We start from the raw sequence: 119869 nt of genomic DNA on the forward strand, positions 1-119869 counted from the left end.
CAATGCTTCTCCTCCATTTATCTGCCATTTCCCATGTGCTCATAATCTTGTTAAATAGTTCGGTTAACAAAGATAAACCACATAATCCTAAGCTCTTCCACACTTCTATTGGGACCCCATCTGAGCCTGGCGCCTTACCTAATTTCATCTTTCTTACGGCTTCTTTAACTTCAGACACCCTAATCTTTCGTATATATCTATGTCCTGTGGTGTCATGATGAATAATGCAGTCTTCCGATTCACTATTACTCGAAATGTCTCCATTTAGTAGGATGTAGAAATACTCTTTCCATCTCTTCATAATGTCTTCATCCCTTACAAGAACTCTTCCATCATCACTTTTAATACATCTAACATGGTCGAATCTCTACTCGTCCTTTTCCTCATTTTAGCTATCTTATAGATAGCTTTGTCCCCTTCCTTTGTGTTCAGATGGTTATAGGGATCTTTATACTTCTTTGTCCTTGCTTTCCCCACTATCTTCTTATCTTCATTTCTGAAAAATGTATACCTTTTTAGATCCTCTACATCCTTAGACCTTTGCTATGTCTTAAAACTAGCTTTCTTAATCTTAATGGTTGCTTGAACTTCATCATTCCACCACCAAGTAGAAATTTTCCTTTCAATTCCCCTAGGACATCTTTAGCAACCTTCTTAAAACAAGTCGTCATCTCGTTCCACATCATGTTTGTGTCTCCCTCAAAGTCCCACTTTCCTTGTTTGACCACTTCTTCAGTGAATAATCAAGGTAACCCCATTTAGGCTCCACCACCTTATCCTAGGGCAAATAAACTCCCCTTTCTTAGGATCCTATAGAATGAGGCATATATCCATGACCACTAATCTATGTTGAGTGGATAGGCTCTCCCATGGCATCACGTTATAGTCCTTACATAGCGATCTATCGGACCTTCTAGTTAGGAAGAAATCTATTTGGCTACTATGATGCCCACTTTTATAGGTAACTATATGCTCATCTCTCTTTTCAAAATAAGTGTTTACAATGGATAAATCATAAGCCACAGCAAAATCTAAAATTGAGATCCCCTCTTCATTCCTCTCACCAAAACCATAACCTCCATGTACACCTTCATAGCCTCTATGGTCTCTCCCAACATGTCCATTTAGATCACCCCCTATAAGAATCTTTTCTCCTTGACTAAAACGTTGCACTAATCCATCCATATGTTCCAAAAATTGTTAGTTACTACTTACATCCAATCCTACTTGGGGTGCAAAAGCACTAATTATATTGACAACCTTTTTCTCCAGCACAAGCTTGATGGATATAATCCTATCTCCAAATCTTTGAACATCCACCACATCTTTCTCTAAGTCTTTATCCACTACTATGCCCACTCCATTTCTATTATTTTTATCCCCCGTATACCAAATTTTAAAGTTGTCTAACTCCGTAGCTTTAAGTATCCAATTCACGATTCTTAAAACCATGGAGATATTGATTAACTTCTTGGTGAAAGGAAAACACACAGCTTTTACCTCTGAAGAATTGGGGAGAATTCTAAAAATTTCAAACAGAGGAGAAAAAGTATTTTTCTACCTAAATGATGAGATGGATAGGGTATTCAGCTAGCAAGAAGTACATAGTATTATCTGTAGATCATACAATCATGAGAACAACATTATTCAAAGCAAGTTGAAGGATCCCCAGAGGATTAGTCACATTATGCAGAGCAATATTTTGACCAGAAAAGGAACTAGGGATGCAGTATATCCACTGAAAACCCTGATTATTTATTGACTGACAGTGGGGAAGAAAATTAATCTCCCCTATATATTGCTGAAATTCATGACTTGTTTTGAGCACAGGGAGAAGAGGAGATCACTCCCTTTTGGTATGCTGCTTACTTTGTCATGGAAGCACTTTGAAATTGATTTGAGTAACGAAGCAACCTATAAGTTGATTGATCACATTAACACCACCACTCTAAAAGAGATGAAACTTCCAATAGAGCCTGCTAATGAGGAAAAAGAAAATCCAGATGACCTTGGAATGATGAAGAGCATGACCATAGGCCTTAACATGATATGCATATGTATATGGAAGAAAGAGTAGAAAAACAATCTATAAGGGTTGAGAAAGTAAGACCCAGAGCAGAGAAGAAAAAGCAATTGAGGATAGACCTAGTTCCTCCAGAGTATCTCAGGACAGAATAGAAGGAAGATTTGACACCTTAGAGGCTTATCTCATAGACCTCAAAACATCGAAATGTGGTAACCTCTCTTCAAGTATACAAGACCACTCTCTCTCTCTCTCGAGCAGTCATCCTCTTCTCAGCAACCTCCTCATCGCCCACCTGGCTGGTCTTAGAATTTTTTGTCTCTTAGCTCTTTGTTTTTGTTCTTCTCGTTTGCAATGTATGTACGCAATATGCTCTGTCTGTTATTCTGTGAAAGCCCTTGGGGCATCTTTGTCTGTTCTTGACCTCTAGTTGGACAGCTCAGTTTTGTAGTTTTTATGGTGTATGTCTATCTTTTGTCTATAGTTTTGTTCTTAGTTTTGCAGTCCCTCTTGTATGGTCCTTGTAATCTCTTCAATTATGGTTTGTCTGCATTGGTCTACCTTTATGGTGATTAAAATTCTGAATGAAATTTCGTACTTCAAAGTTTCTATATTTGTTTTCATTCACTTATGGATGGTAATCCATAATTATTATATGCGGCATTAGAGTTCCTGTGCTATTTATTGGTTAGAATTTTATTTTCTATGTAAGTCCACCCATGGGGCATTAGATCCCCTGTTCTTATTTTGGTATATTCTTTTTGTGTGGTATCTATGTAAAAGACCATATGTGGCCTTTCCTTAGTCATCTTATTCTTGAATAGTCATATCCTTGGATGTCAATATAAGTCCCATTTTTTTAACATTTTTCTTCTATGCATCATACCTGTAAAATCGAACTCGATCCAACAAGTGTATTAACTAGTAGTATAATTCTTTTTGCTGTGAATAGGTTACTCCTCCCTAAACCACTTTTAGTTGATGACAAAGGGGTAGAGAAAATGTATGATGATGAATGGCATCAAATGCATATAAGTGGTATCAATTGTATAAAATAATGCTCTACCTTGCTTCTTTGCTCAATTATTCTTTTACTTGCATAACCAAATCTGTTAAATGGAATCTAATGTTTGATGGTACCAATTGAAGGGGAGCTTATTTAGCTTCAGTCATCATCATTAGTTTGTCATCACCAAAAAGGGGGACAATGTTGAACTATACGTTCATGCCTCTTGTTTTGGTGATGAAAACAGTTGGATGATGGTTCCTGGGATTTCTAATATGTGTATGAACCTTGTAAGGAGTAAGGACTAATCAATCCCAATCTGTGAAGAAGCCTCAAAGGGATTCATCATTTGTTCAGCAAGCACCTCTCATGAGCAAAGTCATAGAAGCTTGAAGATTTACAGTGGAAAGCTTCATCAAGACATTAGCCTATTATCAATAAATATGAGACTAAAACACCACTTAGCCTAAGGTATACAATATTATTAGAAACTAAACCAAAATTGAGAAAACAGATCAATCAAATTGAATAAAAGATGGTGGTGGCACACAAAAGAAATAGGCTTGCTAATTTGAAACTGATAGTCTGACTTGTTAGAATGTTGAAGGAAGCCTCTGAATTGCTCTTGTAGAGCTTATTTCAAAACTAGAAGAAGACCAGAAGAGGTAGAAGAACAGAAAGAAGAACTCAAATAGGAAAAATCCTCTGTATGGAATCCACTCTTCCCAGCAAATAATCCATGCAGCTATGCAGATAACAGTAGAAAATTCAATGGCTTAAGGGAAAGTGCACATTGCCTTATAAAGGATCAGAAAATGGAACTCCTACTCCAACTAAAATTATCTTTTTCCCACTAGAAAATGTATATAAGTAAAACCAATAAATTATAAAAAGCAATTCAAACTAAAAATTCCTACAAGAAATACAGTTACCTAACACTAAAAAGTCCTCAAAAAAATTATTAACTACACTTAAAAAGGGCCCATGGATGGGATAAATAGTCAGAAGAATATCCCTATGAATTGGTCTATGGTGGAACAAAGCAGAGCTCTCAGGTTGGCTTTGGCCTGGTACAATATGGAATTGCGGGCATAGAACATTTTCCAATCACAACTGTCATAGATTTTACTTTGATTTTAGAGAACAGATCCTCAATCATACTCCTCAAATCTAGAATTCATGAGGATAAGAGGCACCCAAGATTGTCATTTCTCAAATCCTTGCAATGACTAAGAAAGCAGTAAAAATCATGTATTTCGAGCATGACTAAGCATCTGATATGCTCAAAACAATTGGCTGGGGGTTGATTAATATATGCTAAGGCAGTTCTCATTTAGGCTGATTTCTTCTTTCTAATCTACATTTCCTTTTTCCTCCTTTTTTCTTTTTTTTTTTGTGGGGGTGGGGTTGGGTAGGTTTGGGCAATGGGTTTTATACCAGGCCTACAAATTTGTTATTACCAACGTAACAAGTCATTTTTAAACTAATATATATGATGATTTATTCCATAATTGGATGAGTGCATGGAAAATGTTGATGGAAACTCAGACCATTCCTTGCTTGGCATAAGCCTGCTACTTCAATGTGCCTTTTTTGGCTTAATTAACACTGATAGAAACACAAAGGTAATAAAGACCTGAGAACATCTCAAGTTCAATTACTAAATTTTTTCAGGTTCAGTTTCCATACGCGGCGTTGCAATTTAGTTAGCTTCCAATGATTTGATATATAATAAAATATGAGTAACCTCTTAACCATAATTCAGATATAATAAATATCAGCTATTGAGAAAAATCTCAAAAAATGTTTAACCTAGGTTTTTTGGGTCTTTTCTTATACTTAAGAAGAAAAAGAAGCTGCCAATAACATTAATCATATTCAATTATAATAAATATCAACTATCGAGAAAAAGGTCTGATAATCCAAACTTTAGTATCTAGGTTCAATTCTTATCCTTTCTCAACACAGCCCTTCCATTATCTTATAAATTTGTCTCATATTACATATTCTCATCTTTTACATCAATAATATCTCAAAGTGCTTATCATCTATATGTGCAGCAAGGGCTATAATGCAGGGAATGAGTGTAGACAGAACATTTCGAGTATTGGACAAGGTAGGATACAGGCTTCCAACAGCTGATGAAAGTATAACACCATACAGAGAAGTCTTCTGGTTTGCTTTGAGTTCGAACTCGTTAAGGGTATAAAAAATTCAGAGTTGAACACAAACCTGTCGCATAGAGAGGTGGTATCATTGATTTGATAAAACTTTGGGTACTAAAAAAGGACGGGGAAGGGAGAAAAGAAAGAGTAACAATTAGGTTTACATGGTGAGCAGCCAGAGCCAGAAATTACTAAAATTATATCATCTGAGCATCACAGGCAGTCATAAATTACAACAATGGAGAAGACCTCAACAATTGACAATCAATTAGCTCACTTAACTACCCATTTTGATAAAATCTACTGGAAATAAACATGAATCTAAATGAAAATAGCAACGATTTGAAAAAAAATCTTCATTCCTATTCCTCTAAATACCCTTTAAATTCCTAATACCCTTCATCAATATAAACCTCAAAAATCATAAAAGTTCATATTGGAACAGAGAACTTACAGAGTCGAACGGAATCAGTACCTTCAGCTCGTCAAAGAAATCTATAAGATTATCCCGCTTGAGATTCACTCAGCTTGCTCGCTGAACTGGTGTTCCTGCCCATGATACGAAATGGGTCAACATGGCATAAAACTGTGAGAGGAGAACGAGGGATGTCATAGAAAAAGGACTGGGTTGGAGAGAGAGAAAAGATTCGCTCCAATGCCACGTGGCAAGGAGACAAAGATAGAGATGTGTAGGGTGGTCCCCTGCAGATGGAAGGTGTAGATTTGAAGCTTAGAATTGTTCTTATCAAAGAGTCAAACCTAGCCAATGTCAACCAAAAAAAAAAAACCTAGCTAATGGTTCTTTGTAGGGAGGTTTTTCCTATGTGATCCACTCATCCACCCATGGATTGAAGAATCGGAATTGGGAGAATCCACCATTTCAAATCGGAAATCAGAATCGTCCTTACCGATTCAGGAGCGGTGCAGCAAATCGGATTGATGGATTTAAAAGTAGAATATATTCATGGAGTGTTGGGTTTTCATGATTTTTTAGTATTCTGTAAATAATTAAAAAATAATATATTTTTAATTCATGCTCCTCTTCTCTTGGCTTCCATGAAGCTCCGTAGGAGTGGCAATGGTGAATAAAACTTTTCGTCATATTTTTATCTGCTCCATTTCCTGCCCACTCCATTTCCCCAAGTTCCTTTAATAGAGGGGGGTGGACCCCACCCAGGCAGTGTGTTGGGGCAGGGGTAGCCGGGTAAGGTGGTCTTCCCCGAATCGTTATCATCTCAGGTTCCCTGTCCAGTACAGTGGTCCAGTTCCACTCAAAGGAGGCCGAAAATGACGATCTAACCCCCTACCCGAACACACTGCCCGAGCAAGGTTAAAACGTCATTTTCGCCTCCCTATGAGTGGAACTGGACCACAGTACCAGGCAGGGAACAGGACAGGAAAAAAATTTAGTCTTCCCCCCTCTCTGTATTAGAGGAACTTGGGGAAATGGAGCTGCCCACGCTTCTAATTTTTTTTCTAATTGTTTTAGGGTCCGACACACTTTTATGTGTTTCTGTGTTTTTTTAGTGTTTCGGGGCCCTGAAATGCTGTATGGTAACCCCGGAAAAAAAACATTTCTAAAGTTTAGAAGAAACAGAAATCTGTATGAGTCGCACATAACAGAATCGTTTCTGTTGTTTACCAAAACTAACATAATTGCCATCTACACCATGGCTTTTATACTTATGGTTTTTTTTAGCAAAAAAAAAAAGAGGCAAACATCATAATTAAAAACTACTTAAATTGTTTAGACAGTACAACCATGAGTTTAAACAAGTTATTACAACTGAATTCTAAAATTGAAATAAAATATAAACAAGAACAATTGATATGATCATGTCTTAAATGACCTTCACGGCCAGTGCCCAATCACCGGATCTGCTCTTCCTTCTCTTTATATTAGGAGTCCTATCATGTCTGTGGGTTGGAGGCTGGCTTCGAGCCAGTGTGATGCAGATTTATCACCAAACTGTGCTTATTTTATTAGGAATAAGTCTAGGGTTGGGATATATATATGTTGGGCCTTTGTTTCCAAGGGTTTTATATGTAATAGGCCACTTTAATAAGCCTAAACTAGGAGTACATAGGTTGCACACAGGATTAGCCCAATAATTAGTTTATTTTTCATGTTTTAAATTGAACTGGTTGAATCACTGGTCCAATTTAAGTGAAATGTTCCTATTGGCTGATAGGGTCTTATATCTTATTGGTTACTTAGAAATCTTCTTAGTTTAAATGTTTTAAATTATTTTATGTAGTTTAATTGTACCTCTCCACGATTTATATAGAGGGAAGAGTTGTAATAGCTTTAGGATTTGGCCCGTGGCCTTTTATTATAAAAGAATAAAATCGTGGAGGTTCCCCCACAGTCGAATTTTTGAAAGAAAAACAAACAGATTATTTGAATTAATCGTGTTGCTTGCTGGCTGCCAATGCTGCTGCTCCTTGCTCCTTGAGAGTGTGTGCATCCTTGTGATTTATCAAGGTGGAAAGGGACTGGTGGAATCTGGTTGACTCCTTACACCGTGACAGCTGGGAGGATCTTCATCAAATTTGAAGGTGGTTTCATCCTTCATTGTTCAAGCTGCTATCGGTGGAATCCTGTGGTAAGTTTGAATTTAATTTCTGTTTTCCATTCCTTCTCCTTCCCCATTCAATCCCCCTTTTAATTTCTGTTTTAATTTCATAAACCCTAGTTCAATCTAAGTTCTGTCCAGCCCCATCCCCTCACCCAATTCCTCTCAGAGTTCAGGCTTATCATCCCTATCCCAGCCCCTATACTCGATCCTAGTTTGAACTCAGTCTGACCACTAAAACCCTAAGATTCCCCTCATCACATAAAACCCGAAAAACCCTAAATTTCTGTTTAGGCATATTCAGCCATCAGAAACCTCCCCTGCTGCAACCGAACCATCCCCCTAGCCCCTCTAACACTCGACCAAAAGTCCTACTCCAATCTCCAACTATAAACCCTAGTTTTTGGTAATTTTCCTAATTCCTAAAACTCCAAAACCCTAACCCTAAAATTCTGGAATTTGAATTTTGATTCAAATCTTATTCAAATCTGTTTTAATAGCTTCCCCTAAGCCTGCCCATCAAAACCAGATATAAATTACCCCATTCCCCAATACCTAACCCTAGGAGTTTACCTAAATTCAGTTCTGTCCATTCGAACTAGCAGCCCCCTTTTACTTGATCCTATTGCTTGGCCTCTAATAGGATCCTTCTCCTATTTAGAGCTACATTAACTCGGTATCAGAGCCATGGATGAACATGGCAATCCAGTGCACAATACAGTGCTGCCACACCTACCCGATCCTATGGCAGCAATGTTGGAGATGTTTCGAAACTTCACTGCTGACCAGAAGACTTTAGTTGAAGAGTTTAGAGCTGAACAGAGGGCTGCAACTGAAGCCCAGAAGGTTGTTGCCGATGCCATCATAGCTAGGGTGCAACGATTGGAAGAACAAAGAGTTCCCCTTGATAGAGACAGCAATGTACCCATAGAAGAAGACAGGTACCAGCTCCATTCAGTGGTACAGAGGCTGCCAGATAGAGATGGTGATCCCAGAGATGATTACAGAGATCACAGAGATAGATACAGAGTTCACAAAGATGAACCCAGAGATCTCAGAGATGATTACAGAGTTCACAGAGATGAACCCAGAGATAGATTCAGAGATGACAGAGTTAACAGAGACCATTACAGAGATTATCGGGATAGAACCAGAGGTACCCGTGAGCCTTCATGGGAATACAGAGATCGACACAAAGGCTACAGAGACAGAGATAGAGAAGACTGGGACAGAAATAGAGGTGACCAACCCACTTTTGAGGAGTATATGAGGTGCTACTTCACTAGAGAAGACAAAGAAAGGTATAGAAAACACAAGGGACAGCAGGTCATTCTAAATCCTCTTAATCTACCCTCCAAGATGCGCAAACGACAAACCATGCGCATCAATCAGAAAGGGACAGATTATGAGAATAAAGTCTTACCTGTACCACAGAAGGAATTTGAGTAGACCGGCCACGATTCAGGTTTGATCCTAGCCGTGGTTACACAAGAAGCTGCTGCCCAGCCTGAGGTCAGGTTAACACAACCCATCAAGGAGTTATTGCATGATTTTTCTGATGAAGTGCCCGAGGAACTGCCAAACGAGTTACTCCCACTAAGGGATATTCAGCATGTAATTGACTCAGAGGAGATTCCATAGGAGAACAATGCCCTTCAAGATGCTGTTCTTGAAGAGGTGGAGCGTGTGTCTCAAGTATTAGATGAGAAGGTTGCAAACACTGAAGACTATATGGACAGGACATTCACAGTTGGTGTTGATTCAGAGGTAGAGCATATGGAGTTTGTTATGCCACCATGGTTCTTTGACGAGAAAGCTCCACGCCTAGAAGACTATATTCCTAATGTTCCTGCCCCACCAGAGTTTTGTTTGGGAATGGTCAAATCTGCTACTCACATGTTGTTTCCCCCTTACCACTACAAAAAATCGAGGACGAATTTTTTCAAGCTGGGGAGAGCTGATGCAGATTTATCACCAAACTGGGCTTCTTTTATTAGGAACAAGTCTAGGGTTGGGATATATAGAACCCACTTGATAACCTTACGGGAAACTGTTTTTGGTATTTTTCCGTTCCGAGAAATGGGAAAACACCCTAAAATGCACTTGATAACAGAGTATTTTTCGTGACTGTTTTTTGAAACATAAATCAAAATTTATGCTCTCTAGAAGACTTTTGACAAAACATGTTGGACATGTTCTGTCGTTTCTCAGCACAAACTTGACAAGTTGTTCCCGATAAATCGAACATGCATCACTCCATGAGTATGTTGGTTGCGTTGACAACAATGAGCAACACCATAGCCAAGCCACATTGCTCAACAAGACTTTGGACATTATGGTGTATGAATTGAGTATTGGTATTGGATGATATTACATGACATGTCTTGGAACTTACAATGGGTTATGGAATACATATGGATTAATTTTGGATGTTACAATTGTTTTGAACATTAGAATCAAGTATTTCAAGTAAAAATTTCTCAACTTATATGAGAATAGTGCCCTTTTTTTTGTTCCCTTTTTTCAAAATATAGACGTTTAAAATCAGTACCGTCCGCTTTTCAATTTTTTACCGTTCTCTATTATTTTAACCGTTTAAAACCTGTACTATCCATTTTTGTTTTTCTACTATTTTCTTTTTTGCTAACTATGGTCTGGACATCGATTGTACACTCCCCCAATAGAGAAATGAATAGTACAGGTTTTAAACGGTAGTTTTTGAAAAGATAAAATGACAAATACAAATCAAATAAATATTGGGTCAAAACGTTTAAGATCATGGGTGGAAGACTAAGGCAGCATTTGGTATGCATTCTAAGTCGATTTTACATTCTTGAATGATTAAAAAAAAAAAAAAAGTTGTTTATATCGCCCGAAAATGCGAAATCAACCTAGAATGCATTCCAAGAATGTATACCAAACACAGCCTAAGACTGCGTTTGGTTTGATATTTTGGAATGCGAATTAATCTCTGTTTCCACTTTCCACCACCAAAGAGAATCTTTTGTTCAGTCAAGCCCATAGTTAGTAAATATGCATATTATATGCGTACCCGGACGTTTGAATGGAAAAGACGCCGCATTGCGTATAATATTTCAAAGTCGGCAAAATACACGTATTTTAAGGGTCACCGTATTATACTCGAATGAAACGCGTGTAATACGTTTTCATATATATTTTAAAAAAAAAACAACTAAAATCCATCTTAACCGTTAAACCAATTCTAAATTTCTAATATTAACCGTTAGATTAAAAGAAAACCTAAAATCTACCACGTATCAAACTCTAGGCTCTTCGTCTTCTCCAACGAAAAACCAAACCTCCAGCGGCTGGTTCCCCTTCTCCATTCTCTCTGTCTCTTCTTTCTCTTCTTGCGTTCTGCCGGCGATTGCAACGGTGCTTCTTGCGTTCGTCAAGCTGGCGATTGAGTGGCTTATTCTTGTTGATCGTTTCCTCTTCTCTGTGGTTGGTTTCTCTGGAATCAAAGCCTTCTCTAAATATCTGATTTGTTGGTAATAGATTTATCTTTGTGGATAAATTTTAAAATTTTGATCTTGTTCTTTGTAAATTCAAGGTAATATAAACCTATTGTTATTGTTGCTGCACCGTGACAATATGCTCCATCTAAGTCTGTTTCCGCAAGCATACTGCCCACTGTGCCCACTGATGAAAGTTTTATTCCATAATATATTCATGACCATTGATGTTATTTTAATTGGACTTTGTTTTGAAATGACTTTATGTGAGATAATCTTTTGAGTCTGTGGTAATGGAGAAAACCCACCTCTTGTTTTGTTTCTTGATCTTTTTCATGGTAGTAGTTGGAATTGCACCATCAATTGTGGTGCAACTACTTAGTGAAATAAGAAAACCCACAACCCATCCTTCTCCCTCTCTCAGAGATCCCTGATAATGGTGAATCAAACCAGAAAACACTAAAGGGACAAGAAAAGAGAAGAACAAGAAGAACACAGAATTAAACTATATATTTAGACACATCAGTAAATGTTATTATTGTGTTTATTAGGTGTACATGTGTGTTGCATAGTGAATATCTGCCCGTATTTTTGCTCCTAAATTTTTACAGAGCAATCATATTATACACATATTAAACACGTATCATATTATTATGCCAAAATTTTTGAAAAATTTTATTATCGTATAATCCGTTTGACCGCCACCTACATATCCGTTCCCATATTATTGCCGTTCCCAAATTTACTAACGATGGTCAAGCTGCCCTAGTTGGGATTCAAGGGCGTAATCATTCACCAAATTCATTTAAGTCAACTACACAGCCTTACATTTATAAAACCGTGTTCACACTTAGGTCTATCTCATACCATTCCAAGATTTCTTTAGGTTTCTTCTTCTTCTTCTTGTCTATAAATAGTTGAGCCTTTACTTCATTTCACATAACAATATCAGCAAGAGAGCGAGCATGGCTGCTGCAACCAGAGTTACAAGCCTGGCTCTTCTTCTCCTCTTTGGTATGTGTATTAATTTCCTCTTCTTTTAACATATCTATATATTTTGTTGGAAATTGATCCTACTGGAACTTTCTAGCTATCATTAGATTGGAATAACATAGATACAGGTGACAACATTTGGTTGCCGTAATATTTTTATTGCTGGTTTTGGATCCGAGGAATCTCCAATGCTCTATTCTTCAAAAGGGGATTTCAAGTCACGACTTGCTCCAATTTTCAATGGATTGAATACTATTAGAAAAATGAGTGAAGTAGGGTTGTTTTTTCCTTTTCATTTTGTTTCATCTTCCGCCGTCGTGCGTCGACCATTCTCCGCCATCGTGCGTGATTAACTTTCTCCGCCTCTGAGCGTGGTATACTCTCCGCCATCCGCCATTAGTGCGTGTTATCTCCTTGTTTCCCACCTCCTCATCAGCTTCTCCGCCATGACCATCGAAACAGCCAACGACGAAGATGCCGATGACGACGATGATGCCGACGATGGGGAACCAGCGGTATCACCGGCGCAACCTCCCCTCTGCCGCCGCTCCTTTCCCCTTCCTTTCCCTCTTCATCCATCCCAGTCTGGTCGCCGGATGGAGTCCATGGCCAAATCAACAAGCAAACACCATCACTGTCCAACTGCTCTTCCCCGATAGAGCACCCACCAAGCATCCTCCCGTAGGCGTTTCCACTCCCACGGCAATGGGATGCAGCGATGTTCGGTGCTGCCCAGGAAGCCAGATGCTCGGTGAAGCCACTCCCCCTCGTACTCCCTTGGTGGGCTGCCGTCTCGTCCTTCTCCCTCGCTTCCTCTGTTTTCTCCGGTACTTCTCTAGCTCTCTGGCAATGTTTGTTTTGGAGATGTGGATCTCTCTGTTATGAGTGCTTCCAAATGAATTTAACTTCATTTGGGCAGCAACTGTGTTGGTTTTGAAGTCTCTGGAGATGTCTGTCGGGTTCAATATTCCGGCTCCGCCGCGTCGAAAGGGTGCAGAGGAGGCATCTGTTGGCATGAAAGTGGGACTTGGTTACAATCCAGAACCGGAGAACAGACGCAAGTGGGACTTGGTTACTTTTCGGTTCTAGCATAGAAATCAACGGTTATAAGGGAAACTGAACCGAATTTAGATATAATATTTATTATAGTATATTAATGTTGTATAATACTAATACATTATAGAATATGGAGAAGGTATTCATACACAAGAGATTTTCCCATAGGGGGCAAAGGGTGTTTATGTCATTTCAGATTGGCATTTATGCCAATCTAACTACATTTAATGCTGGCTGTGCACATGATGGGCGTGCATGAAAACTTTTGCCATAATATATTAATATGAAATATATTATTACAATATAATACTAATATTAGTATTAGATTTATCCTAGATTTTATAATATTACTATACTATAGTATAAACCGAGTACAAGAATTGGAACCAAATTTTGAAATCAAATAGGAATGGGAATCGACCCGAAACGACAGGTTTGGTAAGAGTATCGATTTGCAAAACTGAATCCCTCGATTCGATTCCAGATAACACCAACACTCTTTGGAACAAAACTGAATCCAAACCGAATACTCAGTTCCAGACCCATTTGCACCCTTAGTTAAATTTCATAAGGGGTTTGTGAACTTAGTTTTCAATCAAAACTTACCACATTCTGGATCTCGATGGGGCCGTGTGATGGAAGATCCCATACATACTCATCTTATTGGCCAAGTTTTTGCTCAAAACAAATAGGAGAAGTTCCTTGACAAGTTAAAGAAATGCATCTAAATTGGATTTTTATCCTCTCAAGTGCAGTGCACCTACGTGGTGCATCGAACGGTGCACCACACAAGGACAGTGATGGATTTTTATCCTCTCAAGTGTTGTGCAGTACCACCCGATGCGCCACATAGGTACACCGGGCCGCACTTGAGACGATAGAGATCCATCTAAATTCCATTATAGCGGAATGACTTTCTTGTAGGCTCCATGGCTTCAAGTAAAGGAAAGGAAAGGAAAGATAACTAAAATAAATTTATTTGATCACGATTATGTAACTATCTAAACTCTTACTAAATATGATAATCAAAAATTTTAAATGAAATATGTATTTTCCTTCTTAAATCTAAAGGATTTAGTTATAAAATGTAGTTAAATTTAATTATAACCAGAGTTAAATATTAGGTAATGATAATAAAAGTTTCCATTATAGTTTTGATTAAATTTCACTTTTCTTCCCTTAATTTCCTTAAGCAGGCATTATTATCATGGGAGAGACTCATAGAAGCATGGTTACTAAGGCGTGTCCACAATATTGCTTAGATGTGGATTATATGACTTGCAAGTCTTCTGGTGAAGAAAAGCTCACTCCAAAATGCAACTGCTGCATGGCTCCAAAGAATTGCACGCTTCACCTCAGGGGAGGAACTAATGTCACTTGCACTTGAAATTTTTGGAATAAATGTTTACTTATAGATATCAAATTTGTTCTTTAAATTTCTCTCCCCCCTCTCCCCTTTATGACTTCCTATTGTAGCTATGCTGGTAGCAAGGATTCAAGAATCAGAATCGAATCGATCGATTGGTTGATTTGCATTAAAATCGATCGGATTCGGCTCACAACACAACCCCTTGTGAGAGAACATAGGTAGGGATGTAAAGAGATCGGGTTCGGCTTGGATATATTACTATTTGAATCTGAATCCATTTACCAAATGACACCTGTAGCCGATTTGATATCCGACAGAATTTTAAAAACTATTATCATATCCAAATTCATGAGTTAATCGGATATCCGGATATTATCCGATCCGATTAGTAAATGAATTTGACTTATATCGATGATCGATTTTCAACTTTGATTACCAAAATATCCTTATAAAAGTGTTTATAATAAGGGTAATATAGTAATATATCATATGTTTTAACAAAAATATTAAAGTAATCACATTTTACAATCGAATAGTAAATTATCTGGATATTATCTTATCTGAAATAGAACTATCCAAATCCGATTATCTTTTAGACGAATTCAGATATTTTTCGGACAATTTTCATGGCTATCCATTTACATCCCTAAACATAAGGGAGCTCCGCCAAGTAGGGTCTTTTCTCCAATAGATATAAGGAGAAAGAACGTTATCTGGTCGTGTGGGCCCTATGCCCAGACACAGGAGCACACAAAATTACCACCATGCCTCCATGAAATAAAATTTTCATTCATGTTGATGCTCCTACATGCGTTCTCATAGGTCCCTACGACCAGGCAACAATCTCTTGCCCAGAATATAAATAGGAATGGGTTTCCCTTCACCCATGGTCAGGGAAGAATCCCCTCAGCTACTTTTCTGAATCTTTTTATTTGTTTTCCAATATGTAAAATTGTTTCGATCAAATGCCTAGTGTGATCCTTTTCAATACTAAACTATGGAGTCCAACCCAAGAATGGCATGGGCAAGGCATGCATCACCATATATTGGCGTTTTAAACATGTTCCCGTTTCCACTTTCCACCACCAAAGAGAATCTTAAGGGTGTGTAGTTTTTTTTGGGGGTTGAATTAAGGATGTGTACTTGACTTAAATGAATTTGGTGACTTGATTAAGTCAAGCTGCCCTAGCTAGGATTGAAGGACTTAATCATGTTGTGGATACTTCTCCACATGTTATTTATCATATCATACTATCATACTATTATATACGTGTATGAATGCATGCTTAGTGGTAAAACTTTCATTTGCTAATTTTATCCTTCTTTTTAACTTAAATACCTTATTCTCCTCATTATCTCTCCCGTCTTTTGTTATTATATTCTTTCTTAAAATTGGTGTCCTTAACTTTTTTTTATTTTTATTTTTAATTCTTAAAACCCTTTTTTATGACAGTAAATCTATCGAATCCATTTACCAAAAAAAAAAATCTATCGAATCCCATTCTTACCAAAAAAAAATTCTATCTAATCGTGTGACCTCTTTCCCTCTCCCTTTCCAATCTCCCAATTTCAGTCCCTCCATGTCTCAAAGAAAATGAACCTCTCTCTCCCAATCTCCCAATGTCCCTCTCACGTCCTAAAGAAAACGAAGGGCGAGAGTAGAAGCCCGACCCAATCTTGAGGCCAATTAGGGTTAGCCTGGCCTGACACTGAGGTGGGTCAAGGTTGGATTTTTTAGGCCCTGAGTCAGGATCGGGCCGAGCTTGGGCCTAGCTAAAGGGACTTAAGGTTGTGCTAGGGTTTTAAAAAACCCGGCCCAATCTTGAGGCGAATCAAGGTTGGATTTTTCAGGCCCTGAGTCAGGGTCGGGCCAGGCTTGAGCCTAGCTAAGGGGACTTAGGGTTGGGCTAGGGTTTTAAAAAACTCGGCCAACCCAACCTTATTGCAGCCCTAATAGATACCACTCTAGTAACAACTCCATTTAAGGTGTTCCCTATATCAAATGAAAAAGGGTTGAGCCCTTTCAAATCTTTGACCAATCAAACCAAAATTAGAAACATTATTAAGAAGGTGTGCATTTTTTGACACGTGTACATTCGTACAGCATCTTTGATACATAATGGAATTTTTTTTTTTTTTTGGGTAAGAGACAAAATGGGATTTGATATTGGTGGTGGACGGTTGACCATGGCAATGCTACATTTACAAAACTAACAATTCTATGTTTTACTTAACAAAATTATACAATATAGAATTTAGGTTTACAAAACTAGCCATTATAGTGTCTCATCCTCCCTTAACGCCTTTTTTTTATTTTTTTTTTTAATGCAAGTGTAATCACACAAACCATGAATCCGGATCCTCATGCTGGTACACATGGCCCTTGCTGTGTCGTAGGATGTGCACCACACACCCTGCAATACGGCAAATGGTTTTTATACCACAAACCACACACCAATCCTAAAAGGTCAACCGACTTATAGGACCGTGGAATGACGGATATACACAACACACACCACCCGGACTAGCCATCCGCCTTCCCCCACTACTCCCCTGTACGGGCTCCACTAGGTTACCTTTTAAAATCGTTCGAGTCTCTTACTTGTTTCATGGGGCAGTTGGGTTAAGGCTGATCTTTTTTCACTAAAAAGTTAGGATTGATCCATATTTAATTATCGGGATAAGATTCTAGTTTGCATCTAGACAGGACTGTATGAAATGACCGCCCCATACCCTAAAATGAAAAATCTTACCCTTGTTGATGCCCTTGCTCATACTTTCATTGGCCCTCACGCTTGTGCACCACACAGTCTAGTTGTAATCTTCTGCTCTTAATTAATACTATTAAATCATGTACTATATATGCATATACAAAATTGCCTTTAGATCATTACCTTTGCCACTTGGAAGGGTATTGATATGAAATTTTTATCGTTATATGTTTAGAAAATGATGTGGATTTGCCAAGTGGAATATTTCAGATCAGGGTTCAATTTATTATCTCATATGTAATCATATCTTCCCATGTATGTCCATGCACCTAAGTGAGTAGTCCTTGATTTTTTCAATACCTTGTTTTATACTTAGCAAACTTGAATGGGGCTGAAACTTTTTATTTATTTATTTTTTGGTGCAGAAACCCCTCAAGAGGGGGAAGAAGATTCCATTTCAACTGGTAAAAGAAGCTTTACAATATCCAAAAGGTCCCCTGGCAAGGAGGTCACCCAAAAACCATGGCGAGGGAAGGATAGGGCCACTTTGCAATAATGTGAGCCAACCCATTCTCCTCCCGACCAATATACGCAAAACAGCAAAAAGCAAAGGCAGATTTCAAAGCAAAGATATCTGACACAATGGAGGAGATACTAGAGGGAGGGGGGAAGGGGGGTCTAATAGGCACTGGACAAGGACCAAGCAATCGAGTAGATTGACACCATCAAAAGGCCTAACGACGAGCCGATGACAGAGCGATCGAATAGCAATGGCTTCACCAACCACGGCCGGCATGAGCACCAAGTGATCCGAAGCGATCGTTAACCGCTTCAAGTGGTCAAGAATAATACAACCAACCAACCCTTGTAGCCCTAGGCCTAGAGGCCGTCGCTGCATCTGTGAAGATAGAAAATGCCTCAGGCGGAGGTGGAGGAAGAAACAACCCCGAGCACGAAGACAATGAACAAGCTGAAGATCTTGGGATGACTGAGAGAACCTCGTCAATATTTCGATTCACCAAATCCACCCAGGTACGGAAGGGGGGGAGGGAATCTTTGAAGATTCTTGAGTTCCTGAGTTTCCAAATTTCCCAAACTGTGATAGCATGGACAACAAAGAAGCTCTGCTGCTCCTTTTTTGAAGAGCCAGGTGGACTCCCCCACTTAATAATCCAATCTTGAAGAAGCCACGATGGGTCAACAACAGACCTCATAGAGACAGTGGAAGCAAACCATGCCTGTTGGGCCAACGGACAATAAAGGAGAGCGTGCTCAATCGACTCAGACTCCAGGCCACACCCCTGACAGATATTAGACTGAACAATATGCTTCTGCTTTAGGTTCAAAAAAACCCCAATAGCCCCAAGGCAAGACTTCCATAGAAAAGATTTCACCTTAGCTGGGATTTTAGAGTTCCAAATAATTTTCCACACCACCTTAGGAGTAAACAACGCTCTATTTGCAGATTTAGAGCAACATGGAAAAAGTTGTGCACCAAGTCTGTATGCAGAACTAACAGAGAAGACCCCCTTAGGGTGGGGACCCCAACATAGACGATCAGGAGAGCCCTAAGAACTAATAGAAATTTTAAAGATGCTCTCAAATAGCAGATAAGAAGTATTTCCTCAATTTAGGAAGGTCCCACTACATATGTGAATCAATCAGATCCGAGACCCAAAGAAAGGGGCAATCTGGAGGCCTAGGAAGGTGAAGTCTATACCCCTCAAGCACAGGAATCCAAGGGTCCTCCCAAATCATAATAGAGCGACCATCTCCAACAATCCACAAGAGCCCGCTTTGTAGAAGAGATCTTCCATGCAAAATACTTCTCCAAGCCCACGAAGGCTTATTCCCAACTTGAGCTTGGGAAAAAGAGCCATTTGGGAAGTATATACTTCCAATCAAACGTGCCCACAAAGAGTTCTTGTTAAACATCGATGTCATCCCAGCTTCGGAGGGGCTTGGTTTTGAATGGTTAGGTCTTTAGACCCAAACCTCCTTCAAGCTTGGGGAGGCACAAACAATCCTTGCCAACCCAATGAATTTTCCTCTCTTGCTTTTTCTGCCCCCAAAAGAAGTTGCAGCTAGCCTTGTTTATATCCTCCAGAAGCCCAAAAGGTAATTTGAAGTGAGACATATGGTAGGAGGGAGTAGTTGCAACCACTGATTTCAGAAGGACCTCTCTCCCTACCAGAGAAAACAGACTCTCTTGTCACCCTGCAATCTTACTGATGGTTCTATCTTTTATATTCTGGAAGGTGGCTTTCTTACTCTTTTCAATCTTTATAGGCAACCCCAAGTACTTTCCAGGATGCATGAGACTATCCACCTTAACAATTTTTGCATAGATACGGCGGAGCCTGACAAGGGTATTGGGGCTAAAAGATGCGGAGGATTTTTGCCCATTTATTGCTTGACCCGAGGCCCCACAGTAGAGAGATAAAACATCTCTAAAGCTTCTGAGAGATTCGTGGTTGGCTTGGAGGAAAATGAGGCAGTCATCCGCAAAGAAAGAATGAGTAATCATTGGACCAGAGTGTTTAATCCTTATCCCTTGCATATTACCAGAAGCAACTGCCCCAGAAATTAGAGAGATGAGACACTTAGTACACAAAATGAATAAACTTGGAGATAAGGGATCTCCTTGGCGAAACCCTCTAGATGGGGCAACTGACCCTTTTTGCACACCATTTAAGAGAAAAGAGTACGACACTATGCTAACACACTGGTGGAGGAGATGAACCCACTTATCACACAACCCCATCTTTTCAAGGATACCTGAAAGAAAACTCCACTCAATTCTGTCGTAGGCTTTCCTCATATCAAGCTTGACTGCTGCATGGTAATTCTTTCCTTACTTTTTGTGTCTCATATGATGGAAGACTTCGTGAGCGATCAACACATTTTTTGAGATACTCCTCCCTTCCACAAAGGCAGTTTGCTGAGGGGCTATAATATTGTCAAGGCACTTCTTCAGTCTCTTAGCTAGAACTGTAGCCAAAATTCTGTACACCACATTACAAAGACTGATAGGTCGATACTGGTCCACTCTCTCAGCACCCGCCACCTTTGGAATAAGGAGAATGGAGATGAAACTTGATAAATGAACATTGGACCTTGAAGGTTAGCAGTGGATATTTCACTGCCGTTAAATGTGAATGTTTAGGGGTGATTAAATATCCACCACTAAAAGTATGCAACATTTTGTGTTAATTGGATTTAATTCTTTTTTGGTAAAACTTTAGCAGTGGCAGTTAAGAACTGTTGCTAAAGGTGTGTTTTTTTTTAGTTATCCATTTAACAATGGAAGGTAGTTTTAAAAAAACACAAGATAAATCTGAGCAATTCATTTTTACATTTTTTTTAGGACCAAGTTTTCCTCCTCCAATGGTGACCTTTCACCGAGGGGCAGGAGAGGGCGGGAATGGGTATCTAGAGGGTATTTTGAAACATACTACAGTCCTAGTAAGGGTTTGTGAACCCTAGGATGGTGGGTGAACCGTCAAAATTGGGAGAGTGCATAAAAATGACTATACATGGATGGACATACACGAGATGTTTACCAGTACAAAAGAGGGTATTTGATTGAATTGCACTCTAAAATTTGACATGTGACTAATCCAGAACAAGTCCTCTATCCATTGGTAGGAATGGATATATCAAATTTGTCCACGTAGCAGAACAAATGCCTTGCGTTTTTTGGAAAAATAACATACCTCTGTGACAATACTATTTCATTTTTTTTATTTATTTTAAAATATAGTGTTTTCCTTAGGTCGTCCTACGGACGGAAAATACATTTTAGCTTCAACCACCTCAAAGAAATCCTACCACACCACAACTAAATGGAAATTATGTAAAATCAAAATTCACAAGGATATATAGAATAACCCTAGCTTAATAAATGGAACCACTAATCATGCATTGGGGTATGATTAAATACAGTGAGATTTAGGGACAAAGCTTTTACAGAAAGATACAAAAATATATCATTAAGAAACACCAACAACTAGCTTTATTAATTTTTATTTTTATTTTTCTTTTCCATTTGAAATTTGTTTGATACTTTGATGACAAAACATATAATTATGATAATGGATAATGCAATATAGATATATAAACATGTAATTAGTCATCTAGCAATATTCACAAAGGGATTTGGGAGTAGATAGCACGTGCCTGATTAAAACCATAGAAATGTAGATAAGGGATTTGGGAGTAGATAGCATGTACCTGATCAAAACCATAGAAATGTAGATAACAAATTGTTAATTGAACCTTGTCTACTTACCTGGTTTAGATCCTTTGTTAAATATGCCGGTAGTTTGAATGTTCCCTGTGTCTTTGAACATTGTAATACTTTGCCACCACTTTAATTAATAAGAATTTTACGTTTCATTAAATTATATAGTTAATTGAACCTATCTACCAAATGGTCCTTTTTTTCATGAGTGGGTAATCAATGCACCCTGACGTACAAGTAGAGTACCATGTCCTCCAATAACTATCATTTGGTGGAACAGGGGCTGCAATAGGTTTGGGTTGGGCCGGGCTTTATAAAACCCTAGCCCAACTCTGAGTCCTTTTAGCTGGACCCAAGCCCGACCCAACCTTGACTTAGAGCCTGAAAATTCAACCCTAACCCGCTCTTAGGGTCGGGTCGATCCAGATTGACCCTGATTGGCCCTAATCATGGGATGGGGAAGGAAATGCATGGGCTGGAATGAGTCGGGGAGAAAATTATCAATTTTACGTAAAATAACACAATAATAAAATGTATTATATCACTTATTAACTTTATATATAATGTATTATATAACAAAATGTGGGTGACGTTTAAAGTTTAATATATTTTATAGTATAACTTAAAACAAGGTCGGGTAGGGCTAGGCTTAGTCCGAGGCCTCAACCCTGGCCTGACTCAGGGCCAGAAATTTCCAGCCCTGACCCGCCCTCTGGGCCAAATATCTCAGCCCAGGCCCTGTTCGGGCCTAGAGCAGGTTCGGGCCAACAGGGCCAAACTTGCACCTCTAGGTGGAACTGGAATTTTGTAGATAGATGGATCTTGAAATCCTCTATTCATGTATCAAGTTTCAGTCCAATTCGAGTTTGCCAAGTGTAAAACAATGTATTGAAAAAAAATCAAGGACTAGAGTCGGGTGCACGGACATATATGGGAGGATATAGTTACATATTTGATGATACATTGAACCTCAAAAATCTGAAATTTTGTTTTTGTAGGGAGCAGAGTGGTACTTTTGCATGCTTCTGTGTCTAGGCATAGATTTTCCACGCCAACCACATGATGTGTTGGCTTTCCCATTTTTTAAATATGATTTAACCTTCATTCACCTGCCACCATGAAACAAATAAAGAGACTTCAACTATTTTAAAAGGTAAACTAGTGGAGACCTATATTTTTTAAGGGAAGCCGTTCTCTGCATGGGATGCAGGGGCCAGGCCGCATGCGCCAACCAATGAGAGCGCGCGCTGCAGTACAATGGGTGGCAAAATTTCCATCATACATGGGAGGCATGGTGGTCATTCCGTCACCCACTGTGCGTGGGCGTGGCCCCTCACACGCAGGGAACTTTTTCCTAGGGGTGCAAGTTTGGCCCTGGCGGCACGAACCTGCCCTGAGCCCGAACAGGGCCCGGGTTGAGATACCTTGGCCCTGAGGGCGGGTCAGGGTTGGGAATTTCTGGCCTTGAGTCAGGGTCGGGCCAAGTCAGGGTTGAGGCCTCGGGCTAAGTCCAGCCCAGCCCAACCCGACCCTGTCTTCTTCTTCCTGTTCATTCTTCTTTTTTTCTATTATTCTTCTTCTTTCTTCTTTCTTCTTTCTCTTCTTCTTCTTCTTCTTCCCAGCTTGGCCAACCCATGTATCTCCCTTTCCTAGCCTGCCCAGCCCATGCATCTCCCCTTCCTAGCTTCCCCAGCCCTTGCATATCTCTATCCCCCCATTATCAGGACCAATCAGGGCGGGTCAGGGTTGGATTTTTCTGACCCTAAGTCAGGGCTGGGTCAAGCCTGGGCCCAGCTAAGGAGACTCCAGGTTGGGTTGGGGTTTTAAAAAGCCTGACCCAACCCGACCCTTTTGCGGCCCTACTTTTTCCCATTTTTTAAATGCTCCATTGCCTTGGACAACCGTCCACTAGCCCATACCAAATCCCATTATGTCTACCAAAAAACAAAAATCTCATTATGTCACCAAAAATGCTGGGGTACACCTGACAAAAAATGCACACAATCCTAATAATATCCCTAATTCTGGTCTGATTTGTTAAAGATCTTGAAGAGGTCCCTCTAGCCTTTTCTGTCATTTAAAGAAGGGAGCCAACATGCATTATTTGTCACGTGTACACTCGTACAGCATCTTTGGTGACATAATGGGATTTGATATTGCTGGTGGACGGTTGTGCATGGCAATGCTGCATTTAAAGAAGGGAAAATTACAGAATTATCCACTTTTGAGTTTTCCTTTACAAAACTAATGCGCGATTTGTGATGTCAAATAATCGAGGTGACAACGTTTGGCTGGAGACTTTAGTCATGGCTGCCAATTAAGCTATCTCAAGGCATCACGTTTTCTGTACCTCCTGCTGTCCTTGTTAGTATTTACAGGGTCTTTTCGCCATCTCCATATCTTCTCATCCTTCCGATTCAAACAATGCCCAGTTTCTTTTCGATCACCACCTGGGCGTGTGCAGTGTGTTTTGCCCCTGCGCTTAGACAGGAGCGTGCAAAATGACCGCAGTACCCCTGAGTTTTCCACCTTTCCATGGGGTTACAGTGATCATTTTGCGCACCCCTATGTCTAGGCACAGGGGCAGTATACTGCACACACCTAGATAGCATTCTTTCTCCCTAATACAACTTACCGTTGTTAGTTTTTTCTTCCAGCATGGATGTTGTTGATGTATAAACTACCTTCAAGTCAACATAAATCAAAGCTGTGTTTGGTATGCATTCTAGGTCGATTTTGCATTCTCGAATGATAAAAATAGTTATTTTTATCGTCTGAGAATGCGAAATCGACCTAGAATACAACAGATAAACAGAATTTTAAGTTACAACAGATTTTGTCATCTAATTTAGTAGTCATCAGTATTCATGACAATGAGAAAAAAAATTCCAACAGAAACATTCATATATTGTTCATAGTACAATCATCACACAAAGGAATATTACAGTAACTAGTATAATATTGATTCACTCACCGGCACACAGCTAAGGAGTGTGCCTCAATCCTCCTCTGTTATTCTTACGGTTCAAGTTTACAAACCCACACAGCAAGCAAGCAAACAAACCTCTTAAATCTAAATTCTCACAAACAAGAAATATTGAAACTCATGCACAAACCAACCAACAACAGAAAAACCAAGAAAATTTCTTTTTTAGAGTGTCAAGCCTGAACCATGAAATTTTTGTTCTGTGATGTGGTCAAGCTGCTCTATCATCTCAGGTGTTAGGTAATTTGTGAAATCTCCAACATTATTTCCCCTGAAGTAAGCACCATAAAGAGGACCACCACCAGCAGCTTTATTCACATCCAAATTGCTTAAATTTTCGAAACTGCAGAGCTTTATTACTTGATCAACCACACCTTCCTTCTCTTCCATTGAAGAGAAGGAACACCCCATAAAGTCACCCATTCTTTTGAAGTAAAAAACTGGTTCAGCCATAATATCATCGCACTTGAGGAAGAGTACATTTCCAGGCCTTTCTAAGCTTGCTTTCCAATACCCTAACACATGATCCCAAAATGGCCCAAATGCAGACTTCCCTTTACAAAACCATTGGAAGGCTTCTTCCAATTTCATAGGCTCCAAGGAAATTTTAGACCTAATCTTGTTAACAAAATGCCACCAAGATAAGAAATTATCCTTAGTGTTGCGACAAATATAAATAATTCGCGCATGATCTGAATGTGTTATAGATTGCGGTAGCGATGTGTAAGGCATGTATGTGCCAAACAGTCTAGGTGAGGGAAGGATATCAAGGTTAGGAATTTGGTTACAATTGAGATTGTTGTTATAAAGTTTTACCTCCATTACTGGAACGAGATCATTGGAGTTGAATGTGAGCAAAGGGTGTTGTTGAGATGAAGGAGGGTAGGATTTGCGATTCATGACAGCAAAGGCTAGTGATTTCAGCCAATTTGAGCCACAACTAGCAAGAAGAATGTCAGTAGGTTGAGCAGTGAAGTGATGTTGAACCGCTAAGGGTCCAACACCAACAAGATCAGAATTGTACCAAAAGCTTTGGTACTGGTAGACTGGGTTACCCAACCAACCTTCTAATGTGGGAAGTTTCGCAACAATCTCTTCGTATTTCTTGTAGTTTTTCTCATCTTCTTCCTCTTCTTCTCTGTTCTTGTGTACAAAACATATTTTGTAAGGAGCATTGCTAGCCATGAGTGAGAAATTAAGAAGAGAAGATGAAAGAACTAAGGCCAAGTGAGTTTGGCAAAATAATGGTAGATATATAGCACTATAATAACAACCCAATTCGACCGTACTCCTCTACTTCCGTCTGCCCCTACTGTCGTGTGCGCCCCATAACAACTTCATCAAAGGTGTTTCCTTTATTTAATAACAACTCCATTATTGCATTTGAAGAATATTGGCCTCCACTAGGGTTACCTTTTAAAATCGTTCAAGTCTCTTACTTGTTTCATGGGGCAGTTGGGTTCAACAAACCATGTACTATCTATGTTTCTTTTGTTTTGGTCAGACATGTGCTATCTAACCCAAAATTCCTTTTTGAGAATACAACTAAATCCAAAGGCTCAAGACGTTTTTTTTTTCTTCGTAAGAGACATAATGGGATTTGACATTGGTGGTGGACAGTTGTCCATGGCAATGCTGCATTTACAAAACTAACAAGTCTATGTTTTACTTACCGTATATAATTAGGTTTGCAAAACTAGCCATTATAGTGTCTCACCCTCCCTTAACTCCTTTTTTTTTTTTTTTTTCTTTTTAATGCAAGTGTAATCACACAAATCATGAATCCGGATCCTCATGCTGGCACACGTGGCCTCTGCTGTGGCGCAGGATGTGCACCACACACCCTACAATACGGCAAATGATTTTTGTACCACAAATCACACACCAATCCCAAAAGGTCAACCGACTTATAGGACCGTAAAATGACGGATATACACAACACACACCCGATCTGGACTAAACCCACGCACCCCCCGCACCTTGACCAGTCCCTGCCTTCCCCCCACTACACCCCCCGCACGGCCTCCACTAGGTTTGCTTTTAAAATCATTCAAGTCTCTTACTTGTTTCATGGGGCAGTTGGGTTAAGGCTGAGCTTTTTTCGCTAAAAGGTTAAGACTAATCCATATTTACTTATCAGGAAAAGATTCTAGTTTGCATCTAGACAGAGGACTGTATGAAATGATTGCCCCATACCCTTAAATGAAAAATCTTATCCTTGTTGATGCCCTTACACATACTCTCATTGGCCCTCACGCTTGTGCACCACACAGTCTAGTTGTAATCTTCTGCCCTTAATTAATATTATTAAATCAAGTACGATGTATATACAAAATTGTCTTTAGATCAGTACCTTTACCACGTGGAAGGGTATTGATATGAAATTTTGATCGTTATATGTTTAGAAAATGATGTGGATTTGCCAAGTGGAATATTTTAGATCAAGGTTCAGTATATTATCTCATATGTAATCATATCTTCCCATGTATGTCCATGCACCTAAGTGAGTAGTCCTTGATTTTTTCAATACCTTGTTTTATACTTAGCAAACTTGAATGGGGCTAAAACTTGATAAATGAACATTGGACCTTGAAGGTTAGCAGTGGATATTTCACCATTGCTAAATGTGAATGTTTAGGGGTGATTAAATATCCACCACTACAAGTATGCAAAATTTTGTGTTAATTGCATCGAATTCTTTTTTGGTAAAACTTTAGCAGTGGCGGTTAATAACTGTTACTAAAGGTGTGTTTTTTTTTTAGTTATCCATTTAACAATGGAAGGTAGTTTAAAAAAAACACAAGATAAATCTGAGCAATTCATTTTTACATTTTTTTTAGGATCAAGTTTTCCTCCTCCCATGGTGACCTTTCATCAAGGGTTAGGGGAGGGCGGGAATGGGTATCTAGAGGGTATTTTGGAACATACCAAAACCCTAGGAGGGGTTTGTGAACCCTAGGATGGTGGGTGAACTGTCAGAATTGGGACAGTGCATAATAATGACTATACTTGGATGGACATACACGAGATGTTTAATTACCAGTACAGAAGAGGATATTTGATTGAATTGCATTCTAAAATTTGATATGTGACTAATCTAGAACAAGTCCTCTATCTATTGGTAGGAATGGATATATCAAATTTGTCCATGTAGCATATCAAATGCCTTTGTTTTTTGAAAAAATAATATCCCTCTGTGACAATACTATTTCATCTTTTTTTTTTAAAAAAAAAGAAGGGGAAAGGTTTTGTACACGGTCGTGTAAACCGTGTACGAAACTTTTCCCCACTCCTTTACTTTTTTTTTTTTTATGAAAACTCCCCACCTCCTCTTTCCTCTCCGTTTCCTTCTACCATTCTTCTCCGTCACCGGCTCCAGCTCCCTCTTCCCTTCCCTCCCTTTTTCTCTCTCTTCCACATACGGCTCCTAACCTCCCGCCCCATCACCTCCTGCCCTCCTGCTCCCTCTTTTCCCCTGCAAAGTTTTTTTTTTATTATTATAAGTAATCTGAATCTGGTAATAGTTCTTTTTAGTTCTTCGTATTTGATACGGAACTTGAAATCTGGACTATTGAATGCTTTCATTGATTTCAAATTTCACCTTCTTTGTCATTAATTTGATTCGTTTTAAGTTCTCTGTTTTTTCAAGTAAATTTTCGAGTCCAGTGGCGCAAATTAATTAGGTACACGCACGGTAGCCAACATCCGAGAAAGGATAGAGCAGAAGACGAAGAAGAAGGTTGAACTCATCTCCCCCTTGCCCAAAGACGGCGGCAAAGATGGTGGTGGCGGCAGTGGTGATGGAGACAAAAAGACGGAAGAAAAATCGGCGAAGAAACCAAATGATAAGAAAATCAAACAGGTACCACAAATTAGTATATTAATTTTTAAAATTAAACATCAAGAGTCGATCGCATGTTAATTAATAATAAAAAATAATCACGTTTACTTGGTTAATTAATGTTAATAGGCTCCGGCAACGACGGTGATTCTGAAGATCAGATTACACTGCTAGGGTTGCATCCAGAAAATTCGTCGAATCATTTTGAAAATTAAAGGTGAGTGAGCTTGTTTCTCAATGACATTTTTTTGGCTTTTTTAGAACTAATTAATTACGATTAAATTAATTAAAAATAGTTAATCTCCTCTCGACGAGCTAGCTTCTGGATTTTTCGTTTCTTACATTTCACGAAATTGATTTAAACATTTTTGTCCACAGGCGTTGAAAGCGTGAACATTGACGCAACGAAGGATTTGGTGATTGTGAAGGGAACAATGGACGTCAAAGCTCTCATACCTTTTCTTAAGGACAAACTTAAGAGGGGTGTAGAGATTGTTCCGGAGAAGAGAGAAGAAGAGAAAAAGGAAGAGAAGAAGGACAAAGAAGGTGGAGAGAAGAAGGAAGAGAAGAAGGACAATGAAGGTGGAGAGAAGAAGGATGGTGGTGGCGGTGGTGGAGACGGAGAGAAGAAAGAGAAGGGGAGGGAGGGAGGGAGGGAGGGAAGGGAAGAGGGAGCTGGAGCCGGATGAGGAGGGGGATGGGCGCCGGTGACGGAGAAGAATGGTAGAAAGAAACGGAGAAGAAAGAGGAGGTGGGGTTTTCATAAATAAAAAAAAGTAAAGGGAGGAAAAGTTTCGTACACGGTTTACACGACCGTGTACAAAACCTTTTCCCAAAAAAAAATAATAATAATGTTTTCCTTAGATTGTCCTACGGAAGGAAAATACATTTTAACTTCAACCACCTCAAAGAAATTCTACCACACCAGAACTAAATGGAAATTATGTTAAATCAAAATTCACAAGGATATATAGAATAACCCTAGCTTAATAAATGGAACCACTAATCATGCATTGGGGTATGATTAAATACAGTGAGATTTAGGAACAAAGCTTTTACAGAAAGATTCAAAAATATATCATTAAGAAACGCCAACAACTAGCTTTATTAATTTGTTTTTGTTTGTTTTTTTTTCCATTTGAAATTTGTTTCAAACTTTGATGACAAAACATATAATTAGGATAATGGATAATGCAATACAGATATATAAACAAATAATTAGTCATCTAGCAATATTCACAAAGGGATTTGGGGGTAGATAGCACGTGCCTTATCAAAACCATAGAAATGTAGATAAGGGATTTGGGAGTAGATAGCATGTGCCGATCAAAACCATAGAATAAGGGATTCGGGAGTAGATAGCATGTGCCTATCAAAACCATAGAAACGTAGATAACAAATTATTAATTGGACCTATCTACCAAATGGTCATTTTTCGCATGAGTGGGTACTCAATGCACCCTGAAAGTAGAGTACCATGTCCTCCAAGACCTATCTACCAAATGGTCCTTTTTCGAATGAGTGGGTACTCAATGCACCCTGAAAGTAGAGTACCATGTCCTCCAAGACCTATCTACCAAATGGTCCTTTTCATGAGTGGGTACTCAATGCACCCTGAAAGTAGAGTACCATGTCCTCCAAGACCTATCTACCAAATGGTCCTTTTTCGCATGAGTGGGTACTCAATGCACCCTGAAAGAGTACCATGTCCTCCAAGACCTATCTACCAAATGGTCCTTTTTCGCATGAGTGGGTACTCAATGCACCCTGAAAGTAGAATACCATGTCCTCCAATAACTATCATTTGGTGGAACAAGGACTGCAACAGGGTTGGGTTGGGTGGGCTGGGCTGGGCTTTATAAAACCCTAGCCCAACCCTGAGTCTCTTTAGCTGGACCCAAGCCCGACCCGACCTTGACTCAGGGCATGAAAAGTCCAACCCTAACCCGCTCTTAGGGTCGGGTCGGTCCAGATTGACCCTGATTGGCCCTAATCATGAGATGGGGAAGAAAATGCATGAGCTGGAATGAGTCGAGGAGAAAATTATCAATTTGACGTAAAATAACACAATAATAAAATGTACTATATCACTTATTATCTTCATATATAATATATTATATAACAAAATGTGGGTGACGTTTAAAGTTTATAATGTATATATTTTATAATATAACTTAAAATAGGGTCGGGTCAAGTTAGGCTTAGTCCGAGGCCTCAACCATTGCTTGACCCAACCTTGACTCTAGGCCAGAAATTTGCAGCCCTGACCCGTCCTCAGGGCCAAATATCTTAGCCCAAGCCCTGTTCGGGCTTAGAGCAGGTTCGGCCAACAGGGCCAAACTTGCACCTCTAGGTGGAACTGGAATTTTGTAGATAGATGGATCTTGAAATCCTCTATTCATGTATGAAGTTTCAATCCAATTCGAGTTTGCCAAGTGTAAAACTATTGAAAAAAAATCAAGGACTAGAGTTGGGTGCACGGACATATATGGGAGGAAATAGTTACATATTTGATGATACATTGAACCTCAAAAATCTGAAAATTTGTTTTTGTAGGGAGCATAGTGGTACTTTTGTATGCTTCTGTGTCTAGCCATAGGTGCCACCCCAGCCACATGATGTGTTTGCTTTCCCATTTTTTAAATATGATTTAACCTTCATTCACCTGCCCTCATGAAACAAATAAAGAGACTTCAACTATTTTAGAAAGTAACTTAATGGAGACCTATATTTTTTAAGAGAAGTCATTCCTTGCGTGGGATGCAGGGGCCAGGCCGCATGCGCCAACCAATGAGAGCACGCGCTGCAGCACAATGAGCGGCCAGCCCATACCAAATCCCATTATGTCTACCTAAAAACAAAAATCCCATTATGTCACGATCCAGCTCCTCTCCAGCGCACATCGTGTGACTAGGGGGCTTCGATCCACACCACCGCACACATCCCGGTGCAGTGGCGTGTGGATCGAGGCCTCCCCAACCGGACGATGTGCGCTGGACATCGTCCCGAGCGGGAGAGGAGCTCAATCCCCAAAAATGCTGGGGTACACCTGACAAATAAGGATCGTGATCCTGCCCGTAGCGGCCATAGCAGTGCACATACAAGGCATGGTGCAATGACTGCCTTACCCCCGCTCGGGCAAGGCGCTCTGGCAGGGGTAAGGCGGTTATTGTGCCGCGCCTTGTGTGTGCGCTGCTATGGCCGCTACGGGCAGGCAGGCCGTAGACGATCTGGATTGGATAAATAATACACAATCTTAATAATATCCTTAATTCAGGTCTGATTTGTTAAAGATCTTGAAGAGGTCCAGCTAGGAAACACGTTTAGTGGGAGTTGTTACTACCCACCATCGAAACTGGCTTATAAAACCTCCCTCCAAACGGGCTATCCTTAAACTCACTTGACCTTAATTCTTTCATCTTCTCTTCTTACTTTTCTCAGTCATGGCTCACAATGCTCCTTACAAAATATGTTTTGTACCCAAAAGCAGAGAAGAAGAGGAAGAAGATGAGAAAATCTATAAGTCATATGAGGAGATTATTTCAAAACTTCCCACAGTAGAAGGTTGGTCAGGTAAACCAGTCTACCAATACCAAGGCTTTTGGTACAATTCTGATCTTGTTGGTGTTGGACCCTTAGCAGTTCAAAATCACTTCACTTCAAAACCCACTGACATTCTTCTTGCTAGCACTCCAAAATGTGGTTCAACTTGGCTTAAATCTCTAGCCTTTGCTGTCATGAATCGAAAAACCCATCTTCCTTCAACTCACCAACACCCTTTGCTTACATTCAATTCCCATGATCTAGTTCCAGTTTTGGAGATAAGGTTATATAACAACAATCTCAATGGTAACCAAATTCCGAACCTCGAAATCCTTCCATCTCCTAGATTGTTTGGTACACACATGCCTTACACATCCCTACCACAATCTATAACACATTCAGATCATGCGCGAATTGTTTATATTTGTCGAAACACGAAAGATAATCTAGTTTCATGGTGGCATTTTGTTAATAAGATTAGGTCTAATATTTCATTAGAGCCTATAAAACTAGAAGAAGCTTTCCAATGGTTTTGTAAAGGAATGTCTGTATTTGGGCCATTTTGGGATCATGTGTTAGGGTATTGGAAAGGAAGCTTAGAAAGGCCTAGAAATGTGCTTTTTCTCAAGTATGATGAGATGTTGGCTGAACCAGTTCTTCATTTGAAAAAAATGGCAGATTTTATGGGGTGTCCTTTCTCTTTAATGGAAGAGAAAGAAGGTTTGGTTGATCAAATAATAAAGTTGTGTAGTTTTGAAAGTTTAAGTAATTTGGAAGTGAATAAAGGTGGAACAAGTCATCTTGGTCTTACTTACAATGCTTATTTCAGGCAAGGTAAAGTTGGAGATTCAGCAAATTACTTAACACCTGAGATGATAGAGCAGCTTGACCACATCACAGAACAAAAATTGCATGGTTCGGGCTTGACACTCTAAAATATTTACTATTGTTGCAGGTTGCTCTGTTTGGTTTGTGAGAATTTAGATTAAGAGGTTTGTTTCCACACGTTCTTCTGAATAAATCTACATTTTACCAAAAAAAAGAGACATTGCTAAAGAGAAGTGGTTAATTATTTTCAAGCCTACTTTATGGAAAAAGCACATTTCTTGGTCACGTGTAGCCTGCCCAGACAAAGCCCCCTTGAAAATGATTGCCCTACCCCTCTACAAAATGAAAAATCAACCCTTGTTGATGCCCCTATGCATTCCCTCATTGGTCGCATGCTGGTACAAGCCACACAATTGGGAAGTGTTTCTACTTTTAATACTTCCAACTTCTGATATGAAGATCTAAAAGGACCCAAACAAAATCTTACTATAGGAGTATATGATATTTTCCTTATTTCTAAGAGGGGAAAAGGTTCTTTTTTGCCGCTTGGGGGAGGGCATGCTAGCACCCTCTCTCTCTCTCTCTTTTCCTCACATTAAATGACTTTGTTGTCCTCTTATGTATGAAACCATTTAGTTGCATTTTATTAGTGCACTCATATATACTGCTTCCTCAGAGAATTTTCTCCCTTTAAATAAAATTAAAGGAGAGGGTTTTCCACGCTATAAGAGATAATAATCTTTGTAATAAACTTAAGGGAGAGGGTTTCCCACGCCTATGGAGACTCTCCCATGCCACACCAATAGTGGCATAGAGATCGATTTTGTCAGTGCGGGCCTATATGGTTAAGAAGGAGAGGACATGGGAAAGATCCCACGCTGATCACTCTGTGTGTGTGTATGTGTAGAGAGAGAGAGAGAGAGAGAAAGAGAGATTTTCTAAACCGCAAGGGGGTGGTATGCTAGCACCATCTCTTTCCCTCTATCTCTCTTCTACCTCCTGCAACTCAACACCACTACGATTCGTCTCATTGTTGTCTTCCTTCTCACTACGGTTTGTTTCTCTCCTCATCATCCCTTTACAATTCCTATTAGCAAGGTATTTTGCACCTCATCACCATTGTCCTTCTCATTGCATCTCTCTCTCTCTCTCACACACACACACTCAGGCAGGTTGGCTTTCCCTCCCCCTCCGAAGACCAAGATAGCTTCCAGAAGCATCGAGCACCTTCGGGAGGTCACCAACAGTGCCTCCCCATGCTCATCATCTCCCTTTCTTCACCCTGCTTCCATTGATGGTCTTTGCCAAATACCCTCCTTTTCTCTTTCTCTCTCCCTCTCCTCCCTAGTCCCCCTCTAGTTATCCCTTCGGATGGGGCTCCTCTGTAGCGCGACATGGCATGTAGCGCACATCTGATGGCATGCAGCACACGAGCACATAGCCCAACACCCCACCTGTGTGTTGGACTATGTGCCTGAGCATGCACGGCCGCCGAATGGTCCGTTACAAGCCATGTCGTGCTACAGAGGATCCAAATCCCTATCCCTTCCTCTGGCTCTCCCACCCTCTCCCTCGGTTCTTCTTCTTCTAAAACGTTTGTTGGATTTCTTTTTTCTAAATAGCGAGATGACGATAAATGCCCATCATGCATATATATGGATCTGGTTAATCAGTCAATCCAGATCTAATCCATATTATGGCATATCGAATTAGATGAATCAAGACTGAGTAGGCTAATTCTAATCCGAATGGGCTGACTACACGGATCCGATCTCAAGTCCTCGAACCATGTTCATGGGGTAAGCTTTCAACATATAAAATATTCCTTCAAAGACATCTGTTAAGGGAGGAAATTTTAATTTGAGTTGAGTTCCTCTACACGTACATTCACCTGCATATACAGGTCAAGTGTCAACACATGTCTCTTTTGTTTTCATTAATATCATTTTTCTAGGGACATGAGACTCCGCCTTAGAAAGCGAGGTCTCGTGATCAAACCTTCGCCGTTGCATAATTTCTTGGGACCACCCGCTTGAAGCTCACTAGGGCCCGGGGGGATTTAGTCAGCCTAAAGTCGGCCGGATACCCCTCCTATCTCCAAAAAAAAATATATATATATATATATATATCCTTTTTCACCTTTAAAATTTTTATGAAGAAAATAAATACCTTCCAACTCCCTTCTTTTTCTTTTCACCTAGTTATCAACAAACTTATCATTACTTTTCATATATGAGGTCTGAAATACCGTTCACTGTTCCGAGGTACCCATCCACCGAGGTACCCATCCAAGTACAATGATAGCCACAGGAAAACTCGGTTTAAGTTAATGCATGAACAAGATTCGTAATCTTGGTATCAATTGGATCGAATCGAATCGGGATTGCTCAAACTCAGGCAATTATGACACTTTTACCCTTATTTTTTTTAACCTTTTTACCCTTGTCCGCACAGCTGGATCGGATCGAATTGATATTAGGATCGATCTCAGCCAATACAGATCCGATCTGACCAAAATCGACCGATCCAATCCGAGATTACGAACTATGCAGCACGAAGATGAAATCACGTGTTAATTATCTTAAAAAGGAGGGAACAAACATTTTGTTAAACGTGAGAGAGGGAACGTGGAAAAAAACTGCAACTCTGCAAGTATTTGAATTGAATGATTAAAATCGTTTCTATTGGATGAGACCCACTTCGAGGATAAAGATCACATAGAAGGAGAGATCGATTCTTTACAGCACTTCGCCTTGTTTCGTTGTTGTTGGGAGTATAGGAATGCTTTAACCTATTTGTATGACAAGGATTACTCATTCACGTGAAAGCTGCTTCTGGTTAGATTCAGGGCCGTGTCAGCTTCGATCGTAGAGGACGGTAGGTTATTCGACGAGCTCGGCGAAGAAAATCGCCCGCACATTTGCTGGAAACTCCCATATTTTGCTTCGGTTCTACGCGAAAAGAGTTGGAGTGAGCAAAGCTCGAGCTTCTCTGTAATCTAGTGTGGGAAGTGGTAACATTTGCAATCTGATGGCTGAAAGTGGAGCAAGATGGGTACTGAGATCGCTGGCAATGATTGGGATAAGCTTCTTTCTGGCTTCTGTGTTTGTTTCTGCAGACTGGTCGGATTATCTTACGAAAGTTGAAAATTTCTTGTGGCAGTCGGATAAATTGGGTTACCAACATGTCTGGCCTGTAAGTCTCTAAATCTCTGCTACTTCCCGATAGGAACTCGTTTTTATCTCATTTCTTGTATCGTTTGATCATATTTCCCTGTTCTATTACTGGTAAGAAGCTGAATTTGTTATTGATTTTATTGACAGGATATGAAATTTGGATGGCAAATCGTTGTGGGTTCGGTAATCGGATTCTTTGGAGCAGCGTTTGGGAGTGTAGGAGCTGTAGGTGGGGGCGGGATCTTCGTTCCCATGCTTACGCTAATTATTGGGTTTGACGCTAAATCGTCCACAGCAATATCAAAACGTAAGAGGAGACTTCTGTTCTTGATAGAAATTCTCTACTCAGTGTGTGTGTGTGTGTGTGTGTGTGTTTAATTTTTCTAAATCTATTGTACACGTTACAAATCTTTCAAATACTTGTCTTCTGGAGAAGGGTAAAAGATGAAGGGAGGATCTCAGCAGAAGTCTTGTAAATTATTGGACAATCAGGAGCTTTGCAACTAACTCAAATTCAGAGGCCTTGTCTGAATTGGATAGATATACATTTTTTTTGCCCTTGGAGAAAACTGTTTCTTTCTTCTTTTTTTGTTCAAAGTAACTGTTTCACTTTTCATGACCAAAAATCTCATGGGCCTTGCATAAAAAAGAGTAAGCACTTTTAACTTGAGATGCATCTCAAATGATTTTGTGTCTGAACTTTATGAAGTACATGATTGAATTTTGGTATCTTGGGATGTGATGTGTTTCAAATTTAAACTGTTAAGCCATTATTTGATTTTAAACATAATTTTGACTAAGATTTCTCTAACATTACTTCTAAAGACAAATGTACCACTAGAAGCAAAAACCCAGATACTTGTTTGGAAATATGAAGCTGCATTACTCTGTTAATCCACCCCGTGCGAGTACTGAGGATATGTGCTTGGCCAGGTATGATCATGGGTGCGGCTGCTTCAACTGTGTACTACAATCTTAAGCTAAGGCATCCAACTCTTGACATGCCCATCATTGACTATGATTTGGCACTGCTCTTCCAACCAATGCTCATGCTGGGGATCAGTATTGGAGTTGCTTTCAATGTGATCTTTGCTGACTGGATGGTCACCGTTCTGCTAATTGTTATCTTTCTAGGTAACCATTAATTCAATTTCAAATGTGTCCGCAATTGGCTATGGTGGCCTGTAGGCGCATCGACTAGGGCATTCTTCAAGGGTATTGAAACATGGAAAAAGGAAACTATAATGAAGGTAGTCCTTAATCACCAATTCTCATTGCAAAAATTGTTATATAATCTAATTCAACTTACTCTTCCCTTCACCAAACTTTCTTGATTTTAATTTCAGGAGGCTGCTAAGCTCTTGGAGTCAAATGGTGAGTTGGACTACTCCATCTATCATGTCAGAGAACAGGGAGGATCCCTTAAGCACTAACCTTGTTTGATTTCCTTGCAACTGAAGCATGTAAGGTTTCCTATATAATCAGAAACTGGCAATGAAGAAGTTGAATACAAGCCTCTACCTGGTGGTCCTAGCAATGCCCCTCAAAAGGAGACCAAAGGATCTGGAGAACCAGAGGTGAGTATAATGTTTTGAGCTTTAATTCCCCTCGAGCATGGACTAACTTCTCTAACCATCCCAGGCTCCTATACTTGAGAATATCTACTGGAAAGAACTTGGCCTTCTTATTTTTGTCTGGATTGCATTTCTTGCTCTTCAAATCACTAAGGTTTGCTCTTTCTGATGTCTTTCTCATTTTCAAAAAGCAACACTTGGGCCGTGCTCATGCTTTATTAATCCATCAGCTGACCAAAGCATAACCTTTGCCTTTGAACACAGAACTATACAACAACCTGTTCAATAGTGTATTGGGTTTTGAACTTATTACAGGTACTTCCTATTTCTTTGATTGGTTTCAAGTGGTCTGTGGTTTTCCCTTCATTGTTAGATACACTTGGATTGGACCTTCAGCCCCTCACTGTTGTGCTACAAGTTGCTAACTATATGATTCTATTGGCTAAAGCTGCGGAAGCACTATATTCTCTTGAACTCGGATTTGAAACATGTCTTGCAGATCTCGGTTGCTGTGGGAGTGTCCTTGTATGAGGCAGTCAACCTGTACAATGGACGGAGAGTGATTGCCTCCAGGGGAGACACAGTGAGAACTGGAAAGTGCATCAACTGATTCTCTATTGTTCATGCGGTGTACTGGCTGGCATAGTCGGTGGACTGCTCGGTCTAGGTGGAGGCTTTATTTTGGGTCCTCTTTTCTTGGAGTTAGGTGTACCTCCTCAGGTGGGTTGTGTGCATTATCCTTGAAATAAATATGATCTAATAATTCGGTTATTATTTTGTTGCTTGCATTAGTTTAGTAAGAGATGCTTCTACTTTTGCCAGCGCATACTGACTAAAATTGAAGGCAAAGTTCTCCTTCCCATCAACAAGATTTGTCATGAGTTATGGAGCATTTAACTCACTCAAGTGGTAAGGGTAAAAGCTTAGTTGAGTTGAACTGTGTGTATTGTGCTGCCTTCGTATTCCACCACTCTGTTCTTTGTGGGGGTAGCTTGGATCAAAATACAAAGTGAAAAATTGATAAAGTGCTCTAATTGATAAAGGGTATATAGAGTCCCTAGTTCTGAATTACTCACTCCACCGGTGCCATTATGCTGCCAGTCCTAAAGCCAGGTAAAGATGGGTGGATGCATCAGGGCATCAGGCTAGTAGCTGGGATTCAAAACTTTTATCTAATCTCATCATGGTTCTTGGAAATTCTTTAAATGCTAGGATGTTACTGAAATAATGGAACAGTTGCTATGACAGTAAGTTGAGTGAAATAGCGAAAGAATTATTAGTTGGCTACAATTAGTTGTGACGATGCTTAGTTGAGTTGATTGTATATGCTGTCATGCAGAGAGCCTTACTGATTGTTCTTCCATGTTTAGATGTAAAGACATTGTTTTGGACTAAACATTAAATTGTGGTCTTTTAACAGATGACCTGATTCCCATGCTTGACCTTTCTGAACTTGTATGCAGGTTTCAAGTGCTACGGCCTCCTTTGCCATGATTTTCTCCTCATCCACAGTTGTAGAATATTACATTCTTAAGCGTTTCCCAGTTCCTTATGGTTAGTGAAATGGGTTGTCATTCTCTAGATCTTGTTTCTTTTAGCTAGTCTGTTTTCTGAGAAACAGAGCAACACATTTTTGTGTGTAAACATGACATCTATTTGCATAATATTTTTGTTATTTACAATTAAAATTTATTTGACAGCTCTCTACTTTTTTGCCGTGGCAACAATTTCTGCCTTTGTTGGGCAATATGCTGTCAGAAAGATAATCTTTATCCTGGGAAGGGCGTCACTCATCATTTTCATTTTGGCTTTTATGATCTTCGTGAGCGCAATCTCACTAGGTGAGCATCAATTTGAAAAACAACTGGTCTCAATTCATTCTTTTCACTTTTGTTAATTTTTAGTTAAAAATTCCTAGCAAAATTGTTGGCTTCTTGCCTTTCACCAAGAGAACTATTTTTGAGTGCTAAAGGCTTTTTTTTTTTTTTTTTTGGTTCAATTAAACAGGTGGAGTTGGGATAGCAAATATGATTGAGAAGATTGAGAATAAGGATTACATGGGTTTTGAGAACCTCTGCGAATATTAATGCTTAGCATGGACCTTTTTCTTCCTTCCCTCGAAATTCTCTGATTTAATAATATTCATAGAAGTTATTCATATTTATAAGGCCTCAAGCCTTCTCATGCTTTAATACAAATCTTTGGATTGCTAGGATGAAAATAACTGTTGCTCATTTAATTGTATTTAAGAACCTCTAAATGGGGTATTGAAGACAAGATCAGAGAGCTAGCCAAAAAAGCTGAAAGTTTTTTAGAAGCTTAACTTAACACATGAGATTGGAGCATTAAGACTTTATTCTGTTTTGGGGTGTCAAGTTAGATGTTATGCAGCAAGTGTTGTTTTTGAGTGATCTATTCTCTAACCAACATGTTTACTTACATATGTTTTGCTTCTTACCTTTTTAGGCTTTTAAGATAATGACATTCTTTAGTCCAAGGCCCTTAATATCTATGTTGTGAAGATTGAAAGTGTTTTCTCAGAACTTCTAATTTATTACTTATTATTGCATAATTGAGTCACCCACTTTCAGCAACATCCACTCCGATGGAACTGGATGACTAAAGTATATGACCCAAACGAAATCTAATTTAGTCAATCGTCATGGCCTCTCTCTCTCTCTCTCTCTCTCTCTCTCTCTCCACAATTCCTAAGGATTGGAACGAGTGATCCTAATTTTGACTGATCTGGATTGGCTGATTCCTATACAGAAACCAGGGTTATGGTTTGCTGGGATCGATTTCTCCACCGATCTTGACTGATTCCGATCTAATCTCGACCTTGTGCATGAATTCCCCATAAAATTTAGTGCAAGTTATGTGCCTAATGGGGTTTGAACTAGTGTACGGACACTAGATTTGGCCAATTTAATATGAGATAGGTTAAAGGGCTTGATTTAACTCGTTCCATCAGTTCTGGAGCTTTTAACATATCGATCAAATACCTAACATTTGATATTAGAGACAGACACCATGTCATGGATAGACACAAGTTTTTTATCACTTATTAGGAGTGATTTCAACTTATGATTGGACTCTTGGAACCTGATTTTTTTAGGAAACCAAGGTCAAAACTATCGATCGAGACCAATCAGACCAATCCATATTGATATCATATCTATTTCCAGGATATCCGATACCCAATTCAATACCGTACACTAAAACCATGATCGGATCGGCCGAAGTGGTCCATTAGGATCAGAATTGGTCAAGTCCGCTCTGAATGATGGCCAACCCATGCTAGATTTCTAGGGTTAAGGTCGACTGACGTTGAATTTGAATCAATTGGACCTGATCCGGACCCCTCTTCCACAAGTTTAATAACATTGCTTGAAATGGTGTCTCTAATCACCCTACTAGTGAAGGTACAAAATATGTAACTTTTTTAAGATCCGACTCCTCTCCAGGGTGTCCATCGCCTAGGGAGTGCTTAGGGAGGCATCTAACGGTTTTGTTGACTGCGTGAGCCAGCATGCATGCAAAGCACATATCTCGGTGTAGGCCCAATCATCCTAGCCGTTGGATGCTTATTGGGCACTCCCTAGGGTATGGGGGTCGTTGGAGAGAGCCCAACGCCCCTTTTTAGGTTCAATCAAAGAATGAGATCCCCGTGGTTGAAGAGATTCTATCGTGGACCATGGATGGATGAAGAAAAACTCGATACCAAAAAGAACAGTACAGATATAACTTACGGTAGATCGTTAAATAGGTTGTCCTCTACTATAGAAAATCGAATTATATTTCAAACTGCTTTCATAAACTGCTATTGTGTCACATGGTCTTTGTAGCATCGCACGATGCGTTACAGCATGGTGTTGTAACAGGAGAAGATAAAAATTTCATAAACGGGCGGTTTAGTTTAGGCGAAAACAATAAAATATTGCCTTTATCTCTCTCGTTTCACTGTTCAGAGATTCAGAACTGGAGTGGAGGGAAGCGAGAGGAAGAGATGACAAGTATACAGTTCTTCCCTCCTCTATCTTCTCTTATTAGAGACCATAATTTTCGTTCCACTCCCATCCGATTATTCTCTCCCTTTAACAGCTCTAAGTCCACTGCCATCAATTCCGTATCTGTAAACAAGAATCCTCTTTTGAGACAATCCCAATTCACGTTCTTCGCGAAAAACCCTAGTCTTATAAGGTTTAAGCTCTCTTATCGCGGAATTGGTTCGCCAAGAATCAGTTGTAATGGAATCAAAGACGCCAGCGAAGATACCAAACCAGTACTGAAGTTGGAGGGCGGTGGTGGCAGCGATGGGGATGGAGATGGAGGAGAAGACGGTGATGATGGTAGTAAACCTGACCAGAAAAGTGGTCCTTTGCCCGAATGGTTGAATTTGACCTCAGATGATGCTAAGACGGTTTTTGCTGCACTTGCGGTGTCTCTTGCTTTCCGAACGTTTATAGCCGAGCCTCGCTTCATTCCTTCTTTGTCTATGTACCCGACATTCAATGTTGGAGACCGACTCGTTGCTGAAAAGGTATTGTCTTTTCCTCTTGCTTAGTATTTCTTAATATACGTTACCACTGTTGATAAGCTAGTGTTTTAGTTTGGGTGTAATGACATGGAATTTGCGTTGTCGTAATGATTTTGGTTTTGGAAAGTAAGATTAGGGTCTAAAAACCCTAAGTTGCTTTCAAGCTTTAAATTTGACTGTTTAAAAAAAAAAAAAGTTTAAATTTGACTGTGTTAGTGCCATTTGCTTTCTATTTCACTATGAATGCAGAGATTAAAATTTAAGCAGTTGGACCTGAAGCGCAGAAACAAAGTTATAGAGTTCTATAACATTAATAGGAGACCTCTTGATGTTCCGTTTCACTAATTTGGATAGCCTAATATCAAGGTTTTAAAATGTGGAATCGGACAGTGATGATTCTGATCTGGATCGTAATTTCCCTTCAAGAACCCTAGAATCGGTCCACAGATCCAAAAACAGAAAATTTTCTAGGGTTTTGAGTGGGAATCGTTCATGCCGGATCGGTTGAAATCGGGATCGGTTACAGCCGATTCAACGATCCAATTCCCAATATTTAAAACCATGCCTAATATCCAGGCTTTGTACCTTTGCTAATACCCTCCCCTGCTTTTCCATTTCCGAATTAAAATTTTCATTTTAGCAATATAACCTTGAAATTTCGTCCATAACAGGTTTTCTATCTCAACGTTATTAGGTTTCGTACTATTTCAGAAAGCCATGTCCGCATGATATTGTGATTTTCAAAAGCCCGCCAGTGTTGCAGGTAAAATTAGTGTCTTTAAAGCTCATGTAATCTGGAATCCAATTGGCAGTATGATTCTTACACTGCATAATTTATTCTGCAGGAGGTAGGATATACTGATGGAGATGTTTTTATCAAACGTATTGTTGCGACGGAAGGAGATGTTGTAGAGGTGAGAATACTGAATTCAGTGAAGGCATTTATTTCTCTACATGCTTCCAATTTTTATCCCATTTATATGTAGTGTTTATACGTGGGTAGAGAACTCCTCATTAGTTGCCATGATTGATTCTCAGAGTCTTCTATTTGTAAGCTTGTTAATATAGTCGTTACATAGCCGTTGCATATATAGTTGTTGGAGTGTCTTTATTTCCTAACGGCTATATTCCACAACTAGGAATCGTCCCTCCTTTTTATCTATTAAATAAATGATCTATTGACCCACTCCACTACAATGTCGATGAAGCTAGGTGACCATCTCACCAACATCTCCCACTTGGCCATACTAACCGCATTTATGCATCTACACTCAGGTTTTCATTTCCATGAACAACCATCATGATGTTTGCATTGTCATGACAAGAAACATTCAGTTTCTATTCTAGACTTAGACTTCTAAGTCCCATTAATATTTTTGAACATCCAGTTCCGGTTCCAGACTTAGGTTGCTCTAAGTATCATTAAATTCACATGGTTGATGTAGGCTCCCGCATGAACTCCTTTGTGAGGGGATCGACAGTGTGAGTTTTATGAATCATTCCTTGAATACTAATGATGGGTTTCTAGAAATGAGATTTCAAGAGAAATTTGATAACTAAGAATCAGAAACTCGGATGGGCTTAAACTTATTTGTCAAAGGTCAAAAGTATTGCCAAGATAACTCCTTAAAAGATGTGTCTGATCTGGAGTTATAAGAGTATACTAGGAATAAGGTTCATTAGAACAGAATTTCAGAAGTGACTATCGATGGTTCTTATGGGGTTCAAACCAGTAATTAAAGTATATTGATTTCAGCAGTAATATAAGAATACTAAACTGAAAGAGAAAATCAAATCTAATCTTAAAATAGAGTAGAAGTAGAAATTCAACTTGAAGTAGGACTCTAGAAAACAACAACATGATCAAATTTGAAACCATGGGTGTGTTTAGAATACTATAGGATTGCCAAATCTGAAGTTTGATTTAAAAACTGAGATGTAAACAATTGAAAACAGAAATTTCCAGCAACTAGAACATAAAGAATAACTGAACAGAAAACCAGAAATTACTAGCCTGAATCAGTGATAGTTAGACTAGAAGAATGGAGGAATAGAAGAAAGATATGAACCAAGCATCCCACCTGGAACTAGGCTAAAATCCAATCAGCCAACCTTAGCATCTCACTAAGGATTGTTGCATCCCACAACAGAGCATTCTGAATCTCACAGAACATAGAGGCAGCAAAAGCCAATTTTATTTAATAGCAAAATCATATGGAGCTCTGTGACTTTTATATCAATATATAGAAACTAAATGTTTACTAACAATTGGAAAGAAAAGTGAACTTGAATTAGGAAAGAAATGAATAGGAAACTCTATCCATAATAGAAATTGATATCCCTTATATCTAAAACTCTAGCTTACTAAGGACTCTTTTGACTTTGCATCATTGGTGTGTGTCCAGACCCAGCATCGATGGCATCTCCAGATGGATAATACCTATGTGAAGTAGACTTAATGAATTCTTTTCTTCCTCAACTCTCAAGGTTGGTTGGAACTGTTTTATTCGGGGTTGATTCCTGGCCAATGTGTTCTATTCAGGCGAGACTCTAACCTATGCTTAACAGCTAAGTAAATGATAATTACTTAATGAAATAAAACAACTCAAACTAACCTAATAAAGTAAATCCTGTATGGCTACCTTCTACCCATAATTTAGGCCCATTAAAGTTGCCTATTACAAAGAAAACCCATAGGACCCAAGGCCCAACATATATGACACCCAACCTAAAGCTTGTTTCTATTGAAATAAGCACATTTATGTGATTCATCTACATCAACTAATAGTTGGCTACTGTAAGATTTCCTCCTATTCTAACGAGGAATTGGCTACTGTAATCAATCCATGATGATATAATTTGTTAGCTTAAAAGTATAATGAAATAATGAGGGTGTCAATAACTTGAGAAAAGATTCACTGAATAACTTGATGTATTTTCTATTTTGTTACATTGTTTTCTTTCTAAACCAAAATTTCATACTGGGGTGATTTCTAACCTAACCTAGAGTATGAGTAAAGCAAGTAAAAATCTTTCATCCAAAGCTTGCTAAGCCTAGATGTATTGATTATTTGAAATTTAGTAAGGAAACATATTCTAGATAGAATCATTCAATTGAATATTTATAAATTTTTTATTTTTTTTTTTGGAATTGGAGAGTTTTAATAGAGGGGGGATAGGCCCCAAGGTGGTTTGAACTCATGACCTCTTATTTATAAAATTATGGGAACAGGGTTCTGCCATGCCATGACCTGGAACCACTATCTTCTGTTAGCCACCAAATTTGGTGGACATGTTGTCCTTGTCAGTCTCTAGTTGTAGGCCGATTTTCAGACAATTCTGATGCGTCCACATGTTACTATAGTGCCTTTGAAAATTGCACGAGAAACAAGGAAACTCAGTTCTTCAGTTTTATAAAGGCAATTGAAAGATCAAGAAGAAAGCTTCATAGTAGATAGGCTGTCGTGTTGCAAAAGGCCATCAAATTTGACACTTGGTCTATCAAAGTATTGTCCTTTATCTATCCTTTGCTCAGCCTACCAAATCATTATTCGATATTGCTGAAAAGTGGGAGCTGTGATGGAAAGGGTTCCATGTATTGGTATGACAGACATTTTCTGTATAATTACAACAGAAAACAAATTTTTTTTGGGGCTGAGGTTTCATTTGAAAATAATCAAATTAGTCCACCATGGTCATTCTGATTTATTTACATATTCCAATCACTGTGTAATTACTTTAATTTTTTTAACTTCAGAGTGGAATCTAATTAGATTTTCTGCACAAGGCACATGTGTTAGCTTAGAAAGCAAAGTGACACACACAAGCTAACCTCGGCTTAATTTTTCCCAATTATAGGTTCATGACGGAAAGTTGATAGTAAATGGGGTTGCAACAAGTGAAGATTTCATCCTCGAGCCACCTTCATATGATATGACCCCTACCGTATGACTCACCCCCAGCCAAATTTTTGTGCTCTTTATTACAAGTAATACCAACTTTGATGACGAGTATACATGGTTAAATTTCTTTCATGTTTCTTCCATTCAACTGGTACTCTCTCTGTCCCCCACCCCCATGCGTGCATGTCTCTGTTTTTGGGGGTGAGGTTGTGCTCTCACTAGATCTTCTTCCACTGCAAAATACATGTCTGAGATCTGCTGAACTGGAAATTCTGTGAACAAATACCGGTTTTGCAATTTATATGATAATCATTGTTACATGCAGCGGGTACCTGAGAACTCAGTCTTTGTAATGGGGGACAACCGCAACAACAGTTATGATTCTCATATATGGTAATCATCTCTGACGTTTCAAGTATTGACCTTTCATAACTAGCATGTTCCTGTTAGATATTGGATTTCTGCCTGCTCTATTACTTTTGACAAGTTTGTTGTCTATGTTCAGGGGTCCTCTTCCAACCAAGAATATTATAGGGAGATCAATTCTTCGGTATTGGCCCCCTAAAAGGATTGGCAGCACAGTTCTTGAGGGTGGCTGTGCTGATAAAAAGCAGGAGAGCCCAGCATCCTAATGATGACCTAGCCTCTATGCATTAGGGGGCACTGGCAATGCTTTTGCGGTCGTTGGTGTTATCCATTTGTTATAACTTTGTAGACCAGATACTTGACTTCTTTTCTCCACACCCACCAGGTGGTCAGAGAGAGCAAAAGGGAAAGGGAAGCAAAGAAGCCATTTTATCATCAAGGTTTCTTTTATTTAATGTAGCCTTTTGTTTCATCATGTAAACTGGCCCTTCTATTGATTTTTTTTTTCTTTGGTTAAGACATTGGCACAGTATATATATCTCTCTGTCCCTCACACAGCCCCACCCCCACACCCACACCCACACATTTTCTAGGTGAAGTGCAAAAATGACTAGATTGGACTCTTCTATCATATGGATTGGAAGAATTTGAAGTTCCAAGGGAACAGTTTATGCACAATCTTGAGTACTGTACAGTCTTAGGCTGCATTTTTTTTTTTTTTGATGGAAAGAGAAAATATATATGTTAAGCTAGAAAAGATAATGACTGTACAATATTGTCTAAAAATAGCTGTTTTTATGATTTCAGAATGCAGTATTGACTATCTTTAACAATCCCAAATAGAGTGTTAAGTAGTGTTCGCCAACTTCACCGTTTGAATACATGAGTCTGCCATCCTCCCTTGCATTGAAACGAGAGTTCACAAGGCTTTGCTCTTGTGGCTCCACCGTTTTGACTTGTTAATGGGTTGTGTTTTCTTTCCTGAGCAAACATGGATGGACTGGATGGATCGATGTGAAGGAAGACTTGCCAAATGTTGATGTCAAACTAGTACTGGTTAAGATGTACTCAAAAAGTTTAGTTTCAGTTTTAAACATGCATTGGATACTAATGACAAAGGACAAAGTTTTCCTCCACTGCCTGAACTTTCAGCTACCATCCTAGGATTCACAAACCCTTCCTAAGTTTTAATATGTTTTCTAAAACACCCGTTTGATATCCCTAAGCATCTGAACCCTCCTTGGTGACTGGATTCCCTCTCACAGTGACTGAAGTATAACTCAGTCAATGAGTAAATGCAAAGTTTCACTAGGCTCTATCCAACTGAGGGGTGCAGCGGTCATTTAGCTCCCTTGTGTGTGGGTGTAGGGAAACAAAACCAGCCAGCATTCTTTTCATATGTAAATACTACCTGTCTTTATTTAATAATAAAAAAAAGGGGGTGGGGCAAGAGATTGTTCTTTTGTAGTGTAGCACCTACACCAGCACCAACACAGAGGCAAATGAGAACACTTACATGGGTATCAACACATATGAGATTTTATTACAAGAAGGGTTGGGTAGTAGTTGGAAGTGAATTCTCCGAAGAGAAGATGGATTATGGGAGTGTTTGACTTGAACTGATTGAGCCGTGCAGAAATATGATTTTATCCATCACATTGGAATTTTAATTTTCTGTGCTCATATGTTTGGGCACAAAAGCCACATGATCAAGCAGCGTATTTTTTTTCCTAATAAGGGCAAGAAATTGCTGCCTGATCGTGTGGACCTTACACCAACATGAGGATCAATGAAAGCACGCACAGGGGCATTAACATGGATTTTTATTTCATGCGGATGAGGAGAATCCACGTAACATGACAGCATTTTTTTTCCCTAATAATAATTAATGAGTCAGATGTAGACATTCCAAACATTAATGTAAGTACTTTTATGATGAAAGGAAATGTTATGCAGGCCAAACAACTGTACTATACCTATCACGAAATAAGGTATTGAAAAACAATATAAAAACTGTATATATGAAATTACAACCTGTCGTCTCATAGGATAGTAAGTGTAGCTTCCTCTATTCAAGTATATATATATGGATGGAAGTATACAGGTTACTTGTGCAACCTGTATCAATTAAAGAACACTATAAATTCCCTAAGTTCCTCTGACCAAACTCAATGGTAGTTGAAAATTTTCCAAGGTTTGAAATATCAGTGGTTGTCACTGGAAACTGCATCTATATCACAGTTTTTTTTTTGATAAGGACATCTATATCATAGTTCATCTTTCATCGGTTGATCCTGAGATGGTCTTCCATCACCCCCAGCATCCCTTACATTATTGTTGATGAATGCAGCCAAGTCCTTCAAGCTTGACTTGGCAGGAAGTTTGATCTGCAAAAGTGATGGATTTAAGGCAATGCAATTCTTAAAACACACACACACACACACACACAACAATCCATATTAATATTCAATGTCATATTTACCGGATTTGATTTATCAGTGGATAGGTAAAACAACAGTGCCGGGTACCCAGTTATCTGCAAAACAAGCAAAATCAGGATCAGTGTCAGCATCACTGCTCATTTTTATCTTCGTAACCTCAGTCCACCTTCTAACTTCATAACCTCACTATTTTATTAGTACAATAGTTTAGAGTACATTCGGACCCTCCCCAGACCCTGCAGTGACGGGATCCTTGTGCACTGGGTACGCCCTTTTTTTAATTTAAATAGCATAGATATTATTCCCATGAACAAAATTCAGTTTCTTAATTAGATTCAGAACAGCTAAACCAATTATGCCTAATGAAGATTTTCATACAGTTAGATGGCTTAAAGAGTTGATCAGGTAGTCATTTTCCTTCCCAAGCTCAATAATAAAATCTTGCTACGTATCAAAAGAAAAGTTTAGAAACCTTGGTTAAGAAAATGGATGTTCGATTAAATATTCAACAATCAACTAACTAGTAAAAAGAACTTGAAAATGGAAGTATAAATAATCTTTTTTATCTTGAAATACTATTTAGTTGACTATGTAGAGGTCTTCATTGAAAGAATTTAAAAAATATATTGTTTCAGTCAGTTTACTTCTGAACTTTAACATTTTAAACCGACAGGAAGCACATTCTTAATCTTCTGGAGGATGGTATGTCAGAGAAAGACCAGAAGACAATTCTATTAAGCAGAATTCTAGACTAAGTGCATATTGTTAGATGCCTGAAGATGTATAATTGTATGAAATTTTATTCAACTTACCCAAAAAAATTACATATGTTACTTTGGTAGTCAGTAATTAGCCAATATTTGCACTCTCCGATACAACTTATTGGAGACGAGATGTAAAATACTTGTATATCAAGTCATAGTCAAACAAATGCCTTTTCTAAGCAAACTCTAATGCAGAATGATTTAGGTTTTTAACTGACAAGATACACTCTGTATAGTGGACATTCATTGGTTGATATCTTGTAACCATGAAAAGTAAGAACCAACCTGTGGTTACAGATTACTTTTTATGGAGTTCTGCTTTCCCATTCATATACCTGCATGTTATACTTTCATATCAAACTAGCTAGTAGTTGCCTCTTTACGAAATTGAGGTCAGGATTGATTAGTACACCATCCACAAGGAACCATTGATGAGCTGGCAGATACTCATATTCAGTGGATTGGTGGAACCTACTTTCATCAATCTTCAGTAAAGTAGGCATGTGTTACACCATTGCCTCAGCTTGAGGAGAAGTGATGCTAAAGGTCCATTCCTAACAAAGCTCAGTTGTACAGTCAACGTTCTATCATCCGCACCCAAGAAGGGGTGGGGTGGCAAAGAAAGGCAAATTTGTGGCTGAAAATGACCTTTATATAAGCATTCAGATAGTACAGTCCAGAAAGTTTATCAAGAGGGATTAAGGAGTTAGCTTAATAAAATGGGACCGTCTGAATGACACCTCTATAGGTGTATTTAGAATTTGCAACCTTATTGACCCTCATCTTATTCCCAAAATTTCTTTAAGGTTAAAAAAAAAAAAGATTTTCAAAATAATTTGAAAGCATACTTACCATAATGTCATTGTCAAGAGTAGTCATTATCTAAAATTGTGACAATTTTACCTAACTAAAAGAAGGGTGTTAAACTAAGAGGATATAAAAGAAAGGTTACAATTATTTGACAACTTGGGGGTTGTCAATAAGAAAATCCCTTATATAATTATCCATACTACTCAAAGGGAAGATATCTTTACACAGGCCACCAACATAATCTTATCTCGATGGTCCACCATTTTTGAGCCACTGGAGGGCTCCTCCGGTCAGACAAACAATTGGATGGTTGGTTCACCCTTGGATTAGCAACATGTCAAGATTTGGATCCCATCTCCATTATATACTCCACTATGTGTTGGACTTCTACACTTGTATTAATTGGTCAAATTGGAATTGACAAAGTTGAAATTTCAAACAAATTTCAAAGCTTTATATCTCTGAAGTGGGAAATTGGGGTTTTGCAAGACTTATCATTGGATAGATGAAAATTTACAACATATCCATAAAATTGGAGCACTATTGGAGTCATGTGGAAGATATTTGTGCATGAGGCCTAGAGGAAAACCTTTTACCATTATAATCAATATTCTGGAAGTGCACATATTTTAATTCCATGGTACACTACTGCAGATTCCTAATCTTACAATGTAATACATGAAAATCACATACCTGTAGCTTTGGATGTTCATTTGTAGAAGCATCTATTCTTGCAAAAATTAGACTATTCAACCCTTTGAAGTGCTTAGCCAGCTTTTCTATCTGTTTGCTTGTTTTCTCACAGTCAATGCACCAAGGTGTATGAACCTTCCATTTGACAAAGTAGCAAAAAAATAATTAGAAGCTTCAACGAAACTACAACTTAAAATAACTTTTAAACATAAAGGTCAAGCATAGAGGTGTCAATCCTGACTCAACCAGCCAACATCCAGCCTAATCCAAACCCAGTGATAAAAGGGTTAGGGCATTTTGAACCTGATTAATATGTCTAGTTCAAGTTCAGGACTTGGCGCTTATCGCAGTGCTCAACCTTGATCAATCCAGCATTTGAACCGGAAAAAAAAAACACCTTGGCCTTTGTATGGCTGTATCAAGTTACTTAACAGCTTGAGTTCAGGCATAGATGTTAACCTCTACAGTCAACATAGCATGACCTTTGCCACACTGGTTTTACAGATTGGTAGTCTTGACAGTCCGATCAATATTTGGTATCAATCTGGACCATTCTGATCTAACAAACCTAGTATTAGGAGATCCAGAAGTATTACAGGCCTTTTCTATTGGATTAGCTGATCCCTTGTTTGAACTACCCAATCCAGATCGGAATAGGCTGCAAACAACCAGCCTCTGATATAGAACCTTAGAGTCTCAGTTATGAATTTAGTGAAACACCTGCCCCCAAAAGAAATAAAGAATGTTCAATGTAAAGCGCATTCAGAATAGATGAAAGGGCCAGTTCAAGACCAACAAACCTACCTCTAGAAAAATATTCTGGGGACTGCTCAAAACAATGTCATCAAATGTCCTTCCCACTACAGTCTGGATGGTTTTCCCCTTCTGCGATATTAAATAGCACGAAACCATCGACCGGTGATTAGTAATTTCAAATATTAAACAGGATATTAAAATTGGTCATCCAAGCAAACCTAGGAAACTCAGCTAGTCAATGACAAAACTCTTGAAAGCACAATAGACAACAAAAACTCAATAGAGGCATGAGATTAAACAACCATGAAGCAGAAGCATTACAAGGAAAAAGAAAGGAAGTTGAGTGGAGTTAGCTTGGGATTGCAGGAAAAGTGAGACACGAATGCACTGAATAATAAAATCAGTACCAGTAATTTTTTTTGTTGAAGAGTAAACATTTTATGGGCCGAAAAGAGGAACCTGACAAGGTTGAGTCAATCTTTGAGAGATGAGTGTTTTTTCCTATTCTCTTTTTCTATTTTTACACCCCCCCCCCCCCCACCCAAAAAAAAAAAGAAAAAGAAAAAATCATAAAACAAAAGCAAATTACCAGAAATTCAGTGATAAGGTGACAGAGGCCAGAGGGAAAATTCCATAAAAGATGAGTCAGCCAAGCTTGATGCCATAAGGCCATACATAAGCTTTTGGGGAAAATCCTATTCAGGGACCTGCTGCACTCCAGGTTGAGGGGCTTTTGTAATATGAGATGTTTGTATCTTGTCTCCTTTGTCATTCTTTAATAGTAATTTCACTTTACTCATAAGAAGGGGTCTTTTGTCATTTCATGCATTGTATTATCACGGTGGTCTTCCAAATCTATCCGCACAGTTCAACTACACACACACACACATTTGAAATAGAGACTGCTAAAAACTAACATCATCTATCAAATATAATGTTGAAACAATAATTCTGCTTTCCATCTGCAAAAATTAGGCCACAGAAAAGTAATGAGTCAATGACCAATCAAACAAACTTCTCTTCATGAGAGAAAAACTTTTTGTGTGGCTAGCAATATCCAACAAGTTGAAATGCAACCAAACTTTAAGGCTATGAGGCTATCCAAGGTCTGCCTGTCCATCAGGACTTGTATTCTCTTCTTAAAGGTGAGAGAAAACAAATAAAGATGTTAATTACATTATCTGGTATGGCCTCTGATTTGAAGTAAGGTGGCTGAGTACCCTGTAGAAGCCTTGAGCAGAATTCCTGAAACAGAGGGAGGAGGGGTGAAGCCTTAGCTGCCTGAATTGATATTTCCCAAATGATTAGAACCATATGCAGCAGGAATGTTACCTCTAAACTGCTCATTGTTAGATCCGACTCCAACAAGTACTTTGAGGAAATTTTGTTATCAAAAGCTGTAACCTGTTTGCACACCATAAGAATATAACTAGCATAATTTTTAAATTCCTCCAGATGCAATTAATAAGAAGTGAAATTTGCACTAGATAGTAAAACTCACAATGGTCCCTTCTGATTCTTCAAGCCCAAATAATGTCAAAAAGGGCTTTGCGAGGTTGTCCTCTGTAATGTCTACATATACAAACATTATCTGCTTCCAGAACACAGTTAGTAGAAGTATAAACTATTAAAACATGAGTGATAATTCTGATGCTTTCTGACGAGTAAAATTAAGTACCTTTGATTTGAACTTTCTCGCGACATCTTCAAGAAGCTCCTTGTGATTCTTCAACTCATCAGTCCTTGCAAAGATGAAAACCTGGATAAAAATTGAGGAAGGTCTTTAAAAAATATTCCTTCTAAAACGCTTTTTAATCACAACAAGAACAATTTGAAATCAATTCAGATGGGGTTATCAAATAAAAATGTCAAATGAAAGGTCTTTGGATTCCCGAAATTGGGTATGTTCATGGACAGAAATCTGTTTGCACTCAGAATAGGCAGTGCCATTTAGATACAAGACCACACTATCTATCCAAGTGTCCATTGGGTTTCCTGTAAATTGACCTTTAGATATTATTGCACAGAGACACAGTCATATTAAAATAATTAATTACATTAATAATTTTTAAAAACTTACAAACAAAAAACATAAAGCTAAAAAGGAAAAAAATAATAGCAACCTGGAGTTTGACAGGACTGGAAAAGACTTTAACGGAATTAAGTTCAGTCAGCATTGTAACCAGCGGAAACTTGTTATATTCCAAGAACTCCAATATTCTCTCCTTTTTGAAGGTGTCTTCTGCAGAACCAAAAATAATAATTAGGAACCTTAAAAGGTTAAAGCATCTGCCAGAGGGGATAACTCTAACTTTGTACATAAAAAAGTACTGTTATTTGGTTTCCTGTAGTCTACTTAAGAGTGAAAAAGATAATTCACCCAAAACAGGAGAAACATGAAAATTCAAGCACTTGAAATTGTATGCCAGCCCACAATATCAGGACAAAAAACCACATCAGAGAAATATGAAAAGCAAGCAAGGAAGCACTTTGAGATCATACTATTACCCTTGCACTTAATCAACAATGAAGGAAATTGCAGGATGCCTGAAGAAGTAAATTGTGTAAAAAAATCACTGACATACCAAATTGGACATATTTCTCAGGCTCACTTTTGACAAGACCAAGGAAAAGATTTCTAGTTGCAATATCTGGGAAAAGAACTTTGGCAACCTCAGCATTGCAAGCTTCCACAAACTGGATTTCATTTCCCTCACTTGCTGCTTTCACAAATTCTTCATAGTCAGGACCCTGAAAAAATATTTCATCACAAAACAAATTTTGTAGCATAGAACAACACAACTAGAAGATAGGTAATTGCCATGTCATTTGAACAACAACAATACATTTGTAGTTAGAAGAAGAAGCAAAGGATGCTTGCTAGCCTTTACATGCCCTCTGCTATGAGTAATCAATCAACTTACCTACTTTGAAACGTAATGCATACATGGCAAAAGGTGTAGTTAGAAAGCTTCCTCTTCTAGAAAAGGTCACTCGCATGGATTTTGCAAAGGATATTCTCCCCTTGATAAAGGTTTTCTGGTAGGTTTGAGAGGAGTTTAATACAGTTGGCAGAATCAAAGGTGATATATAGAGTGGCAAGTAGTTAAGGAACGTGGAGTGGGAAGAGTTACCATATTTACAAATTCCACCAGACAATTGAATGTCATGGTTCTATTCCTTCTTTCTTTTGCTTTATCTATTTATGTAGTCATTTTAGCCAAAGATTTCCAGGGCCCAAACTATTTCTGATCTGCACACCTTTTTTGTGCCACAAGGAAAGTGATGAGACAATTCCTATCATCAGATGTCTTAGCAATGGTCTGAATTGGCCATATGTCAATATAGATTTACACACCCCCCCCCATGTATGTCCATGCACCTTTTTCGTAGTCCCGGATTTTTCAATTCTTTGTTTTGCCGCTTGGCATACTCCGGTTGGACTGAAAACTTGACACATGAGCAGGGAAATGTGGGGTTACCTGCCCACAAAATTTCAGCCCCAAACATCCTTGCATGCGGCATATATAAGCATGCAAACCAGGAATATTCCTGCACCTGCTATACCACGAAGCCAGCTACCATTTATTTTTACCACCATAAGTCTAAATTGAGTTTCATTTTCCTAACAATCTTCAAATATTTTGCAGAAGCAAAAGGGTTTCAGTTCCTGTCTTCCTTTCGTAAGGGAAATGCATTAACTTTAATATTATCCCCAAAAGCACCCTGTCAGACAACCCCAAATTTGTTGAGGATATGATACTGGAGCTCTTTTGCGTTAGGGTCATCAGTTGTTTCAGAGGTAGCCCTACGGAAATTAAAGATTTCTACCTCCTATAGTGGGAGCACAAACCACCATAATCAGAATGACACAGAATTTAGAAAAAGAAAAGGGAGTGAGAAATGGCATCTTCTAGTGAGTCGTTTATGATGTGAATTTGATAGAATATGGTGAAAACCCAACAACAGACAAAACAAAAACAACATTCGGATATCAATTTAATCAGCATATGTGACTAATTTCAATAGGGAACCAAAGGTCGGATACCTCAAATTTCTCAAACAATCCAATGATAAACATTGGGTGCTTTTTGAGGAATTGTTCAGACTCGGTTATCGAGTTTAATCTAATAATGGGCACACCAGTTTTCTTCCTTGCCCAAATCACTATTTCCTCCCTGCAAAATGAATACCCAAAAAAAGTGTAAAATCAAGCAGCCGTAATAGTAGAACAAAAGATATAATTGAGAAAAAGGAATAAACTTACGCATTATTTCCACCGGTATACGCATGAGAGCTCCCGTTGACAAAGAGAAGAAGTGTAGGGAAGCCTTTGATGCCAAGCTTGGAAGCCGCTTTAGGGTACCGTTCCGCATCGAGCTTAGCCATCAAAAGGGAACTGCCCACATCCTTAAGAACCGTTGCGGCCTCAGCAAATTGAGGCATCAACTCTGCACTTCTTGCACACCAAGGGGTATAACCCAAAAGCATAACAAACTCATTAGCATCGATAACCCGCTTAAAGTTGTCATTGTTGAGTTCCAGAACGATTCTCTGCGCCTTGGATAGAATCTCAGCCTCAGAGGATCTTACTTGAGTGTCTTTGTGCTCTTGTTCTTCTTCTTCTTCATCCAACGCTAATAGCTCTTCAAAACCTTCCAAATCGTTGTCTTCATCAGCATTTGTCACAGACTCAGAGGCCGTGATGGGGACGATGAAACACACGAATAGCACGAGAGTGATGGCGAAAAAGAGGAATCTGAAAGTTGGCTTTGTGACAAGCATGGTAATGACTAATGAGCAAAACAAAAATGTTGATCAATTTGAGGAATTTTCACCATGAATAGGCCAGCAATCCCGAGAAAGATCTGTTTCCTGTGACGAAGTTTCGAGCAATTCGCCAATTGGGTTTTCTTTGAGACCGTGCGAAGAGTTGGGATTCAACAAGACTACAACTGAGAAGGAAGGAACTGAGATTTGTGGTCTGATAAGAGTAGTAGAAAAAAAAATGCAGAGACTACCGCAGGCCCGCAGCCACCGCAGATCAAGCAGCAATTTAAGCTTAATAAACTTAAAAGGGAAGGGAAATATGCAATTTCCCGAAAAAATAGAAGAATGGAAATATGGAATTGGAAAGGATCCAAATCAGTAATGCACGTTCCAATAAATTCGCATTAATTTACCACATGACCATGGGACCTACTTACCATTAGTATAACATACGTTCTTCAACAGGGATCAATTCAGTCATTTCATATATATATATATATATATATATATATATATTAATAAGAATTTCACATGTATATTTGAAAAAATGGACCATTTTGAAAAAATATTGCCACCATGAAAAGAATGTGTCAAGTTTTAAATACATAAAAATTGTGTTCGGTATGCATTTTAGGTCAATTTCACATTTTAGAACGATGAAAACAATTATTTTCATTATTCAAGAATGTAAAATCAACCTAGAATGCGGCTCATGGTTGTAAATTGGAAAATGTCTTTGTTATCTAAAGCTGGATGATCAGTATTCATTAAATTTGTGTTAAATTCTATTCTAACCTATATGATGTCATGTTTCGTGTTCCCCATAAGCATGTTTAGATTTAGATACAATTAATGCAAAATTTTGGAAAGGTGAGACCATGGATGAGAGAAATTTTTCGTTAATTCCTTAGATTGACTGTAGTAAACTCAAAGATAAAGGGGGTCTTGGTTTTAGATTGAGTTTTCCTCCTCCTACGGTTAATGTAAAAGTAAGAATCAAGTTTCCCTCCACCCACGGATAAACTTAAACTTAGCCTCCCTTCTCGACTAATGAGGCGCAAGCCATACTTGAAATCTAATTGCCAACTTCCCCTTCAGTTGATTCATGGTTCTGGAGCAACTCAAAGAATGGTAAATTCACGGTAAGGTCTGCATACCACTTAGTTTTGTCTTGCATACCTTCTAATTGTGGTGCTAGTACATCTAACCTAAATCTGCATCACTGAAAACAATTATGGAAATTAGAGGTCTTTACCAAAAATAAAAATTATTCATTTGGAGATGTTATTGAAATGCCATTGCTGTAAACCTTTTGTTATATGATAGAAATATCTGTCTCAATGCTTTGTGTCATATTTCATATTTGTGAGTTGGAAGAAGGGTGGGTCTATATATATTTCATATGCACATTTATCGATTGGTTTCACTTCTTCACAACAAATTACAGAAAGGTTACCCAATCAGCGAGATTGTCAAATATAATGGTCCTCTTTGCGCTATGGAAAACAAGGAAAAAGGTAGGATTCAAACTTGAACCCTCGAGTCTCCAAGCTACCATTTCAGCTTTTCAGCATTCTGTAGAAGAAGCTAGGTAGAGTACTGGGCACAGCTAGACTTGATGGAATTCTAATGAATGCTATTGAGAAACACTAACTCATATAACTTTCAATGACAGCTTTTCATCTATTCCCCTAGATTTTGTGATGGTTTCTTTCACAGATGGAGCTTGGGATTCGAAGACCAAAACAGGAGGGAGAAGTTCTATTATTATTTTTTATAGAGAAAAACAGTTCATTGTAGCAAGGAAAATGCAAATCATGCATAGGAGCTACTGCAACGGCCTTGAAACCTTACTTCTATCTCTAAATCTAAGTTCCCATAAGTTAGCAATCTTCTCAGGCTGTCAGGGGTTAGTTAAGAAATTGAATAAAACCCCCTCTTCTTGGAATTGGGCTTCTTCTATTTCAGATGATAGTATCCAGCTCTCTTCATGTTTCTCTCATTTTATGTTTATCTTCATTCTCGGATCTCTAAATAGGGAGGAGGCTCACTTTCTTGCCTCAGGTGCTTCAAGATTTAACTTGTCTAGAACTTGGTGGCCTAGCCCACCACCCCCTTTCATTGTAAATAGATAAACTGTAATGTTTTTTTTTCTTTCTAATGGGTGACTTAGAATCACTTCCTATTATTAACCATGTCCCATCTTAATCCAATCATGATTATGGATAAGCATTAATAACTGGATACCTTATTCAATCTGTGCTTGTGATTTTATTGTCCCAACTCCTTCAACTTTGACCCCATTCTTCGGAGAGACGTTTCTATCCAGTCTATTTTAGTGTTTTGATTTATGGCTTGTAGCCTTTTACAGTGTCCCTAACAATTCGCTGCCCCCCCCCCCCTCCCTCCAATTCCTCACATAAGAGGAGGAATGACCATTTAATTTTTATCCTCTCCTGTTACAGCACAGTGCTGTATCGAATCGTGCAATGGCTATAAAGGCCATGTGCACCATGTAGGGCCGCTGTGCCACATGGCCTCTGCAGTATCGCACAATACATTACATCACCGTGCTGTAACAGGAGATGATAACGATTCCCCTACCACCTACATGAATACACTGCATCACTGCCCAAGGTGAGGGTCCACTCCCCCTTCAGTATTAGAGGAAAATTTCAAGAGGGGCTTGGACAGTAATTTCACAGCCAAATGTGTGTAACTTGTATCCAATATATAAAATGTTAATTATGTGAAAATTAGGGTTTTTAAGGTTTCTATATATACACGGTTTCAAAATTTTGAAAAATGATGGTATTTGAACCGATTTCGATCCAATCTGATTTCAATACCAAAAAGAAATCATGAAGTCTTGAACGCGTTTTTAACTTGAATTAATCTATCTGAGATCTTCTCCTCTGTGTAACCCACATTGTCGGAGTTAGGAAATATGGAATCTCTTGGACACAAAGCAGAAGATGATGGATCATCGTTATTTGACAAATGATTGAATGGATTTTTAACCAAAGGTGAAATTATGAAATCTGAACTAACGCAAAACAAAATTAATTTTCGGAAAATTAGCGTTAAAGACTTAAAGATGGAAGTGATACGTTATCCGGCCATGGTTTAAAAATCACAGTTTAAGAAAAGAGTCGTCAGATAGGAGCGAAAGACTAAATTTTGCATTGTAATCAGAGAATAGTCATCTGAACTATGCAATCAAATCATCACGCGACTCTTCCAAACAGTTCAATTTAGAATTAAAAGACTAGGACGAAAGAGAGAGCAGAAGATAAAGGGTAGATTTACCTTCTTCTTTTTTTGGTATTGAAATCAATGTTCTTCAGAAAACAGTACGAATCCGATTTCTTCGTAAACCAAAAATAAGCAAGAAAGCTATAAGAGAAACAGAAGATGGAGGCCTCATAGAGAAGATTAGGCATTCAACACCAAATGATTCAGACATATGCTTGTCTTTTTAATCATTTATAATCATCGGCCATAGGATTACAAACTCAGTTAACAAAATTAAAAACTTTTGAACCATAAGAAATCATTAGTCCAGAAAAAATAGAGATCGAGGAAAATTTTAAAAACTTAAGGGAGAACAATAAAAAAAAGTTATGAACCTACACAGAGGGAGAGAAGGAGAGACTCAGAATATGGGTGGTGATATACCAGGATGGTCGGCAAGGCAGATAAGCCATTACGACGAACGAGACCAATCACTGAAGTCGTCATCGTCCCCTCTCGATTCCTCTGCTACGATCCCTTTGAACCCTAAGCCCTACAAACACTAGAATTCTCAACACTATTACCACAACTACTGGAATAGAAAACCCTAATTCCACACCCAGGGCCTCTACTCGGCAGGACCCAAATAGAATGAAGTCTTTTCTTCGGCACCTTGTACTTATAAGGTGTTCTGTAATTTAGGGTTTCGCCACAGGAGTGTCAAACAGTTCGATTTTAGGGAAAAATTAGAAAATTAATCTGAGTCGTCTATTTGTATGATTTTTTAATCTAAGCAGCTATCTATTCCCATTTAGAGTTGGGAGAGTGGAAACTGCAAAGTGATGTGTAGACTAAGGATGTCAAAACAAAACCGAAATCGTTTATCGAAATCGAATCGAACTATTTAAATCGGAATCGGTAGATCGTTTAAATAAATGGTCTGGTTATGATTTCAGAAATGCCACCGTTTAGCTAAACGGTTCGATCCGATTTTAATCGATTAATCCAACGGTTTCAGGCCGTTTAAGTCAAACATCAAAATATTCAAAATCTAGCACTAGCAATTACTAAGTACTAACCACCAACTCAGTAACTCACTAAGTCACATTTCTTCAATAAATGATTTCCTTTTTTTAAATAAAAAAAAACTAATAACTTCATAATTAATAACTAATTTGTATTAGTAAATAGAAGGTAAATTGTTTTCTACCTCAAAAAAAAATAGGTAAACAGTGATTGAAGGTACAACATTTTCATGGGATCCATCGTCCATTGAAGGTATTTCCTAATTATAAGAGATGCAGTACAGGCTACACCCCATTTTCTATTAAAAATGCAGGAGGTTTGGTTTGAAAACTATTAAACTATTTAGTAAATCAGGGATGTTAGTCATAACCAGCTAACCCAAACCGTATAAAATCGTGTATAACCATTTAAGCAAAACCGTTTACTAAACGGTTACGATTTTGGATATGCAACCATTTAGCTAAACGGTCTGGTTATGGTTTTTACCCTCAAGCAGTCAAAATCGAATTGAACCGAACCGTTAGTGTAGAACAGTGTAGAGTACTGATACACATGCATGGACATACTCGGGATGTGTCCCAATGAAAAATTATCCTCTACAATTCTCTGTCCAATCCATTTCTCCAAGTCCCTCTAATAGAGGGGGTGGACCCCACCCGGGTAGTATGTTCAAGCGGGGTAGGGTTGTTATTTCCACCTCCTATAGAGGAAATAGAGGAAATTGAGGAAATAGACGGGCAAGGAATTGTAGGAGATAAAGATCCATATGGCAATTCAAAAGGGTGTTATAATTTGATTGAATAGACTCTGAAATTTGACATATGATTAATTTAGATCATTATGACAATAACAATCACTTAATCCGCTCCTGCTTGAAGAGCAGACGCTAGGGGAGGTCAGTGGATAGACTCCTGTCACATGTGTGACTTTGTGTATACAATGCTTGTGTTTGCATTTGTTAAAAGAAAATAATAAAAATAAAAAAAGACAAATATAAATTAGAAAAAAAAAATTTGTTTGAGGATTTCAATATGTTTAACCATGAGAGAGACAATTCACCTAACAAAAAAAGAGAGGGATAACTGAGATTTATTCCACATAAGTTAAGTTTGAGAATTTGGATGTCTGTATTACCTATTGGTAGGGGTGTCAATTTCAGGCCAGATCGAGCCCGTCTGGTTAAAAAGTCTGGCCCGACATGTTTATAATCGGTTGTTCCCAGTGTAGGGTCCTAGTTTGTTGGGCCCCCAATTGGACTGATCGACTATACGCCTGACCTAGCGTGCCCGGTTAAAGCCTGACCCTTTAATATTGTTTGAAATTCTCATTTTTTATTTTTCTCTCCAATGCCCATAAATTAAGTGGTGGTAAAACATAATAGAAGGTTAAAATCCTGTGGATTAAGAAATTATCTTTTCATGAGGAGTAAAAGCCAACTAAATCCTTTATATATAAATTTTTTAAGTATTATGAGTATGCCTATTGATGTCCTACACTCCGACCAAACCACCAAACCAGAAATACAAAATTTAGATTCACAAATCTAAAAGATTATCCAACGGTAAGCAGTGAGGGCGTGAGGAGTCCACTTAAAACCCACGAGAGAATTAATGGCAACCATTTTTTATTTTTCTCTCCAGCCCACTTTAGAGACCAATTTTAGGGCTGCACCATTTAAAACCCGTTTAAAGAGTATAGAGTTAAATAGACCCATAACCCGGTTAAGACCCGATTCTAGTACCTGAATATGACCCGAGTCCGGCTGAATTAGCTAAACAGGCGATCACGATGTAGGGCTTGAAATTGGTTAAGCCCAGTTAGGACCAACCGAGACCGACCAGTTGACACCCGTATTGGGCCTCTCCACCTAACAACTTGTGTTTCAACCCCAAAAACATAGCAACTTACGTTTTTGGGTTTGACACTAGCACTGGTAATCTGTTGCGTTATACGGATACAGGGTTTGCCATGGTGGTTGGTACTTCTCCCTTAGGAAAGTGCTTCAGAGACGGCGTCTAAGTCACAAAAGTATTAGTATCTTCCCTGCTTTCCAAGTGGCTTCATGCCAGACCCAAACTTGTTGGACAGGGAAACCCTAAATCCCATATTGATATGTCAAGTTTTAACTAAATAAAGTTTGGGGGTGACAAATATAGCATAGAAAAATAGGACTACAAAGAGAAGGCTAGACAAGAGGGTGTATAGAAATACATGAAAGGGTATGCCAATAAGGGAGGTATATGATTAAATTTGAATCTAAAAATTGAGCCATAAACAATCCAGACCATTCAAGGTCATAATTGTCACCCTTCCATGTGGCACAAACAAGGTGGCTATCAAGAGATTCCTCTCCATTGAGGGATTTCCTCAACAGCCCACCAAACAGATGATGATAACAGTTATATGACCCCAGTTTCTAAATCCAAGATCTTATTTCACCATCACTATTTTCACTATGGTTTCACTTTCAAGTCACTTGTTAAGGCAAACCCTAGACATGCTTGGCTCCACTTTTCAGGCAATAACCATCCTCCATTGAATCAGATCAAATCTATTATCCAAGTTCATTCTAATGGAAGAAATGAACAAAATCAGTTTCCTCAGATATCATAGTATACATCAACTTATTACAAAATAGCTTACAATAGAACAATTCACTTTCTTACACTCCATACAGACACTACTGAAATTTAGACAACAGAAACTCCCTTAGAGAAAACTAGGGCTAACACTGAACCCACAGTTCCAAAGGTTGCTACACAAAGTATTACCAATAGAACAACATGCCTGATCCCACAAGGCCACAATGAAGTGAACTTCAGTCATACGTGCATGAATCCTGTTTGAACTTAATGGGTTTGGTCTTACTCGAATCAATGACGACGGGGCAAGAGATGTGCCTTCGGTGCTTTGTCTTCACCAGCTTTCCTACTACATACCCTCGTGATCGGATTTCAAACTCCAACCTCAATGGAACTTTACCATTACTGTCGGAGACTGCTAAGCTTGCCCCTGCTCCATACAGAGGAACCTTACTTCCTTCCAATGTCACAGATACTATGCGGTGGCTCTTTCTAGGTTGATAATACTTCTTTAACTACAACCATAAAATCGTGAAGAAATTCTTCAACTGTCATTGAAACTTGAAACTATGCTTACACGAAATAACAGATGTAGATTATTAGAGTTTGTAGGCAACCATGACACGATATAGTCACAGGGTGACTCCTAGTCAAACACATACTTATTAGCTGCAAGGATCCATGTATCTTATAAATAAAAAAAATCCATGTCGCCGACCCCATTTAGTTGGAAAAAGGCTGAGTTATTGTTATACTTATCAGCTGTAGCTTTTAAGAACATCAAACTCAATCAAGCAACCATCTGTGGTTCTCAAGATCGTTTGGATTAGTTTCTTACTCTTAAGTTGTTATCGATACCAGCTGATTGACCACTTATGATGCTTAGTTCAAAGTTAAGGTAACTAGGCCGAAGCACTCTGATTCCAAATAGGAATTTTTAGTCAAAACTGGAGAAAACTGTCTAATTGAATCATCTATGGTCTCCTGTTAACAGATTGCTGAGACCAATCCATAGCTGAATTGGAAACAACTCATGAGGCAGTTTGATCCAGTCCAGTTTCAGTCCAGCTCCTGAGTGGAACCTGAGCTTTCTATCATGTGTGTCTCATCTCAATAATTCATAGCAACCAAAAATGGTGGACATGATCGAAATTCTCACCTGGCCAGTTGCAACTGTCATCTCTGAATAGATGAGATCCACAGGGCTAGAACTAACATGAATGCCAAAAAATGTAGCAGGATTGTATACACTCATCTTCAAGGAACAATTCACCGTCAGCATCTTAGTCGGGACACCAGTCATGTCTGATCCCTCCCCAAAATAGAAATTACTTACTGCTAGGCTCTGCAAAGACAGCACCCTCCTTCAGAAATCAATATATCACAGAAAAAAGACAATTTGAGCAAAATAGATAAATCTTTAGTTTCACAAAAGGAAAGGAAAGAAAAGAAAGAAAGATAAAAGGATAATAAATCATCTCTAGAATGGGCTTCTTTATCTAATTCCAGTTTTGAATATACAGTGCATTAATGTATCACCCAAAGCAAAAATAGGGCATCCACTGCCCTTGATAATCTTGCTTCTTCTGAATGTAGAAACAAACTGGAAAAGCAGCACATAGATGCTTTCCAACTGTGCATAAAAAAAAACAGAGCAGGAGAAGCAGGCAGAGCATCCATTTGCAATTCAAGGAATGTGATACATCTAAGTCATAGTTCAAAGATTTAAGACCCAACAGTGGGCTCAATTTAGCTATCCCAATATACAAGTTCCAGCTCCAATTCAAATTTCATGGAAAAAGGAACCATGTAAAGATGATATCATAAAATAACAATTGTTCTCATATATTTGGCTAAACAAACTTTGGTGCTGAAAGACCAATCTTCAGCTCCAGTCTCTGTATCTGAACATATGCGAATCCTTGTAATTTTAAAATTCATCTGAGAGAGTAACAGAACTAAATAATAACCGGAGGCTCTGAAACCAATGATAAGAAGGTAACTGCAGTAGGTAACCAATCATACAGCAGGAAACTTAAAATTACAGACTGGAGGAAAAGGACATTCTCCTGACCACAGGGGACAAAGAACTATTATATCTGTTGATAGAAAAAGACAAGAACAATATTTAAGCAATAAAGGCCAAATTTGAAGAAAATATATTACTAGAAATTCGAGCAAATAAGTAACTTCCAAAGAATAAACAGCAGAATAGGGTATTAGGTATAAGTTGAAAGAATCCACCCATTTGCCTACCTCTATATTCAATTCACAAAAATAACTAAACAAATAACCCTCATCATAGGTTACTGGCTCTGTTTGTTCTTCTGCTCTGTTTCATGAGCTTTCATTAGACCAAATTGGTTGGGGAAAAAAAAGCTTCAAATTTTAACCTCCTATTCTCCTAATTTATTCAATTTTTAAAATCTTATTGTGAAAGATAAAACTGAAGAAAAGGATAAATAAACAAAAAATTTGTTGACAAAATCGGCCAACCAACAGTAAACAATGCATTAAAAACGCGTTCCCCTTAGTTTTCCGTGATGAAAACTTCACTAAAAAGCCAAGCAGGCTAGGTAGCAATTTAGCTAATTGAAGCTCTGTGTATGGATGAAACACAACCCCATGGGTTTGTGATACCTTGTTGCAGATATCTTACTAGAATTGACAGCATCTTCCCATTTATCTACCTAACAACAAATTCTCTAGTTCACTGAAATAGGGCAACTCCTTAATAGTCCAAAGAGTGAGGAATTCCCGCACTCGACCAATGGAATGTGTCCTCCGGAAATAGAGAGAAACACCTCCCACACACAAACACACAACCCAGAAACTCATACCTTTGCGACAATCTCTGCTCTGTAAGGCCGGCTTGCACCCCAGATGATTAGGGAAAACACTGTAAAAAGCATAACGAAGCCTAAGAGAGCAATCAATGCCTGGCAACGCCGAGAGTATCCTCCATATAGATCATCGTAAGACCCCTCTTCTTGGATCACATTGCACTCAGGCCAACCCTTATCGTTTCTTTTCCGGTTAGCCTTCCGTCCCGAAGAAGACCTAAATGTCCCAGAGAATCGACTCGCAGAAGAAGCCCTAGAGTGGCGTCCATAAGATGGATGGGAGGGCGACTCCATTGGACTGTTGTACACGGGAGTCGCCTGCATCGACGAGGATTTGTCCCCATCATGAGAATCCCGCGAAGGGCTCTGTACATAGTAAACTGGCCTTGAAGGCGAAGAAGGGGCTAAACTTGTAACATCTGAATCAGACTTGGCATGCATCATCTTTGAAACGTAATCGTAAAGCTCCAGAGAGAAGCACTGATTTACATTCAAGGAATACAGATACCTTCAACCCACCATTGTCGGTACTTCCATTAGGCAAATCTTTATTTTATTGCTCGCTTTTTTCAACTAACCCCAGAAAAAGAAATGAAAGAGCTAGTACTGAGAACCCGAAGAGTCAGCACAGAGTACAATCAAATTGCAGAAACAAGAGCATAAAACTATAAGGCCTAACGAATATTCCTGGAAATATTACGAACCGAAAGTAAGAATGACAGCCTGTAACCACTTTCCAGATAGAGATAAGAAAGATGAACACGAGAGGACACTTCAATGGCTGTATTCTCTGCAAATTCTTAGCGCATAGAGATAAGTAAAGCGTTAAAATCCTTCAACACAGAAAGACGAGATTTTTGTACTCCAAGAAGAGAAGAAAAACAGAAAGATAGCAATTACTCCACGAAGCTTGGCAGTTTCTTGAAGAAAGAAAACAAATAATAAGCTCTAAACAAATTAGTGGTAGTAGTTCTGGGTTCTGACGCCAAACTCAGATCCAGATGCAAGGAAAAAAGGGAAAACTGTAGCAGTCTAAGTGAACACTGAAACCCAGGAAGAAACTAGGGAGAAAGAAAAAGCTGGAATCGATTCTCGATATCTTCACCAAAAGATATAAGAATTGGGAATTTTGAGAGCTCGATGAACAGTGCAGTGGATCTGAATTTCGAGGAATCGTTCCTAGGACCGCTCCCCTGTCTCTCTCTCTCTCACGAACTGAAACTGTGCATGGAAACAGAACGAGTGGGTTTTGTTACTCTGAAGGAGGAGACCCGAAAAGGACGAAATCCCACTTGATAATATGAAGAGAGAAAGAAACAAGCGTAGGTTCGGGTCCGAGCCTTCTTCCCGAAGCTATCAAAGTCGTAGGCTAGGAAACCAGTGTCGGCAGCTAATACTAATTGAGTTTTTTGCAACTTAATTAGTATTTAGGAAATTTTTAGGTGAGGTGATTAATATGTCGCTCGTGCGGTATGAATCCATCTCACAGTTCTAACTGCTACTAGAAAGGTCTGCGCCGGTCAAAATTCTCACTTGTTGACTTAATCACGACCACATGGTCATGAATCATGATCTTGTGATCAATCCCTTGGTGGGACCACCAACTAAACATTATTACAAGTACAAGCAACCCCAAGGGGCATCGCAATTGGCAAGGGACGAAGCTAAAGGTCCTGAGTTCGACTCCATCTCCCCTTGGGGCCACTCGTCTGAGAAGAAACTCCCTGGTGAACATGGGGGCTCTAGTATCTCCCAATTCGTATGTGTTGCAGGGGTCATGCACGAGTCCTGGGGGAATTAATCGGCCTAAGGCCAGACACCTCCAGTTAGGGTTGCAACAGGATCGGGCTTTATATAATATATTACATAATAAAATGTGGGTGACGTTTAAAGTTTTATAATATAATAAAAAAATATTACAAGTACAAGCTTTGAGCAAAGCTCGTAGAAAGTTTTCCGAACTCGGATCCTCTCCAGATCCGACAAATAGATCGCTTGGGCACACACCTCAAGATCCTCCAACTGTTGGATGCGCATTGGAGAGGATTTTTTTCCTAGTTTTCCACCGCCTGCCCAATGTCGATGTAGACATAATCTCTTTCATCCAAGGTGATTTAATGATACTATGGGACTTCTCATAATTAATTTTTTATAAAGAGAATACTACCTGGGCAGGTGCTTTACGTTGCCTCTGTACTTAAACACATGAGTGGGTGAAATGACCACCGCGTCTCTAGGAAATTCCACCTTTCTTGAGAACTTTAGGACCTTAGTTAAATTGTTAACTCAAATTGATCACAAAATCGAAACCAATAAAAACCATTTAATCGAAACCATTTATTAATTGGTTTTGTTTTAGGATGTCGGAACCGTTTAAGAATCAGTTCAGTTTTGGTTTCTACCCTTATACACTTTGAACTGAATAGAAACCAAACTAATTAACCGAATCGATTAACACTCTTAGTTAGAAATAACCTCATATTGGGAACTTTGTGACTTTAGATAACTTCATATTGTAGTTGGGTGCACTGTTTCAAAAATCAGAATCGGATTGGTCAAATTGGCCATGACTGATCACGAATCCAAATGTTCTGGCCATGACTGATCACGAATCCAAATATTCTAAAGTAGTTGATTCTAAGGTTTTGGGATTTGATTGCTAGGTTTTCAGATCTAAGGAGCCGATTCTTGGGTTTTTTTTACCAATTCCACTTTGATCGATCAGAATCAATAGGAATCAGTTCAACTCCCGATTTCGAGTTTAAAATACTTGGTTGGGTCTCTCGACTCTCTCCACCTAACATCTCATGTTTTTGGATTGTATGTCATAAGGATGCATCTTATTGTAATCAAAGTGGGTAACTAAAAAGTTAGGAAGAGAAAAGTTTATTGTGGGGGGAGTATTCCACCCACGCTCAAACACGGTAGGGGGCAAAATAACCTCCCCGCCCCCCATGATGCTTTCGCATGAGTTGTTATTGGCCCCCGCACACATGTAGGGGCCACGCTCTCCCACAGAGAATTCTTACCCAAAAAATTATTACCTTCTTTTGATTACTCACTCTCATTCTCAGAAGTTCTTTAAGTAAAGAAAACCCAATATTAAAAAAAATGGAAGAGTTTTCTTTGAGCACGCAAGGTACTCTATACCCTCTCACATTAATTCTTTTATCATTATTTTTCGTTTTTTAAAAAATTAATAAAATAATTCAATGTGAGGAGCGCAATGTAGACTTAAGCTCTGAGTGCCTTTTCCCTGAATAAAAATATAGTTTTCAGTCTTTTTTTTTTTTTTTTTTTGGGGGGGGTGGGGATGGGGAAGGGAGAGGAGGGAGTAAAAATTTTCATAGCCATTTGAGAGTGACTGATATTATAGGCGAAAGTTTTCTGAATTCACGGTGCAGAAGAAGTACATCAATGGCCGTAAATTTCTGCTCCTACTTGCAAATGATCAATAATATCCTCCACTTGTGCACGATACCTTCTCTGCACCATTTGAGCCCCTTTTTCTCTCTTGATCGTGGGCATGTGAAAACTCAATCCTACATTATATTATGGACTGAGTTTCCTTTTCACACTCACGATTAAGGGAGAATCTCTTGACCAAGGGTTTTAGGTGGTGCGTAAAAGTATTGCACAATAGTATTGATATTATCAATCATTCGTAAATAAAGAGGTAGACATTTATGACCATTGATGGCTATACTTTTTTTGTACTAGAAAACTTCTTCTTTATATTATTCTCAGAAGTTGAATCATTTTTTTGCACAGAATACACATTTGAAATGACAATATTTCACCTCGATCATGTTGAAGGTTACTTCTTATTTCAACAACTTTTGTTATACCAAGAATTTCCACCCAAAAAAAGAAAGGGAGACCTCTCATATAAACATTGTTTATTCATTTATTCAAGAATAAAGAAAAAAAAAAAATTAAACAATAAAGATGTTAGCCTTAGGCTTAGAGAGCATTTTTTCAAAAATTAAAAATAAAAAGATAAATTACACATCATCCCCTGGTTTTCAAACGAAACTCAGATCACCCCCTGGTTTAGACCCCAATATGATAAATTAGTCTCTACTATTAGTTTTATGCTATTAAGTGGTGATGTCAGCCAATTAAAAAAATTTAAATCCCTAAACTACCCTTGACAATGTTGAAGATGAAGGAAGGGTAGTATTATAAATTTAATTCTAATGTTTAGTACAAGGGTAAAATAGTCATTTCACACCAATAACTAACTGCAGACTAACACTGTTACTGTAGAGGGGTGATTTGAATTTTTTCAAAAATCAAGGAATGATCTGAGTTTCATTTGAAAACCTAAGAATGAGATGTAATTTATGCAACATAAAAATTAACAAGAATTAGAACATGGCACATTTTATTATTTTGTACAACGCACTAGTTTTGTTTTTCATAAATCACCAAAAAAAACCTCAACTGTCCCAAGTCCCAACGGTGGCACCCAGTACGAATTTTATGATGAAATGAATGACTCTTTCCGTTTCTGCTTGCTTAATTCGTCCGTAGATTAGTGGTGGGCCTTAGGCTCAGCCATTTTACTTCCATTTTACTTAAGAGACGATTGAGGTCTCAAGTCCCAAGTCCCAAGTCCCAAGTCCCAACTGCCTTTGAGGGATCCGCTTACGATGTTTATAAATTATAATTGAGAAAAAGACCTCAGTCCGGGAGTGTGGCTTACGTCAGCATTTCCATGAGTCTAGTTTTCTCTTCTCCATATGAAAAAACATCTTTACCTCCTTGTTTTAAGAAGGAGAGAGAAAGACACATGGGAGTACTGACGTAGGCCACACTCCCATACAGAAAACTGCTTCCCATTATAATTATAGGGCGGAAGTTCTTTGTACAGCAGTGCAGGTTGAGCCCAGACACATGGTCTACCCATTCAAGGGGCAGGGTGATCATTTTGCCCACCCTCATGTGTCTGGGTGCAGCCTACGCTGCTGCACAGAGAACATTTGGCCATAATTATATGGGAGGGGGATTGCAGGGTCAATGAGAGCATGCGTAGGGGTATTCGAGAAGGTAAGATTTTTTATTTCATGGGGGTGGGGAGGTCATTTTGCCATTCCTGTGTCTAGGCATAGACGCCACACAGTCTCGTAGTCTTTTTTTAATCTCTAATTATAATTTTTTTTTTTTAAAATTAGGTATAATTTAGGGAAAAAGAATGCTATGTTATTGTTGTCGTTTATTTCTCACATATTTTTATTATTATTTTCTTTTACTTGTTTTTGAAAAATATAGATCCAATATGGATGATATCTTTTTCAGAACACCTATTATTTTGTAGCATGCAAATTCCTCACCACTTATTCATTTTTATTTTATTTTATCTCATGAATAAGTCAAGGATCCTCTCCATCTCTCCTCTAGGGAAAGATGACAAACAGGATATATTCCTCTTGGAACCAAAAATTCCAAGAGGATCAATATTCTGCCATGTGATGGACAAATATTATTCTTCGAATTCTCTGAGATCAAAGTCCAATTACTCGTCAGATCAGATTTTTTTTAACAAGTTTCCTTCACCATGGGTGAATATAGATCTCTTAATCCGTGAGATTTGTTTTCTCAACCTAAAAAGGAATATATATATATATATATATATATATTGAATCTTTCTTTGTATATTAGCGGAGGGAATAAAGGTTATATTTACTATTTCAAGAGTCCAATCATAGCATCAAATCACCTTATACAAAGAGATGGCGACTAAAAAACCTTCTCCTAAGCCTCGTTTGTTTGACTGGTACAAATGGGTAAGAAAGGAAAAATTATTATTATAAAAAAAAAAAAAAAAAAAATCATAGGTCCCACATGTATAGTGAAATAATAAAATAAAGGATGGAGTGGAATAATAAAATAATAATAGGAAAAAGAATGTTGTCTAATTGTGCCTGGATATAGGAGCACACAAAATTATTGTCCTGCCCCCATGAAATCAAAAATTCCATCCAAGTTGATACCTTTGTGCGTGCTCTTATTGGCTCTCGTGCTAATATAGGGGCAACATGACCAAGCATTGATCTCTCGCCTAATAATAATATAATCTATTCCTCACTTTTTTCATAAAATCCTACCAAATTTGGTAGGACTTTGAAAAAGGGCAGGGTTGGATAATTCACTAGTCACATAAGCAGACAAAGCATTTAATGTACTTCAGTATAAAATGCATGTTGTCTGTTACTTGACCCCACTCCATGCAAACAAACAACTTTTGGTTCTTGAAATTTAATAGAAAATCTTCAAAGTATCCCACCTCACTTTTTTCCCATCAAACAAACATGGTCTTAATCAATTATGATGCATGCTACTCCAAGAGGACAAAAAAAAAGTGATATTTTTCCTGCTTGATTATCCTAAAGAATTAAATAAGTTTCTATATTTTTGTTTAATGGATTCCTATCATATCTTAGTTTATTTAGAGTAATTTATAAATATAAATATATGTAACAAAATAACTCATTTAAGCATAGCCCTTTTTGATAACTTATCAAAGCAATCCATCTTCAATGATCCTTGTGGAATGATGATGTTACAATTCTAACTACTAGAGAGATAATACATGGTTTGGATTAAACATGTGCCAAATTTTAGTGTTGGATTCAATCAAATATCTGTATGTAATGGTATGTATCCCCATATATGTCCGTGCATATCTATTGTAATCTAATCACTATTATCCACTTTCTCATGGTTCTAAAATTTTCAAATCTCTATTTTTCCACTCGGGAAATTATGTTCAAGTTAAGATTTTACATGTGAGCAAAGGACCATGGGGTTGGACCCCATTAATCTTTCATGTGTTAAATATTTGACCCACCATGATAAACTTATCAAAGTATACAAGTTTTTATTTCTTAATTTGTTTCTTATCTTATTTTATTGGGAAAAGGCTGGGCACACCAGCTAAACTAGTGCCCAATCTGTCTTTCTCTCTCTCTCTTACACTTTAAAATGACCTCCAAGCCCCTCGTATTTGATACCTCATCCAGTGCCCTTATTGGTGTCGCCCACTAGTTTACCGCACTCTAGCGGTCTACCTAGCCCTCTTGCCAAATTCAATATGTCCTATTATTTTTAAGGGAAAAAACTGGTACGAAGTCAAGGTGCCCAACATGTATCGTCCTCTTTTGGTAAAGACTCCCTTACCCTCTGTCCAGTCCTATGATTGGTGTATGCCACTAGTTTACCAAAAATTGACTGCATGCCCAACTATCTCCCTATTTTTAATAATGATTGCAAAACTTCTTTTGTTTTATTCTATTTTTACTTCACTTTAATTCTACCTAAACAGGACCTAAGATTATCATCTAGGAGAAGTGATTCTCATCCACTAAACTTCACTAGATTTCTGAATTGTGATAGGTTCAGTTTGAATCCAAAACAAGGACATAGGCATACCTCAGTGAAATCTAGGCCCCAACCATCCTTCGGATTCTTACATGCTGCAATGGGTCGAATTTACCATCCAGAAAAACATACAGCTAGGATTTAACGACCGGAATCGGAATCGGAATCGGGATCGATCTTGGCTGTCTACTTCAATCAGGAATCAACCAAAAGTATGCCCTAGCCCTAGAGATCCAGCACAGAATTGCCAGAATAGGGACTGATCCAGACCCGGCGGATCCAATCTCAATTCTGGAAACACTGCTGCATACAACGCCTAACTACTTTTCTTAGAAACCAGATGGAGCCTAAGAAACTTGAACACACACACAGAGGGAACCATCTTGAACCGAAGCCATACAGCCAATCAAGTTGAACAGGAGGCAATATTTCTAACCAAAAAAAAAAAGAAGCTTATATTGAAAGTCACTTAATCTACATTAATTGAACCACAACAATATTGTACATGGGATTATTGTGTATCCTTAAAAGGAATGCTACAGATGCTATCAGAATCCCATTTTAACTAGCAAAAAACACAACATTCCAATTCTGCAGGCATAATGTGACAAATAAATGTGGCCTTTTCCAATCTCAAACAGCAAACTGGGTCAGTTAAAAACCACAAGCCGGCCGTGCTCAACTCCATCTTCATTTTCTACTGGATGTACTTCTGTCTACCTGGATTATATGAGGATCCACAGTTGACAGGATCTGGGGCATCGACATGCCCCCAGAAATAACAATCTCTGCATTCACAGCACAATAGAACAGGTCAAGTCCAGGTAGAACAATGGCACAACAGATTCTGTGGAAGAGTTCCATAATGACTCCAACTAATATATGGCTGACACTGAATTAAAGTGGGGCTTAGGCCAGAGGAAAGGAGGAATATTTCTGGCCCATGCTGTATAAATGGATGGCATATAGAGGAGCAGGGACCCAACAGACCACATCCAACACATATAAAGGTACTCTAGATCGATATTCTATACGACCATCAAACCTGGATAATTCGGCCACTGATCAACCACGTAGAACAACCACCTTTCTGCTTTAACAGTCAATTGCCCAGGATAAAAAATATTCCAGGTCCGACCACTAGGCTTGGGTGGTCAGATCAACCTACTGCAAGGCATGAAAATTCCGGTGCCTTGTCAGTCTTCAAAGACATTGCTGTAAGCCAGTGACCCCAAAATGTTCCAGTAAAAATTCCACAAATCAGACACTTGAGCCAAGTTTAAATGACCTTTGTGGGTACACACAACTACAAATGGATCCCAATGGCTCTGATGCAAGTCATTTGGAAAGCAGGGGCAGGAAGACACCTCCCTGTCATCCTACAGTGACTAATGAGCATTTCTCAAGAAGATAATAACAATGCCAATATCAAAAAACACATGTAATATCGAACTTACCAATTCCTTCACGAACTGACAGATTTGGTCTGATGACATCGTTGGAGTTGACGAGGAATATATCACCAAGGTAAAGATGATTAGTAGGTACGTACACACAGCACAGTTCCTCTTCTCCTGAATAATTCTGTATTGGCAGACAAAAGGTTTAGCATGTAATGACCTTAGCAGAAGAGAAATGTAAAATAGCATAACTTCAAGATGCAGTGTGCTAAATTTGGTTCAAGTCTAGGGGATGTTTGTAATGTTTATGTGGAAAGGACATGCATGGACCAATTCAAAGATCCTTCAATCCCCCTCCCTCTTTTTCAAAACATAGAATGGCTGTTGAATCCCTTTCAGGGAAGTGCCAAGAGCACAAATATCCAGATCCAATCTTTGAAGTTTGAACCATTTGATTGAGCAGAGAACCTAGAAGGATTGAACTGTGCCTAGCTCATTATGCAAGAAGGTGCAGCATGTATCCATTCAGACCTGAAGGACGAGAGTTGAAGTGATGAACCCAAATGCATATTCTCCGATGCGTGGATGTCTTATGATGGCAACTTCCTTAAAAGCTTGGGTGTTCTGATCTGTAGTAATAGGTAATGAAATCATTCAGTAATTGCAATATTAAATATTTGCAAAGAGCATGAAAAAGAAATAGATTAAGCATACCAGGTGATATAGCAGCACTAATTTGCTTAGATGCATTGTAGATGTGACGGACAAATGGCATCCGTTTGATAAACCACTCCCCGAGGCTTAGTACAGATGCCCCCAGCCAAGAGGACATGAACACCCCAACCAAGAAGATGAAAGTGATTGAAGTTACAAACCCAAGACCTGATCCATATGATAAGTCAAAATATCAAACCAACTGCATTATAACTTTTTTTATTTAAGAAATAATAACTGCATTACAAGTTAAGAATCCCCCCCCCCCCGCGGCCGGGGGTGGAAGGAGCAATATCAACACATTGCAAGAATTATAAATGGCAAATCTCTGTCAAGGATTTTCCATATTTTATAAATTTTTTTGGGTAATTCCTGTCGAGGACCTATAGGCCACTAGGATGGCAGCCAAAGAGGAGGCCAGAGGTGGCGTCCCAACTCCAAGAGGAGAGGATGACCAGGGGGGAGGGAATTACAGGATGACACATCCGATTGGGGGGAGAGTCAAACATGCAACAGGTATGGGGATTCTTTCCCTCACCCTCTCACATAACTAACACTCTCTCTCCCCCCTGACCTTGTGGGTCCCCATTGACGAAACCGATTCCCACACGCTGATTGGTGTGGTGTGGGAGATTCCCCCAACACCGACAGCGTGGGAAACCCTTGCCCATAATTTGTATAGTATATGAAATAAATCCTCAACAGACTAGACGGTTTAGCTCCATCTGTGCTCAACCATTACATAATTCACATATCTAAATAATATCTTCCAGCTATTGTAAAATGAGCAGTTCATAGTATATTACATTAAGTTGCCACATTTTGCACAAAAAGGGAGAGTCCTAGACTGGAAAAGTATACATACCAAAGATGTTGATTCCAAGTTGAGCATAGATTGGAGAGAAAAACCCATCCACAAAATGAACAAACCACCATGTAATGTAGAATGTGATCGCTATTGGGAATATGATGACACTGCAAAATCCAAACTGTTAAGAGACAGTTTCAACAAAAAAGCACAGTATGCACCACTAAATAAATAGACCAAATTGTCAACTAAATAAATTGGAACTCCCTGATCCACAACAAAACTCATTGATAAATGCTTTCCAAGATCTATGAAGGGAAAAAGCTTACCTAGTCCATCTTAAAGTTTCATTCATCAACACTAGCTATTACCAAGCACAACAGGAAGTTCACAAATCACACTAAATTAAATCCAATTAAGGGTAGCTGGTGGGAACTATTTCCTTGGAAGACTATTTTACACTGATATGAGGACAATTGGAATCTTCAAGGGCCACCACATTTCAAATAATGGCCAAAAGTACTCTGTGCCGGTGGCGCAGGCTGCGCCCAGACACATGGGGTGGGTGAAATGACCACCCTGCCCCCCTGAATGGCAGGTCCATGTGTCTGGGCGCAGGCTGCGCTGCGGCACAGAGAACATCAGCCCTTAAATAATTTATGCCAATGCTACAGTAAAATACCAAGTTCAACTAATTTTCTCTCTTCTTCAAATTATGAAAGGAGACCTGCCTATTTCATTTAAGGAAGCTACAAAAGTACAACAACCGTCATTTTGGTAAACATGTCTCCACCCTATAGCACCTGAATAGGGAATGAGTGAAACATACTATCTGTCTGACCCGCTCCATTGCCATCCCTGTTTAAGAAGCGCACTATGGTCTCCCACAACAGACACACACAAACACAGTTTCACAAGTCAATATGCAATGAAAATTTATTCTAAAAGCATACAAGAGGCTGAAACTTTCCAGCCATCCAGTGTTAATATGACAGCCCAGGCAGGATTGTTCAAACAGTTAAAACACAAAAGAGAAACTCAATAATATTACGTCCTGGAGTCATCCTCAATGACATGCCAAGGCTATTCATAAGAGTTCTCATGTCTTGTCGTGTAGTCCGAGTCTGGTATTGAACATATTAAACTAATATTTTTAGACATGATAATTATTTGAGTCTGGTATGACAGTCTGATCATCCAATTTGAAAGGTTCAGAATTGTTGGAACTTGGAACCAGTCAGTCCATCGCCAGTCAAAGGTAATGGATCTCCGACGAATTTGACAAGGACTGGAACGTTAGGGCCAAGCAACAGTCTCACAATTCGTGAAATTTCTGTTTCACACATTTTGTAATGTAACCGGGTCTAAGAGAAACGTTACATTCGTTTATGTACCCCAAAAGGAAATGATGACCTCAACTCAGTCTTATCCACAACTAAATGGGTTGGCTACATGATCTTCTTTCTCCAATCAGCTCTATTCAAAGACATGCTGGTTACTAGTCCTAAGCTATACATGACTTTACTTGCCACTTCTCCTACGGCCATTTTAGGCCTACATCTGGCTCTTTTAACTCCTCTAATCTGAATCACATCACTGCTCCTTACTGGAGCATTCAAAGGCCTCTGTTTTACATGTCCAGGCCATTTCAAACAATATTCTCTCAACTTTTCATTTATCGGAGCTACTCCTAAAGGAAACAATGCCTAACGGAGAGCAATTTCAATAGATTTAAACCAAACTCTCATGACACCATTTGATAATGATTCGGGGCCTATGTCTTCCGTCCATTGCCTCTCCAGTATTTTAAGATCCTGACACAAGCATCAACCCATGGTCCCTTCTTCAGAAATGAAAGGTCGTTGTCCTATTATTTGCTTTCAAGTAGATGAAGGGTTCTAGGACAGAACATAACCCCTCCTATCCATACAAAAACAATTCATAAATCCATTCCCTACAACTACTGATGATAGAAAGGTTTCATCTCCCAAAACCTACATAATGTAGAACTAGTTCAACAAAGAACCAACACTACAGGAGGATCAATACTCTAAGAACCAACAGCAACTTTCAGCAGAAATATCAAGCTTTCGTCTTTCAATTGCAGGTTAACTCGAAGAACAATAAATAAAAGATGAAGAATAAAACAGGAATCAAGGAAGATGGGGATAGATGGTTTGAGTCTCTCACTCGCACCTAGGCCTCTCACCTCAAGGTCTCTCACCTCACATAGGACTCTCTCCTATTCTACTGCCTCTCATAGCACCCATGGTTGACAAATCAAGGAAGAAGGGGATAGATGGTTTGAGTCTCTCACTTGCACCTAGGCCTCTCACCTCAGGGTCTCTGACCTCACATAGGACTCTCTCCTATTCTACTGCCTCTCACAGCACCCATGGTTGACGTTTTTATTTTCATTCATTCAAATCATTGGAAGGACACCCAATGGTCCATTAAATATATAGTGATAGTTGCTATTACAAGAAAGGAAATAAAGCAAAACAGAAAGTCCCTCAGAAGTCAATATTGGGACTGTACAGCAAGAAAAGTCAAAGACAACTTACCTTCCTAGCTTTTAACCAAAATAGAAAGTAAATAAAATATGTATGAGGGAGTGGTGACTAGTGGGAGGCCAGAGCAAGGAATTCCCAATTACGATTGGTTACATCAGGGATCAGTTTTAAGCCCTTATCTATTTATGCTTATCATGGACGACCTAACCAAGAGCATTCAAGACGAGGTCCCGTGGTGTATGCTCTTCGCCGATGATACCGTTTTGGTGTATGAGACCAAAGCAGGGATTAACGCCAAGTTAGAACTATGGAGATCAACCTTGGAAACAAGAGGCTTTAAGATTAGTAGAACAAAGACGGAGTATTTGATTTGTAATTTTAGTCATACTATGATGGATACTGAAATGGTACGAATTGACGAAAGAGTTACCGCAAAGCGACTATTTTAGATATCTGGAGTCAATCATAAAAGGTGACATAGAACGATGTTTCACAGAGAAATAAAGTGGGTTGGATTAAGTGGAGAGGTGCGTCCGGAGTGTTGTGTGACACTGTGACCGATTGATGCAGCTCCAAGAAGGAAGAAGAAGAAGAAGAAGAAGCCCTGAACTTAGGGCTTGAATAGGGAGCCATAGATTAGGATTATTATTTTCCATACTTGGCTTTATTTTTCTGTTTTTAGATTGAACCGGTTTAGAATTGGTTGCATCCCATTGGTTCAATTGGTCTAATTTAAGTGAAGTGTTCCTATTGGTTAATAGGTCTATATATCCTATTGGCTAATATGGAATCTTCTTTTAAATTAGTTATTTTAAGTTAGATATCTTTTTAACTTAAGTTAGTAGGGTTAAATAGATCTTTTACTGTTTGAAATTAGTTATGTTAGATTAAATCTCTTCCTTCCACGATTTTTGAAGGAAAAGACTTTAAATTGTACTAGGACTTGGCATAAAGCCATCTTATTAATATAGTAAATCGTGGAGGGCTCCCCCACATTGAAATTTGAAAAAAAAAAAATTGTTTCTGCTGCTGGCCGACTGCTGCTGCTGTTCCTGCTCCTTTATGAGTGCATCCTTGTGGATTTCAAGGTGGATAGGGTGGGTGGATGCAAGACGATCGAGAGGTTCCTTCAATGGTCAAGCTGCTGCCGGTGGATTCCAGTGGTTAGTTTGAAGTTTAAATTCTGTTTTTTTCCATTCATCCTCCCTCCCAATCATTCCCCTTTTATTTTATTTGAATCCCATCGATTCCCTTAAACCCTAGATCATCTAGGCTACATTAAACCTTCATCCATTATCAGAATTCAGTCAGATTCAGACTGCAGCCCCTTCATACCACTACCTATACTCGACCCCAAGCTGCTGCCTTATTTGTCTCTCAAACCCTAAAATCCCCCAACTCCATTAAACCCCAAAAACCCTAAAATTCCAGAATCAGTACTTCTAACCATCAAAAACCTCTCATACTTGGATTGAACCTTTCCCTCCCTACTTGGAAAATTTGATCCTAACCCTAGCCCTAATCTCAACCTAAGTTCTTAATCCCAAAACCCAAAACCCTAACCCTCGAATTTCAGAATTTTAATTTCTGTTTAAACCTATTCCAAACCTATTCCATTAGCTTCCTTTTGACCTGCACATCATTACTAAATAAAACCCTAGCTCAAATACCTAATCCTAACCCTAATTCTGCCCTAGTTTACCTATTCTCCCCATTCGAACCAGCAGTCCATTGAGATCCTGTTGCTTGGCCTCTAATAGGATCCTTATCCTATTTAGAGCTACATTATTTGGTATCAGAGCCATGGATGAACATGGCAATCCGGTGCTGCCACAACCACCCGACCCTATGGCAGCAATGTTAGAGATGTTTCAGAAATTTACTGCTGACCAGAAGACTTTGGTTGAAGATTTTAGAGCTGAACAGAGAGCTATTGCTGAGAGGCTGCAAGTAATTGAGCATAGACAACTTGTACTTAATGGGGACAGCAATGTACCCATAGAAGAAGACAGGTACCAACTCCATTCAGTGGTACAAAGGCTGCCTGACAGAGATGGGAGCCCCAGAGATGACTACAGGGGTTATAGAGATGGACACATAGGTCACAGGGACAGATTCAGAGCTGACTGAGATGATAGGGATGGTAGAGATCATTACAGAGACCGTCGGGACAGACCTAGATATGCCCGTGAACCTTCTCGGGAACACAGAGATCACCACTGAGGCTACAGAGACAGAGATAGAGAAGACCAGGACAGAGACAGAGGTCGGCAGCCTACCTTTGAGGAGTATATGAGGTCCTACTTCACTGGAAACCAGGGTACTAATCGGCGCTATACAGGCAACCAAAAGGTGAAGCTTGAGCTGAAGGAATTCGATGGTCACTCTGACCCCCAGGTATTTTATGACTGGCTTGCTGCAATAGAAGATTATTTCAACTGGTATGACCTGTCTGAAGAGGGGAAAATGAAGTTAGTCCTTGTTAAACTTGTCGGACCAGCACGTGAGTGGTGGAGAACCGCTGAAAGAGAGATGGACTTTAATGGTACTGCACCCCATACTTGGGAAGACATGAAATACGACCTGAGTAAGCAATACCTGCCAAGGCACTTCAGGTCTCAGCTACAGGATAAATTCAACTCCCTCCGCCAAGGAACCATAATTGTAACTGAGTACATGAGGCAATTCAATGCTCTTTCTTCTCGCACTGGCATTAGGGAGGAGGGCATCCAAATGCTTTCCCGGTTCAGGTTGGGTCTGTCAAGTGAGATCAACAGGATAATTGGGGTGGTTGACGTTGCAGACGTTCGAGATTGTTTTGAGAAGGCCTTGAAAGCAGAGGAGCTATTAGCTTCAAGTAAACAGCCGGGTTCTACTTCCAAGCCGACCTACATCAACACTAGTACCTCAAAACAAGGCTCCTCTATAGGCAGTACCTCTCGCCCTGCTGTTCCCCCACGTGTGGAGATGATAAGGGCAAAGCTCCTATGGGCTGAAATGACCCCTTCACTTGTTATTACTGTCAAGACAAGGGGCATATTGCTAGGGACTGCCCACACAAGAAGAAGCCTATCAATGTGGCTGAAAAGGAAGAAGTTCAAGGTGAAGACGAAGACCAAGGCGCAAATCATATTTATGCACTCCCTCCTGATGATGAATATAATGTGGCTAATTACTTTGATGATGATGATTTACGAGGTGTTCTTATGGTACTTCAAGAGGCTGCTGCCCAGCCAGAATTCCAGCCTTCTTCATCCGTCAAAGAGCTGCTGTCCGCATACAAGCTTGAACCATCCGTGGAAGATGAATTCAAGAAACTTGATCCTGATTTGGAAGACCATTTGGTGATCTCCAGCCATTCATCGGGGAAGAATGATTTCAAGACGGGGAGAGTTGATGCAGCTCCAAGAAAGAAGAAGAAGAAGAAGAAGCCCTGAACTTAGGGCTTGAATAGGGAGCCATAGATTAGGATTATTATTTTCCATACTTGGCTTTATTTTTCTGTTTTTAGATTGAACCGGTTTAGAATTGGTTGCATCCCATTGGTTCAATTGGTCTAATTTAAGTGAAGTGTTCCTATTGGTTAATAGGTCCTTATATCCTATTGGCTAATATGGAATCTTCTTTTACATTAGTTATTTTAAGTTAGATATTTTTTAACTTAAGTTGGTAGGGTTAAATAGATCTTTTACTGTTTGAAATTAGTTAAGTTAGATTAAATCTCTTCCTTCCACGATTTTTGAAGGAAAAGACTTTAAATTGTACTAGGACTTGGCATAAAGCCATCTTATTAATATAGTAAATCGTGGAGGGCTCCCCCACATTGAAATTTGAAAAAAAAAGACTGTTTCTGCTGCTGGCCGACTGCTGCTGCTGTTCCTGCTCCTTTGTGAGTGCATCCTTGTGGATTTCAAGGTGGATAGGGTGGGTGGATTCTTGCGACTCCTTGCATCGAGACGATCGAGAGGTTCCTTCAATGGTCAAGCTGCTGCCGGTGGATTCCAGTGGTTAGTTTGAAGTTTAAATTCTGTTTTTTTCCATTCATCCTCCCTCCCAATCATTCCCCTTTTATTTTATTTGAATCCCATCGATTCCCTTAAACCCTAGATCATCTAGGTTACATTAAACCTTCATCCATTATCAGAATTCAGTCAGATTCAGACTGCAGCCCCTTCATACCACTACCTATACTCAACCCCAAGCTGCTACCTTATTTGTCTCTCAAACCCTAAAATCCCCCAACTCCATTAAACCCCAAAAACCTTAAAATTCGAGAATCAGTACTTCTAACCATCAAAAACCTCTCATACTTGGATCGAACCTTTCCCTTTCTACTTGGAAAATTTGATCCTAACCCTAGCCCTAATCTCCCATTAAAAAACCCTAATCTCAACCTAAGTTCTTAATCCCAAAACCCAAAACCCTAACCCTAGAATTTCAGAATTTTAATTTCTGTTTAAACCTATTCCAAACCTATTCCATTAGCTTCCTTTTGACCTGCACATCATTACTAAATAAAACCCTAGCTCAAATACCTAATCCTAACCCTAATTCTGCTCTAGTTTACCTATTCTGCCCATTCGAACCAGCAGTCCATTGAGATCCTGTTGCTTGGCTTCTAATAGGATCCTTATCCTATTTAGAGCTACATTACCGATGTATTCCTTCAAAGCTTAAAGGAAAGTTCTATAGGACTGTAGTACTACCAACTATAATGAATGGGGTAGAATGTTGGGCACTTAAGAAGTCTCATACTGAGAAGTGTGTAGCTGAGATGAGGATATTAAGATGGATGTGTGGAAAAAACTAGGAAAGTTAAAGTAAAGAATGAACGTATTAGAACTGACTTGGGAGTTGCCCCGATCAATGACAAGCTCCGAGAGAGTCGGTTGAAATTGCATGGCCATGTTCAACAGAAGCCTACGGATGCCCCAGTAAGGAAGAGTGATATGATCCTGATTGAAGGAGCTAAAAGAGCTAGGGGCAGGCCTAAAATGAGTATAGGAGTTGTGAGGCCCTGGACATGCATAGTCTAGGTCTTGTGCCAAGTATGACCTCAAATAGGGCCTATTGGAGGGCAAGGATCCATGTAGCAGACCCCATTTAGCTGAGATTCTCCCATCTTGTTGGGCTGTGCCTATTTCCTCTTACTTTCATTTTTCAATTTTCCTTTTTATTTTTCATCTCTCATTTGTCATTTCCCATTTTCCATTGCTCACCGCATTTCCCATCTCTTCATTCCCTTTTTTTATCTAGACCTCAGTTTTCCTTTGTCTTGTTTGGATCCATGTAGCCGACCCCATTAAGTTGGGATAAGGCTGAGATTGTTGTTGTTGTAGAAAGTAAATAAAATAGCAACCTAACATAATAGAAACTCTACCCTTTTGTGATCAAAACGGAATAACATCAAAATAATAATTGATCCCCCATCAAGATCCACCAAATCTCTACCAAAAAAGGTCCACAACACTGTTCATGTAAACAGTACCACGTGCACAGTAACAAGTAAACAGTGTTCTGTGAACAGTAACATGGTCAGTGTTTGGATCCTTTCTTCTTCATGCTTCAATCTACATCACAATGCATGGCATACCAAGCCCTACATGAAAGTTAAAGCTATCCAGCTCACCTGGAATTCAAGGATAGACATCAATACAATGATTAGAGTGTTTTGCATATATGCAGTACAAGGACTTCACCTATGTCATGCAAAAGGATGCTGTGCCTGCGGCTGAACTGCATCCTTTAGGACTCCCAATGGCTATCTTTCAATCTTTTTTCCATACCATCCTATTCACAATCATTTAGCTGGGGCATGAACAGATCTAAAGATGCAACCAATTGGTATCTGCTTTCAGAGTTACAAATCCTTGATGCAGAATCCACTCAGGATTAAAGTGCTGTTATTTGTTGAATTGCTCAAATCTAAGTTCAATTTGGGAGTTAAGGTTGGTCAGAGAGATCTGCATTTGGGTTTAGAATTATACCACATTCTTAACACATAAAATGATAATGTGCAGGGCGGTCCTTCATTACAGAATATTCAATTCAAAGATTCAGATTAGATTAGGAACGGTTAATTCAGGGTTTGGAATCAATTCTTTTCTAATGCACAAAGTTACATCCTTTCCTAAAGGACCCACAACATTGTGGTGCAAAGAGAGATCTGATTCCACATGGATGCCACAAGATCCAAGCCATTTCATCTGCAACCTTTTAACCAAGTCATGATAAGCCTGGTCATGGATTTTCCACCTACCAAATACAACTACCCTGCATTGAAAACTTCTTAAAATGTTGTATCTTCTCTTTCTCATGTCCTATTTATGCATTTAAAAACTGAAGCAATGATCTGACGAGAGGTCAAAACCGGCTTGGTCTCTTGCCTATTGACAGTGTGCCAAAAGATTCCCATTACCACCTCAAATGAATATGTGTGTGGGCTCATGCATACATATGCTGATTTGACTCTTGTGACCTTCACCACTCAGAATCAACTTAGGACCACTCAAATCTGATCTGAGTTCAATACACCGCCCTACTGATTGGATAACAGCATTAGTGCAAAGGTGGTAATGGAACATTAGAAAGGACTGAACAGAACTCAACTGAAATTAAGCTTAAGAAAATAATGAATTTTACTGTCATCCAACATCAAGCAATAAGTGAGCAAAAGGAAGGCATGTGCACAGGAATTCAAACACACATTTGAACATTTGAACATACACTCACCACCCAGACATAAACTTTTTTGAAGCCCAGCTTCGAACCACTTTGCAGAAAGCCTGTACCATAACAAAGTTATTTCAATTTAATATGACACCAAAACCAGCTGACTGAATCAGAAGAAAGCACAAAGAGTCTGCAGAAGATTAATAAGCAAGAGTATATATATTCTGGTCTGGCTGTCCACATAACGAAGCCTTGGTCGGTGTCTACTTCTGCAACATGGTAGATCGGACTGGGCTGAAATTTTGTGGACGGGTAGTAGACCCCAAGGTGCCAACCAGGGAAACTTTTGCAAAAAATTAGAGGGTTCGATATTCTACCAATATGCAGAAGACCATTGAGATTAGAAATGGTAGAAAGCAATTCCTAGATATTTGCATGGAACTGAAAGAATGGGTTGCATACCCACTTTGGAGATGCAGGGTGTAAGCCAATTAAGAAAGCACAGAAGGATTTTAACAGGAAAAAAAAAAGCTCTAGAACTGGAGAAATGGGAAATAAAATCCTAACTAAAAAATGATAAATAAAAATCAAAGGGAAGGTATGGAGCGACCAGCTTTTAGATTTTCATACAAAATGCTCCATCCTCATCAGAAGTTGGAGGCATTCAAAGCTATCACATTAATTCCTGTTCACCCATCCAAGCTATCAAAGGCCATATTTTCCTTTGAAGCAAACATCTCCAAATATTTTTAGCCTTCAGATTGTCCTTCTGGATCTCTATACTTTCATGACTTCACCCCCAATTAGTAGATTTTTCATTGCACATTAAATCAGGAAAAAACAATATATGTTATTTGTTTGTTACTACAATACTACTACTCTTTCCTTTATATTTCCTCATCTCCCAACTTATCCATTCAATATATACACTTTTGAGATATATGTTATTTGTTTATTTTACAACAATATACTCTTAAAAACAATATTTTTTTACGGTACCAATTAATTTTAATTAAACCTAAGATGAAGAAAAAGCTACATCTATAATTAGAGTTCAAGATTGCTAGCTTCTGGTGAATCTTTTTGTCCAGCTGCAACTCATCTCAGCCTTATCCCAACTACATGGGTTGGCTACATGGATCCTTTTTCTCCAATTAGCACTGTTCAAAGCCAAACTTATTAAAAGCTATGCATGTCTTTCCTCAGCCTTCTGTCCAGCTGCAAACCTACTAATTAAGTGTGCAGAATACGAATCATCTATCTGAACTTCATGATGGGAACAAGTTCAAAAAGCTTGAAAAAAATTGATGGCAGTCAAACACAACAACAACTCAGCCTTATCCCAACTAAATGGGGTTGGCTACATGGATCCTTGCCCTCCAATCAGTTCTATGCGAGGTCATACTTGATACAAGGACTAAGCTATGCATGTCTTTCCTCACCACTTCTCCTAAAGGTCATTTTAGGTCTGCCCCTGGCTCTTTTAGTTCCTTCAATCTGAATGAAATCACTCCTCCGTACTGGGGCAACCAAAGGCCTCCGTTGAACATGGCCATGACACCTCAAACAACTTCTCGTAGCTTATCATGTATTGAAGCTACTCCCAAATCAGCTCTAATATTATCATTCCTTACTTTATCCTTCCTAGTTTTGCCACTCATCCATCTCAACATTCTCATCTTTGCTACACTTAATTTATCTATATGATGCTTCTTAACTACCCAACATTCTGCACCATACATCATAGCCGATCATATGACTCTGTTGGTTCCCACTTTCAGCCAAGGGTAGGCAAAGAAACATGGCCACGTGGCTGAAACGTGAGAGGGGTGGCTGAGATAAAAGTGCATAATAGTTGGTTATTGGAAAGGGGCCCACCACACTAGGAAGCAATCTGAAAAGTACGAGATGCAATAGCTGGAATTACCTCACGAAGGGCTCATGTGCAAAATCAGGGACACGTGGCACTGGAACAAGGGGATTGTAGATACATGGGTGCGGCGGTTATGGAAACTACCAAATGGGAGCCTTTATGGGATCCATCTATAAAAGGCAGAAGTCTCCATTGAAGAGAGGACACCACAATCAACAACACAACACTCTATTATCTTTATTCTTTTTTTTTATCTTTCAAGATGTAGTCTTTCATCTTTCCTTGTAATTTTTGCTAGAGTTGGCTTCCAGCCACCAATGCCTCATTGGCTCGTGTTTCAAGGGGCATTCAAGTAGGTCTTGCTTGGAGAATAACTCCAACAATCTTGTCTTTTGGCCCGTGTTTCAGAAGGCAACCATCATCATCAAGTCGCAAACTTCATCAGTCCGTGGCTTGCAGAATTGTGAAAGCTTCATCAATTCCGTTTTTGGGAGATGCTTGGAGAACAACTCCAGCAATCTTGTCTTTTGGCCCGTGTTTCAGAAGACGACCATTAACATCAAGTTGCAAGCTCCATCAATCCATGGCTGGCAGAGTTGTGGAAGCTTCATTGAATCCGTTTTTGGGAGATTATGCGATTTGGTCGTAGAATAGTTATAGCGTAAATACCAAGTTGTAAACCTCATTAATGTCGGATTTCACAAGTTGTACCGACTCCAATCGGATACAGACTGCAAGTAAGCAACTTTGATTTTCAATCTTCTTTCTTTACTTCGTCCATCGCAATTTTCTTTCACCCAAAAGACCTTAGAGCTACTCAGGCACGGAAAGATCCCCTTTTCGTCCTGGTTAGAAGTCAGAGCAGGCCGTTTTCGGCCTCTTAGAACAGGCCGTTTCGCCAGTTAGAACAAGCCGTTTCGGCCTGGCTAAGCAGGTCGTTTCATCTTAGAACAGGCCGTTTCGTCCTGGTCGAAAGTTGGAACAGGCCGTTTCCAGTTCCGTTTAGGCCATCGCGATTTTGCTTTCTGGAGTCCCACCAGGCGTGCCAAAATGTGTTGGTGGAAAATCCAACACCTACACACAGAGGCACAACACACGTGGTGGAGGTAACGCGGGCGTGCCAAAGCCTTTGACGCAGGTCCAAACGGAACTGGAAACGGCCTGTTCCAACTTTCGACCAGGACGAAACGGCTTGTTCTAAATGACTAAACGGCCTGTTCTAAGATGAAACGGCCTACTAAGCCAGGCCAAAACGGCCTGTTCTAACTTCCAGCCAAGGCGAAACGGCCTGTTCTGACTTCTAACCAAGACAAAAATGGGATCTTTCTGTGCCTGAGTAGCTCTAAGGTCTTTTGGGTGAAAGAAAATTGCGATGGACAAAGCAAAGGAAGAAGATTGAAAATCAAAGTTGCTTACTTGCAGTATGTATCCGATTGGAGTCGGTACAACTTGTGAAATCCGACATTGATGAGGTTTACAACTTGGTATTTACACTACAACTATTCTACGACCAAATCGCATAATCTCCCAAAAACGAATTCGATGAAGCTTCCACAACTCTGCCAGCCATGGATTAATGGAGCTTGCAACTTGATGTTAATGGTCGTCTTCTGAAACACGGGCCAAAAAACAAGATTGCTGGAGTTGTTCTCCAAGCATCTCCCAAAAACGGATTTGATGAAGCTTCCACAATTCTACAAGCCACAGACTGATGAAGTTTGCAACTTGATGATGATGGTTGCCTTCTGAAACACGGGCCAAAAGACAAGATTGCTGGAGTTATTCTCCAAGCAAGACCTACTTGAATGCCCCCTGAAACACGAGCCAATGAGGCATTGGTGACTGGAAGCCAACTTCAGCAAAAATTACAAGGAAAGATGAAAGACTACATCTGGAAGTTAAAAAAAAAAGGAATAAAGATAATAGAGTGTTGTATTGTTGATTGTGGTGTCCTCTCTTCAATGGAGACTTCTGCCTTTTATAGATGGATCCCATAAAGGCTCCCATTTGGTAGTTGCCATAACCGCCGCACCCATGTATCTACAATCCCCTTGTTCCAGTGCCACATGTCCCTGATTTTGCACATGACCCCTTCATGAAGTAATTCCAGCTATTGCATCTCCTATTTTCAGATTGCTTCCTAGTGTGGTGGGCCCCTTTCCAATAACCAACTACTATGCACTTTTATCTCAGCCGCCCCTCACGTTTCAACCACGTGGCCATGTTTCTTGGCCTACCCTTGGCTAAAAGTGGGGACCAACAGACTCCTATAAAATTTTCCTTATTTTTAAAGGAATACACTGATCACACAGCACTCCGGATGCACCTCTCCAGTTCAACCATCCTATTTTAATTCTCTGTGAAACATCATCCTCTATATCACCTTCTTTATCTATGATTGAACTCAGATACCTAAAATAATCACTTTGCGGAATCTCCCTCTCCTCAATTTTCACCACCTCATTATCTATCCTAGTGTAACCAAAGTTACACACAATATACTATGTGATGTAGATCCTAGCCTCCTCGAATTGAAGAAGCCACCCTAAAACTAGGGTTTTAGTAGGAGCCTTAGCTTAGTTTCTTTCTATACTTAGTTTTTATTTTGTGTTTTTAATTGAACCGGTTTTAAATTGGTTGCATCCAATTGGTTCAATTGGTTTAGTTTAAGTGATTACTTGTGATTGGCTTGGTAGGATCTTATATCCTATTGGCTGATGAAGAATCCTAGTAGCTTTAAGTGTTTTAAAGTGTGTTTAAGTCAATAGGGGTAATTAGGTCTTTCTCTTTAATGTCTTTTAAGTTGTTTTAAATTAGAACCCTCCAACAATTCTAAAGGAGGAGTTAGAGTTGTATTATGTTTGGCCTATGGCCTTATTATTAATAAGAGATCGTGGGCAAGCTCCCCCACCAAGTTTAATATTTTTTTAAAATCGTTTCCTGCTGTTAGCCATTGCTGCTGCTATTTCTCTCTTCAGAGAACTGTCTTGTGAGTCATATCAAGGGTTAGGGCTGGTGGACTCCGGCGACTCTTTGCATCTTGTAGATCGGGAGGTCCTTTTTCTTCTACAAGCTGTTCCTACTTGCTGTTTTCAGATCCCCTGCAAAACAAGTTCGTTCTTTAAATTTCCTGCAACTACCTTGCTGCTTCTCATCTTCTAACCTAGACCTACACCCTCCACATCGATTCCCATAACCCTAGTTTCATCTATAATTATTACAGCCCTATTCCCTCATCAGTTTACACTCAAAATCTAACCACAGATCCATCACAGCAGACCCTCCACTCGAATGCCATCTCAGCCCCAACTTACAACTCTAAACCCTAATCCCCTCATCCCTCTAAAACCCCAAAACCCTAGGATTCCCAAATCAGTCACTTCTGTCCATCAGTTCCCCTCCATATGCTGATCAAATGTTCTTCCCCCTCACTGGAACACTCGACCAGAACCTGATCCCAAACTTCCATATTAAAACCCTGGTTTCAGCCTAGATCCTAAAACCCGAAACCCTAAACCTAAATTTCTGGAATTTTAATTTCTTATTCAAACCTAATTAAACCTATACCATTAGCTTCTTAAAAACCTGCATATCCTTACTACATAAAACCCTAACTCAAACTCCTAGTTTTAACCCTAATTTTGCCCTATTTAGCCTAAGCTGTCCCAAACCAGCAGCCTTGTTAAGTGATCCTAGTACCCTGGCTCCTAGTGGGACTTGTCCTACCTAGGACTACATTACTATGCCTTCGTTCTACTTATCTTAAAACCTTTTGATTCCAAGGTTGATAGCATTCAAATGGTAGAGGAAATAACTACCATGGCAAAGTGCTTGATCTTCAATGTAGAGCCATCTCTGGATGTCGATGCAGTCTGTAGATCCTGATTTTTCTAGCACCAACCTTCATTGCTCCTTGTACCGTTAATTGTAGAGCCTTTGGCTCAGCTTCTGTTGGATTGCCTGTTACACCATTTATCATATATTGCAATGAACTTGTTAGTATTGGACTATTGGTTGATCGAATTGCACCCCAACCTCAATATTTTGTGGTAGGGTCATAACTTCCATCAATGTCAATATAGTATTCAGTGTCTTCAGCATGGCATTCTAAGCTCTCCTTGGCCTTGTGCTTGGGCCTTCCAAATTATGAATTTGATCTTGTCTACATGCTCAGAGTTCTGGCATAGGGAAGTGAGGGTTTTCAGTCACTCTTAAGAATCAACAACAACAACTCAGACTTATCCCAACTAAATGGGTTGACCACATGGATCCTTACCTTCCAATCAGCTCTATTTGAGGTCATACTTGATACAAGGCCTAAGTTGTGCATGTTTTTCCTCACCACTTCTCCTAGAGTCATTTTAGGTCTGTGCCTGGCTCTTGTAGCTCCTTCAATCTGAATCAAATCACTCCTCTATATTAGAGCATCCAGAGGCCTTCATTGAACATGGCCATGCCACCTCAAGCGACTTTCTCGTAGCTTATCATGTTTCGGAGCTACTCCCAAATCAATTCTAACATGATCATTCCTTACTTTATCCTTGCTAGTTTTGCCACTCATCCATCTCAACATCCTCATCTCAGCTACACTAAGTTTATCTATATATGCTACATAAGTGCCCAACATCCCATGTCATGCATCGTAGCAGCCTAGCAGGTCGTATGACTGTCCCATAAAATTTTTCTTTAAGTTTTAAAAGAATATGTCGATCACACAACACTCCGGATGCATCTCTCCACTTCATCCATCCTATTTTAGTTCTCTTTCTATGTCACCTTCTTTATTTATGATTGGGCTACACCTAAAATAATCACTTTGCAGAATCTCCCTCTTATCAATTTTCACCAACTCAGTATCCGTCCTAGTGCAACTAAAGTTACACACCATACACCCCGTCTTCGTTCTACTTATCCTAAAACCTTTTGATTCCAAGGTTGATCTCCATAACTTTAACTTGCAATTAATCCCTGCTTTTCTCATTTCACCAAAACAATATCATGAACAAAAAACCTACACCAAGGAACCTCATCTTGAATGTCTATGGTTAAATCATCCATGATAAGTGCAAACAAAGAAGGGCTTAAAGTTGATCCTTGATGTAACCCACTTGTAAATGGGAATTCACTACCTTGACCCCCCCCCCAACAATTCTTACACAAGTCACCACACCATCATACATATCTTTAATTATATCCACATATTTACTTGAAGCACTTATCTTCTGTAATACTTGCCAGATTTACTCTCTAGGGGACTTTAGCATAAGCTTCTTCTAGGTCAATAAAGACCATATGGAGATACTTCTTGCAATCTCTAAATCTTTCCATGAGTCTCCTAAGTAAATAGCTTCTATAGTGGATCTTCTTGGCATAGAACCAAATTGGTTCTCTGTAATAGTAGTTTCTCGTCTCAGATGAGTTTCAATAATTCATTCCCATAATTTCATAGTATGATGCAGTAGTTTTATGGCTCTATAGTTGTTACATCTCTAAATATCACCTTTATTTTTTATAAATTGGAACCACAACGCTTCTCCTCCATTCATCTGGCACTTGTGCTCATAATCTTATTAAACAACTTGGTTAACCAAGATAAACCACAGATTCCTAAGCCCTTCACACTTTTATTGGGACCCCATCTGGACCTAGTGCCTTTCCTACTTACATCCTCCTTAAAACTTCTTTTACTTCAGGCACCCTAATTTTTCGTATATATCTACGACATGTGGTGCCTTAGTGGATGATGCAGTCTTCCGAGACACTATTACTCGAAACGTCTTCGTTTAGTAGATTGTATAAATAATCTTTCCATCACTTCTTAATGTCTTCATACCTTATTAGTACTTTACCATCTTCACTTTTAACTATCTAACATGGTCGCAATCTCTTCTCATCCTTTCCCTCATTTTAGCCATCTTATAGATAGCTTTTTCCCCTTCCTTTGTGCTCAAATAGTTATAAAGATCTTCATATTTCTTCCCCCTTGCTTTTCCCACAATCTTCTTAGCTTCATTTCTAGCAAATTATAACTTTTTAAATCCTCTAAATCCTTAGTTGCTTGCCATGTCTTAAAACTACCTTTCTTAGTCTTAATGGTTGCTTGAACGTCATCATCCCACCACCAAGTCTCCGTAACAGAAAGACATTTTCCTTTCAATTTTCCTAGGATATCTTTAGCAACCTTCTTAATACAAGTAGTCATCTCGTTCCACGTTGTATTAGTATCTCCATCAAATTCCCACCTTCATTGTTTGACAACGTTATCAGCAAATGATTTCAAAGAATCTCTTTTTAAGCTCCACCACCTTATCCTAGGGCAAATAAGCTCACCTTTCTTACGATTCGGCGTAATGAGAGATATATCCATTACCACAAATCTATGTTGTGTGGTTAGGCTCTAACATGGTATAAACTTACAGCCCTTGCATAACAACCTATCAAACATTCTAGTTAGAAAGAAATCTATTTGGCTTCTATGACAAAACCTAAAACTGAAATCCCCTCTTCATTCCTCTCTCCAAAACCAAATCCTCCATGTATACCTTCATAGCTTCTACGGTCTCTCCCAACATGTCCATTCAAATCAACCCCTAAAATAATATTTTCTCCTTGAGTAAAACCTTGCACTAATCCATCCATGTGTTTCCAAAATTGTAACTTACTACTTTCATCAAATCCTACTTGGGGTGCGTATAGGCTAAACTGCTAATTATATTGACAATCTTACTTGGGATGCGTAACTTACTACTTTCCTATGCATCCAAGTGCCTTGGAAGCCTTGTTGGTGTCACCTTGCGTCCAGGCCCCCTCAAGCGCCTTGGATCGCATAGAAGTCGTGACAACTATGCTCGATTTCCAAGCGAATGAGGTGCTCACTTGATAACACGGATTTAGATATCGATACATATCGGTATCAACGTTGACTGATACCGATACAAGAGAGGTCTTAGCTCTTATTGGAATGGATGGACGACCCAGCCAGTATATGCAGAAGCAAAGCATGAGTAACATCATTAGTAGATACAGTTATTGATCCATCGCCAGTGACATAAGAAGCATATCTTGTTACAAGTGAAGATCTAGATTGAGTGCTTAAAGCAGATCCAGTCGATCTGGCTTAGTACCGGCATCATCAATAGCTTATCCATCACTGTCTTGTCCAACATTCCTTCCAGGTCAGTAGCCAATTGCGGCACTAGTGGGATTATTTCCAATATAGATATCGGGATCTATTGGAAGAATCAACGTAAGTATGTGCATATGTTGTATAAAAGAAAAAAACCAAGTAACCCTTTTTTAGTGTTTCAAAGTAATTGGTTGAGCCATTCACAAATGATCCAAGGAGTTCTAGGAAAACTTCTTCGGATTTGGAAAAGTAGTAGTAGAGACCAGCCACACCGGGGAATCACACTAATTGAAAGGAAAAGGAGGGCTCCAATCCATTGCGATTTGGTTCCTTGTTGTGGAGAGATCTCTACCATAATACAGGGAGGGACGGGGTCCCAGTGGGAATGGGAGAGCCTTCGCTAGTGCTTTGGATGAGCACAAGCTCACCCTATACCGTAAACTAAAACCTTGCTTGATAAGTCACGTGGATGATATGTCTAAGAAGGTGAATAAATCTCCACTGACAGTAGCCTTTCTCCCTAACCCAGCGGATGATGCTAGCCGCATTCCCCTCCCCCATAATATTCAAAACGCCAACCCAGCCTCCACTGTAGAGAATGTAACTCCACCCTAGCTGAATCACACCACCTATTGGGCCTGAGTATGCTAATAACTACTGTCATGCATCATTCTAGCTAACTCATCCAACAACCAACCAGATTTCACAAAGGACATCCATCAAAGTTTATCCTGCATTTTCCATCATATCTTCCTTGACAAGGAGAACCAAGGAGAGAGTTGAAATGGTAATTTTGGGCACCGCTTGGCCTTCAATCTTAACAACTGATTCTTCACTATAATGTCTGACTAAACATCATTACATATATTTGTTCTTAATCCAAGTTCAGAAAAATGTTGGCTACTAAACACCCCTCCAGGCCTCCATGGTTATCATTCTGCATTTACCATCTCCAATGAAGCAAGACTTTTTTTTGGGGGGGGGGGGGGGGACATGGGACATCTTCTCATATGACAAGTAATTCACATGACTAGTGTGACAATGATACATAATTAACATTGATTATCAGGATAGACCCACTTCTCCCCCCCTATTTTTTTTATGACAGATCATTATCTACTAGGTAACAGTTACACAAGCAAGGATGTCAGAATCTGACGTGGCAGTTGCTGTGGAAATAATATGGGACTAATGCTTTGGAATTCAACCCTGTTGGTTCCTATGGAAGAAGAGGAACCGATGGATGTTTATACGTACATCCCAGCCGGTGGAGTAAAACATTTGGAAAGCTTTTAGACTTCTTTTTTTTATTTCCCTCAAGTCCTCCATCCTGAAGGAGTTCCAAGGCCTATCTTCTCAGGTTATCGAATGGAAGAGTAGCATTAGGAACAACTCTAATCTTGTATAGCATAATCTTTGTAGACTTGTTTATGGGCCATAGCTCAGCACCCATGTACAGCTTAAATCTAGTCTTTGCCCTTGGTTTCATCTTCATCTACTTATATCCAAGAAAACTAAGTAACAACAAATAGCACATTCACTTGACCATTTTACTCTTATGATAATCCTTTTTGCATGTCTAGAATGTAGATATCACATGCTTCAGTCAATCCAACTCAGAATAGTACTTTCCATAATTACTGATATGAATAAATGATATATGATATAAAGCTGTGTAATACCTTTCCAACCTCCCACACCTTGTAACTCAGCCCTTGATGGAGCTATAATTCATCAGACGATAACATGCTTGATTAGACTAGCCTAAACTCAAATAATCCTTGGCTGAACTACTTGGAGTCGGCTTCCAGAACCGCACTCCGCAGTCCCACCCTATATAAACCATATTAATATATTATCATCATGAACAGGCATCTCATCGTCACCACTTAAAACCCAAGTTATTATTGGCCTTCTACTTGTCATTTCTCACTTCATCGGAACCATTTCTCCTTCTCTCACCGTTATCGCCAAATAAGTATACTTAAGACTAAGAGTCTTGATTATCCTAAAATTTTCCTTAATTACTTAATTGGAGCTAAATTACTGAACTGTGACAAATGCTATTAATCTTAATCCATCCACAATAAAAACAAGTGAATTGCTCTTTTCCTTTCAGATTTTTTTTGGAAGGGGAGGGAGAGCATCCTTGAGCAGAACAACAAAGGGATAGATAGAACCACAGACCAAAAATTATAAAGAAAATTTAAAAAAGAAAGTGGAGAACCCTTCCACTAACAAATCTGAAATATGGAACCCTTAAAAAGTAAGAAATATAAAACTGAATTAAGAAAAAGGGATCTTGTTGACGTAACAAAAGGACTTAGGTCATTCACCAAGCCTCTAAAACCAAACATGAGATAGTGGAGAGAAGTTCGGATGAGGAATCGATTAAAACAAGCAATAGGCTCCTTCAGAAGCTCTTTTTCTTTTCCAATTTTATAAGAAACGATTAAAACAAGTAAGAGGTTCTTTCAGAAAGCCATTCGAAACGGCGGGGGGGGGGACCTGGAGCGAAAACGCGCCACCAGAAACTCACTGAGACAAAACAAACCACACAGGAACAAAAGGGAAAACAGATAGAGAGTAAAGGGGTTGACCTCTCTACCGGAGTGATGAGACGAAGCAGCAGATGAAGAAGAGGGTTTAGAAGAAGCATCTTCGTCGGCAGAGTCAGCTACAGGTATGAGAAGCTCTCGATCTCTGCTCGCCATTACAGTCGACGATTTGTCATCTCCCATCACCATTCACCGCCAATTTGCTTCTAAACGGCACCTTTCCGTTCCAGCGTATCTCACACCACCAAACACTCTTGACTGTTTTTTCCTTCTTTGCTTCTCCCCCTTTCCTTTCTTTCCTTCCTTTCCCCATCTACTATACAGTTCAATTAATGGGTTTAACTTTTTATCACCGCGTTGGTGACATTTCATTTTGTAACCATGTATTAACTAGATGAGAAGAAATTTGTGGATGTGGTGATGACTACAGTCCCTAGGGGCAAGGGTGTCAATTAAAATCGAAATTAAACATAAGAGTGTATGAAATTACCATCCTATCCCCCGTGAAATAAAAAAATCCAATCTATATTGATACCCTTGCATGTTCTCACATTGGCCCCCAAATTGGTGCAGAGGCAATGCAACCAGGCAGTGACCTCTTATCCCAAAAAACACCTAGTTTGCTTTGTTTCGGAAAGTGCAAATTCATTTAGTTCAATGTCAATTTAAGACTAAAAATCATCAATTACCCGTATAAATTGAACTTAGACCGAGTTTTCGGTAAGATTTCATTTGATTCAATCAAGTCGATCTATTTTTTGACACTTCAATCACATGTTAAGTTTTAAATTTTAGCCCAAAAGTTATTAGCATGTGAAATAATTTAATTTTTCTACCAAAAAAAATAATAATTTAATTTAAAATTAAAATTTGACATGTGGTTAATTCAGACCATTTTCTAGATACCGCAACAATTAAAATTTTCACATCACCATTCTACATGATACAATGAAAACCATGGTTAATATGTATGTGTCACCATCTCAGTGACAACAAGATTTTTCCTTTCAATTATTTTGTGTGCGTGAATTATGTATTAAGTAATTGGTGTCGGATCAGTCTCGATTGATTTGTATCAGTATCAGTGAGGTCGATACCGATTCCTCGACTGATCCCGTATCGATAGATCAATATGGATTAAGAGTAAAAAAATAATAGCAAATCCATTCGATACGATACTGATTACTAGATCCATAGTGAGATTTGGGAATAGATTAATGTAAAGACATGTGAGGGACACAGATAACGGATTATTATTCAACCTCATTAATTATTTAATCATATAATAACCCTTTTCTCCCTCTAAATTCCAACCGTAGGATCATTCCCTTAGACCCCACATAGCACTGTCTACGGATTCAACGCATAAGTGACAACAAATTAAGACCAGTCGTTGGTTGGTTGTTACTGTATGTCAAGGTTCCACAAATAACCCTTGGATTGGTATTTTCTATAACCATTGTCTAGTGCTAGGTGGAGATGTCGACACTTGACGACAGCTCGGACATTCAATAGTGTCGAACTCGGGAAAATAAAAAAATAAAAAAAATCAAGCTCAGATCGTTGGATGTCTGAGCTGCCAAAGTGTCGACATCTCTACCTAGCATTGCCGCATTGCACGCTTTTAGAAATTAGAGAAAATTAAAACTCAATGTCTATAGTTTTTCTTAAGACTTGACCATGCCATCAATCCTTGAATTCAACATTCCAATACAACGATGGATTGTCCTTGTTAAATTGGAATATGGGATTGGAAATCTTAGACGGATAAAGAAATAAGGGGTTTTCTAGGGAAGATTCAATACATCAGCGGATTTATCGCCCAACTAACTACTGTCTGTGAACCTATCTTCAAATTACTCAAGAAATATCAACCCAAAGTATGGAATCAATAAGGGGTTTTCTAGGGAGGATTCAATACATCAGCGGATTTATCTCCCAACTAACTACTGTCTGTGAACCTATCTTCAAATTACTCAAGAAATATCAACCCAAAGTATGGAATCAAAAATCAATAGTGTCAAAATGTGTTTGATCATATCAAAGAATATTTAACTAATCTTTTTAACACTGGAATTTCCTTTTTATTAACTTTTATGAAATCGAATTGATAAGGTGTTTGGTGTGTATACAAGCCAAATTGAAACCAATAGCTATCGATTTAGTCGGTTTTGGTCTATTATCATTTCTTTTAACGGCTCCTTATTGATTTTGGCCTCACCTTATTATATATACAAAAAAAAAAAAATTAACAAAATGTAAAAGCATATTGGATTGTATTGATTTTTTAGATGTCTTTTTTTCCAAATTTTTTTTCCAATTAGTCTTATCAATTGATCGGTGTGGTTGGTAAGTGTTCTAATTATTTATAGTCACCGAACTAATAGGGAATTCGATTAGACAGTTCAATCAATTCGATCTCATTTTTAACGCCCCTAAAGCAACCATGAAAGCAAATGCTTTAAAAAATAAAAACTTGAGGAAGATTGTTAGTTGTATTGTACATTCTTTATCTTTTATTGTTTAATATATATGTTTATTTTTCATCAGAAAAAAAAAAAGATGTCATCATGGTTTAGCCTACCTGGAGTTGATAGCGTGCCCAACCCTTGCTCCAAAATATAATTAAAAACATATAGTCACCTAAAAATAAATGCAAGGGAAATACCAATTATGGTAGGTGGGCATATCCTTGGATTTGGCTTAGAATGTGACATGCGGTGAATACAAATCATTCCTAATCAGTCCAAATGGTTGGAATTGAAATGTGCGACACAATTAGGTGGAATGTGCAAACCACCTTTTGCCTTATAATTTTGTCAAAAAGATAGCAGAACAATCATATTGCCATTTATGGCAACACCATCTAAGAAACTCCCTAGCAACATGGCCATGCTACTAACTTCTACTATTTTATTTTAGGGGCGATGTTCTTTGTGCCGTAGCGCAGCTTGCACCCAGGCACATGGGGTGGGTGCAATGACCATCCTACCCCTTGCACAAGCTGCACTGCGGCACAGATAACATTCTCCCTTTATTTTATCTATTTACTTGTTAGTATTTCTTTTTATGGTGTGCAACATGCATTAAGAAAAAGAGGTGGGAATGGCTTATGGCATGCACTGTCAATTTAATGAATTAATGGTTTAAATTTTTGGTTAAGCTTTCATCTTTAGATAGCATTCACAATCTTACCACATATTGGCAAAAATTTATATTTTTCCCTTCACCTACCCTTACCTAAACAAATTAATATTGGCAATTTATTTATTCATCAGGTAACTATCATGTAGTATTGAATAATGTACATCTTGATAAGAGTCCATAATATATAATTTTTGTATTGTTGAAATGAATGGAGAAGATGAGGGGGAGAGAACTACTTTTTGTTAAACTGCAAAAAGGATTCTAATACAAAATAGATGGATCCATCAATATGGAAAAAATAAAAAAAAAGAATTACAACGAAGAAAGATATAGCAAAGGTGCGCAAATGAATTGATGGTGAGGAAGAGAAAGAGAGCGTACATACCTGCATCAGTCGAAAGAGAATAAACCATTGCCGACTTCTCGAGTTGCAGCGACAACTTCGACAACTTCGTGGTCGCTTGTGGACTAGGATTCCGACCATTTCAACATGTGGAGGTAGGAATTGATTAGAAAGAACGACGAACACAGTAAGGGATAAAAGCTTTAAAGATTCTCAACATCTAGTGACCCCTCCCCTCTCCACCGCATGTATCCATCCTCAAAGAGTCAAGCATAATCTAAAATTGTTGACTAATGTAATAGACTGTTGAATTTATAAACTCAACAAAAAAATATGCAAAGAGAGACAATTCCCTACAACGTTAGTGTGGGAAATCTCCCATACTACATCAATGGCGTTGCAGAGAAGTGAACTATTTTTCATATGTAAATATGTAATTGTAACATTTGAGAGAAGGATCAACACACTGCTAGAGTATATTGGCATCTTACACACCAAATCAATGAAAAGAAATGAAATAAGAAAATTCAATGGTGTCGATGTGTCATACAAAAGGACCCACACCTTTAAAGAGGAGAGAGGACATGAGAGAAAAGTACACATTAACAATAAATACTCCTTTTTCTCAAAAACTATTTATTAATTTAGAATTATCTTACATAAGAAGTAATATACTAAATCATTGGTCAGCAGCAAGGACCACATAGCCTAATAGATAGTGAAAAGCATTGGGATGTTTGACATATGAATGAGTATTAGTCATGCCATGCATTTTATTTGAAGTCTAAAATACATAAGTTTCTAATCTAATGATCTCAATATTAGCCATACTAATATTGATACATAAGTTAATTGCATCAAGGCCTATGATGAAAGGCATTAGACCTTGATGCAATACCAGTGAAGTGGAGTCCCCTTTTTTTTATGAGAAACAAAAACTAACTAAATTACGAGAAAATATAAATATCTACATCATGAGATCCTATGAGCTATCTCAAGTATGTAAAGATTCAAAGTATTCTACATCATGTCTTATGGCCATCGAGCTGTCCTGGTGATTCGTTACTCTCTTGGGAGAAATGTGTCAGGAACTTAATCGGTGGTTCAAATCTTCTTAGCGGCACCAAGTCCACCATTTACTTGCTTTTCAAAAAGTGGAGCCCCTGTGGGTACTATATTGATCGATCCCTTGTGATAGTTAGTAGAGTTTTATTTATGAGATTAAAGGTGTTCCCTTTAACTAATAGTTAAATTAGACACAAGGAAAATTTTAAAAGGGGAGAGGTTTTCATGCACGGCTGCAAGAGAGTGTACGGGTTACAAAGGGTCAAATAGGGGGGTTTATGTCATTTCGACCCCCTATTGTGTGAGGGGATCGGGGATAGGACCATGCATGGTGCATGGCCATACATGGTGTATGGCTGGGCATGGAACCGGTTGCCAATAAATAAGAAGAAAGTTTCCATGCACACCTCTATCTTGTGTTGTTACATAATTGTTGCTCAATAATTTTGATGAGTCTTTGTTCCTTTTATTTTAGCATCAAGTGAGCCTGAACAAATGGATTTAATTTCAATGATCTCTCTTCGCAAAGTATCAATCAATTTAATTTCCCATATAAAAGAGCTACATAGAAGATACCATCCTCATCCATATGATAGGACAAATGGAGTAACTACGAAGCAATGTTTAAAATATCCTATCAACAACTGCTTAGCTCAGCTGGTGAGCCGTGGTGCGCTTCATGTCCATGCTCACCAAGAGGTCTCGAGTTCGAGTCTCTTGGCTGGTATCTTATCCCCTCCCCGGTTCGATCCCCCCCCCCTTCTATCAACTATATATGTAAAAGCTCCCAATTAACAAAAAAAAAACGTTTAAAATATCCTCCGCCTCAGGAAGCGAGGTCTCGTGATCAAACCTTCGCTGCTGCATCCACGAAGCTTCCGGTTTGTGCGTGACGCGGGGGTCATGTACGAGCCCAGGGGGGATTTAGACGGTCTAAAGTCGGATAAGTCGGATACCCCTCCTATCTCCAAAAATAAAAATAAAAACGTTTAAAATATCAGAATCAATTTGGTTGAAGCCGCCATCAGCCATGATCGATCTTGATTCCAATCATTCAGGGTATTTTGGGTTTTATAAGTTTTTTTGTTCGGTTTTGGATTTCAATCAATTTTGGTTCAAGTGGCTGTTGTGGTTGGTCCAATTGGTTTACGAAATCAATAAGGAGTTTGATTCATTTGAAACCGGTCATTTTGGTCGGTTCAATTGGTTTGGTCTCGTTTGAAACCTAGTTCATCTCTCAAGTTAAGAAGGTGAGGACAAGGATTTCATACCCCGAAAACAAGTCTTACACTCTTACCCTTACAAAGTCCCAATTAACTTATTTAACCATTTGAGTGGAGATAAATAAATCTCGTTGTCTAAATGCACAAAAAAACAAAGGCCTAGCCCATGTACTAGTCAACAACAGCAACAACAACAAACTTAGTTTTATCCCAATTTTATAGAGTCGGTTATATGGATCCAAACAAAACACAAAAGAGAAAATCAAAATTATATTAAAAAACAAAGGTAAAGAAAAGATAAAAGAATAGAGATGGGGCAAGAGATAAGACATGACAAAGGAAAATGACAAATGGAAGATAAGAAATAAAAGAGAGATGAAAAGTAGTAAGAGGAAAAAGGCACAGCCCAATCGATAGGATAATCTCAGTTAAATGGGGTCTATGACATGGATCCTTGCCCTCTAATAGGTTTTTTCCGAAGTCATATTTGGGACCAAACCTATACCATGTATGTCTTTCCTCACCACTTCTCCTATAGTCATTTTAGGTATGCCCCTAGCTCTTTTAGCTCATTCAATCGGAAGCATATTACTCCTCCTTATGGGGGCGTCCTTGGGTCTCCGTTGAATATGATTATACCACTGTAAACGACTCTCTTGGAGTTTGTCATTGATCGGGGCAACTCCAAGTCCACTTTTATATGTTCATTTTGAACTTTATCCTTCTTTGTTTTTTCCACACATAGCCCATGTACTCGTCATTTACCCTAATTAATTAACCTAATACTATTTAAGTCTGACCCATGACCCATAGTTTATTTGAACAAATGACGTAAATGCCACACCATTGAGGTTTTAGTTGCCTTACCTCATTGACCCATCTCATTAGGAAATACTTAGACCCCATTTGTTTAGAGGGGATTTAGGTGGGGTTGGAAAATACTGATGTGGCATTTCAAAATTCCAGCTCAACCTTATTTGGTTAATTTGGGATGATGAACTTATAAAAGTTAAGGGGACATTATTAATTGTTTTGTTTACGGATGTGACACTTCAAAATCTCACCCTTTGTTATCCAAAGTTCCACCAAATTGATGGGACTTTGAATACTGTTATTATAAAAAGTAATTTTACCTCAACATTTCCACCCAACAAAAGCCCACCAACATGTGAGTCCCATTTTTTCAACAATCCCACCACATCGTCCTCTCTAAACAAATGGGGTCTTATAGGGACGAGGTCTATAGTCCTCCAATTGGGTCGGGCTAGGCCTGTAGCCTTGGTCTATACCTAGCCCGGTCGACGTCAGGCTGGGATGGCTTAAGCCCACACGATCCATTGAGTTAGACCAAGCTCGAGCTTATAATAAGATTTGGAACATGTATATAATTTTAGGGCAAGGGTCGGACATGTTGTCCGCTCCAAATAAACTAGCGAATAACAAACACATGGGAGGCACCCCCCCTCCCATGTGTTTGGCGTTTACTAGTTTACTTGGAGCGGACAACGTGCCCAACCCTTGCCTTAAAACTATATATAGGTTCCAATTCTTATTTTGAAATCATGGGCAGGGGGTCATTTCATGGGGAGGGGGGAAAGAGGCAGACACATGCTAGGTACTCTAGCGGCATGCCCAACTTTTTCCCTTAATTTTAAAAGGAAAGGTTTTCATATAAGGTTGTGTGTGCCACATGGTTAATGCTTTAGCCATTAGATAAGAATACTCATTTTAAGTATATCTATCTAATAACTGAAATGTTGACCGTGTTTCATACATCATCTTGAATGAAAATTGACTCCTAATTCTAAAGATTAAAAAAAAATGTAAAAAGAAAAATATGTATTATTATAATGGTATTTTTAATTGCTCTAACAATCTTGCTTACGCTTGAAAGTTAGAGAAACAATTTTTTAAAATTTTTTAATAAATGAACGTTTGAGGTAAGGGAGCAGGCCTCGACACAACGATAATATTCAGACTTAGTGGTTGTGGGTTTGAATTGGGAAACATCCTCTTTCTGAAGTGGGAGTAACCCCCCCCTCTTTTATTACCATTTAAGGTGAGGGTGTCAAAGTTTAGTATGAACCAGTTGTAATGATCGAAATTGACCGGTTCAGCCATTACCAAAGAAAACCCTTTATCGCTTTACGGTTTTATGGAATCGATAGAAGATGAGATTTAATGGATTGATCGAAATCTAAAATTGGACCGAACCCAATAAAAAACCAAGGCCAGACCGATAGTAACCTAATAAGAAACCGAAAAGCCAAAAAACAAGGATTTTCTCCTTATGTAGCCCAAGTAAACCCATACCGGATCCATACTGACATAATTAGAAACTTCGTTAACAGTTTGGTTTCGGGTTAGCAAGTAATAAACCGAAACCAAACCAAACCGAACCGAATGATTGACACTAAATGACACCCTTCACTTTGAGGCCTTGAGAGTGGGTTCGAACCCGGCCCACTGTGTGAACAGTGGCTGATCCCACAATTGAGGGCCACACGGGCAGAAGGCGTAGCCCACGGGTCAAGAAGACTCGAGACTCATAACAAGTCCATATGCGTCAAAAACAGATCCATACCGTTTCTTTTTCAATTTATTGCAATGCACCGAGGCAGATGGAGTTGGAACCAATCTTGTATTTGTCGCCTTTTTTCTGCTTTCTACCTTCCCCTGTTCTTCCATTGCGTTATATTTACGACAATTTTATAGTGTTCGTGAGAAAGATTCTCTTTTGCCCTCCTTCATCGTTTTCGCCAATCTCAAAACCCTACTTTTTTTCCTTTCCCCTTTCTTGGGGGTGTTGAGAAGAAACGATGGTTTTCTACTTCAAAGCTCGCCCCGAGGCTGGTGATTTTACCATCTTTATGGGATTGGACAAGCACGAGAATGAAGAGCTCATAAAATATGGATTCCCCGAAGATATCTGGTGAGCCAATCCTTTCTTCCCTCTGATATATGTGTTTATACTTCAACTTGACTGTTCTATAGATTGAATTCATTCTTTTTTCTTTTGGTCTTAAAATTGCGTTCATTAACAACGCCTATCGATTCATGTTCACACGATTAAATGTCAATTTTTTTGTTTTTTTGGCTTTGTTTTGAGTCCATGTAAATTTATTTAAGATTTCTATCTTTTAGTTTTTTTTTTTTTGGTGCTGCGTAATGCAATTACAGCTCTTGTTTGTGTGATTGTGACTGTGTGGAAGCTGTCGCTTTGATTCTAGTTTGGTCGTTGGGGTAGGGGGGGGGTTATCTCCTTTCTTTATTCTTGGTATTAAAAGATTAACAAATGTCAACAAACTAGTTATGTACAGAAGTCATTTTTAACCGTATTATATACAGGAACTGGGGAGTAACACCTGCCCAAGAGGCGTAGCCTCTGCTTGTTGAATATACCTTAAAACTATGTGTTTTACGGTTTGAGTGTCTGTTCCAGTTCTCCATGTCATGCATTTTCATATTTTGTGCAAATTTGCAAAGGAGTCCTAGTATGCAATCATGGGAGTTTCAAATTAAAGCTCGGTGATATACTTATGATCCTGGTGGGTAATGGGTATAACCGTGAAAACCAAAACTCACTTTGTAGGGAAAAATTCTTTTAGTGACTTGGTTTGCAAGTCCCTAACAAGGAACCTGCACTAAGAGAATTAGAGTAACCCAAAGATCTTGAGTATTTAAGGAGAAGTAAATAGAGAACAGACTGAAATCATTTATCTCCATTTTTCCTGTTGTGCTGAATAAATCAAAATGAGCTTCATTTAACCTGGAAAATTTATGTCCATTTCCTGGGGTACTTCTCGCCATATGGGCTTGCAATGTGCAAATAATATTTACTCTATGTATCCCTTATGAAATGTTTCCTGAAGAACCCCCTGGTTGTTTCCCTGACCAGAAGTCACATTACCGGATTTTTCTAGTGACTTTTTAATGTACACGAGTGGTGTTATGTCCAAAGGAAAACCTTCCCTGCCTTACCTCTAGTGCAGCAGGTTTGTCTAGCTTTTTATACCTATAATGTGTGTTGTCTCATTAGACTCTCATTAGACACTCGTAGCCTTTTCAAAATGTATTAACTATGTTTCTTTTGAGTATTTTAAAATTGGGGAAGATAGTTCCTACATACCCGTGGTAGGAGCCTTTCCTATAAGCTACCTATTCTTTTTCCACATGAACAGCTGATGTGGTCTGGACTCTGGATTACCCATGTGTCTGATTCTAGTGCCTAATTCAATCAAATATCCTCCCATGTATTGGCATGCATTCCCATGTATATCCATGAACGCCTACAGTACTATAATCACTACTGGGCACTCTCCCATTGCCCTGGATTTTCAAAGTTCTATTTTCCACATGGCAAACTCCGATAGGGCTTACCTGTTCACAAAATTTGGGCCTCATCCAAGATGCCATGTGGCAGTTATTGGCATTTAAGGCGAGTGTGTTGGAAAGGTTCCTACCATGGGCTTGCAGGAACCGGGTTCCATAAAGATTGATATATAATTGGAAACCTTTGGCTCTTTATGGTTCCATCCTCTCCTTTTCTTCTTCATCTTTCTGGTTTGAGGTGTACCATACTGTATGGTGGGGGGGTTATATTGGACCCCTCCCTTTCCTTTTCACATCCTATATTGAGAGGGATTGGGGGCTTGATGGGTTTTGTATTTTTAGTTAAGTGATCATTATATTTGTTTTCTTTCCCCCTAAAATCTGTTTCATTATAGGGCTGGTTTGGTTCCAGGAGCTAGGATAGGTTGTACAGGGCTGCCTACCCACAACAACAAAAAATAAAAAGTAGTATAAGAATATACACGAGGATAAAATTTCTGACTTACATTTAACATGCAGTCACCAATTATTTCTTTCCAATGGCACTTGAAATCTGTGTAGTCAACATTACCAACAAGTAGCTGTAACTGAAGCCAACAAGAATACTGTCAAAAATCTTCTGAGAAATGCACTCATAATCCTTCCCTCTCAAAAGTATCTGAGAAATTAAGAAAGGTGAGATGCTGCTGATGGTTGTATGTTATAGCTAAAGACATTATAACTCTTTAACTCGTCACTATCTACATAAGAGAAGCTGGAAACACGAAAAAGCTCAGTGAGAAGGGACAGACAGTGGTTCTAAATTGTTGTTCATGAGTTGTGGATAAGGAGATGATGTACCAATTTAGCATCGTTTTTACATATACAGTGGGTATTTGGAATCTGCATCCTCTTTTGATAAGATGGTCTGCTATTAGTACTTTTATCTTGCGCAGCTTGCCACATGGAAGAAGGCAGCAAAAAAAAGAGGAAAAAGAAAAGCTCTTTCATTAGAAACTCCTTTCACCAACTGGAAGAAAGTACTGAGGTTCTGATTGCATAGTGTCCTGTGACAGGATTTTTTCCCTGGATAACAAGAAAGGAGCCTTATTTCTATGAAGGATTATCACACCACTACTTGCCCTCTTTCCAGCATCCTCAGTATCATAATGTAAAAGAACTGTACTATCCATCCAAGTCTATCATTCTGGTCTTGTTGAGACTTGAACATTTCTTATTTGCATTGACTGTAACGTTCAAAATTTTCTTGTTTGCTTCCATATTTTTTTGTCATCCTTAGTTGCTTTGGAGGCTATTTCAACTTTCTCGATCAAGTTCATCAGTATAGTTGGTTTTCATATGCTGTTGAGGATTGAGATAGGACCATTGGTATACAGTTTAAGATTAGACAAGTCTGCCCTTATAACTCGGAAGCATAGCAGCACACAATTAACGAAGAAGAGCAAAGAAGATGAGAAGAATATATTTGGAAGAATTGGCACCCAACAACGGAAGGTGTGGAAGTGTGGAACCATTGCCAAGAAGCGTTTCAGAGCTCTCGGCAATGAACTTAGTTCAGTTTCTCAATATTTTAGATATGTCTAGAGCTCATGCACTTCAAGATTTTTTTCTCTGGTGAATATAATACCATTTTCAACTTTCTTTTGCCCTACGATAATTGGAACTGCCACTGAAACAAGGAACTAAGGGTTACACATTTATTTAACTGAAGATTATGTGGTAAATAGAACCAACAAAGAAGGTAGTACTTATTAGATTATATGCATCAGGTTTCCCCCTAGATATTTTGTGACATTCTTTACTAGCTGAACTTGAATAATCTGTGTTTTCAGAGTAGCCATATGATTATTTTTGGTAGTTCACTGAAATGAATATTCCCTGCTGAGGCGGAATCTGTGCTTGTGTTTGTACATAGCTTCTTTTGGTGCAGGTGAAGAATAATTTGGGAATTGTATTCTTTGGTAGGTCCTTGGCCTTCAATGGTGAAAGAAGTTAGGTCCTTGGAGTTTTTATAAAGTGTTGTAGTCATTGCAATGTTGTTTAACTCTTGAGGTTTTAAAAAAATCCTGGAGGTCAAATGACAATCATGTGAATTTTTCATAACTGGATCATTTATTTCCAAAAACCACTATTAGAAATGTGTGGTGGTGTTTTCATCATTATTTTTATTTTCATAGTCAGCCTCTAATCTCCTGTTTCTTCTTAGTTATGCTTCACTCGACACAGTTTTGTGTGGGTTACGGAGAATGGCTGCTGGTCATACCGTTGGATCGGGTTTGATCGTTGGTCTTATTGGGTGAAGGAGAATGGGTGCTGATCATATGTCGAAGATCTTCCTGTTTTACAAAACTCGTGGGTTAATTTTTCTCAACACTGGGGGAAATGATGCAGGATTGCTTCCTTGGACCGGCACAAACCCTTTTGGGAGCCCAGAGATGAATCGGGTCCAAATTGGGTTTTGGTCCAGTAGTATATTTAGTGATTTATTATTTGCTTAGTTGAGATAATCTTGTAATATTTATTTTATGGAAAATAGGATAACGTAGGAGATTGGTTTCTTTTTTTGTGGTAGTTACCTAGTTTACTACAGTTTCTATTTTAGAATACGTATAGCAGTTAGAAACCCAAACCCATACGGAACCCGCCCAATCTGGGTTTTTGGTCTAATAAGGGCTGGTAGTAGTTTAGTTAATATTTATGTCTTTTATTTTCTTATGTTTGCTTTGGGTATATACATAGGAGATAGGCTAGTTAATTTGAACTCTATTTTAGTTTTAGAGTTGGATTATGACCATAGGTGAAGTGGTGAGGAAGGACATGCATTAGCCTAGGTCTTGTACCAAGTATGACTTCGGATAGGGCCTATTGGAGGGCAAGGATCCATGTAGCAGACCCCATTTAGCTGAGATTCTCCTGTCGTTCTGGGTTGGGCTTCTTCCCTCTTACTATCTTTCATCTTTCATTTGGCATTTTCTATTTTCCTTTTCTCTTCTCTTTCCCTATCTATTTTTTTTAAAAAAATATATATATATATATAACTCAGTTTTCCTTTGTTGTGTTTGGATCCATGCGGCTGACTCCATTAAGTTGGGATAAGGCTGAGTTTGTTGTTGTTAGGAGTCTTAGTTTTACAACTTTAAATATGGGCATCTTGTAACCAATGGATAGATTTGAAAATAGAAAGTTGGTATTGGTTTTGCTCAAAGTGAGTGTGCGTGACTCTCTTTCTCCCCTGCATTTCTTACTTACTTCTGAGATATCTTCCCCTCTCTCACTGGCCCTCCACCGATTCCTTTTGTCATTTAGATCTGTTATTGCTTGCTTTAGTAGGGCTGAGAGTTATGAACTTCAGGTTGATTTATGGCCATACGAGTGAGTTCCTCCACTCGAAATCTACTCTATTCTCTGCTTCCTACTCCCATTGCTGGTTTTGTTCAAAGGCGGAAGAAGAAGAAGAAGTGTTGAAGTGATTTTAAACAACACCATAATCCTCCTCTTTCCCATATTACCCCTCCTTTCTTTCTCCAATCTCTTTAGTCCTTATTTTATCTTTCATTCCGAGAGTACCTCTTATCAGTAATACAAATCCCTTATGTGACCTATTTTCCTATTTTGGCTACCAGACAACTCCTTTCTTTGAGTTGTTTTAGCACTTGGGCGGGCCCAATAGCAACTAGGGTAAGTGTTGAAGTGATTTTAAACAACACCATAATCCTCCTCTTTCCCATATTACCCCTCCTTTCTTCCTCCAATCTCCTTAGTCCTTATTATATCTTTCATTCCGAGATTACCTCTTATCAGTAAAAAGAATTCCCTTTTGTGACCTTTTTTCCTATTCTGGCTACCAAACAACTCCTTTCTTTGAGTTGTTTTAGCACTTGAACTGGCCCAATAGCAACTAGGGTTTTTGAATCCATGATTGCATCATTCCAGAACTCCAAAATCCCAGTTCGGATTGCTTATGGGCCTGTCCAAGTGCTAAACAACTCAATGAATAAGTTTGATGGTGATTTATGCAAATATCTCCAAGTTTATAAGGGGAGTGGCAAATCTGTAACTAACCAGAAATTGAAAGGGACTGTTTAGTAGCCAAATAGGAAAAATGACATGAAAGGGATTTGACGATCTGTATTTATAGATCAGGGATAATATTGAAATCGAAGATAAAATAAGAACTAGATAGAATAAAGGAAGAAAGGAGGGGTAAAATGGGAAAGTACTTGTTATGGTGACATTTAAAATAACATCACCACTTCTTCTACCTTTGAACAAAACCAGAATACCTAGGTGGAAAAAACTAGGAGGCTTTGTAATGTAGTCTTAGATAGATAAAGGATCTACTAGGAGCCAGGTAAATCAGGACCTTCCAAACAACTGTCCGATTGGGGCAGATTTGAAGAATTAGGTCAAAACTAGAGTTAGGTTTAAGGTAATGGATGTAAATTTTATATGGTAATGCTAGGCAGGTTTAGAGGAAGTCAACAGTGAAGGTTTGAATGATGTTTGAGTGAAAAATTAAAAATCAGAAAATTAGGGTTAGGGTTTCGGGTTTCAGGTTTTGGGAAAGATGAATGTGATGAGGTTTAAAGTTTAGAGTTGGAGTTTGGACGAGGGCTTCTGGTCGAGTGTTAGGAGCAGTGAGGAGGGTATTCGGTTATAGTTTGGATGGATTTGGATGGCTGGATGGAGCTAGATGAGTTTTTAGGGGTTTTGGGTTTTAATGGAGATGAAGGGGGATTAACGTTTAGGTGCTAGGATGGGCCTGCAAATAAGGTCGAGTGGAGGAGGAGGTGAGAGGGGGCTGTGGTTGAAATTTGACAGGTGGACCCAAGTGGGGCCCCCTATGAAATGACCATACCCCCTCTGTTTTTGGGTGTTTTTGCTGGGGTGGACCCTCCAGTTCCCACCACGGCTGGAGGAGAGCCAGATCCGGCTCTCTCAACCCAGGTCTCTCACCCACAGCTATCCCAGCTGTTGAAACATGGAATTTCTCCCATAACCAATGGCAACAAGGCCTGAAAATTCTTTTCTCCAAATCTGATCATTCCTTAATCCTTACAGTAGAGGGGGGACCTAGTAATAGCTTAGGCAAGCTTCCAAATTGAAGGTAGAAAATAGAAACTTCCTGAAACCAAAATAGAAGGTAGTAAAATAGCAACTAATGAAAAATAGAAACTAGATGAAAATAGAAACCACCAAGGCTTTATAGATCCAGCCTTCTAAACAAGCAGGGAAACAAAAATAGAAACAAACTGAAATTTGAAGCTACCTAAATGAAATAAAATAAACTTTCTAAAACTGAAAATAGAAACTAAACTTTGGCAGCATTAGGATGGGATCTTTCTCCACTTGATGGGCCCACAAAATCTTCTAAAAAATATCTCCACACAAGGGAAAATGGGCTGTGACACTGTCCACGTGAACAGTGTTTTGGTCTTTTATTTTCTTCATGCTTCACTCTGGGCTGGGGCTGCCTTAGGTGATGCTCCATCAAATCAACAAAAACTTGCCACATCATCAGACCAGGCTGCCTCTCACAGCAGTCGCATCCCACAACCTTGCTGGACTGGTTTTGGGGCTTGTTCCTGCGGGTACATATAGACTTGTGATCTACATCAGGTAAACTTGGAATGAAAGATAAAATCAGGACTAGATAGAATAAAAGAAGGGAGGGGTAAAATGGGAAAGAACTTGTTATCGTGACATTTAAAAGAACAACACCACTTCTTCTACCCCTCTTGGCTCTATGGTTGTAGCAGTAAACCAGCCACACTATAAATGAGAGATCTCACTGATTTGGCCTCTGATCAGCCTGAAATTTCTGGGGGAGCTTGGAATGTTGAAGACCTATTGATTTCAACAAGAAATCAAAGGATTCAACAGCTTTAAATTTGAAGGAAAGCTGTTGAAACAAGGACTTGGGAACAGATTAAGAACCAACCTGGTTGCATGTTTGGTTTTCATGATAGGGTTAGTGTTTGGTGCCAATTTTCTAGGGTTTTGGTAGCCCCTAAGGTGAGTTCCAAATCCCAGAAATCGAGGCTGAAAGAAGTTAATCTGAGAGAGATCGAACTCTCTCTAGGATTGAACCAGTTACGCTAGAACAGAACAGAATTGGGGGAAAGTGATGATATAAAGCAAGAAGAAAAATAGAAGAATAGAAAGAGAGAACAGAAGAAATAGAACAGAGAAGAACGTGTAGTTCAGATCTGTAATGAATCACGTCTACCTGAATCGAGCATGTAGAATGAGAGAGAAGCGAGGGAAGGAGACACTCAGCCAACAGGCTGCTTTTAAGCCATGTAGGCAAACTCAAAACAAAACACTCAATAATCAATTTATTTATATCGTTGGGTTGCTTACAGAAAAAAAAGAAAAAGAACTTGCACTCAAAAAGGTAACTGGAAAGCAAGAATCTCCTACTCCTACCAAAATAAAACTTAAATAAATAAAAGATTACAATGGCAACCCAAATTAATGCCTATATATCCCACTTGACCAAAATCAGATTTGGACCAGGTTCACCCTGGTCTAGGGCTTCCGAACGGGTTTTTGGTCGTCCACGGAACCGGCCCAACCCGGGTTTTTGGACCAACAAGGGTTGGTAGGGTTAGTTATTTGTGGTTATTATTGTAAGTTGCAATTTAGTTAATTGTTTTGTTGGAGATAGTCATACATAGGGATGGGAGTAGAGTTCATATTGGTATTGGTTTTCTAAGTTTCCTTGTTTAAAGCAGGTTCCAAAATAGAGTAGGTTTCTATTATTTTGTTTGGAGTTTTCTTTATATATGTAACCTGTTAAACAGAGTTGAGTATATATTGAATTGGAGTTGAATGATCTCACTGGTTGTGAGTGGCGTTTTTTTTTTTCCCTTCTTTTTTACTGTGAGCTAAAGGGGAGGCCAGCTTCTATTCATATGGCCTGCCATTTGTGAAAATAGGAACCCTGCTTGTCTTTATATAGCAGTACAGATGCATATTCTTAATCTGAACTTGTGTGATTGTTTATGGCAGGTTCCATGTTGATAAAATGTCTTCAGCTCATGTTTATGTAAGACTGCACAAGGGCCAGACAATCGATGATATAAGTGAAGATTTATTGGAAGATTGTGTTCAGCTTGTCAAAGCAAATTCTATCCAAGGTAAATCATTTGTGTTTCTAATACTGCTTGATGTCATATTTTAGATATTCCCCAAGCTCATGATAATTCTGCCTGTAAATTTGAGTGAAATTATGCATATAGCATGAGCAGCTGTTTCTTTTGACATGTTTTGGTTACTTGGCAGGCAACAAGGTGAATAATATTGATGTTGTTTACACTCCTTGGTATAATTTGAAGAAGACGGCTTCAATGGATGTTGGGCAAGTTGGTTTTCACAACCCTAAGATGGTGAGTACTTCTAAATTTATGTGATTCTTTATGGCTTTTATTTCAATTTTTGGACTGAATATTTACTGACCATGTTAGAAAAGTAGTTGTTTGTCGATTCTAACTTTCATTCATTGGTGTAGGTCCGAACTGTGAGAGTTGAAAAGCGCATAAATGAGATAGTTAATAGACTGAACAAAACAAAAGTTGAAAGGAAGCCAGACTTGAAAGGTAAGACGCTACTTAGCCTGGTCTTTTGGGTTTTCTATTGGGCTCTGTCTGGTTGAAAATAAAGGGAAATGAAATTAATTTGAAAAGAAAATGAGAGGTTATGTAATCAAGATTGCGTAGCTAACTGAAAACTTGCCTTATATGGTAATTTAACTTTTCAAGGAGATTCTTTATTTTCACATTCAAATCCATGGAATTTGGTTGAAAAGTGAAGTAAATTTTAAGGGAGAATGTTCTCTGTGCCGCAGCGCAGGCTGCGCCCAGGCACATGGGCAGCTGCAGGGGGGCAGGGTGGTCATTGCGCCCACCCCCATGTCCCTGGGCGCAGCCTGTGCTGTGGCACAGAGAACAGAACCCCAAATTTTAATTACTAATTAGAAAGTTTTGAGTTAGTTACAAACATTGTCGCTAATGATTAGAGAAGTTTTCATCTTATTTTTGCTTATTTCCCTTCCCTTCACTTTACTTCAAACCAGACAGAGCCCCAATGTTTTGATCACTGAGCTTCAGGTTTTAACATGAGGAAAATCCAGAGTAACTTGGTCTTCATTTAATTACTCTTTCCTTAAATTGAGGAATTTCTTTGTTAAGTAAATGGCAATTTAGATTCTTATACTTCCCCTGTTTATTCCTTGGATCAGTGGTTTAACATCACTTGAATCTATGCAGCTGAGCGAGAAGCAGTTAATGCAGCCGAAAGGGCAGAGAGAAAAGTCCAACTGAGAGATAAAGTAAGTTCATTTGCATCCTTCTAGGATAGCATTGGACCATCTCCTTTGCAGGATCCAAGTTTTCTTGGTCTAATCGATTTTGGCAACTGTAACATAAGAGACCTATAAAGATGAGCTTAGAGAGTTGCATATGACATTGCTTGTCAAGCTAAAAAGAGCAAAAGAAAATTTTTATATCCTAGATTCAATCTTTGCCTTTGAATCTTGACTGGTGTGCTTGGTTCAGTCTATTTCAGAGAACTGAGATGTCCTTGTTATATATATGTTTTTTTCTAAATTTTTTAGCCTACTGAATTTGCACTTCTGACTAGGTGAAGGCAATTAGTTAAACATCAATGCTCACAACGCAAGGTTTTGATATACTATATCATGTGGCCAGAACAACCAGAGCTTTAGGCTGCATTCGGTATAAAATTCTGATTTTTAAGATTATGCTTTGGGAAATCACTTTGTGATCCTTACAATTAATTCTTACAGTAAATAAATCCTCGCCTGAAATTATCCTTAAACTGAAGAAGTGCTTCTATGGATGAGAAACCACTAAATATATAGAGTGAGAGAGCGTGGGAAGGAATCCCCACGTCGCCTGCATCTCTCTCTCTCTCTCTCTATACACACACACACACACACACATATATATATATATATATATATATATATATATATGGGTGCATCTTGTTGTCACCAAAATGGTGAAGTGAGAAGTTGTAACCTTCTTTTGATTGCCCTTTGTCTTATTCTCAAAATTTGTTGTGCAATATATAAATGAAATGGGATGTTATGAGCTCGAATTTGAGTTGGAAATGATGAGATGGATGTAACAAAAATATCATAAAATGAGAGCAAAAGGTAGGGGATAGGTAGGGATGATAGTAACTCCAAGAAAGTACTTTTCTAGGTCCTTTGGTAGAGGTAGACTTACCGACGCTTCAAGGTTGATGGTGGAAACACTTCGAGGTCACCGGGAAATTTTCAAGATTGAAGTTGGAATTTAGCTTGGTTTCAAGGGGAGGAACTCAACTTGGTTCACAAGAGTGCTTAAAGCAACCATAGTTGTCACGGCGGTTAGGCGACCCAAGGCAATGGAGAGGGTACAAAAGCAAGGCGACACCAATTAGGCGAGCAAGGCGTCCAAGGCGCCCACCTAAGCGACCAGACACCCAAGTCAACCAAGGTGCCTGGACGCCTAGGCGACGCCTTGACAACTATGAAAGCAACAATGGAGAATTTCATTCTAGAATATGATGGCTTACAAGCAACATAGATAGGCCTTTTATAAGCAAATAGAGAAAACCCTAAAAGCTCTTACGATATCTTAGCTGTTGATTTTCAAGGGTTGAGATTACATGTTTAATTCCCAAGAAAATGAAAATTATAGAAACAAATAACTAAAAGTAGATTTCAAGACATAGGGGTTGTTCTAATGTGCTTTAATGCAAGCTTCAAGCTTCAAGGTTGAAGTGAGTGTCCCAATAGAAAATTTCCTTAGAAGATGTTTGTTGCTTTGTAGTATTTTAGGAAGACTCTGTTGGACTAATGGAGCTTTGTAGTTTTCAAGGAAGACTCTTAGGAGAAGTAGTTGAAGGAGCTTGAACTAAGAGAATCTTTGAGAGAAGGGCTGTCACATCATCTTCCACTATGGGAGTTGAAATAATCGCCAAGGAGACCATGTTTTGAGGTTGGACCTGGTCCTTGGATCTTAGTGCATGATTTGGTTTGTCCTTGGACCATATTTTGGGACTGGGCCTTGTGGGCTTGATGGGCTTTAATGCGGATAGATCTCCTTAAGGGCTTGTGAGTACTAGATGGATGCACTTGGGCTGCATCATATTCAATAGAAAGGGTAAAAAAGGGTTTTCAAAATAATTTGAAAACGACTTGTCATTATTAAAAGTTGCACGTTTTTCAAATAAACATCTGAAATGACTAGTTTTACAGTCATGAGAATTTTTGAAAATTCACCATGTTCGTACTTTTTCAAAGCAAGTAATCTTTGCCTCTGAGCTACATACACTTGTTTTTTGATAAAATCTGAAGTTCATACACAATCTTGGACTTTTAGTTCTCTTGCTAATCTATTTTTCCTATGACTTCCACTTCCATACAAAAAGTTCAGAGCCCCCCCTCCCTCTTCTTTTCCTCATTTATTTGGAATTTGGTTACTGACGTCTCTCTGTCTTGATGAAAGCTGGACAGGTTTTGAGTTTTTTTGGCAGTATACTGTTATATTTTATGCCCTTTCTCTCTTTTTTTTTTCCCGGGTTGCAAAAATGGTCCTTTATGATTGCAAATATATAATTTTCTGGCCTTGAATGTTTTCTTACAAAGAGGGTGGGCCTCGGTGCAATGGTAAGGTTGTGGTTCGAGTCTGGAAACAGCCTCAGGGGTAAGGCCGTGTACATTATGACCTGCCCTAGACCCCGCAATGGCGGGAGTCTCGTGCACTGGGTTCGTCCTTTTGAATGTTTTCTTACAAACTTGTCAATGATCCACAGAAACGGCGAGAGGAGATGGAGAGGCTTGAAAAGGAGAAACAGGCAGAGATTAGGAGCTACAAGGGCCTGATGGTCCAAGAGAAGATGACCTCTAACAAACAGATTGCGTCAGCAAGCAAGTCACTGCAAGAACTAGAAGACGATTTCATGTAATTCCAGAAAAATAGAAGCAAATCCTTCATATGTAAGAAGCCTTGACTTGGCAAACTTGATTGCTTAGTTCCACAGAGGGAGGGAATCTGCCCGAAAAGTGAAATCTGTAAGTTCCTGGCACAGATTTGTTTCACTCATGAATGAGTCTATGTTCACCACCCTCTAATTGGATGCCAATGGGAATATAGACTTGTCAACCAAAAAATGAGTTTACATATTTTGTTGTCAGGTTGATTTATGTATTTCTTAAGATTTGAATAATGGGAATGATTGATGAACATGACAAAAGTTTTGTTCTATTGATTTTAAGCAAATGCCTGATTGATACTTGGTTCTGCAAGCCATTTCTCTGCAAGATACCATTAATACACATCACCTTTTATTTTTCCTTTTCCTGGGTTCTTTGTTTTCAATGTGATGGTTAATCATGGTTTATGGTGTCATATGCAAAACTTGGAATATGGTTGTATATTTTTGGTTTATCTATCCTTGTTTGGTTGCTTTATTGTTTGCTTTTATGTCAAAAATTTAAATTGTCTAGAACAACTTCTAAATCAGATGTCATCTAATGGTGTACTTGGAATGGGCTACTAGTTCCATATACATAAAATTCTAATTCTGGATTGAGGGCTAAGACTTAGAATCAGCCTAGGGAATCATGTCTGGCTAAATTTAGGTGGTTCTGTTTCAGAATCACAACCCAGGATGCTTATAATTCATGATTCAGTTCCAGGCAAATTCTGGATTCTGGAAATGACTAAGAAATTGCAAAAATCAGTTTTGCAATTTTAGATTTTGGATCATAATTGTGATTTCCAGAATTTAGAATATCCCAGAAAATTTACAATTGGAATCCTATCTAACGGAGCATCGAACGTTTTCCGCTACAGATTATTTATGTTGGAGATAACCTTTGACATATTAGTACAAGAATTGTTTGATTTTCTTTAGCGATGGTAGTAAAGAATAGATCCAGGATGCTACATTCAAATAATGTTAAGGTCATAGATTCACTGCTCTCTAATATTCCCTAATTTTACAAGGTATATACTGCTTTTGAATTTGAAATGCACTTTTTATCAGGCAAACCACCTCCAATTTATTTCCAAATCTCCTTGGAAATCTGTTTCAGTTTCTTCCCTCTTTCTTCGCTGGTAACTATCTTCTAGACATCCACCCGACCTCCATTCTTCTCCACCTGCATCTTGGACGCCGAGCATTTGGTAAGACGCTTTGGTGGAGTGTTTCCGTAATGCGTTTTTGGTAGTATAGGTTTATTTTTTGTAGAGATATAGAAACATTTTAGAAATTCTTTTTAGTGGGCTGATGTTCTCTATGCCAGAGCGCAGCTCAAGGGGGCAGGGTGGTCATTTTGTCCACCCCAATGTGTCTGGGCGCAACGGCACAGAGAACATTTGGCCTTCTTTTTAACAGTCCCAGAG

At 38.8% G+C, this 119869-nt stretch overlaps 8 protein-coding genes, 2 non-coding genes and 2 pseudogenes across 15 annotated transcripts; 6 read left to right on the forward strand and 6 right to left on the reverse strand.

The window, feature by feature from the left end:
* The first annotated feature begins 8457 nt into the window (after positions 1-8457).
* Positions 8458-9219, forward strand: LOC122654889 (pre-mRNA-splicing factor 38-like). The gene has a single exon (XM_043849152.1). It carries the CDS (start codon positions 8458-8460, stop codon positions 9217-9219), a length of 762 nt encoding a protein of 253 aa, XP_043705087.1.
* A 15550-nt stretch (positions 9220-24769) lies between these two features.
* Positions 24770-25789, reverse strand: LOC122654890 (cytosolic sulfotransferase 5-like). The gene has a single exon (XM_043849153.1). It carries the CDS (start codon positions 25787-25789, stop codon positions 24770-24772), a length of 1020 nt encoding a protein of 339 aa, XP_043705088.1.
* A 1591-nt stretch (positions 25790-27380) lies between these two features.
* On the forward strand, positions 27381-29547 carry LOC122654891 (annotated as a pseudogene).
* Positions 29548-31869: 2322 nt separating this feature from the next.
* Positions 31870-32936, forward strand: LOC122654251 (cytosolic sulfotransferase 5-like). Its single transcript, XM_043848250.1, has one exon. It carries the CDS (start codon positions 31889-31891, stop codon positions 32921-32923), a length of 1035 nt encoding a protein of 344 aa, XP_043704185.1. The 5' UTR covers positions 31870-31888; the 3' UTR covers positions 32924-32936.
* A 2891-nt stretch (positions 32937-35827) lies between these two features.
* Positions 35828-39800, forward strand: LOC122654250 (annotated as a pseudogene).
* Positions 39801-41493: 1693 nt separating this feature from the next.
* LOC122653672 (chloroplast processing peptidase) lies at positions 41494-46857 on the forward strand. 2 transcript variants are annotated; one of them, XR_006331842.1, is made up of 7 exons: positions 41494-42106; positions 42798-42866; positions 42949-43017; positions 45962-46048; positions 46331-46398; positions 46511-46716; positions 46783-46811. XR_006331842.1 is itself a non-coding variant. In XM_043847601.1 (6 exons), exons 1-6 carry the CDS (start codon positions 41573-41575, stop codon positions 46635-46637), a joined length of 954 nt encoding a protein of 317 aa, XP_043703536.1. In that variant the 5' UTR covers positions 41494-41572; the 3' UTR covers positions 46638-46857. The 2 variants fall into 2 exon arrangements, 1 of the variants encoding a protein (XP_043703536.1); XM_043847601.1 differs by having other exon boundaries at positions 46511-46857.
* A 1623-nt stretch (positions 46858-48480) lies between these two features.
* LOC122653671 (protein disulfide isomerase-like 1-6) lies at positions 48481-56805 on the reverse strand. 3 transcript variants are annotated; one of them, XM_043847599.1, is made up of 13 exons: positions 56103-56804; positions 55884-56013; positions 54421-54586; positions 53959-54077; positions 53514-53594; positions 53337-53426; positions 53168-53239; positions 53012-53080; positions 51884-51964; positions 51080-51214; positions 48854-48907; positions 48638-48758; positions 48481-48605 (listed from the first exon to the last, which is right to left on the reverse strand). In XM_043847599.1, the coding sequence occupies exons 1-12, from the start codon at positions 56618-56620 to the stop codon at positions 48639-48641; spliced, it is 1635 nt and encodes a 544-aa protein (XP_043703534.1). In that variant the 5' UTR covers positions 56621-56804; the 3' UTR covers positions 48481-48605; position 48638. The 3 variants fall into 3 exon arrangements, with proteins under 3 accessions (XP_043703534.1, XP_043703532.1, XP_043703535.1); XM_043847597.1 differs by having other exon boundaries at positions 48481-48601; positions 48634-48758; positions 56103-56803; XM_043847600.1 differs by lacking the exons at positions 48481-48605; positions 48638-48758; positions 48854-48907 and adding exons at positions 50537-50799; positions 50830-50963 and having other exon boundaries at positions 56103-56805.
* A 2947-nt stretch (positions 56806-59752) lies between these two features.
* LOC122657152 lies at positions 59753-59845 on the reverse strand. The gene has a single exon (XR_006332228.1). It is a non-coding gene; the product is annotated as a small nucleolar RNA snR60/Z15/Z230/Z193/J17 (small nucleolar RNA).
* Positions 59846-60256: 411 nt separating this feature from the next.
* LOC122657153 lies at positions 60257-60351 on the reverse strand. Its single transcript, XR_006332229.1, has one exon. It is a non-coding gene; the product is annotated as a small nucleolar RNA Z43 (small nucleolar RNA).
* Positions 60352-63460: 3109 nt separating this feature from the next.
* On the reverse strand, positions 63461-66869 carry LOC122653673. Its single transcript, XM_043847602.1, has 3 exons — positions 66288-66869; positions 64607-64792; positions 63461-63962 (listed from the first exon to the last, which is right to left on the reverse strand). The coding sequence occupies exons 1-3, from the start codon at positions 66732-66734 to the stop codon at positions 63684-63686; spliced, it is 912 nt and encodes a 303-aa protein (XP_043703537.1). The 5' UTR covers positions 66735-66869; the 3' UTR covers positions 63461-63683.
* Positions 66870-74130: 7261 nt separating this feature from the next.
* Positions 74131-97634, reverse strand: LOC122656482 (protein CONTINUOUS VASCULAR RING 1-like). 2 transcript variants are annotated; one of them, XM_043851023.1, is made up of 8 exons: positions 97380-97634; positions 85841-85893; positions 76653-76762; positions 75788-75955; positions 75605-75702; positions 75131-75257; positions 74359-74461; positions 74131-74314 (listed from the first exon to the last, which is right to left on the reverse strand). In XM_043851023.1, the coding sequence occupies exons 1-7, from the start codon at positions 97524-97526 to the stop codon at positions 74364-74366; spliced, it is 801 nt and encodes a 266-aa protein (XP_043706958.1). In that variant the 5' UTR covers positions 97527-97634; the 3' UTR covers positions 74131-74314; positions 74359-74363. The 2 variants fall into 2 exon arrangements, with proteins under 2 accessions (XP_043706958.1, XP_043706955.1); XM_043851020.1 differs by having other exon boundaries at positions 74131-74461; positions 97380-97631.
* An 8073-nt stretch (positions 97635-105707) lies between these two features.
* Positions 105708-118765, forward strand: LOC122654381 (coiled-coil domain-containing protein 25-like). Of its 2 annotated transcripts, none has more exons than XM_043848449.1 (6): positions 105708-106047; positions 114462-114589; positions 114735-114838; positions 114961-115048; positions 115709-115779; positions 118275-118765. In XM_043848449.1, exons 1-6 carry the CDS (start codon positions 105935-105937, stop codon positions 118425-118427), a joined length of 657 nt encoding a protein of 218 aa, XP_043704384.1. In that variant the 5' UTR covers positions 105708-105934; the 3' UTR covers positions 118428-118765. The 2 variants fall into 2 exon arrangements, with proteins under 2 accessions (XP_043704384.1, XP_043704385.1); XM_043848450.1 differs by having other exon boundaries at positions 105711-106047; positions 115718-115779.
* Positions 118766-119869: the final 1104 nt, after the last annotated feature.

This window comes from Telopea speciosissima, chromosome 3 (genome assembly GCF_018873765.1).
Source record: "Telopea speciosissima isolate NSW1024214 ecotype Mountain lineage chromosome 3, Tspe_v1, whole genome shotgun sequence".
Classification (NCBI taxonomy): Eukaryota; Viridiplantae; Streptophyta; class Magnoliopsida; order Proteales; family Proteaceae; genus Telopea; species Telopea speciosissima.

Coding starts and splice junctions, on each gene's coding strand:
- LOC122656482 (XM_043851023.1), bottom strand. CDS start 97,526: ATGGTGATGGGAGATGACAAATCGTCGACTGTAATGGCGAGCAGAGAT. Junction 75,956..76,652: donor ACTTGGAATCAACATCTTTG/GTATGTATACTT, acceptor CATATGGATCAG/GTCTTGGGTTTGTAACTTCA. Junction 75,258..75,604: donor CTTCAACTCTCGTCCTTCAG/GTCTGAATGGAT, acceptor CTGCCAATACAG/AATTATTCAGGAGAAGAGGA.
- LOC122653672 (XM_043847601.1), top strand. CDS start 41,573: ATGACAAGTATACAGTTCTTCCCTCCTCTATCTTCTCTTATTAGAGAC. Junction 42,107..42,797: donor ACCGACTCGTTGCTGAAAAG/GTATTGTCTTTT, acceptor CAACGTTATTAG/GTTTCGTACTATTTCAGAAA. Junction 42,867..42,948: donor AAAGCCCGCCAGTGTTGCAG/GTAAAATTAGTG, acceptor TTTATTCTGCAG/GAGGTAGGATATACTGATGG.
- LOC122653673 (XM_043847602.1), bottom strand. CDS start 66,734: ATGATGCATGCCAAGTCTGATTCAGATGTTACAAGTTTAGCCCCTTCT. Junction 64,793..66,287: donor GAGCAGAGATTGTCGCAAAG/GTATGAGTTTCT, acceptor CTGTCTTTGCAG/AGCCTAGCAGTAAGTAATTT. Junction 63,963..64,606: donor TGACAGTTGCAACTGGCCAG/GTGAGAATTTCG, acceptor TTATGGTTGTAG/TTAAAGAAGTATTATCAACC.
- LOC122653671 (XM_043847599.1), bottom strand. CDS start 56,620: ATGCTTGTCACAAAGCCAACTTTCAGATTCCTCTTTTTCGCCATCACT. Junction 54,078..54,420: donor TGAGAAATATGTCCAATTTG/GTATGTCAGTGA, acceptor TTGGTTCTGCAG/AAGACACCTTCAAAAAGGAG. Junction 53,240..53,336: donor AAGAATCAGAAGGGACCATT/GTGAGTTTTACT, acceptor GTGTGCAAACAG/GTTACAGCTTTTGATAACAA.
- LOC122654251 (XM_043848250.1), top strand. CDS start 31,889: ATGGCTCACAATGCTCCTTACAAAATATGTTTTGTACCCAAAAGCAGA.
- LOC122654381 (XM_043848449.1), top strand. CDS start 105,935: ATGGTTTTCTACTTCAAAGCTCGCCCCGAGGCTGGTGATTTTACCATC. Junction 106,048..114,461: donor GGATTCCCCGAAGATATCTG/GTGAGCCAATCC, acceptor TGTTTATGGCAG/GTTCCATGTTGATAAAATGT. Junction 115,780..118,274: donor AAGTCCAACTGAGAGATAAA/GTAAGTTCATTT, acceptor AATGATCCACAG/AAACGGCGAGAGGAGATGGA.
- LOC122654889 (XM_043849152.1), top strand. CDS start 8,458: ATGGATGAACATGGCAATCCAGTGCACAATACAGTGCTGCCACACCTA.
- LOC122654890 (XM_043849153.1), bottom strand. CDS start 25,789: ATGGCTAGCAATGCTCCTTACAAAATATGTTTTGTACACAAGAACAGA.